The sequence below is a fragment of the Artemia sp. Qi Xiang Cuo genome, chromosome 16, assembly GCF_049724085.1.
Source record: "Artemia sp. Qi Xiang Cuo chromosome 16, ASM4972408v1, whole genome shotgun sequence".
Taxonomy (NCBI): domain Eukaryota; kingdom Metazoa; phylum Arthropoda; class Branchiopoda; order Anostraca; family Artemiidae; genus Artemia; species Artemia sp. Qi Xiang Cuo.
This window is the reverse complement of record NC_142809.1, coordinates 42,374,706-42,518,884: the sequence shown is the minus strand read 5'-3', so window position 1 is coordinate 42,518,884 and position 144,179 is coordinate 42,374,706. Positions and strand designations below refer to the sequence as shown.

General features: G+C 35.1%; 2 protein-coding genes across 2 annotated transcripts in view; one reads left to right on the top strand and one right to left on the bottom strand.

Moving 5' to 3' along the window:
• The window catches only part of LOC148942927 (protein argonaute-2-like), a 205,234-nt gene extending 179,135 nt beyond the window's left edge, over positions 1-26,099 (top strand). Inside the window, exons 7-10 of the mRNA XM_089102272.1 lie at positions 9,310-9,591; positions 12,753-13,004; positions 19,068-19,297; positions 23,561-26,099. Of these exons, the coding sequence (XP_088958398.1) occupies positions 9,310-9,591; positions 12,753-13,004; positions 19,068-19,297; positions 23,561-23,675 (879 nt within the window). The 3' untranslated portion in view covers positions 23,676-26,099. The remainder of the gene's footprint in view (positions 1-9,309; positions 9,592-12,752; positions 13,005-19,067; positions 19,298-23,560) is intronic.
• A 10,644-nt stretch (positions 26,100-36,743) lies between these two features.
• On the bottom strand, positions 36,744-120,601 carry AGO1 (protein argonaute-1). The gene is made up of 14 exons (XM_089102715.1): positions 120,479-120,601; positions 97,955-98,065; positions 93,004-93,154; positions 88,453-88,714; positions 84,988-85,162; positions 82,243-82,613; positions 78,336-78,578; positions 71,004-71,137; positions 66,638-66,822; positions 65,040-65,206; positions 62,176-62,457; positions 57,381-57,617; positions 48,145-48,386; positions 36,744-45,348 (listed from the first exon to the last, which is right to left on the bottom strand). Exons 1-14 carry the CDS (start codon positions 120,495-120,497, stop codon positions 45,240-45,242), a joined length of 2,688 nt encoding a protein of 895 aa, XP_088958841.1. The 5' UTR covers positions 120,498-120,601; the 3' UTR covers positions 36,744-45,239.
• Positions 120,602-144,179: the final 23,578 nt, after the last annotated feature.

The window sequence follows — 144,179 nt, the reverse complement described above, 5'->3', positions numbered from 1 at the left end:
TTGCTGCCATGGTATCGGTGCAGATACAGTTCATACATGGACTTAATGTTTTCAGCATTATTGAACCAAACTCATGGCTGATCATTGACGATCTGGCTGAATCCATTGAACAATGGTCCCAGGAAATGCTGCAATTGTTCACTGTTCGCTCTCATCATGAACAGATTTCCGTTACTCTGGTTCTACACAATCTCTTTCATCAGAGCAAATGTATGCGAACACTTGCTTTGAACTGTACCTACTATATCATCTACAAAGTTGTTCGTGATTCTAGCTCGCTAATAACCCTCAATAAACAAATCTATCCAGGTGCCTCTAAATTTCTGCTCTCAGCATACAATCAGGCAACAAATACACCCCATGGTTATATCTTGTTGGATCTTAATCAAAATACACCCGAGGATCTGCGTGTAGTCACAGATATTTTTGACAATGAAATTACAGTATATCTTCCCGTGAACGCTAAAAAGACCTATTTGTTGCTATCATGACACTGAAGAAACTACATGAAAATAGACATTTGTTTTCAGTTCTAAGCACTTCAAAACCTCAGCTTAGAAAAGCAATACTCAAACATGGTATTGACAATGATTTCACTAATCTAATATCCGAACTTTGTTTATATTTGACCGAGGGTAATGTTCAATTGCCAGAAGTAGTTAAGCAACAGGCAAAGCAACATCGTTCCATTGTACGTATATTGGCCTCTAAAAAGAAAGGAAAGAATTTTAAAAGGAAACGACTTCTTCAGGCAGGCGGTAGCTTTTTCACACTTTTACTGCCAATAATTGCAGGATTTCTAAACAGTTTTCTCTAGTGAGAATAGCAAAACCCTATTAATTGACTCCAATAGAACTCGCTCCTCACTCTTGGAAAACTTTGAGAACAAGCTGAGTAAATTCCTTGACAATAAGACTATCTAGGATGATAAAAAACTGATTTTACTTCAAGATACATTTCGAGAAGTGGGCAAACACAAGTCCTGTCAATCGAAGCCTACGGCTACTGACCCTAGGAGATAATCATCTTCTTAACAGTCTGCTGCTGCTGGAACCCAATTAAAGATGAAGGATTTGTATAAGTTTGTATTGAAATTTGTAAATATAAGGCCCCACTAATAGCTTGAAAAATTAACACGACTCCTAACTTATCTCTTGGAAGTAGTAAAATTCAAGTGGAGAGCAATGGGAAGGAGATTATACTTCAGGGCAAGAGCTATAATCTACTTGATTTATGGTCTGACATGGTTACAAATATTAAAGTACTGTAATCATTTGACACTCATTTATACAACTTTTAAAATACATTAAACTTCCACAAAAGTCTTATTTACACTAGAAAGATTCTAAAAAAATTTAACGAAAGTGTATCATCATCATCAACAACACCATTCAAATATGAACTTGAAGAAGAAGATTTTACATCAATTTTGGAAAATACTAGCTCACCACTGGCAGCTAGAAAAAAGCAAAGAGGTATCAAGTCAACGTCACCACCACCACCACCAACAGCCAGTATACAAAAGGGTAGCGGACATTACACAACGTGTTTGCGTTCAAAATGGTTGCAATTCTGAAAGGTATTTATGAAAAAATAGGTGAGGCGGGGAGTTGAATTTCCCCCGCCACCCTTTTCAAAGTCTCTGGTGTTCAGACTAAAAGTGCACAAGAATATCTACAAAATTAATCAAGTTACACTCTGCATAGAAGTCATATACTTCGCGCCAATCAATATCGAAAAACTAAAGCCTTATACCCTTTATATATAGCGCAAGCAGTTATCTTGACTCTAGATTAGCTTCAAAGACGTCAGAATACGCCGTAAAAGTACATTCTAGTTGCAATCAGTTTTTATAGTCGCTATGCGTATGCAATTCCATTGTGATCAAAGAGAGGTGTGTTGAAGTTGCCCTGGCCATTGAAAGTATTCTCGAACAGGATTCATATAAAAAAATTCAAACGGATCGCGGTAGTGAATTTGTTAATCCTCATGTTGCAAATGTACTAGAGAAATATAGTACACAGCTCTATCATAGTCACAGTCCTATAAAGGCTGCATTGGCCGAACGATTGATAAGAAATGTTCGACTTTTAATTTCAAGATATTGTACATTGAAAAATACATCGACTTCTATTCATGATCTAGATAAAATCATGTTGATTTATAATCAACGACCTCATCGATCATTGTCCAACTCTACGCCAACGGAAGTTCATCATTCTGATCATGATACAATTGACACCTTTCTTAAACAATATTCCAATGAATCAAAAGTCAAGAAGATGAAAAATAAATTCAATGTTGGTGATACTGTTCGAATTAATAGAACAACTAATGTTTTTGAAAAGGGAAATTACTTGTGGTCCACCGAACTTTTTAAAGTGGCAAAAATCCTAGACACTAAGCCCATAACTTATCGCCTGCATGATAATAAAGATGAATAGAATTTCGGCGGCTTTTATGACAATGAAATGCAAAATGTCAAAAATTCTGGTGAAATCTACCAAATTGAAAAGATATTGAAGAGACGTACTCGCAGGGGTAAGAAACAGTTACTTGTTCTGTGGCTAGGATACAACTCAGATTTTGATTCTTGGATCGGTGTTGAAGATATTGACAATACCCAATGATTTCTATGTAACTTTCATGTCCAACGTTTCCGATCCTCTCTACAATGACTTGAATACGACAAGTGATTTTTGGACAAAACTTTCCCCTGCCATCGAATTTGACGGTGCATATGAAGTGGCTCTTGTCGACTATATTCTCAAAAATACCTATGACATCCTGAGAAAGGATCGTGTGTATGATATAAAAGTTATACCATTTAATTGGACTATGAATGGGTTGGGCTATGTCGACTATGAATGGGTTGAAGCCCTTAAATCTAGTGACTATCCACATGTCAAATTGAATTATATTGAATATGATAATATGGGGGATTTGTGTCGTACAATAGATAGAAAAATCTCATATCGTCTGAATGGTACATTCCCTTTCAATTATTCATTGGAAAATAATAGGATTTACATTAGCTGACTTGTTGACACTGACACAATTATTCTCAATGATAATTTGAGAGATGTTCTTGGCTTTAAACAGAATATGATCAATGGCAAAAATGCTCGCACCGTTTACGGGATGGATGAAGTTATTTTTGCTGATTATCCACCTGGTTTTGCCTCGGACTCCTGCATATTTCTCTATGCATCCTTTGTGGAAACGTCGAGATTCGGTAATTCAAATGTCCACCTCTTACGTTTTCTTGAACCAAAAACAACTCCTTAACTTGCTCATCACTATAATATAAAGCATCTTCAGTATGATCCTGTAAACACTTCATATTTCGAACACTTCCAGGTTACACTAAGAAGTAGATTGGGTGATCCTCTTGCAGTAGTCAAAGGCGTATCAGTGATTACATATCATTTTCGACCCTTTGTCGACGACAGCACAATCACCTAAAATGAACAATAGGAGAATTCCATTCGTCTTACCCTATATTAATTTCTATGTTGGTGCTTTGAGTCCACGTCAAAAATACAATGAATTGGACTACTACCAGGGGCGTACTACAATGTCTGGCTCTGTTCTTGGTAACTAGTTTGCTAGGCTATTTCGTTCTGCACTACCCCTTGCCAGAAAATATCTTGTACCTGCTGCATCAAATTTCGCTGCCTCCACACTACAGGACTGGGGGTCTGGCAAGAATTTCAAGGAGTGTTAAGGAAAATATTAGATCTTCAGCAAGAACCGTTGGTGAACAATTGAAATCCTGAAAAAATGGGCAGGGGGGATTGAAAAGAATGCGTTCACGTCATTCACTCATCAGTCTTCTCCCAGGCAGGAAGCAAAGGACATCAACAGACATTTTGAGAAGGAATAAAACACAGAATCGTACTAAGCAGAAAAAGAAAAAGATTGTTAGATCAAAGAAGGATTTCTTCTCTTAAGATGGATCATCTCCCCCACAGGAAATAAGGTCTGTCGGATAGTTCCATATAGAGTATTTGTAAAGTAACTACTATTTATGTAACGGATAAGCAGGGTAACCATGAGTAACTTTACCCCCAACCGCCCCATATAAAGTATATTAACTGTTAAATACTTGCCCCTGGAGACCATTTCATTGATTCGTCATCAACATTTATTGATTTAAATGTTGCGGTGAAGAAAAAGTCAGATAATACAACTCCAAAAGCCGGCGATGGTCTCTCCTATGAAAACTGTTTTTTGCACAACCTATTCAAACAAATTAATGTATTTATTAATGGTACTTTGGTGAGCACTAGCAATGATTAATTAAACTGAGCTAGCTGCATACAATTTAGGATGATGACGCCAAAGGCTTACAAGAAGAGGAGAGGACAATAATTAGACTATGAATATCGAACAGGTGTTGATACTGACGGTGAGTTAACTACTGCAGTGACCCAGGAGTATCATCTAGTTGGTAAATTAAATCATGAGATATTCAATATATCCCAATGGCTACCCCCCAATGTCAAGATTGACATAAAGTTACAGATGGCACCATCGAATTTCATTTTGAGAAAAACACTTCCTGCAGCACCCGATGCAAATGTCATTATCACATCGGCAATTCTCCACGTCCGAAAACAACAGGTTATGAGCTCTGTTGCATTGGCAGTGGAAAAGCTAAGAGCCAATGGCAACAACATTAAACTTCTTGTTCCCCATACAATCACCAATCAACGTCACATTGCCGCCGGTTCTCGTAGCTATAGCGATTCATCATTTATCAATGAAGAAATCCCATCAAAATTGGCTTTGGCCTTTGTGAAGAGTGGCAGTGCCGTTGGATCCTGGACTGAATCCCCCCATGATTTTAATTTTTTCGATCTATCTAGCCTTGTGTGCAAAGTGAATGGTATTCCACTGTACACTATGTCATTTGACAAAAAATCCTATAGAACTCTGCACGAGTTGACCATGCAATCCCTAGATCATGACTCTCAACTATTTGAAAATGGAATAACCGATTCAATGTTTTCAAAAAATCATGGGGTTATTGTTTTGGACTTGTCAGGCACACAGGATTTGAGTATAGTACGAACTGGGAATGTACGTTTAGAGTGTACATTTGCCAATGCTCTGACTGAGAGTATCACGCTCATATCACTGAGTCAATTTGAAACCTATTGGATAATCACACCCGACGGCAGTGTTCTACTAGACCTTGCACCATGAACACAAACCAAATAATCAATGTATTTAGTATGGATCCATACTTGTCCCAGTACAAGTCCTATTGCATACCTTCGGACTTCATTGAAAAAATACCAAGTGTTAACAATACCTTAACAATTGTTAATAGCAGTCCATCGACTTTGAAGACCGGTCATTGGCTTTACATCTTCCAAACGGCGAAGAACATTGAATTTTTTGGTCCTCTTGGTTTATCGTATAAATTCTTCACGCCATACATCAGCAACTTTATTGAAATCAGTGGGAAAACCATTATTCAAAATCAACGAAGAGTACAGGATTTAACGACTAAGACATGTGGCTTTCATGCACTACTCTTTTTCATGTTCAGATGTCGTGGCTACACCTACAAGCAGTTTCTCAACATCTACGTTGACGTACCTCGATTGAACGACTTTCTAGTGGAGAATATACTTACAAGTGTATTTAATATTGATTTTAGTGCCCTAATAATAAAATGTACTAAAGATTTATTTGAAATGTTTCATTAATAAAAAAAAAATTATATACATGATAAAACGACTTTTTCTACTCTTTAGATTTCATCCACTACTAGGTATTTGTCGACGACAACTAGTGCAGGTAGATTATCTGAATTCAAAGTGTACTGATCCTTATGTACTACAATGTCAGGGTCACATTTTCTACAGTAGAGTGTGACTTCACTCTTGTCATATCTCTTTGTGTAGTCAATGATACTATTCTCATTCATTTTATAGAATTCAAATGTTTCAATTTTCGTATTTGAAGCAATTTCATAAACAGTTTTCTCAAATGACGAATCACATTCCGTCACAGCCAAACAAAAATCTGTGGGCTTATAATCAAAACACCCATTGTCTTCACAACAATGACGTAGAAACCATATTCCTTTGTTGTTTCAACACTTGAATCGTTGACCTGGCTCTTCCTCCCAGAACAATCTAAAACCGCGACAGTACAAATCTCGTAGCAATAAACTAAAATCACGCTTAGGATTCTTTCCAATCATACCGGGATATGCATTCTCCTACTGCTTACATTTATCATAATGACAATTGGAGCATAGGTAACCTCTAGGATGAGAGTCACACACCTCTTCAAGACAGGAATTACAACCTTTAATTTGTACAGCGTATCCTCTATGCAATTTACATGGGTTGCATAATCTACAATTTTCATCATACTCATCAATCATTGTGCAATTCTCACATGATGACCAGCTGTCCAGTGAGTACATACATAGTGTACATGTATGGAAAATTTTGTCATGTGTTGACGCTCTCACTGACACGATGAAACTGAGCTAGCAACATCAAAAATTGTCCGAGATAAGAGAGAGAGAGAGAGAGGAGTAAATCATCCTTGAGCACCATCTTTCTCATGAAAAAAAAAAGTCCTAAATTTCTAAACTAATTTTTAAAAGCATATCCACAATATCATTTTGCCGTGTCGTGATCAATATATCAATAAATTGGGAATTTGCATTTGGACCACGACGTAGAAGCTTCATACAATAGTCTAATGATGGAGAATCAGTTTCCATTATATCAACAAGCATTCCCCGAGAAAATATCTTCCTTTGAATAGACAGCTCTAGAAAATCGTCATCTCGAACTAAACGTTTGTCCATAAGAACTAGATTCCTCATGATTCGATCTTTCTCGAATGTATTCATTTTTAGAGTCCTAACTCTCTCACAACCAACTTCAGCCTAACCAGAATTTTTTTTCTAATCTAAAAAATATACCCTAGTATTCTATAGAAAGAAAAAAAAATACCATTGGTTTAGAAACAGTTTTACTTAACTTAATTACAATAGTCACAATCACTGATGCATATTGTTATCATCAATATATTTTGATAGGACATATAATCCCGACCAAAATTTATTTATATGGAGATTATTCACTTTTCTAGCAAAACATAGCTGCTCTTCCTGCTTAAATTTGTTCAATGATATCATGTATCTAGCGTACATAGTGTCCAATTCCAGACATAGTCTACAACCAGCGGTTTTTTCCATAGTCACATTAGGTACTCGTGCATCACTGCTGCTTCTGTCGGCTCCATCATTAATCTCCAATAATGTAAATGCACCACTCATTTTTTTCCTCTACTAATATCCTTGCAAATAAACTATTCTCTTTGAATTCAATTTTCTTACTAATATGAATTGTAAAGAAAACTATTCCTTTTATTCAAACCCCCAATCACCAATGAAGTTATACTCACTCTCTTTGAAAAGGTGTAATGCCCTGTAGAATAACATTGAAATTGCTATACCTCCGAGCAAATCCAGAAGGTCATGTGAGGGAGCCCTTAATCTCTTCAAAAAGGTGTATACAAGGTCCAGAATAACAAAGAAAGGATACCGTATGTGGAGTAACCACATGCAAATACAAGTTTCGAAAAAACTTGAATAGTGACAAAAAAAAAATAATTGATAAATAATCTGGTAAATTGTGTCAGAAAAACTTGTCCTTCATCAAAGTGAAAGACAAGTCCTCAAAAGTATAAAACCATGTCTGGTTGGCCTAGAAACATATCTGGTTGGCCCGGAATGCGGGGGAGCTCTTTGAAAAGGTGTAATGCCCTGTAGAAATGTTTACCTATAGGACCGGTAGAATACTATACCTACCAGAAACCTGTTTGGTACAGGGGCGTAAGCAAATTCCATATGCGGTTACTACTAATAACTGCTATCATTCTGTCATTAATTACATAGTTCCCTTTTGGTAAACTTATACTGCTTCACAAAAATTTTGAAATAAAGTTAATTCTGCAGTACGAATGGTTTTGAAGTATATCTCTTTTCCGTTAAGAAAGTTAACCCCTTTCAGTGAGAATAACTGCTATCATTCTGTTATTAATTACATAGTTCCCTTTTGGTAAACTTATACTGCTTCACAAAAATTTTGAAATAAAGTTAATTCTGCAGTATGAATGGTTTTGAAGTATATCTCTTTTCCGTTAAGAAAAATGAGCCCTTTCAGCGAGAATAACTGCTTTCATTCTGTTATTAATTACATAGTTCCCTTTTGGTAAACTTATACTGCTTCACAAAAATTTTGAAATAAAGTTAATTCTGCAGTATGAATGGTTTTGAAGTACTGGAAGACTGTTTTTAGAAGGCGACCGAAGACAGAGTTTGCTTTTGCCGCTATTGCTGATATTTCGGCATCTATGCTTCCGTTTGAGCAGACAATTGAACCAAGGTAGGTAAACTGCTTGACTACCTCTACAGTCTGGCCACAAATTTCCACAGATGACAGGGGGTTGGACGGCGTTTTCTCAACGGGCATTATCTTGGTCTTCGACCAATTTATTTTCAGACCGAGTTTCTCAGCGGCAGAGGCCAGTGTTTCCAGTGTAGTTTTGAGGTCACTAATGTTTTCGCATATTAGCGCCACGTCGTCGGCAAAGTCGATGTCTGAAAGAACTCTTCCAGCAAAGCCTATGCCAAACGGCTGCACCTGCTGTGTTTTATTCAGGATGTGGTCTATTACACGGTTAAAGAGCTCAGGTGCAGCGGCACCTCGCAATATGCCTGGCCCTGTGGCTTTGGTGTTATAAGTTAAAATTTAGGATAGTCTTGTTATTCAGATTGTTTCACTCTAAGAGTTCTATGGGAACTTCTTGGGACGTTGCAAAAAAGGAGGCTTTGAATAGATTGGAATAGAGGAAAAGCATGCATAGCTATATTGGTTTTATACGACTTGGTGCTGCGTTGAGTTGTTAGTAGTAGTAGTATTTTTCATCATGTAAGTTTGTATTTAAGAAATCAGAATCATGTAAAAAAAATGTATAATACATAAAAAAATAAAATACGAATTGACCTCTTTGACCTGGGTTGCTCCAGTGTCGGCTGTTCTCTAGGCATGGTGCTGGTTTCCATATTATTATTCAATTGTGCATTTGTTCTAGTATCAATGAAGGTAACAATTTTTTCATTCTCGGACTCTCCTACTGTTAAAAAAAAATTATTTGATTCGTGTTACATTTGATTTTCCAGTTGTAATTCTTATTAAGCAACTCGCCAGGAGTTTTTTTTACCTCTTGTGGTAATTTTAATTTTGCACTCCAACTGTTCTTTTGTAGGTTTTCAACGAGCCAGTGATCTTTCTTGGTGCAGATGTAACCCATCCACCAGCCGGTGACAGCAAAAAGCCATCAATAGCTGCCGTTGTCGGTTCAATGGATGCTCGTCTATCTAGATACTCTGCCACTGTCCGCATGCAGCACCACAGAGAAGAAGTTGTTCACGAACTATCTTCTATGGTTAGAGAACTCCTTATTATGTTCTACAAAAGTACTGGAGGTTTTAAGCCACTCAAGATTATTCTTTTTAGAGATCGACTCTCAGAAGAACAGTTCTCACCTGTGAGTATTTATTGTTCTACTTAAAACTGAAAGGGGTATCTCGCTCATTTTTTTAAAGAAAAATTATTTTACGATATTTACCCATCTTTATAATAAACTTGACGGTACTTTACCATATTCTTTAGTCAATTTTCAAGATCGATTAACGAACTCACTTCCGGTACTTTTTTTTACCGTATTTTACGGTTTAATCGTCTAGTTCATTTTATCAATTTGCCACATTTGCAGATGTTTATTGCATCAGCATTGGTTGGATTCGTAAATTGTTGAATTTTGTAAACTGTTTTTATTTGTGAATTTGAATTTTTGACTCATTGATCTTGTGAAATGGTTAGATTTATGAATTTGATAATTGTTGAATTAGGGAACTATTTGGATCTATGGAGTTAGATTTGCAATTTGTTGACTTTGTGAGGTTGGATTTACGATTTGTTAATCTTGTGAAGTCCTTAGATTTATAGATTTGAGAGCCGTTGAATTGGGAAGAAATTAGATTTGTGAAACAATAAGAAATAATCTTAATTATGATCTTAAAATATAAATTATTGCAAACTGTGCTGAGCCCAATATCATATTAAAAAAACAATCATGATATTAAACCTTTTTTTATTTGTAGCTCAAAGACTTGATAGATGTAATTTAATTCATTTTTTACCCATGAAGGAATGTTCCTTCAAAATATCTTTCAGGACATGTTTCTAAAATATTCTTTCATAATATTCAATATTCCAAAAAAGAATATTCAAAATATTTCAGAATATTTAAATTCTAAAAAAATGTAAGAATTCAAAAAAAAATATAAATAAAAAAATTCCTTTAGAACAAAATATGTATAATTGTTGTTTTTTGTCAGCATTTAAAAAGGAATACTGACCACACAAAATATTAAATTCCTTAATATTGCTCTTCTATAAAAGGATTAAAGAATGGTGTTTGGTTTTGGGCAGTTTGTGTATTTTTGGCATAAAACTTGGTTTTGGACCAAACGGATATTTTATAAAGTGAAAAATTTGTGAAGAATTAGGGTTTGTGAAGTTTGATTCTGTGATTTGTTGATTTTATAAATTACTTGGATTTGTTATGTGGTTTCATTGATGGAACTGTGAAGTTGGATATGTGAGTTGCTAAATTTGTGAAGTTCGATTTGTGAATTTTTGAATTTGTGATTATTTGGAAAAGCGAAGTTGATTTTGGGAATCGTCGAATTCGCTGCATTTATGAATTTAGGAAGTTAGATTTACGAATCATTCAATTTATGAATTTGAGAAGTTGTCTGGTTTGTGACTAATTAAATCTGTGAAGCGGTTAGATTTGTGAAGCAACAAGAAAGAAAGTATTATCTACGAACTTTAGGTGATAACCTATGTCTAAATTACAGTTTAACGCAAGATACTCTCATAAAATGACCCGAGGTATGTCGTACTTTAAAGTCAAGGACTTGACAAATTAACTTTTTTTAGATATTGCAGCTCAAAGACATCGTTAATGTAATTTTGATCTATTTAATACTACAACCAAGGAACACTATTTAAATTTATATTTAACATTTTTGCAGACTTACGGAAATTTAAGAAAGAAAACAGAATGGTTCCATAAAATCTTCAATTGACTACTGGTCTTCTATAAAATGATGGTAGTGAAGGGGGTGTACTTTGGGCACGACAACAAATTAATATTTTGCTTCGTTTGGTTATACTAAAAGCGTCCAGTTGTTTTTTGTTTGCAGTCGGAATTGCACCATTGTGATTGAAACAGGGTCTTATCTAGGATTTTTAGGGGGGGGGTACAAAAGAATATTTCGAGGTTGGGGGAGGGGGATTTACGAAAACTTTTAAAACGTATCAAAAAATTGTTTACATTCATTTTTGTTATGTTTTTACGAGTCGGACAAATATTTCACAGGGGGGAACCTACCCCCCACACCCTGGATACGGCTTTGGAATGTAATGTACTGTAATTTTTTATTTTCAATGATAAAATGGCAACAAATGCGGTAGCCATTTTCTAAAGGTTCATACTCAATAATTTTGTGTGATAATATTATAATATGTCATAATGCTATAATATGTGAATATGCTATAATATGTGAATATACTATAATTTGTGATAATACTGCTACTACTAGTAACAACAACTCACCGCGGCACCAAGCCGACTGAGGCCAACACAGCTATGCACGCTCCTCCTCCATCCCAATCTATTCCAAGCCTCCCTCTTTACACCCTACCAGGAAGTTCCCATTTCCTTTAAATCTTTTTGGACATAAAGCAATTTTCTCCCGAAAGCTATTGTTACTTATGGTATCTTGAATATAAATTTGACAATAATGGCATGTCTTCTGACTTATGGTATGGGAGGGGGGACAGCTCCCTTAACAATTTTATTCACCATTATAATATGATTATATACTTCGTACCGAAGGAGTTGTCATAGAAACTTCGAAAAGGGCTTATTCGATTGGAAATTGGAGTAGCTAGTGCCCTTTTTAATAGTCGAAAGTGATTGGAGGGTGGGATTGGGGAGTGATTGGGGATATTTAATATAATGTAATTTAATATAATATTAGTATGATATTTAATATAATATTATATTTAATATAATATAAAACAACTATAACATAACACAAAATACTGCTGCAGTCAGGACCGTATCCAGAGGGGGAGGAGGCGTGTCTGTTATGCATTTCTGCTTCTGAGTGCGTTATTAAATCAAGTATTTTTGAAGAACTTCTTGTTGGTGCTTTGGTTCTCACCTGCTGTATATTGTAAGATGGGATTCTGAGACAACTCCATATTTTTTGTATTGTGTATGTGTGTATATTGTGAAAGAAGTCCAAGAAAGCTTAAGAAGTGTTCAACGCGATTTTTTCGTAGTTGTCAAATATTTAAATAAAATTTTACTATTTAAGTTGCCAACTTTAAACTACCTGTCCTTTCTGGATGAAAGTTTAGCCGGAAAATAACCGGAAGTTTTCTGGATGAAAAGTTTAACCGGGAAATTGTTATATTGACTGAGCATTCCTGTTTTTTTTATATTATTTTTATGCTTTACCCTTTCTGTCAATGCATTAAAATTTGGGATTAACCATGAAGTTACTTTCATTTTCTGTCATAATTCTTTCACGTCTATGTTTGTTTCATATGCTAACAGTCTCATTGTAGGTTTTGCAGCATGAGTTAACTGCTATTCGAGATGCTTGTGCTAAGCTGGAAGCAGATTATCGACCGGGGATAACGTTTATTGTCATTCAAAAAGTTAATCCTAATCGTGTGTCCTCTACTGATAAAAGGGAAATGTTTTGGAAATTTGGCAGCATTCCAACCCGTATTATGACTGATGATCGTATAACACACCGTTCTGCGTCTTATACACAGCTGCTTGATTTCTACATGTGTCCCGATCGGGATATACAGGTAAGTGCCACACCTGTTTCAATGTCTAGAAAAATATGTATTTTGTGTGTACAGTGTACAAAAAGGTGTACGCTACGAAAAAGAAGCATTTATATATACTGTTATGTCTATCACAATGCACAAATGACACAACTCGTGAGTAAAAAAAAAAAAAATAGGAACAAAGTAACACTTAAACAACCTGACTAGCAACAATTTCTGAATTTAGTCGCTGTAGGTACTTTTCATTTCCCCTGTTTCTACTGATACAAGCTACAGGCTGTTCAGTCCAAAACGGTGCTAACAGTTGTAGTCGGTGTCAACACTTCAAAGCTAATACTCTCCCCTGGGGAAAATCCCCCCTCCCTTGAAAAGATCCCCCCAAGAAAATTTCCCAAGATATATAATCGATCAGCCAAAGTAAAAGTATGAGGAATCAAATAATCAAGAAAAGAAGGAGTTTTGGAATATTCTACCTGCATTTCAAAATATAAGCAGAATATATGGTCTACAATATCCTCAGTATTTTTATTTTTACTTTTTTTTCTTGAGGGGGTGGGTTATTAATTTGTTAATAAGAAATTAGTGGTAACTGCAGAAGAGTTGCCATATGACGGAAGTGCACAGTGCACACAGCTGAAAGGCGGAGACTGATAAGCACGAATCTTATATTTCCCATGGAGTCGCTTTGGTACCAATCAGAGGTGTCACTAAAAAAAGGAATTTTAAGGGCAGAGGGGGGGGGGAAGATTTTACTGATAGGCTGGTTGTTTTTACTGACTGATTTGGGCGATATCGCTATTCAAATTAATTCTTTTTTTTGTTCTTTACTGACTAAGCCTGATATTTCAGTGATTTTACGTCATATATTTGCATTAACCCATTTGCCCTAATAAAAAAAAATTTGAACTAGAAAGATAGTGGCGCTTCCTGCCATTATTTTACCAACTCCTATTTTATCTGGCTACCTTTAAACATTGGGGGAGGGGATCTTCACTCCTCCATAAGAGACTTCCCTGGCCATTAATACAGTATATGATACCAGCTCACCCCTTACGATTGAGAACACATCCGCTTGGCGTACATCAGAATGTTTTCCCGTCTGAAGTAATTTTAAGAAACATATTTTCCAAATTTAATTTATCTAACTGTAAAGTCAGGAACTGTTGTCAGATCGTAAGTAAAACCAAGCAAATATAAGATTTAAAGAACTACTTGTGCCAAATAAATAAGTAACAGTTTTGAGCAATAAAATTTTTCAAAACGTCATCGAGCCCTATTCACAAAAAAAAAATGTATTGGATATTATCGATTACACGCATATCAGAAGTATCTCTACTTGTTTTTACTGCTCGAATTCTAGGGTACGAATGCGTAACCCTGTGCCATTACTTCCTCCTCAAGTATAAAGCCCAATATATATATTTTTTATGCTTTTAAATTGATTATCTCAGATTTTTTGATCGATCGCAACCGGGTCCTCTATGGGGCTAAATCGTAGGTGCCACAAAATGGCAGAAAGTGTTACTTGCCCTTGATACAATATTTTTGACTCTTTAAAAAGATTCAAACACGCATCCATGATCTTTTCTCAGTGAAAATAAGAGCAAAATCCACATTTCTATAGATAGGAGCTTGAAAGTTTCATAATGAGGCTTTCTAATATGCTGAATCTAATCGCTGAATATCTTTATGATCCCTTCGGATTGTTTTCCCCACTTTTCGGAAATCAGAGAAATTTTCTGATGATTGTAGCGTTGGACGTGCAGCATTGAACTTAATTAAGTTTAAATATTGATAATCCGCCTAAAAAGCCTTTTTTTTATGCATAAATTGTTAACAAAATTCCCTTTTTTCAGAGTTTTGGTCTCCGTTACCTCGAGTTGCTCCTTATTTACAGTTCGTTACCACGAGCTGTTTGGTCCTACACCATGTATTCTACATGGATATTAGATATAATATTCCAGAATCCTTTCCTTTCTTCATTCTTCTTATTTGTTCTTATTTACCTTTGGCTGCTCAATTTTACATGTAGGGAGAATTTTCCGGGTAAATTGATCTTGTGCTCATTAAATATGAAGAGTATTCCAAGGAGTTAGTAACTCTACATCAGAAATATGGACAAAGTAAAATGTATTCGAGTGTCAAGTAGATCACAATGTTAACCAAAAATTAAACTGATTACAGAGGAAACTTAAGCTTGATGACAAAAAAAAGCTAACAGGTTACTGAGGCGTCTTCAAAAATGAGCACAAAAAAAAATATTTAAGGAAAATGCAAAAAAGGACAAGGAAAAAAGCAAAAAAAAAAATGCGGAGAGTCAATTTGAAAAACAAGCAAAAAAACAGTGAAAAACCAAAATTAAAAGATCAATAAAGTTCAATGAAACTCAAAATTAGAAGAATTAAAACCAAATACCTAACAACCAAAAGCGAGTCATTCTCCAATACCCACGATTTTGCACAAAATCCAAAAACTCTTGAACTGCCATCGAAGGATACTAGAAAACGACTGGCCAATGAAAGAAAAGTCATTCACTCAAACAAACGAATCAGCAACCAAATAACTTGGAGAACTATGTCATTTGGTTTCTGATTTTAATTATTACGTTTTTCGCACGGACCCTTTCAGATCTGATTGGGTGATGACGGATTTCATTATGTGAATGCGAAGGTGATTCAAGGTTTATTTCAGGAATGACAAAAGTATTGGCTTCTTTTTTGAGAAAACCAAAATATGAGTCATTTATTCTTCAGTCATTGGTATCTCTATTCATAGCTGTGCAAAGTTATATATGTAAAGCTATTTGTTGTTGCATTTGCATTCGCATTTGTTCTGGGGTTTTCTTTGTCTTTTTTGGTATTTTCCTTGAATATTTTTTATTCGCTCTGAAGAAGAGAGGCGTTTGTTTTTTCAAAATATTTGCTTTGTTTTTTCAGTATTTTAGTTTGGCCTTAAAAAATCCTATTTTTGTTCGTTTTTTCTTTATATTATAGCTGACCAATGTATTTTAAGACATTGTTACAAGGTTTTTTGAAAGCTATTAAAGCCTTATGTGTAATTGTCTCGATTCCTCATAATCTGCTGCGTGACAAATATAATTCTTGTAGTTTCCTTATAGGCCTAACTGATCATTAATATAGCCAACCACCTCATATAATGGTGGTTCTGGCCTCTCTTGCGCCCGGAGCAAAATCTAGATTAGCGCCCCGCCCGTCTATCTCCCATACAAATTTTAGGCCAAATTTTAACAAAATTTTCATTTAATAACAAAAAATATTTTCAATTTATTATCCCAGTGGAATTAATTATTTTGATTTAACTATTATTATTTGTTTACTTTTTAAGTTATTTTTATTTCGTTTACTTTTTAAGTTATTTTTATTTTATTTATTTATCAATAGTTTATTAATTATTTTCACTTATTAAATGCGTTCGCTACTTTATTAATAAAATTTCAAAAATCACAAAATGATTACTGTTAGGATATTTGATTATTTGGTTGTTATCGCAATGGATTTTGCCAGCTGTATTTTCTATTCACTCTGGAAACTAGAATTCCAAATTGGGTATAACTTCTGCCTGCCTTGAAATTATCTCTTAAATCGTTGTTATCACTCCTTCTCCTCTCGCCTTTTTACCATATTAATTTAAAAACCTTTTTCCACGAAATAAGTTTTTCAAAGAAACGTAAAGAACTCCATTAAACAAAAGATGAGCAAAAATAAAATCAAATAATCTACCAAGCATGAAACTACCACAAATCAGCATCGATAAATAAATAAAACCCAAAACGAACAGAAATTACAATAAATAACCGAGTCAAACTCAAAATGAGCAGAAATTAACATAAGTTGGGCGCAAAACGCCTATGCCTTCCCAAGGCCAGAACAAAATTTGAACTTTACTGAAGAATAAACAAATGAAGAAATACAAATGAATGTGCATTGTCAGTTTAATATACATATACTGATATTTAGTAATCAAAATGTTAAAATTATTTGATTTATTGAAGTTATAAAATTTAAAACATTTATATTTTTTTCAGTAAAGTGCAAATTTTGTTCTGGGCTTGGGAAGGTATAGGGGTTTTGCGCCCAAGTTATGTTAATTTCTGCTCGTTTTGAGTTTGACTCAGTTATTTATTGTAATTTCTGTCGTTTTGGGTTCCATTTATTTATCGATGCTGATTTGTGGTAGTCTCACGATTGGTAGATTATTTGATTTTATTTTTGCTCATTTTTTGTTTAACGGAGTTCTTTACTTTTCTTTGAAAAATGTATTTTATGGAAGACATTTTTTAAATTAATTTCTGTTCGTTTAATATTGACATATTGTTTTGAGGTAAAAAGTAAATAATTCTTTAAATCTCTTCGGTTCTTATTATTTTATGTTTTGGCCTGCTAATATGTATGATGAATAAAAAATTTAAGCAATTTTTAACAACATACACCCTTTTATAAATCTGGACAAAAATAGCATTGTTTAATTTAGTTTTACACCCCCTGGTGTTGATCTGAAATGGAAAACTTGGTACGATTCGAAAAAAATATGTTTACTTTCTTTGATACTTTGGATACACTTACGCTATTTTGATTTGGTTAAAGTTTAAGAGCAGAAACGGGAGGGTTGGCGTGGGAGGGTGGTAGTGGAAGGGGGATTAGTTAACCTCAAATCACTTTCGACTATTAAAAAGGGCATCAGTCCTTTCTATTTTCAATCGAATGAGCCCTTTTCGAAGTTCCCACGACAACTCCTTCAATACGAAGTGCCCTGGTCTAAACAACAACAACAACAAAAAATAATAAATTATACCCACTTCGATCTTTACCATAAAAATGTAAAGCCTTCCAATCACTTTCGACTATTAAAAAGGACACTAGACCTTTCGATTTTCAATCGAATGAGCCCTTTTGGAAACCACAACGCTTTCTATAAGCACCTGATATACACCCAGGGCATAAATTACAACCCTTACACTAAAGTCTGTTAGGGTGATTGTCATCCTCTAAGACCGAATTTCCAGAACTTTCAACTACGTTAAACAACATGGCTATTGCAAAATTTTGATTGGATATGTTTGGGGAAATGGTGGGCGTGAGAGGGGTGTTATTCCCCTTCCAATCACTTTCGACTATTAAAAAGGGCACAAGCCACTCCAATATCCAAATGAATGAGCCCTTTTTGAAGATTTTACGACAACATTTTCAATACAAAGTTCACAATTTTAAAGGAAATAATTAATGAATAGTATACTGTGTCAACATCTTTCTTATTTGCCCCTTGGCTCTAACTTAAAACCCTTGCCCTGAGGGTTGCGGGGGAGTGTCCTCCTCTTTACTTACTCCCCGTTCTTTACTTAGGCAGCGTGATCCTCCTGCAAATGGTTTATAAAAGAACTTTCTGTACAAGCATTATATGCCCCCCTAGCATAACGTGCAAACCTTGCTCTGAGGGTTCTGAGGGGGGTTTCTTTCTACAAGACATAAATTACAGATCGTTCAACTACGTTCAACACGTTGGATATCTCAAAATTTTTATTTTATGTGTTTTGGAAAATGTTGGGCGTGAGAGGGGCGTTTGTCGCTATCCAATCACTTTCAACTATTAAAAAAGGCACTAACCCTTTCAATTTCCAGTTGAATGAGCCCTTTTGAAGTTTCTGCGACAACACTTTCAATAAAAACTATAGATGCCCCAGGGCATAACTTACAACCCTTGCCCTGTGGGCTGTGGGGGAGTGTCCTCCTCGAAAACTTATTTTCTATCTAGAAATTAGCTACGCTGAACAAAATGGCTATCTCACAATTATGATTGAATATGTTTAGGGTAATGATGGGCGTTTGGAGGGGGGGCTAGTTGCCCTCAATTCCTTTTTGACTATTAAAAAGGGTACCAGCCACTCTAATTTCCAATCGAATGAGCCCTTTTCGTAGTTTCTACGCCAACTCCTTCGATACGAAGTGCCCAACTGAAGAAGAAGAAAAAAAAAACACATTGTGCCCACATCGTTCTTTACTTAGGCAGCGCTAGCGCGCAAATTGCCTATGATGGTGGACCGGTTTTTTAATCCATTTTTTCCAGGGAACTTCTCGTCCAAGTCACTACCATGTCCTTTGGGATGACAACCGTTTCGACTCGGAGGAGCTTCAGTGTTTAACTTATCAGCTATGCCACGCTTACGTGCGTAGTATTCGCCCTGTTTCAATCCCAGCCCCTGCTTATCATGCCCATCTCGTGGCTTTTAGGGCTCTTTATCATCTGGTCGAGAGAGTGCACGATTCTGGAGAGGCTCCTTTGCAAGACTTGTCAAGGTTTGCTTGCCATTTATTATTATTTTTTTCCACACTTCATGATGATTTTGGAGTCTTTCAGGGGCGGATCTAGAGCAAAATCTTGGGGGGGGGGGGCTGATGTGAAAGGGTGCCAATAATTGACCAAATTGACAAATTTATTTTTAAAAAGAGTGAAAAACAGTAATAAAGGAATGAGGGTGCCAGAAAAAATCTTGGGGCGGGGTCCCCCATGGATCTGCCAGTGGAGTCTTTACTTCCAAAATAGCTTGTTGTAAATTCGAAAGCAGTTTTTATGCTAATATTCACTACTCTGAGCTGCTAAAAAATCTCAAATTTCTGCCCCTTTTACATGGTATGAACAGCCCTAAGTTTATATATATATATATATATATATATATATATATATATATATATATATATATATATATATATATATATATATATATATATATATATATATATATATATATAACTAAAACCCATCTTTATTAGAAAATCAAATATTGTAAATAAAACCAGATGTATTTTAAACGGGGATATTCGTATTTCTGAAAACTAAAACCCAACTTTATTTTAAAAAATCAAGTATTATTAATAAAATCAGATGTATTTTAAACGTGGACGTTCTTATTTCTAAAACTTTTTTTTATATGAATATGTTTATCCCTCCAATGTGTAAAAATTCCTGATTTAATACATGCAATAAACTAGGTAGTGTCGATAACTTACCATAGAGTACCACTGGGAAAGCCGCGTCGAAGTCCAAAAAAAATTCAGTCCAATAAAAAGTGCTACTACAAACATTATTTTTCTAATAGTAAAAGTCACGAGAGAAATATCTATATCATTCTCATTTTGAATTTGGAAAATATTAAATGTTAATTTTTTATGTTTTAAGTATGTTTTATGTCATTCTAAGACATGCAAAAAAAAGTTAAATAAAAATTATCATGTAAAAAAAATAAAAAAGTTAAAAAAAATAAAAAAAAGGGGGGGGGGGGGTGACCTTAAAAAGTTGGAGGGAGGGGGCCCCTTGGTGGTTGGGGAGAGGGGTCCTTTTGAGGTTTAGGTCCTTGCGCCACGACAAGTAAACCTAATGAACCTAGCTTTTTACATGTCTCTCACTACGCCCTTGTGTTTGAGCCGGTGTGCTGCACGGGGATGTTCATATTTCTGAAAACTAAAACCCAACTTTATTAAAAAATCAAATATTATTAATAAAATCACATTTATTTTAAACGTGGGTGTTCATATTTCTGAAAACTAAAACCCAACTTTATTAAAAAAAATCAAATATTATTAATAAAATCGTATGTATTTTAAACGTGGGTCTTCTTATTTCTGAAAACTAAAGCCCAACTTTATTAAAAAATCTAAGTATTATTAATAAAATAAGATGTATTTTAAACGTGGATGTTCTTATTTTTGAAAACTAAAACCCAACTTTATTAAAAATCAAATATTATTAATAAAATCGGATGTATTTTAAACAGGGATGTTCTTATTTCTGAAAACTAAAACCCTACTTTATTAAAACAAATTAATAAAATCAGATGTATTTTAGACGTGGGTGTTCTTATTTCTGAAAACTAAAAACCCAACTTTATTTTAATAAATCAAGTATTATTTATAATCAGATGTATTTTAGACGTGGATGTTCTTATTTCCGGAAACTAAAACCCAACTTTATTTTAAAAAAAATCAAATATTATTAATGAAATTATATACATTTTAAACGTCTAATTTCGTATTTCTTGAAACTAAAACCCAACTCTATTAAAAAAATCAAATGTTATTAATAAAATTACATGTATTTTAAACGTGGATGTTCATATTTCTGAAAACTAAAGCCCAACTTTATTTAAAAAAAAAATCAAATATTATTAATAAAATCATATGTATTTTAAACTTGGATGTTCGTATTTTTGAAAACTAAAACCCTACTTTATTAAAAATCAAATATTATTAATAAAATCTGATGTATTTTAAACGGGGATGGTCATATTCTGAAAACTAAAACCCAACTTCATTTAAAAAAATATTATTAAAATCAGATGTATTGTAAACGTGGTTGTTCTTATTTCCGAAAACTAAAACCCAAACCTTATTAAAAAAAAAATCAAATATTATTAATAAATCACATGTATTTTAAACGTGGATATTCGTATTTCTTGAAATTTAAGCCCATCTTTATTAAAAAATCAAATGTTATTGATAAAACCAGATGTATTTTAAACGTGGATGTTCATATTTCTGAAAGATAAAACCCACATTTACTAAAAAATCAAATATTATTAATAAAATATGACGTATTTTAAACGGAGATGTTCGTATTTGTGGAAACAAAAAACCAACTTTATTAAAAAATCAAATCTTATTAATGAAATCACATGTATTTTAAACGTGGGTGTTCTTATTTCTGAAAACTAAAACCCAACTTTATTTTAGAAAATCAAGTATTATTAATAAAATCAGATGTATTTCAGACGTGGATGTTCTTATTTCCGAGAACTAAAACCCAATTTTATTAAAAAATCAAATATTATAAATAAAATCAGATGTATTTTAAACGTGGATGTTCGTATTCTTGAAACTAAAACCCAAACTTTATTTTAAAAAACAAATATTATTAATAAAATTAAATGTATTTTAAACGGGGATGTTCATATTTCTGAAAACTAAAACCCAACTTTATTAAAAAAAAAAATATTATGAATAAAATCAGATGTATTTTAAATGAAGCCACTAGTGTAAGTCCTCTGGAAAACGGTATCACGATCTACTCTGGCGTGCCATGGATTCTACGAGTTCCGTCCTTGCTGATCTCTGATAACCACCTGGGATACAGCAAGTGTAGTTTCCGCGGTATGTATATACCACTCGATTTGGCCCAAGGTGTCAATGTAAGGGATCAAGTCATCAAGCCCAAAATTCATCTTCTAAAACTCTTACTTTCTCTCAGGAAAGATATCTCCAATAATACAGAACTCTAACTCTGAACCAACCTATACCCCCTCTCTCTCTAGACTCTACCTAAACTAGTCAAAAAACAAGTCAAAAGTAGAAATAATATGTCGACTTCTTTTCAAATCAAAATCACAAAACGAACTAATCTAATTATCACCTCAAAATTAAACAAAGCACTGCGCGACACGTCTCAACGCATGGAGGATCGCGTAGCTCTGACCAAAGGTAATGAATGGTCACTTCAAATTGAATTACAAAATTTACGCTTGGATTTTGCACGCTAAATTTATACCTGTATGAGTCATCAATCGGCTGCATTTTTTCAGTAGCCAGCTAATTAGCCGGTTCTTTCCATACATGTCGTAAGCAATTAACCAAGAGAGAACACTAACTGGGCGAAAGGATATTTAATATTAGCTAGGCCCAGGGTTGAAATACTGAAATTAAAGAGAAATGAAACTAAATTTACCAAAAAAGGGAATTTACCTGATAGATAGGGTCAAGGGCCCCAACACTGTCTCATAGCAGCATTGACTGAATATGGGGACACTACTGAAGAAACTGGTCATATTAAAGGCTATATGAGCTTTTAAACCCTGTGACTAGTGACTTTGATGCATTAAGCGAACTTACTGACTGATTTGACCAGCCAAGATAGAGTGACTTGGGTGTTACTTTAAGAATTGCTGGGTTAGGGTCAAGGAGAGCCTTTGGAGGTCAAGTTCAATCATTTATTATTCACATATGTATGTATATATTTTACTAGGCCCATGGGGAGACGAGCTCAAAAACTAGGCAAGTGCTCTTAATCTTGCTATTGCCTAGTTGAAAAAGGTTTGAAGAAGAAAAAAAAACATAAAATGCAAAACAGCCAGTACCCTTTGTGCTATGTATACGTCTTCGCCAATGCACAAAAAAAGAAACGGTATAGCGTGGTCTGAGAACTGGCTATGCACACGTCCATCACACAGTGATCAGAAAAATAATCGCTAGAAACTTTATATGACTTTATGAAAGAATGTTGCTGTTGCTGATTGTTAATCTGTCTTATTATTAAGATCCATCTTTTACTTGGCTGGTAATTCTTAGCTTTTTTATAGTGGAAAAGGATCTCACAAGTAAGGTGTTCATACAATCAAGATTAATGTTTTCAGTTTCTAAATTTTCGTTTAATTTATCAGTTTTTCTTGTCTTTTTACACCCTCCCCCGCCCGTGGGATGAAAATCCATGTAAGTGTTTTATATAAAATGTTTTCTTTTTAGGTTAAATCCCTAAATTAACAGCATTTTCTAATTCTTAGCTTTATTTTATAGTGGAGGAGTATTTTACAGTTCAGACAACAGTAAGGATGGGACTCTGACCGCCATGGCCCCTGCAGTATCCTTCTACATAGATACAAGCAAAGTTATGCATTTTGCTTCAAGTTAGAGAATTGCAGTGCAAGTAATATGCACTACGTTGAATTGTAATGTACTCAAAGCTGGTTACTTGGATAATGGTCGTCTAATTTTAGGTTATCAAATGCTATAGCTTTAATGTAGATTATATTTCATATAAACTGTGGGTGTTAAGACGATGGAACCTGTTATTTTGGACTGAAATCTATTCTTGTTTTCTCCAAAAATACGTTTATATTGATTATGACAAAAATATCGACACATTTGACCCCACACATGAGTAGGTCTTTTTTAGTACGATTCTTATTAATATTTATTTGAAATTTGTTATTTTTTATGGATTGCCCACTTTCTTTTTCCTATTATGTATCTGGGTACGCCATGTATGCTCCATAATTCTGCCCTGCTTGGCACGGTCTCCTGATTGCTTGGCACACTTCTGTCACACTTGGCACACTACCACCACACTTCATACGCTCCACCTGGGGCTCGTTATTTTGTGAAAGGGGGCTACCCCTTGTTATTTGTTCAGTTTAAACAGAGGTGTAGCAATCAATTAAATGGAAAAAAACTGTTGTCCTGTTTCGAATTCATTCAGACAAAAATAGCTGGTGCACAAGCAAAATTCAGCTGATGATCATTGGCTGATGTAAGCTGTAAAATTGCAGTAAAGCAGCAGCTGAGTTTTCTGTCTATGTGAACCGCTTGATTGTCCTGACACTCTGTTTTCGTTTTTGTTTTTATAATACAGAAATGCATAAATAAAGCAATATAGCTTTGTCATAATGCTTTTTTCTATTTTTTATAAGCAGCAACAAGTCAGGTCGCTGATGATTATTTTTCAGAGCTCAAAGCTGAAGTTGCTATGGAAGCAAGTGCTTGTATGCTGATTGGTTAGAAAAATATTTATTACAACATACTTTATAATATGCGTCCTGTCGTGAGGTACTAATATTGATCTCTGCTCGACAATATGGGACCAGAAGTTTTATCTATGAAGAAGCAACCTGCTGCAGGGTCCTATATTTGGTGTTGATGATGATATTATGCTGAAGCCTCTTCATGATAAACGATAAAGACGTTTTGAAACATGCAGATTCTAAATCTACCAGCATAGATATTAGATGATTTACCAAGCATTTGATTGAATGATGGATATTTTGGGAAATCAAGTCGCCATCAGCTACTTCACATTGGCTGGCCATCATTTTGACTTTAATTATTAGATAATTTAAGTAGCGTGGTTAGGGGGGAGGGGGAATGCTGTCCTAAAGGTGCTGCCTCTGAGGGGACACCAAGCTGAGGCTCTTTTCTTGTTTTGTTTTATTACTTATATTGTTTGCAGTAGTTATGGTGTGGGTGGGCACAGCTCCACCTGTTTTATTTCTTTCCTCTTCTTTATCTCGTTGTGAAATTTAATTTTTTTTTTTATCACATAACACAGATTCATTCTGACCGCTGAAATCTATTTTGAAAATGACAGGAACTGGTCATCTGGGACGAAAACACGACTAAAGGTTTTCAGGAGACAGTTTTCTGCGAGTTTACGGAGATTTATTAAAAAAGAGGATAATCAAAAAACAACATTGTATCCAGGCCACAGTTTATATAATTATTCAGTATGATCTTTCCCTATCTCACCCATTATAAAAACCCGGACCGAGGTGGGAGTGCTCCAGAGAACGTTTTTGCAGATATAAACATAAGCGGCATTAGATCTTTTCACGGGTAGACAAAGAATAATCACCTACGGAACAAGTACTGACAAAACCACTTGGCCGGCTCAACCAATAAGTGGACAATAAGTGCAGAAATAAGTGGGAGGAGCTTTTTGTTCGCACCGAGAATGAAGAGCCAGAAATCATCTGCGGTAAACTTACTGGTATATTACATAAACTGTGATCCAGGCACAGAAACCAATCTCTTTCCCCTGGTTCCTGTCTTCCCTCTTCGTTGTCTTGTCCTTGAATTTAAATTTTAATTTTTTAGTATAAAATCTGTGGAATTTAACACAGACCAGACTAACTGCTGAAATTAATTAAGAAAAAGATAAAGCATAAAAAAGATGACAATAGCTGTTAATTTGGGACAAAACGTAACTAAAGGCTCTTTGGGGACTGCTTTGGTTTTTTGGTCATTTCAGGGCATTATTCACGAAGGAAATGTGTGCTTATTATATGTCGTTGCTGGTAACCAGGCATTGAAGCAATAAGTGTATTATTTGTAATATTCTTGGCTGGATTATAACCATTAGTTAAAGTTGTTCAGAGGAACACTAATTAGGCTATGAATTTGTCGCTTTTTCCTTTTCCTAATTTGTCTTTTCCTTATCTCCTCCCCAAGAGTTGTGAGAACCCCACCCCTGCTTTTTCTTGTTTCTTTTTCTGTCTTTCTTTCTTGAATTAAGATTTTGATAATCGTGATTACTTTTTTTATTAAAATATTCTTTTGTTTGTTTGATGTGTATTTGTATTATTCGTATCCTAAACAGGATTTGAACCGAAACTTTAACGTACCTTTGAAAGAACAAGTATAATTATAAATTAAATGAAATGCAGCTGCAATGGAGAAAATCTAGGGTAAATCAAAATAAAATTACGGTAGTATCCTGCTTCACAGCTCTTAAACTAGCATTTATTATCAAGAGTCTGATGGATCACAGTGGAGAAACGTGCAAAACTGGTCCAGGTCTGCTCTAAAAAAGTGCAGACCTGAAAATATTCAGTTGGACATTTGAATGTAGAAGGCAAAAGATTTTTTTTTTAGTTTCTATAGACGTGAAGATTAACAATATGTCAGTATTTAGTTGCATCAAGACTGAGAAAACAAGGGGAGGGAAAATGTGAAAGCCCCAGAACAGAAGAGATTCCATAAGTACTTCGTTTGGTTTTTGCTGTGAGTCTAAGAAATTCTTTGATAATTACATGTTATACTAGAGAAAAGAAATAAAAGTAGAAGGATTTAATTTAATTGATTTAAATTTACATATTAATAGTTCTTACGCTCATAATAGTTCTTACGATGAACACTTTTTTAACGATTTACACAATTGTGTAGAGGAATTAAAAATGTCGAAATTAATATCTTGCTATTGTCAAACTTTTGTCTGCTAGTTTTTTGTGTCCAAAAAATTTAGTTTACCATATTTTTTTTTAAGTTTTATTTGTAAATCTATAATGAGTTGGAAAAACTTACTGGGCATGTTGCCTCTTTTCTTTAGATTCTTGATGAGGTTTTGAAAAAAAATCGTCACTCTTGTGAACTTATTATTATTTGTATCTCCAACCTTAATTTGTGTCCTCCTCTTTAGATTTTCTTTCGACTATGCTTGTTTATGGAAAAAACCGTTCTACATGCATTTCAACTCTTGACCATTTTCCTTCTTTTTCTTCCGCTTGTGGGTTTTCTGATTGTTTGCTAAATAAGAGCCAAACAATTGTTTTTTTTCTTTAAATATAAAGATCAGGAGCTGGTCTGCATAGGTCATGGTTGGCAAAGCATTTGTGGAGTATTTTTGAAACTGAACCTCATTTAGATTCTCTATTTAATTTGTTTTGTGATTCGTTGAGAGGAGTTATCTTGGGAGCATGTTTTGTGTCAAATCCAGTGTAACAAAAGATTAGCTGCATTAAATCCTTGGATGGAAGAAAAATATACCTTTAGAAAGCTTGTAGGTCTTAGCTATCTTCTGTAAATCCCGACTTCAAGTCTTGAAGCTTTATAGAGAGTTTGTTATTTAGAAAGCTGTGTCGCAATTTGCTATATATAAAGTCAAAATCTTATTTTTATTTTAGAAAACTCTCTGCGGTAAAGATATTAAGAAAACATGGAAAGCAGTAAGTTCTGTCATTAGACCATCTTCTCTTCCTCCTTCTATCCCTTCACGTGTTTGACTGACAATGAAATCAAATGAGCTTGCAATTGCAATTCTTATGAATTACTTGCAAACAGCTTTCGATTCTGGTCTGATACCTTCTGCTCTATTTCTCGATTTATGAAAATCATTCGACTCGACGAATCAATCAACCTACAATTTCTCTTTGCAAATGGTTCCGCATTGGTATATCAAGAGAAACTTGAAGTAAAGCTAAAAACCGTTATATTTGATTTAGAGGCATCTTGCTTGATGACAAGCTTTAAGTATCATATTGATTCGATCAAGATAAAAGTCTCGAGGAGTGTTGGAGGCCTTACCGCATATTTCGAAGGTTAGTTCTTAGAATCCTTCTCCAGATACTATTTCAGTCTTATACTTCAAATTATTCTAATATTTGGATGCTATCCGTTCCCTCGTCACTGAAGCTGCTTTCGAAACTTTATGGGAAAGCAGAGACTATTGTTGAGAAAACTAACCGTTCTTCATTTAAATTATTGCTCGATTTGAAAATCTAAATTTCTTTGCCGTATTCTTCTTCCACTTCTACAATTGCATGGCCACCTTTCTGCTGCCATGTGTAATAATAAAATTTTTGTTTTTGATCAGTCATCTTCCAACAATTTACATCGAACATCTCCGTACTTCTAACAATTTACAGATTCCTCATACTTAATCATTGGGGTCTGACTTCAATGTTCATTGGGGTCTTACAGCTTGTAATATGATGAACAGGCTCACCGAGTATTCATGATCCCACCACTCGTTTTTAATCTTCAAAAGGAATGCCAAAGATTTTCTTCTTAATAACTTATTATTTTTTAAGTCTCCTCTGGAGTTGATATGTGTGAATTGGTCTTGGATGTTCGTAAGAAGTTTATTTCAGTTTTATCCAGGTTTAGGGCTATTTCAGTTGATCGATTGTTTGGTTTAAAATCATGCGCGACCCCCTTGACCAGCTTGTGATTTTTTTGGTTTTTGAGGTGGGAGCTCGGATTTTTTTTTTTTTTTTTTTTTTTTTTTTTTTTTTTAGCTGAGATTCTTGAAAGTGTTTTACTAAAAATGTTGTATTAGCGTATTTTATTTATTTTTTTCTCTTTTTTTACTGTCCATGGAGCCTTACAGGAGAGATGGTGTTGAAGTGTTTTGTTGTAACTTTATTGTTGAGTAAACGCCAAAAAAATTAAATTAATTAAACTAATCAAAATCAACCTCTTCAATTTGGAATTTTACAACTGCTGGAAAGGGGGAAGTGGTTTATGAGGATTGTAAGGATAAAAATGACTTTCTATGAAACTGTTTGGTGTGTTTCGGCAATGGTTCGATTATTTTGTTTCCTGAAAGCGTTATCTTCGGCTTTTATTTTAGCCATGCTTCCCTAAATGCTGAGAAAACATATTGCAATGGTTTGGAGCGTGAGTTTTGGTAGCATGAGGTACTCATAATTTGGTATATACAAGCGTCTTCTTCGACTTCATACATTCTATAAGTCGGTTCATTAATCTTATATTGTTTGCTATGGTATATGATAATTCAAAATGTAGCATTTTGTAACCATATTTGTCTCATCTAGAACTAATTTTTTTCATCTAGGTGTTTTTGCCAATAACCATGAATTTACAAAATTTATGTTGTTTTTTTTCACGTAGGACGGAAATTTTTTCATTGTAATTTATCAAAATTTTGTGTTAATAAACGAGAGTCGGGATTCATTTTTAACCATCGCTTTATTTATTATATACTTTATTTATTTATATACTTTATTTGTTTATTATATAAAGTCGGTTACGCTTAAAGTTTTATTGCGGTTTAAAAATACTTCTTATTCAAACTCTAAGACCGTTTCATTTGAGCTGTTGTTCCATAAGAATCGGAACAAAAAGTCAAACTTTAGCGTATAGTGTGGGAGGTTGTGGAGAGGGATGTCCCTCAATATACAGAATAATTTTTGTTTGTTCAAAGTTATCTCCTTACTTTAATTTTTGAAAAAAAATGTTGTTTTTATTTTATGTCTGACCGTTTTTAAATCATGTTCCTGCCAATCCAAGATAAGATTGGGTCTACTGTCCCCATAAACGCCCCCCTGCTTGCAGTTAAATTGTATGTATCAATATTGGTAATTTAATTGGTAGTGTAAATATTTTATGAGATTTAACACAATTTCTCTCAAGCTTAATTTCTTTAATGCAATAGCAAGCGACTAAAGGAATAAAATGGATTTGAAAAAGTGAATTGTAGAAGATCAGCTCGGATAAATTTTAAACTGAGTTCAATTCGCGAATGAACGAACATAGGAAGTGTTGAACATAAAGAATATTAAATTTGAAAGCGAAAGTGTGTCACTAATTTTGTGTAAATGGAACAAGTTTTCTCAAGCTCGTAGCTTTCGTTAGGTAACTTTAAACTGAACGAGTTTTATAGCTTCGGAATCATAGGCAGCGCAAAAGCGCTGCCCAAGCAAAGAACGATGTTGGCACAATGTATTATTTATTTATTTTGGTTGTCTCTTTAGACCAGGGCACTTCGTATCGAAAGAGTCGTCGTAGAAACTTCGAAAAGGGCCCATTCGATTGGAAATCGGAAGGGCTAATGCCCTTTTTAATAGTCGAAAGTGATTGGAGGGCAGGCCTCTCACGTCCACCATTTCCCCAAACACATCCAATCAAAATTTTGAGATAGGCATTCTATTCAACGTAGCTGAAACGTCTGCAAATTATGTCTTTGAGGATGATACTCCCCCCAGAGTCCTCAGTGCAAGGATTGTAAGTTATATCCTGGGGGTATACAAGGTTTTTTATAGAAAGCGTTGTCTTAAAAACTTCAAAAGGACTCATTGGATTGGAAATTGAGAGGGCTATTGCCCTTTTTAATAGTCGGAAGTAATCAGACCGAGAATCAGCCCCCCCCCCCCACGCCCATCATTTCCCCAAATACTTTCGATCAACATTTTGATGTGGCCATTTTGTTCAACGTTGTTGAAAGCTCCGGAAATTATGTCTTTGAGGATGACACTCCCCCCACAGCCCTAAGGGCAAGGATTTAAAATTTTGCCCTGGGGGCATATGAGGTGTTTATAGAAAGCGTTGTCGTAGAAACTTCAAAAACGACTCATTCGATTGGAAATTGAAGGGGCTAGTGCCCTTTTTAATAGTCGAAAGTGATTGGAGGGCAAATAACCCCCCTCTCACGCCCACCATTTCCCAAACATATCCAATCAAAATTTTGAGATATCCATTTTGTTCAACATAGTTGAAAGTTTTAGAAATTATGTCTTTCAGGATGACAACCCCCCCCCCCATAACCCTCAGGGCGAGGGTTGTTAGTTATGCGGTGGGGGCATATAAGGTTTTTATAGAAAGCGCTGTCGTAGAAACTTCTAAAAGTGCTCGTTCGATTGGAAATTGAAAGGGCTAGTGCCCTTTTTAATAGTCAAAAGTGATTGGAGGGCAACTAACCCCTCTCTCACGCCCACCATTTCCCCAAACATATCCAATCAAAATTTTTAGATACCCATTTTCTTCAACGTAGTTGAAAGTTCCGCAAAATTATGTCTTTGAGGAAGACACTCCCTCAACAGCCCTTAGGGCAAAGGTTGTAAGTTAGGCCCAGGGGGCAAATGAGGATCTTATGGAAAGTGTAGTCGTAGAAACTTCAAAAAGGACTCATTCGATTGGAAATTGAAAGGGCTAGTGCCCTTTTTAATAGTCGAAAGTGAATGGAGAGCAACTAACCCCTCTCTCGCGCCCACCATTTCCTCAAATACATTCAATCAAAGTGTTGTTATAGCCATTTTGTTCAACGTAGTTGAAAGGTCTGAAAATTACTTCTTTGAGGATGACACTCCCCCCCCCCACAGCCCTCAGGGAAAGGGTTGTAAGTTACGTCCAGGGGGCATCTGAGGTTCTTACAGAAAGTGTTGTCGTAGAAAATGCAAAAAGGTCTCATTCGATTGGAAATTGAAAGGGCTAGTTCCCTTTTTTTAGTCGAAAGAGATTGGAGGGCAGCTAACCCCCCTCTGACGTCCACCCTGTCCCCAAACACATCCAATCAAAATTTTGAGATAGCCATTTTGTTCAACAAATTATGTCTTTGAGGATGACACTCCCCCACCAGCCCTCAGGGCAAAGGTTGTAAGTTATGCCCAGGGGGCCATATGAGGTTTTTATAGAAAGCGTTGTCGTAGAAACTTCAGAAAGGGCTCACTCGATAGGAAATTGTAAGGGCTAATGCCGTTTTTAATAATTGAAAGTGATCGGAGTGAAAGTAACCCCCTCCCACGCCCACCCCTTCTTCAAACACATCAAATCAAAACTTTGAAATAACCATTTTATCCAACGTAGTTGAAAGTTCTAGAAATTATTTGTTTCTGGCTGACAACCCCCCCCCCCATAACCCTCAGGTCGAGGGTTGTAAGTTATGCCGTGGGGGCATATAAGGTTTTTATAGAAAGCGCTGTCGTAGAAACTTCTAAAAGTGCTCGTTCGATTGGAAATTGAAAGGGCTAGTGCCCTTTTTTATAATCAAAAGTGATTGGAGGGCACCTAACCCCTCTCTGACGCCCACCATTTTCCCAAACACATCCAATCAAAATTTTGAGATAGCCATTTTGTTCAACGTAGTTGAAAGGTCCACAAAATAATGTCTTTGGGGAAGACACTCCCCCAACAGCCCTTAGGGCAAAGGTTGTAAGTTAGGCCCAGGGGGCAAATGAGGATCTTATGGAAAGTGTAGTCGTAGAAACTTCAAAAAGGACTCATTCGATTGGAAATTGAAAGGGCTAGTGCCCTTATCAATAGTCGAAAGTGAATGGAGAGCCCTTAACCCCCCTCTCGCGCCCACATTTCCTCAAATACATTCAATCAAAGTGTTGTTATTGCCATTTTGTTCAACGTAGTTGAAAGGTCTGAAAATTACTTCTTTGAGGATGACACTCCCCCCGCCCCCCCCCCCACAGCCCTCAGGGCAAGGGTTGTAAGTTACGTCCAGGGGCATCTGAGGTTCTTACAGAAAGTGTTGTCATAGAAAATGCAAAAAGGGCTCATTCGATTGGAAATTGAAAGGGCTAGTGCCCTTTTTAATAGTCGAAAGAGATTGGAGGGCAGCTAACCCCCTCCCACGTCCACCATTTCCCAGAACATATCCAATCAAAATTTTTGAGATAGCCATTCTGTTCAACACATTATGTCTTTGAGGATGACACTCCCCCAACAGCCCTCAGGGCAAAGGTTGCAAGTTATGCCAAGGGGGCATATGAGGCTCTTTTAGAAAGTGTTGTCGTAGAAACTTCAAAAAGGACTCATTCGATTGGAAATTGAAAGGGCTAGTGCCCTTTTTAATATTCGAAAGTGATTGGAGGGCAACTAGCCCCCCTTCCACGCCCATCATTTCCTTAAATGCATTCAATCTAAGTTTTGCTCTAGCCATTTTGTGCAACGTAGTTGAAAGGTCTGAAAATTATGTTTTTGAGGATGACACTCCCCCCACAGCCCTCAGGGCAAGGGTTGTAAGTTATGCCCAGAGGGCATCTGAAGCTCTTATAGAAAGTGTTGTTGTAGAAACTGCAAAAAAAGGGCTCATTCGATTGGAAATTTAAAGGGCTAGTGTCTTTTGTAATAGTCGAAAGTGATTGGAGGGCAGTTAAGCCCCGTCCCACGCCAAGCATTTTTTGAAACACATCAGAGGGAGAATTACCCCTCCCCCCCCCCCCGCCCTTCATTTCCCCAAATACTTCCGATCAACATTTTAATATGGCCATTTTGCTCAACTTAGTTGAAAGGTCTGAAAATTATGTCTGAGGATGACAAACCCTCCCCCACAGCCCTCAGGATATGGGTTGTAATTCATGCCCTTGGGGCATATAAGGTTTTTATAGAGAGTTGTCATAGAAGCTGCAAAAAGGGCTCATTCGATTGGAAATTGAGAGGACTAGTGCCTTTTTTATTAGTCGAAAGTGCCCTATTTTTTCTAAAAGCCAGAACACAATTTGTACTTTACTGAAAAAGATCTTTTTAACTGTTTTCACTTTTATAACTTTAGGAAATCAAAAATTAATTAAGATTTAAGGAATAAATATCAGCATATGTATATTAAACTGACAATGCACATTTTTTTCAGTAAATTCATTTGGATTTTTTTCACTAATGTACAATTACTTGTACAAGAACATTACCAGAACAGTAATGTTCTGTTCTGGCTTTTAGAAAAAATGGGCGTTGTGAACCATACTCATATTAAGTTCTGCACGTTTTGAGTTTGACTCTTGTATTTATTTGAATTTCTATTTGTTTTGGGTTTCATTTATTTATTGATGCTGATTTGTGGTAGTTGCATTCTTGGTAGATTATTTGATTCTATTTTTGTTCATTTTGGTTTAACGGAGTTCTTTACTTTTTTTGGAAAAACGTATTTTGCGGAAATAGTTTTTTTTTTAATTAATTGCCATAAAAGTAGATTCTTGTAATGCACGTCTCGTTATCAAAACTTTTTTTTAAGTTCTGGCTACTATAATCATGAGTCTAGTCTCTCCTTACTTAAAGTTCGCCTCCCCATATTTTGTGTAGTAATTATATGAGTGCAATCTAATATCTTTAAACATGCAATAACGTTATCTATTCTCTTAAAGAGGGCAATAATTGTATTTTTTGTTCTCGAAAATAGCTCTATACAATTTGCTAATTAGCATTTTCTGACTTGAAAAAATGGTTTTAGTATTAAAAACGTATTTTTGTATCTTAGTCTTTTATACTGGAAAGTGTTGAGTTGTCAGTGAAACTGCTTTTCGTCTCTTTCACATGCTCTTTCCGGCTACCCTTAGCTATTAACATTGCTCCCAAATATTTAAATTCTTGGGAAATAATTTTTGTTAGGATTTCAGAAACACTGCTGAAATCAAGGATTAAACTGAAAGCCTAAAGACCAAGTGGCTGAGGAGGAGGCAGGCTCCGATTGCTATAGTCTAGACATATCTATAGTCTAGGCTATAGTCTAGACATATCTATAGTCTAGGCTATAGTCTTGACATTTCTATAGTCTAAACATATCTATAGTCTAGGGACCCTAGGCTATAGTCTATAGACATATGGAGTAATGTCTTTTCGTTTCAAGTTTTGATTTCATTCCTTACTTTCATTAAAAAAAACATTTCATTTGATAAGAAATACAAAGTTTTCTAGTGGTTTTTCCATGGTTAGTCAGTGGCTAAATTTAAAACATTGAACAAGCCTGTACCCTTTGAAGATCAATTACTAAATCCTTGGGAAGGTCTTATATCATTTTATTTAGAAAATAATTGTGATTTGGAGACAAAAAAAAAATCTACAGAGCAATTAAGAGAGAAATATTTCAAGGTAATCTAAGTACAAGTATGATGTCAAAAACGAAGCATTCCATAAGCGAAGTTCTAAACTTATTTACTTTGAAGCATCCGACTGATGAACCAGAGTCCAGAAGGGAAAAGGCAGTATTAATTAGCTACCTTTTTTACTTTGAGAAAAATGATTTCGACCTAAATAAGTGCTATTTTGAAACTGATTACTACAATGTCAAGTAGCTTTCGAAGAGGGGGAGTTAAATAGAATTTTCAAATTTGACGGTCGAGAAAATCGCCTTTTCTGGCACCAGACACTACTTTTAGTAACGAAAACACGGAATTCATAGAAGTGTAACCGGCATTAGATAATTAAAAAAACAACGACTAAAATTTCATTGCGTCCCGCACATTTGTGAAATATTTGACAATTTGTATATGGGAAAAAAATCAGTCCTAGGCAAAATTTGTTTTTATTGGCAAAAAAATCTAGATGAATAAACAAAAAATCACAAGATTTTTTAGGTCCCAGGTTAGATCTAAATGGTCATAAAATACTACCATTTGGATCATCAAATGCCCCAGTGCACAATATAAGATCACTGAGGCAACTTTTAAAATTTATGGATCCAAGAAAAATGTTTGTCTACATGACAGTATGAGCGCCTCAAAATACGACGACTCACATCGCGAACTATTAAATATGTTTTCTCAGCACAAGGGAACCAGGGCTAAAACAGATACCACAAAAAGGAATATTATTTTAAAAAAATAATTAATTGGCTATAACATAAACAATGATGGCATTTATCCAGATTCGCATTAGATAAACCCAGCAAAATATTTCAACGACATGACAGATTTAACTACCTTAAGAGCAATATGAAGATTATTCTAGTATTCGAAACAAATAAAAAAAAAAAATCGAAAGCATAGCGCCACTTTAACAGCAGTGACAAAAAAAAAGGTTGGAGTTGCTTTAGCAGTCAATTCACGCATCTCTTAAAAAGAAAATGGCAAAAATCAACCCTTGCTATCACAGGATCTCTGTTGCTGATTGAAAAGCACTCCGGGACTCAGTCACTCCAGGAAGCAAACGATTGCCATCATTAAAAATGCTTACGGGACTGTTGGACCAAATAAGAGGCGATACTACAGAAAATAGCTTGCAAATGTCAGAAAGACACCAATAAAATCCACAAGGACTCTTTTACGTACACAAAATTTCAACTGTTTATTCCTTAGCTGCATCGAAATTCCCGCCTCAAAAGGTTTGGGGTTACGAACCCCAAACAAACAGCGGTTTAGAATTTATGAGACCTCAGTGATGAAAGTGACAAGAATAGATGACGTTTTGCTTTAATATAATTTAAGTGTTTCTTTTTCTCTTGTTGGTTAGGGTTTCTTTTTTTTTCACTCTACTATGATCTTTTTTGTCGACGGTGAGGTTCATATTCTATGAACTCTCAACGTTTCATATAAAAATGAACGATTCGACTAAGCGTCTAATGTTCGTCTCCTTGCTGACGAATCGATTGCAACATTTGACCAGTACAGCCCAAAACGACAAAGATTGAAGACAATATTGACTGTTTTTTCTCTTTTATTTGTCTCTTGGTTATTTTATAAAACATATTGATGGCGTATTTTAGTCGTATGCCATATATTTAAGCCTAGAGGTTAATGGCTCACCATTTTTAATATATCTTGTTCGTTGTTGTTTTCTAATCAATTAATTCTCTATCTAAAGCAGACATGTAAAGAAGTCCCTTTTCTAATCTCAAATCATGTAATTCCTTATATTTTCTTTAGAATGTTCAGATTTTAATTTTTTTTTTTTTTTTTCACCGGTAACCTTACTCCTGCCAGTGCTGTAATTTCGGACGGTCACAGCTAAGATTCTAAAAATACGAACATAGTAATCCACAACACACTTTATTTAGACAAAACATCTGCCGCAATACTAATAAAACTAAGTCACAAAAGAAACAAGAATGATTAGAATATAGTGAGCTTTTAATTGAAGAATTAAAACAAGACTAAAAACAAACAAATTGAAGAAAAATTCAAACTGGAAAAATGCTCGAGATCTAAAGAGCTCAAGGAATTGATATGTGTTGCTTGACTATTTGATAAGAGTTGTGATAAAAGTGATATGCTACGGATATACTATTTTTAAGTCTAGATTATGCTAATTTATTTTGCATCTGGCGAGATTACCCCAAATTTTAAGTCAGTTCATTTCTCATTTCTAAAAAATTGTTTATTATACTAAAAAAAAGAGAAAAGAATTAAATCAACATATGAATTGATATTGAAAAATGAATGCATATCTTGAATTATATCCTGACAATTAAGAAAATAACTTCAATATATATTTGACCGCTGAAGTAACGAATAACACAGTAGCGACATTACATTGCGGGAATTCAAACAGAATAATTTGCCAAATTCTTACTCATAGCCTATCATACTAAACGAAATACGCTAGATTTATAATTTCATTCCAATTTCCTATATCACATTAGTTTCTCCAGATAATGTGAAGTTACTATTAAAATTGTTTTAGCACGCGTTGAATATGGATTATTACAGTTGATTTCTGTCACTGACAGCGACCATTGAAATCAATTGCGATAAGCTATTTTGTAAGCGAGGTTATTTTATTTCGACGGTCAAGGAAAATCGTCTTGCAAATTTCTTAGCCCACTGATTTAGCTACCGCTAACGTTAAACTCATTCATCATAAGATTGAGCTTAAAAGTCTGAACTAACTAGAGCCAGCACTAAATAGCGATTTATCTGCTTTTTTTTAGTATAGTTAAGGTTAGCCAACCAACGGGCACCCTTATCAATCCTTAGCAGAAAAAAAAACAACTATGAAATGCAAACTATATGGTGACGGGATCTGGAGTTCAATTTCAGCTGCAGAAATTTCCCAAAGGGCAAATCAGATTCCAGTGTAGCATTAGTTCCTTTTGGGCATTACTGGGTCCAAATTTCGATCTCAGCTGCCAAAGGGCCCAGAATAACAAGGAGATTACGCAATAGCGTATCCAAATAATAAAATATGAAGGAAAAAGCAAGATATTACAAGCATTTTACATCTTGTCAATCCTATCAGAGACGGTACTAATATTAGCTACAATCTCTGCATTTGCTATATCCTTTTATGACTGAGCCTACAGTAAAAACTAACAAACATAAAACAAATTTGCCAGTTTCAGCTTTCATGACAAATTTATGCTGTGTAAAACACCGCCTTTCGAAGCATTAGCCGACCAATTGGCATTGCAAATTACCCCCCTGAGAATTTGACATAAACACCAGCATTATCCATAGATCTGTGAAAACGTTTTTGTACATCAACTACGGCTTTTTTTAGTGTTGTAGATAGTGGCCAACGGAATAACACTGTAAAGTTAGTAACAATATGGCCCTTCAACGCTTCACTTTTGTTGTTTGCATTTGGCCGTGAGCGACCCGAACAGTTACCGCACGATGAAACAATTGCAGAAAAAAGGGAACACAAGTTAGGCTTCGGAGTTCATTTATTATTAATTTTTTGTTTTATAACTACTCACAAATTGGTTAAAAATTGCCAATATTAGGAACCAGAAAACATAGAAAAGTGATAGGGAAAAATATATCATTGTCAATCACTATAAAATAAGTGATTTAAATCAGCTCGCTAGTCTTTAAATTCTCTATCTAAAGTACCAGCTCTTACTGAATCCCTTTCCATTTTCTACATTGTTTCCTACTCTAAACACAAAAGTGATATTAATATCAGCGAAAAAAAAGATCGTTCATAGATCCTCTATTCATTGGCCTTACTGGAACCAAAAGGGCTTTAAAAACGAGTTTCCAAGGTTACCAATAAGAAGCCACCATGTATCCTATCAAGTCAGACTCAACCCCGACTGGAAACCTTGCAGGAGTGACTTGCGAGATGAGGTCGGAGAAGACGTCAACAATAATCTCCCAAAATCTGACGCGTTAAATTAAAGAATCCATTAAGATTACAAACAAACTTTAAGGGTTATCCCAAAGATATCCAGAACAAATGCTTCAAACTCTTGTGTCAGTAGCGAGTTTGTAAAACCATATTTAAATAAATCTGCTGATATCAAGGACTTATGTTAAACTCAAAATGGAATTTATTTGCAATGGGAACGAGGATCTTCCGTGGTCAAATATATGTCAAACTTACTGCTCAGGGCGAAAATTAAAATGTGTTTTGTCTTAATAGATACCTCTGTATATATACGAAGATAAAATGTTTTGTTTTGCTTCTGATTAGTAGAGTAAAAAAAATTAAAAGGCAAATATAAAATAGAACTAAGTGCAACATGATAGTGATATGATTCCTAGCATACACTACATAAAATGTAGAAATGTGGCGACATAATCGCAAGAAATAAATTAGTATCCAGTACTCATCTTAAAATAAACCCGAAATTGCCTGCAATGGCAAGGAGGCCCCTTAGCCCTACAGGGTTAAATACATGCTGAACTTTGTGTTCAAGACGCAGATTAAAATGGGCATTGCATAAATACATACCTCTGCACGCATACATAGCTAAAATCTTTTTTTTTTTTTTTTTTTTTTTTTTTTTTCTTGTTCCAAACTGATCGATACTGAAGACCATACAAAAAATTACAAAGTAAATGAAAATGTGAAATACAACCAAATGAAGCAATGATAGCGGTATGATTTCTAGCATACATTACACATATTTATTATGGCCTAGCAATTAATTTAGCATTATTTATAATGCCCTATATGCAAATTAAACGAGTGACAATTTGAGAAAAAAAAGTGTTCAACTGAGTTAGACAACTATTATAACATCGGGTCATTATAAATGGTATAGTTTCAAAAATTTTTGCCAATAAGACCAAATGCGCAAACAGGACGCTTCTGGGAAATTCCCTGCTAGAAATACTTTGGACTGAAAATGTGTGCTATGAAACATTTAACCCCCTCTCCCTCCATCTCTCGCAACCGATAAAACCTGAAGATCAACTGGCGACCATACTGTGATTAAGTTATATTCTAATGAGATTTGTCACACACAGCTTTTCATATACAAAGGCATTTTTCCCCTTAGAAAAAAACAAAGAGCAAAAATTAAAAACAACACATATGTATACTTTTTCCTTTGCCATGTCAGGAGTTTGTTTAAGATGAATGGTTTGCACATCAAAGAGCATTCAACAAATTTGTTTCTGAAATGACTCACAAGGCAGACGTAAATGCCGTATAATTATTTATATAAAGAAATACCCGCAAAATAAATCTAGTGATCAGTGCAGTGCCACTAGTAAACTGGAAAAAAATCTAGTAAAGAATTTGTCCTTAGTTTATTTTTGCTGATAAAAAAATAATAACCGGAGAAATTAAAATGAAAAATTATACTTCGTTTTTGAATAGACATACATGATTGGTTCGAATAAATATTTAAAAATTTAAAGGGTGATTAGTAGAAAAAGGGGCTACACATTCTCTCACATTATTATCACACTTTAAAATCACATTTTTAAATATTCAACCTAATTACAAATGCCTGAAAGCCCACTGCAATTGGCTAGCCAAATGAGGCCCCACAAACCAATAGCAAAGAGTGCTTCCTTGCGTCAAGCAAGCCCCCCCCCCCCCCACCTCCCATTACCCCAAAAAATAATTAACTTTTTTCAAACCAAAAAATCATTACATTGCCAAAATACTATACAGTTTCACAGTAAGTCTTTTTCATTCATCCAGTCCTTAATAAACCATTTTCCATTGTAAAGTTATTGTAAAAACCGACTTTTAGTTATGCCTTCATGGGCTAAATAAATAAACAACACCCATTCATTACGTTAATAAGTAATGACAATAATCAAAAGAAGTTAAGCAAAAGCAAAAATCTACAGATTAATTTAATACGAAACAAAAATATTAAGCATAAATTTGTAATTAGAAATTGTAAGTAGATGTGCAATTAAATGGGAAATGTGATATTCTGCCTGAGACACTCAGTCAAGTTTGCAACTATTTTCTCAGCCAGACCCTGGTTGAGATCTATGGTATAGGGTATATATATGGCATAAGATCATAGATCTTAATTACTATAATACCATAGATCCTTAATTAAAATTTATTGCATTGCCAATTAGGAACTGGCGGAAATAGGGTAAACTCAATAAATAAATGAACTTCCCGAAAAGGCCTTAATTTCAGAATTTAGCGTGAAAATACTTCATTGACTCTAGAAATTGCAGGTTAATTATAGATTCGTTAAAAATAAGGACTAAAAAATTTCAACGTTGTTTATTAGGAACTCTGTTTTGTTTGTTTTTTATACCATACAAGCCCTAATATCCATGGCAGCATGGAAATTCCCAAAAGCAGATACTGGAAGAACCATGAAGAATTTATGGCAATTGCTTTAGTTTGAGAGATACAGAAGGAGATAAATAGGAATTAATCCTTCTGGCAATTCTTAACAGACAATAGGGTAAATACATATTTATAGCAGAAAATACATAATTCATAGCAGAAAATAGGGTAATACATATATGAACCCTCCAAAAACAAACTGATTGATGTTACGAGTAATTTCAGAATTTAGCGTGAAAACATTTCATTGACTGTAGACATTGGAGCTTAATTATAAATTTTTCAAAAATAAAAATTAATGCCAACGTCTTGGTCATTGAATTTAACACATGACCAATCGCAAAAACACACTGAATATTTTTTTTCTCTCTTACCAGATGATTGTTACAAAAAATTACAACTAGCCGGGTGTCTTTTTTCTATTTTTTCATTATTTGTATAGACATATGGTTTTTCCCAACTTATCATGGATAGCATTAAATATGAAAATACAGATATATTCAGCAATCAATCTTTTTTTTAATATTTTTGGAAAATAATTTTTAAGAACACAAAAAGCAAGGAGAAACAAAAGTTTGACCATTACATGCCCTTTTGAACGAAATAACAGCAACAAATATTAGAATTTCAACCAATATTTTCCTTTGTACAATTAAAAATCTCATGTCTTAAAAATCTTAAAAAGCAAAATTATATCAATTATACTAATTCGTTCTGCTTCTCTTTTTCTTAGAATAATACATATTTATCAAAGAATTTCTTAAGCCAAGAGCGACGGACTAAAGAACGAATTATGAAGCTTCTTTTTCTGTTTTGGAGTATAGGCTTTCCGGTTTACCGTATTTATCCACCTTCTTAATTCCCCGGTCTTGCTGCAGTCAAATACCGAAAAGCTAAATAACTAAGTCAGTTTATTAGCTTAAGTTTTGCCATTTCATTAGAAAGTTTTGGTTCAAACTCTGTTCAGACCACATATCACAGAGAAATTGTTCAAACGAATAAAGAGAATCAAATAATTAATAAAGTAACTACGATTATCAAAAACTTAAATTCAAGAAATAGCGAGAGTAGAAAGGAAGAGGGGGGAAGAGAGTGGAGAGAGAAGGAAAAGATGAATCAAGTAGAGGAGTAAAGGGTAATTTCTAAGCCTGATTAGCGTTACTCTAAACATTTTTTTACGAACATCACTATAGTATTGTCTACAAGAATGATAGGTTGCCACTACTTCTACGCGTAGTTATCAGCGTTGACATATAATATGCACACAGTTCCTTCGTGAATAACACACAGAAGTAACCAAACACCAAACCAGTCTCCTAAAACCTTCCTAATTCCCACCACACAAATCAAACCAATAAAAGTTAAGAATTGAGTTCGACAAATGACACCAAGTTTCATTCGATTACCATCTTCGAAAGCTCTTTTAGTCTATCACTCAAGGACTTAATAAATCACTTCAAGGCAATCCAAAACACTCAAACGTTGAAAGTCTTAAGAGTCCAAACTTCTAACAAGAAAACTTTCCTGTTGCTAACATCTATGGCCAAGTCCTTCTTAATACCTTCATGCAGTGAGCTTTCAAAACATCTCTTTCAAACACAATATTTGTATGATTACATAAATAACTGCTTCCATCAAAGAGAGATTCTAGATAAGTAGCATGAAAATGTTACACAATATATTGATAATGTATGGTGGCTTATTTGATTTCTTACAGCATAAATACAGCTAAATAGGTACATAAATATAGGGAAAACTTGGTAATAGCTTTGATGTAGAAACATCAATGGAATTGGCATCATACATCAGCAGATCTAGGACAAATTTGGAGATATAGTCTTTCTCATCACAATTCTTTTGGCATGAGTAATTTCAAAGTTCATTTACCTAATCAGAATTTTACCAAAAATATTTATTAATTAGGATGGGAAACAACCATAGAGGTCGGTTATACCCACTATCATAGGTGTAAACAGGTCTAACAGCCCAGGGGAGATCGAAAGAGGAGGATAGTTATGTGGGGGAGGGAGGGGTATAAAAACAACAAACAGTTCCAAATATTTTAGTTTTTCCAGAAGGGAGTTCTCTCATAGAAAACCTCTAGTCTCGTAATATACTTCACATCTTCTTGAGCTTTAATGGCACACCAACACCCATTTATACAACCGGCACTTATATCTAAGTTTACGAATTGATGAATTTCCATAATTATCTGTAAAACAGTTTCTGATTCAAGGTTGCGTTAATAAATTCTTTTAGAATAACAAGGAAAAACGGCAATAACAGCGGTTTTGAGCTCAGAAATAATCCATTTCCGAAGATTTGGGAAAAAGAACCATCAATTTAAAAGACGTACCCATGCAAAAGGCAGTTCTGTTTGTTACGAACATTGGCCAAAACAATTACCAAAATTTTCTTTCTTGCGTAGAGTTATAGCAGTCTGACAAAATACAACCTACATATTATATTCAGCCAAAAAAAGCTAATAGTTGCGTTTTTGCCCACGGTGACCAGTTCTTATCATCCGTGATATGACTGACAATTCAGAAACGTTCTCTTTTATACATTTTTTTTTTTTAGTGAGCGTCAGTGGTCCTTATGTGATTAAAGTTATGATTGTCCTTCTGAGACATGTTATGCAAAAAAAAAAAAAAAAAAAAAAAAAAAAAAAAAAAAAAAAATATATATATTGAAACTGCAGGATAAAAAAAAATAAAGAGCAAATATATGAAGTAAGCTTTCGACACGACGGTCAGCTGACATAAAGTGGCTAATGGTTACATAGTTTTCCAATATATAATATTAAAATAAATAGTTGGTAAATCAGTTTAGATTTACAAAGGTGGATCCAGAATCTCTGTATGTATTAAAACTTCGTCTTCTTACTGTTGAGATTATTATGAAGACACTTTAGCATAATCTCATCGCCAGGCTCAAAATCAGAGCCGTGGCGGTTTTCTGCGGCAGAGGCTAAAATTCAGGGCCCGTATTATAAAGCAGAGATTAATCCCACTGTGCCACCACAAGACAAGGATTTAAAATCTTTTTACTACTTTTTTCTTATTAACGACCAGCGCTCAAGACCAGCGCTTCCAAAGCAACTTCAGTTGTGGACTCAGAAGGATAATCACCAGCAATCTGTTTTGTTGTTTTTTGTGAAAAACTGAACTAAGCACAATCAAACATGCTATTTTCTTTTTTATTCATCTGTATAAAAAATAAATAAAAGTAAACAGGGGAGTGTAAGGACAATAAGTCAGGTCACCGAGGACAAATTCATCTGTATAAAAAATAAATAAAAGTAAACAGGGGAGTGTCAGGACAATAAGTCAGGTCACCGAGGACAAAAAACGCAATTACCTCTTTATCGTCATTTTGCGACTTTTATTAGCCCATGAATTTATTTTTTCAATCAATTTACTTTTTCAGTCAATGATATTACTTCTTTATCCATCCACTACGTGAAAAAATTTGAAGCGGTGCAACATTTTTTTCTCATTCAAATGACTGCTATACCTCCGTTTACAGTGAACAAATAACAAGGCGCCACCCACTTACATAAATCACGTACTTCAGAGACGTGTGTCAAGCATGGTGAAAGTGTACTATTTGTGACTGGACTGTACAACGCATGGCGGAACTTTGCAGCACATGTGGCTTTCCAAAATATATAACATGCGGCGGAAAGTGGGAAACCCTTCGACAAACAACCAAAGTTCAAATAAATATTAATAAAACTCGTACTAAAAAAGACCAACTCTTTGCAGGTTCAGGTGTGTCGTCATTTTAGTGATAATAAATATACGCTTTTGAATAAAGTTGACATGTATTTTTGGAGTTGAAAAGACTAGATTTCAATCCAAAAATTAGGTTACATAGTCGTAACACCCGAAATTTATCAAAATATGGACCTACACTTGAGGTATAGCATTTGATAATATACAATTAAACGACCATTATCAAGAGAATCAGTTCTAAGCACAATACAATTCAATGTAGCACATATAACTAGCACTGCAGTTCTCCAACTTCAAGCAAAATACATAACTTTCTTTGTATCTGAGTGGACGGTTATTGCACGGGCCATAGCTGTCGGAGTGCGATCCTCACTGTTGCCTGATGTGTGAGATCCCTCTCCACTATAAAAAATTATAAGAATTATAAAATGCAATTGACGACGTAGATAATTTCGGAGACCATACTGCATTTCCATGACGATAAATAAAAGTTCAAATAGGGATAAAATCCTATAATCGACAGTGTTTCACAAACAGTGATAGAAATTCACTAAAGTACCAGATATTTTCGTCACTGCATATGTGACCGAAATATCTGGTATTTTTGTGAACTTCTGTCACTGTTTGTGAAACACTGTCGATTAAAGGATTTTATCCCTATTTGAGCTTTTATTTATCGTATTGCAATTGATTTGCACTTAATATAAAAAGATGTACAAGATGAATCTGAAAGGTACACTGCAAAAAAAAAGAAAAAAAAAGACCCAAGATAATTTTAACTAATAAATCAACCTGAATGGGATCATAAGAATTCATAAGAATTATAATGCAACATTCATACTATTTCTTAAGACTAGAAGAAGGAAAATATCTTAGGCTATAACAATTTAAGCAATTTTAACGACTTTATTGGTTGTACCATCCAATATAGCTGCAAAAGCACCAAACAATGTACCTTTGCTAAACTTCATGAATAACATATATAAAAAGGGAGAGGAAATAATACGAAAAAAGTAGGCAGAAAATTGGTCGACTTACGGAAGTGAAAATTTATGTGAACTAGCAACTGTGTAATAATAAAAACAATACATAGAAAAAAAACTGGAAGTGGCGGTTGGCCTATTTTTAGAAGCATTATCTCTTAAGACACCAATATTTTATGACACACTGGTTGGTAGCATCTCTGCCACACTTGACATAAACGAAGTATCTCCATTCCTAACAAATGAATCGTAAGTGTTGGCACGTGGGCACTCACTATGTGGTTGATACCATGAAGTATTGAGCAAAAACGAAAAAAGAAGTGACCAACATGAAACAGGACGCATTTAGAGTGGGTGCAGAAGGGGTTTACATTAAAAGGCTCTTATTGGCATGTCCACATCACATATCAATAATAATCAAATTACAATAGACAGATTTTACAAATCCATACAAGGTGTATTCCCCTTTAGAAAACAGACGCGTTAAAAAGAGCCTTACTTTGTTTCCACAGTATTTTGTAGTCTATGTATATAGTTTAGGCTAGCTTAAAACGGTTTACGGTTTGGTTTTGACCTATGATGGAACTGGACACAAACTAATTCTCAAAACTGATTTAACAGGTAAATTTTAAAGGGAGCTCTCAAAAAATCCAGCTATGATTTTCTTTACCAGTGAAGTTCTACTCAATATTTATATCAACAACAGTAAAACATCAACAAACTTAACAGATAAATACTTAAGTCATGTGATATTTCTGTTAGATATCTCGGTTGCAGCGGTAGCTATCAACCTAGTAAGAGACGATCACGTCCAATACTAAGAAATACAATAGCCAATAACTCCAAAAAATAGAATCAGATCAATTCACCTTGTCCGAAAACCGTATGCTCTTATAAAATTGTTGATTCTTGAAGATATTTTTGGGGATGGAACAGCTGCGGAGATATCAGCTGACTTAGCTCCTTGATGGAAAAGAACATTTTATAGAATAATCTAAAATCACTCTCGATCTAACACCTAAAATCATGCATTCTTAGTGAAAAGTCACAACTAGCATGGAATGATTTTAAGTCACTCCTGATTTAAAACACCAAACTCATAATATCACAAAAACATATATCCCACATGGAAAAGCCACACCTATCTTAAAATTATTTACAATCATCCACGATCTAAAATTCTTCACAAATTAAAGTCATATTGTCTTAGCAGAAAGTCCCATTTAACTTTTAATTATATAAAATTATTCACAATTTAAAATGATCTAAAGTTATGATGTGATAAAATCATACCTCCTTGATGCAAAGGCACGAACATCTTAGCGAGGTCTACAGTCATTCATGATCTAAATACACACATAATTGACGGTAAACGTCTTCTAACTTCAAATAAATGAAAATTATTCAGGATCTAAAATGATCTAGGATAATAAAATTTACAACAACACCAAGACTTACGCAGATATGGTCTTGAGTGCTATTATGGCCAAGATATAGCCAAGGTCAATGCCCAACCTAGGCAAATTTATATTATTCAGTTCGTGTGATTAATTCACATGACAAAACATAGAAGTGTGACAAACACTGCACTTGTTTAAAAACTTTTTTTTTTAATCTGCTGATACGAAATTCCCCAACATTTTACGATGTACATGCAGTTTTTCTTTTTCAAAATAAATAGTTTTCTAAGCAATTTTCACGAAAAAGAATCAACATTTTACAAATGAAGTGGAAATTTTTCTGATTCATGGATATGAAATCCTAATAAGTCAATGTGGCATCAGTGAATTACCAAAAAAAAGAATTTTAACAAGAAGTGTTGCATATTTAATTAAGTGTTATAAATTGTGTGCACACGTGGTTTTTCTTTTTAAATAAATTAACTTATCCTGAGCAATTTCCTGAGCAAACTTCAGGAAAAAGAATCGCAATAAACAATTGCAATTTTTTGAATGGAGAGGATATTCTAACGGATTGCTAAGCGATATCCGTGAAATAGTAAAAAAAAATCTAATAAGAGAGCTAGGGGCCTTTTCGCATAAGATGTAAAAGGGTTAAAATGTACAGATTCTTGAGAAGCTTGAAGTATGAATAATGACATAAAAAAAACTTCTTCGAATTTATATCAAGAAAATTGTGGAATTGTGGAAAATTGTGTTCTAGGATAATCATGGTGATGATAAATAAAAAACAAATAAATAAATGGCTAGCAAACCTTGTATAGCTCTTGATACAGTCTTGCAGAGAACCCTCTCCGGAATCGTGTTCTTTCTCGACTAGATGATAACGAGCTCTAAAAGCTACGAGATGGGCGTAATAAGCAGGAGCTGGGATGGAAACAGAACGAGTACAACGTACGTAAGTGTGGCACAGCTGATAAGTTAAACACTGAAGCTCATCCGAGTCGAAACGGTTGTCATCCCAAAGGACATGGTAGTGACTTGGACGAGAAGTTCCCTGAAAATAAAAACCACTTAAAAAATTTCTAACATTTGAAAAAGTAGGAGAGAGAGGGGGGGGGGGATGGGTAACAACGATTAATAGATAATTAATGTAGACAGAAGTAAAAACCTATCTAATTTCAATGTCGAATATACAAAACTGCATGCAAAATTCATCCTAGTAAGAGTTACATAAAAATTTTCCAGTCAGCGAGACTGGATAACATTATCAAAGCGTGACGTAAGGGTGTTCTTTTGGCTATATAAGTTGTCAATTAGGACTAGAGAAAATAAAAGAGAGTGAACTCAATGTGTCGTACATCAGTTTCTTCAAAATCATGACCCAATGCTACAAGCTTAAAGCTGAAAAAAGTAATTGGATATTATTCTCAGAAAACACATCCACAAAAAGTCAGGAAACAACATATAGAATATGAAATAGGTTTGGAATAAAACAATTAGTTACGTACATCTCACACAATATAAGACAATACAATTACCATTTCAATTTTATAACTTGCAACAGATTTGCAAAGACCCTCCACCCTCCCCTCTCTCTTTCTCCCCTCCACCTATCATTCGTTCCATTCCTTGCACTGACTTTTTGTTATGACACTCGTACCAATTTTTAGCTACCCATATAATAAGACATAGTTCAAAAGGCTTTAAACTATATTTCTTTAGGAACTTCAAGAATATTTAGGGAGTTTTCACACGTTAATTCTACTGTAAGAAAAAGTTCCTACACCTAAGGTACAAAATATAGAATGGTATTGAAAATTTCGGCTTCTGTCCAAAACAAGAACGTATAAAAATAGGCATTGAAAAGCAGCGGGTAGTCCCCTCATATGGATTGTGAGAATAAAAAAAAAAATCATTAGAAATTCAAAAGAGTAGAATTTTAGTTTGAAGAAAATCATCGCATCTCTCAATTTAAACTTTAAGACAAATATACGAAATGATACACGAAATCTCCAGGTTTCGCGGACGTTAGGCCTGAAAGACTCCTTCAGTCCCCAAAAATTTATTTGGTTGCGCTTAAAGTACAAATTTGAAAAGGGAGCATATTGTTATTTCTTTGACATGGTAGACACTCCCTACCCTGATGATATTTCCCTAGGAGGGGGGGGGAGTATTTATTGCCTATTTTATTGAATGATACTTAGTTGACAAGTCAATAGCAACATTCCCTGATTTAAGATTCACGAACTCGTGTAAAAACGAATTTTTGCGAAAACAGGGGAATCAAGCACATCGCTCTTAAGTTGAAAATTGACTGTTTCTCAGTGAGTCTTTCCTTTTAGTAGCCTTCATAGTACAGTCAATCTAAATTAACTTTAGGGGTAACCTCAAACAAATTGCAATAGTTTTGATTTTGGTATCATTCGAACCGAAAACAAATTCCCTACAACATATAAGAAATCGCCCAAAATCGGTCGGGGCAAAATTGATATTTTTCGTCTTTTCTTCTCAAATGAACGACTTTAAAAAAATAACTTACACTTTTAAAAAGTCGGTGATAGAAAAATCCAGTACATAAATCACGAATATGGACTCAGTACTGTGTTATAACCAGCCCTGAGTCATTTACCCCCCATACACATACGCGCGCGAAATAAAGCGTGCATTAATATACGTTGGATATTACACGAAGCGGGATCCATGCAGAGAAAAATTTACACTTCCTATGCCAAAATTCAAAGAAAAAGCCGTGTCCTAGTACCTTACATATTTTGCCTTCCCCCCCCCCCCCCACGCACACCTAATCAAATAAATGGTTTTGCCCACATCTCAAAATTGTCCCGCATTTGCAATGTTCTTCAACGCTCTCGGTGAGAAATTATTGAGTATATAAGCAAGAACAAGCTGACGTATTTTGCCGACATTCGAGTTTGAAAGAACGTGTAAGCAGTACGCTTACTGGACAATTTTGGCTTCTAGTTAACTTTTTACTTACATTCAAGATCCTAGGTAAGTTTTGCCAAGCTGAAATCGGAGCATAGCTGAATAATGAAAGGACGTGATGGGTATGTTTTAATGTGAGCCATCAAAAGTAACCATACATTTTATGGTCAATATATACTGCTTCTCTACTAGAATGATTGAGATGTACGGGGGATAACTGCAACTTTATCTCATACGTACGGTATGACAAGATTGTCTTGTGCCACTGTCAAAAGCATCTGAAGAGATTGGTGTTATTCATACCCTAAAGCGATCAGCTTCTAATGCACGTGAAAACCAGTTTTACATAGGGGAGGTCGGGGTTGAACCGGATATTCAATTACTCAGACACCATTAGGGGAAAAATTCTACAAAAATTAGAAAGAGTGCCATCTAGTCCTCATGTCTCAAAGAAGAATTCTTAGTTTGATTGATTGATTCTTTCAAAAGTTAAACTGCAATAACTGTTTTAGGTAGGTCAATTTTTTTCTGGCCCCTTGAACATTGTTGTTTGGAAACTTCATTTGCAAACAATTTCCGACATGCTCCCTTTCCTCGCAGCAGCTGGTCACAATAACTACACTAATTCAGCGAGGCTGTACCAACAGCAGATTAAGAGACTTCAACATACAAACCCAACACTTTTCCAGTCTTTCGGAAAAGGCTTACACGTTGTGAGAAGATCGGGCAGGTATTGGGCCAGTTTATCAACAGACTAGGTCATAGAACAAGAACTAATGAGAAGTCTGAAAATGGCAACCGGATTGACTAGAGGCACAGGAATGACAACAATACAGAGACTTCAGTGGGTAATTGGATGTCTAGCCTGTGCTCACGTTAATCTTCTGATGCAAGAACTGTTGGATGTTTCGTATCACACAAGCGACCAACACAAAGAGTCTAGTATTTTGAGGAAGCAGAGCGACTGCACAGACACACAAATAGTTATTGACTTTGTCAAGCATTCGTCTTCTTTCGAGTGATCCGCTATGCTTCGAAGCCTTGTTACTGCAATGACTGCTCCAGAATGCGTGAACGACGACAAAGCAGTGGAAGTTTGGTAGAAGTTTCTTGACGGAATGGTAGGGAAATCTATGAAGGTATATTCGTTCAAACGAAAGTATCAGACAGTCCTCAAGACGGCGAAGCAAAAGAAAATGGGAGAGAAATTCACCGTTTAGACCCTTCATTGCTGTTTCAGTGTCTTCTAATTATATCCAAAAGACTGAACAAAAGACGAAGAGTTTTTATTTAAATATGAACTTTGCTCATACCCTACTTCCCTTCTTGATGCTTCTGGCACTTGCTGTATGCCAAGTAAAGTAGAGCTAGCAAAAGCTATCAAACGACTTTCAGAAATTGATACTATTGGGGAAAAACAATCTGAATTACACCTACATCTTAGACGGGGGCGCTTTGCTTCAAAGAATTCCCTGGGCAAAAAAAAACATATTTGGATATCTTAGACCGATATTGGAACTACGTTTTGACAAAATATCCAGACGCCATTATTGTCTTTGATGGCTACGACATCGCTGCTTCTACAAAAGATATAACTCATCTTAAGTGAAACCGTGTCACTGGACGGGAAGTACTGTATAGCCCAGAAATGAGACTGGCCACCAAAAAAGAGGAATTTCTTTCGTGCAAAAAGAATAAAGCCCGTTTCGTCAATGTACTTTCTACTTATTTAAGAGGCAAAGGTCCGAGAACCATCCAAGCCAAAGCTGAAGCTGACTTGCTTATTGTGCTTACAGCGGTTGAGTGTTCGAAGACTTGAAATACTGTAGTTATCGGTGATGATACCGACTTGTCGGTACTGTTAGTTTTTCATAGTATTTGTGAGTACCACAAGGTCTACCTGCACAGTGAGCCTACGCCAACCACTTCAGGTGCAACTTGGGAAATCGAAGTCATTGTTAAGAAGATTGGGACTGAAACCTGCAAGCTGCTTCCTTTTGCTCACGCAATTCTCGGCTGCGACACACCTTCCCGTCTACAAGGACCTGGCAAAGGGATTGCGCCTAAAATGCTAAGAGACAACGAAAAGTTTAGGGAAAATGCTTCAAGGTTTTCTAGTATTGATGCTTCTAAAGAAGAGATTAAAGCAGCAGGAGAGACTGCACTTTCTATATTGTACGGTAGAAAATCTACTGACAATCATGACAGTTTCGTCCATTCCCAAAATCTACCTCCTACTTCAGCAACAGCAAGAAAAAATATCATTGCTTCCGAATTATCTTCAAATACAAGATTATATAAATTGATAATATAAATTATATAAATTGACACGGACACGACTTCTTTTATGCATTAGCAGTTCAATTTTGACCTCTATGAATTGAACTTCGCGCAATGTTGCTATCAGACCTATATCGATGCTTGATTTATGGGTGGGAGGGGGAGGGGACTGAACATGAGCGTTCAAAACAAAAACAAAGTGCATATTCGTGACTACATACAAGATTTACCTATTACCAATTTTCTATACGAACAAATTAAGTTGTTTTTAAAAAGTCGTCATTTTAGAAGAAAAGACGGAAAACTGTGAATTTCGACTCGTCCGATTTTGGCCGATTATTTTTATATGTTGCAGAGAATTTTTTCCAGTTTGAATGGTACCAAAATCAAAACTATTGCAACTTGTTTGAGGTCAAAGCTTAGATTGACTGTACTGTCAAGAAATATGATAATTTTCAATTTCAGACAAAGGGTATGAGATACAGATGAGAGAACAGTCGAGCCCTTTAACATGGCTTTGATGGAATTTAAAAACAATTTGACATCGCACTGTTATTCGGGCAACAACCTAATATTTAATTCTTCCGAATTCAGATCTGTAGTAAAGGCTTAAGATTCTTTGGATCTTACGTGATGTTTTCCAGGAGCATACAGATGACTCTATTTTTAAACTTCTTCGAGGTTTAAAGAATAGTTAGAACCATGCTAGAATGCACATCATAGCTTTTAAATTAAACACTGTAGTCAAAAATGCCAATTAATAGTCTAATCAAAATAAAAGATTAAATTTACACGAATCTACCCATTTAGAAAGTCTTCTTTTATATTCTGATCCTAGTGGCTCTATTCTTTTATCCTAATGTACAGGTGAAAATTTTTATTTCCCCCTCCCCTCTCATGTGGGCAATAATAAAAAACAAAACTTTACTTCATAACTTGCACAAGTTTCAGAAATTCAGGAGAATATAGACCTACCTTGGGGGGGGGGGCAAGGCCCAAAAATCGTCATTTCCCCCTGTTAAATTGTGATTGGAAAAATACTAACACTTTAGATTGAGTTTTTGTGTCTTAGGAGACACTTCAGCTACATATTGAATTTTTTCTGACAAATTTGAGTTTCCTCTTGAGCTGAACAGCCTGTACCTCGTTGCGACTACACGTATGTAAGTGTCCGCAGGAGAAATGAAACATGCCAAAAGCGGCTAAATTTTGATATTACTTTTCTAAATGGCCTTAATTTAGTCATGTTGTTTAAATGTTGATTTGTATTTTTATTTTATTTTTTTCTACTCCAATAGTTATGTGGCTTTAGTGCATGGGTTGGCCACCTTTTGCTGTAAAAGGGCCAAAAGTTTACGTTGGGATGTTACGCGGGACGCACAACGCTTAATTTATATTTTTACTACATTTATTGTAGTTAATACAATCAATGAGATTTTCGTTGTTGCGTTTGACATGCATTTTTTTTTTTTTTTTTTTTTTTTTTTTTTTTTTTTTTTTTTTTACATTAGCTTTAATTTTTGTGGTAGAGACGTATAATATTGCGTCTAAAAGTATGTCCGATAACCGAGAACAGTGGTTGTTTTTTCGATAATTCAGAATTGAAAAAGTTTGCTCACAAATATATGTACTACCAAACACAGTAATTAATTGCTCAAAAAACCTTTTTAATTCCTTATAGTTTTCAGAAGGCAAACTTCCAGAGGAATCCACCGTTTGTTTTTTCCTTAAAAGCTATTTTAAGTGTGGTATCACATTGCAAATCTATCACCTTGATTTGCATATCCCTTGCTACATAACTGATAATCACTGCGAAGGGGTTTTCGAAAATATCCATCTTACGTGAGATCTTTATCAAATCAGAAACCCAGTTTTCAAACTCAGTTTCAGCTTGAATTAATGCGCTTCTAATTTTAGTATTTTTCCAAACATAATTTAGGGGAGATTCTTCTACTGCTTTCTTGCAATTTATAAAATAATCGATGTGAAAACATCATTGAGGTGATGAAAATGCGTCAAAAATAGATCTTGACTAATCCAACTGAACGATCACACTCCATCTGGTAAACTTTCTGGAGTATCAGTTGGCCTTTGGGGCTGAAAATTTTTCCTTGTAAATATAAATTGAGGCGGTAAATACTGATTACTTGCATAAACAGTCCCGACCATGGTCACAAGGACAGCTCTCTCTGATGATTTTGCCTTACACAATATCATCTGATCCCTCTCCCGAAACACTGTAGGAGGAACATGAACTGTGGTCACAGAATTTTCGTCACAGTTGTATATGTCACGTGCATTAAAAGGAAGTTTTTCTATAACTGAGCTTGGGCTTAATAAGAACTCTTCAATGTTGACTCTGGTAAAGCGCTTTGCATGACCCAAGCTGGTGGGTTCAGGCTTGCGTAGTAACAGTTGAGGATTTTAAGCTCGAAGACCTACCAGTCAGTCTATCCCTGTCTTTTTGGTATTGCTCCAGTTTTGAGGAATTGTCTTGTTACTTGTTATAACAAAGTAGTTGATGCAGTCAAAGTCATCTGCACTGATAATTGTAGTTACAACTAGTTGGGGTCGCAGAGTCGCAATCGCTCACATTCACAAGTATTTGCAGTTGCAAGTAGTCACAAATTTAAACAGTTAAAAGCAGTCACAGTTTGAAAAAGTCACAATAGCAGAAGTACTAATTGCATAAGTAGTAGTTGTAGCAGCCCTCAAAAGGTTCACTTTATTGCTTTCAGCTGTTTTTCAGACATGGTTCATACGCCCTTTTGACAACCTGCATAGAGTACATATTGATTTTGTTCAATATACTTGAAAATATCCCTTGATAGTTTCACCTTAATGTCCTTATCCATCCCATATATATTACAGATAGACCATTTCAACATCCATATTTAGTTATAAATCCCCCTCAAGAGGTCCCTAAGTTTCAACTTAATGCTTAAATCCGTTTCTAAGATGCCGTAATATGCCCTTATGACAAACTTGGACGAACACAGAGTTATTTGATTTAGTTCAACATCCCCAATAATATACTCTGAAAGTTCCAAAGTACCCCCCTTTTTCCCTGGAATATTGCACATACACCCTTTTGATAATCTGGATATATATTGTACCTTTTCCCCCTCTAGTTTCCCTGAAAGTGGAGACTTAATTCCTATTCTGTTCCTGAGATATTGTATTTATGCTTCTTTGACAACCTGGATGTACTTAAACCCTTTTAAAAAAAAAAGTTACCCTCGATTTTTTATATGGGTTTCATCTGGTACATACTTGGAAATGTCCCAGTGATTACCATATTTTCCCGTCCCACTATATAGCTATATACCAGATGACACCCATCTGCAAAATCAAGCGTTGTTTTTTCTTCTGAATGTTTCGCCACAAGATGGCCACCTAACATGACCAGATAATTCGGCTTTCATGACTTTCATGCCCCAAGTGCTATAATTTTACGGAACTAAAAAAGAATACTACTACTACTACTACTAACAACTCACCGCAGCACCAAGCCGCCTGAGGCCAACACAGCTACGCAAACTCCTCCTCCACCCCAATCTATCCAAAGCCTCCCTTTTTACAACCGCCCACAAAGTTCCCGTGTGTTTCAGATATTCATTTATGACGTCCTCCCACCCCAGACGGGAACGCCCTGCTTTCCGTTTGGTCCTAGATAGCTGGCCGAAAAGAACAATCTTCGGCAATCTGTCATCCTTCATTCGCACAACGTGCCCTAACCACCTCAACCTTTCTTTCATGATAGCCCTAGAAAGCGGTATTGAACCACATTTTTCGTATAGCGTATTGTTTGAAAGACGGTCAGTCAGCCGGGTACCCAGAAGAATCCTTCAGCAATTTCTCTGGAAAACATCTAGCAAATCTTCATCCACTTTTTGGAACGTCCATGCTTTAGAGCCATATTTGACCACTGTCATCACTGTAGGTTCTAATATTCTAATCTTGGTTTGCAGACTTATCTTCCTATTCTTCCACTTTCTTCAACTGTGAAAAGACACCCTGAGCCTTGGCTATTCTGTTTTTAACATCTTCACTTCTCCCACTTTCTTTACTAATAATACTACCAAGGTAAGTGAAACTGCCCACCTGATCAATCTTTTCATTGCCCAACGTGACCTTTTCATCTTCACTTATTCCTAGCCTTAGTGACTTAGTCTTCCTAACATTAATTTTTAAAACCAATTCTAGCACCCTGAACTCGCAAAACCTCTAAAACTTCATTCATTTTGCTCACACTTTCATCTAGGATGCTTAAATCATCACCATAATCCAAATCCAGGAGACCTTTTCCACCCCATTTGATTCCGTGGTCTCCCATTGCCTTTCCTGTGCTCCTTAAAACAAAGTCCATCAAAATAATCCATATAAAGGGGGATAGAACACAACCCTGCTTAACTCCTGATTTAATACAAAACCAGCTGCTAACCTCCAAAGACAAAGTATTTTTTTGAGGTGTATTTCCCAAATTTTGAGAAAAGTTTGCTCAAAAACAAACATTGTAACATATCAAAACAATTGGTCTGGATTGGATAGTTGAAAATCAAACTAACTGCGCTAGACGAAGCTTACGGATTCTTCGAGAATGCTATATGGCAGAATGCTATATTGCACCCCCTTTCACTTCGTTGTATATTGTTATGGTGAGTAATATGGACCATGTTGCGGTGAGGGTCTTGCGGGGCCGCATGCGGCCCGCGGGTTGCCGACCCATGCTTTAGTGCCTTATGAAGGGAATAAAACTGTCTGCAAATACATATTTTTTTATAATGTATGCAGTCCAGACACCGAAAATATATTTTTCACTCACCTGAATACCCTGGTGGGAGCACAAGTAAAAATCAAATTCAGTTGGGTGTGTTATACCAGCATCAACTGTAGTACCAGCTGGAATATTACCAGATTTTCCAGACTGTTCTTTTTTATCAGCACAAAACAGACGAGTATGATGACGTTTTTGAACAACGATAAACGTAATCCCCGGTCGATAATCTGCTTCCAGCTTGATACAAGCCTCTCGAATAGCAGTCAACTCGTGTTGCAAAACCTGCAATAGCACTACTATTATGAACGAACGTGCAATTAATTCGGAGTTAATATACAATATGTTCTTCACAGGAAAGACAATTATGTGCATTGTTAGAAAAAAAAAAAATGGATAGAAATTCACAAAAAGGGGAATGGCCAATCTCAATAACAAAATGCGGGATAAATTCCCCTTGCCATACACGAAAGATCGAGAAAGGACAGGTAGCTCAAAGTTGACAGCCTAAATAATACAAATTTAATTATTTATTTGACGACAAAAAAAAAATACTACCAGTGTTCTTGGGATTGTCTAATATCCCTATTCCTCATTTCAGGCGAAGAATATTCCGCTTAAATACTTTATTTTAACAACAAACTCGGAAGCTAAAATTCATAATAAACAGTGATGATATACAAACATATTAAAGAAGTCCAAATAAATTTGTGAAGGGAGGGGAAGTTGATAGCTATGCCGCTATTGCCAAAATGATATTCAAAATATCATATGTAACAATTACTTTACACGGGAAATTGTTATATGCCCAGTGTTTCAACTTCTAAGGCTTCCATTTCATTTTAAATTCTTTCAGCTCAGATCAGTGGAGATGAAAAAATTCGTCAACGGTTCAAAATTATGCGATTTCTTATACCATAATACAACATTATTGTTTATGAACCAATTAAAAATAGCAATACTATTTGAATTCCGTTTATTTTTTTTTTTTTTATTTTTTTTTAAGAAAGTAATGTTTCGTCTAAAACAGCGGTCGCCAACCTGTGGTCCATGGACCACTGGTGGTGAATGCAAATATTTAGGTGGTCCATGAAGAAACGGGACCATTATCAAACAATGTCTCTTTTTTATATTCCATTAACATAAAAAAAAGAAAAAAATAAGGAAACTTATCATAGATTCCAAATTTGAAAGTTAGGTTTATTATTATATAGCTTTATTGCAACTGAAAAAGGCTAAAAAAAAAGATTTTTTTTTTTTTGGGGTGGGGGGGGGCTTTTTTGACACATTAAACGATTTCTGCCACTGTACATTCTTGAATATACATACATCTATGAAAGGACGCATTTCTGTTTGGACTTCTATTTCTGCAAACAAATTTCTGCGAAAAAGTTTCATTCTATTTCAATTTTCTATCCAGTCTCCAGTATTAATTTAAATTAGTTCCTACGGGAACTATACGTCCCTGATTTTTTGCGGCTCAGCATAAGCTCCTTGAAAGTAAACTAATACTTATGTGAGCAAGTGTTCTCAAAGTTGAAAAATATGAAGTGCTCAGCTATCAATTTGAAATTTATTTAATTAGTGGACTTTCCTGAAATTATTGAGTGAGAAAAGGCAAGAAACCATAATGAGTTTTAAAAGCCAAGTGAATATTTTGCACTTCTTTGGAAAAGGTGAAGATAAAATAAGTGATGAAAATAGTAACAATAGTGAGTTGACCAGTGAATTTGACTTACCAGAGTCACATCCACAGTCCTCTGGTAGACTTACCAGAGCATCCACAGTCCTCGTCAGACAACATTACAAAGAACACTCAAAAAGGAGGTGAAAAGAAAACGTAAAATATCAAGAAAACAGGATTCAGGATTCGTAAAATATCGTATCAGGATTCGTAAAACAAAAATAGGATTCGTAAAATATCAAGAAAATAGGACTACCTGAAATATGGATTTATTCAAGAACCAGGTAATGAACTGGACCCAAGACCTCTTTGTGTTATTTATCATGTAAGTTTATCTAACACCGCCCTGAAAACGCCAAAACTCAAAATTCACTTGCAATCAAAACACCCAGATTTAGTTGACAAGCCATTTGAATATTTTCAAAGAGCCCATGAAAGTGTGAAAAAGCATATAGGGGCTGTATTAAATATGGCTGCTGAAGAAAAGTCCTTGTTAAGGGCTTCCTACTTGATAGCACTCGAAATTGTACAAAATAAAAAACCCTATACGATATCAGAAAACTTAGTCAAAACTTGCATGTTACAAGCCTGAGAAGCTGTTATGGGAAAACAGGCATCAAAAGACTGAAGGTAATTTCTATTTCTGTTAACACTTTTAGGAACAGAATGGAAGAAATGGCTGAAGGTATTAAACATCAAGTTATGAAAATGGTAAGAAATGCACCCTTTTATTCAATTCAACCTGATGAATCTATAGACATCATTCACAAAGCACCTGTCCTTTGTGTTGTAAGGGTTGATTTTCAAAGAGAATTACAAGAAGAACTTCTTTGCTCGCTAAAATTGGAGATCAGAACAACTAGCTTCGATATTTTTAAAGCACTTGATAGTTATGTCCCAAAGCACGAAATTGAGTGGAAAAAAGATATTGGCATTTGCACAGACGGTGCTGCAAAAATGGCTGAACATTGCTCAGGAGTTGTTAGTCACCCCGACATTTTGTCTACCCATTGGCATTATACATCATGAGCAGCTTGTGGTAAAAAGAAATGCCCCCAAAAATAAACGAAGCATTATCCAGTACAATATAAATTGCGGATGAAATTAGACATAAAGTTCATTTTTAATTAGACTGAACTCTGAGATGTTTCAAATGCTCAGAAAAGAAATAGGTTCCCAGTATACTCACCTTTTTCATCATACTGAGGTAAGGTGGCCATTGAGGGGCAAAATACTGATCCGACTATTTGTCTTTGCTTAGATTTTTTTTTAGTAGCAAAATAATCAGAAATTTCAAGGACTCTTGTCCGATGATGAGTGGGTAGCCAGGCTGGAATACCTGGCAGATATTTTTTCTCTGTTAAATGAACAACTTAACATATCTTTGCAAGGACAACTTAAGGACCTGTTTACATTATGAGGAAAGATAGATGCTTTTCGATCGAAAATATCACTGTGATCAACACGGTTGGCAGATGGAAATCTACAAATGTTGATGAATATATGGGAGAGAAGGGTCTCAACAATCAAGGGTATCCATGAGCATTTGACAACAGTTTCAGTTACTTATATAATATTTTCATTTGTATTACCCAAGGGAAGAAATTCCCAGACATGTAAATATGTAGATAATAGATCGATTTGTATATAACATTGAAGAGGACAAATTATGCATAAAGGAACCAGAAAGCCTCACTTGTCTTTCTTTCGATGATAGCCTAAAATCCAAGTCCTCTTTATCAAGAGCTTATTTTTGGGTCTCTCTAAAAAATGACTACCCATTACTGAGTGAGAAAGCTGTGAAAACTTTGATATAAATTTCAATTACATATTTGAGTGACGAAAAATTTTCATTTGTGAAAAATTTTCATCGGTACCGCTCTCGGCTTGAAATAGATGCAACTCTTCGTCTTGCAGCAACATCATTAGAACCGAACCTCCACATCATGATGTCAAATATTATCTTTTCTGTATTTCCTATTAATTATATTAAAACTTTTCCGATTATCATGTATGGATATATTTACAGCACCTTTCTTTTCAACAATCCGCATAAGTGTTACACGAAATAAAAATGATACTTTTAGCGGTCCATGAACTTCTAAAGGTTGGCGACCGCTGGTCTAAAACACAGCATTGAACTATCATAAATGTAAAAATCAGGAATTGAGAAACAAAGAATTTATAATGCATTTAAATCACAATGATAAGATTCGAGTTACAAACAAAAGACAATCCGGCACCGTTGATAAAACTAAATGAAGCAAAATGTTATTTTAATGAATTGTCGTGCACAAAGTCAAACCCCTTCATTTTCATCTTTTATAAATCCTTTAGGATTTTGAAAGATAAGTCTCTTTGTCTTTTTTTTTAATTTTCGCATGTCTGCAAAAATGTTAGGTAAGTATCTGAATACTGTTCCTTCATTTTGGTATAAAATATATTAAATTACATTTATGAAATCTTTAAGCTGCAACACCTAAAAAAAAATATATATATTTTTCGTTTCGTCCCTAACATTAAAACAGGGGAGGTATCAGAATATTTTATGAAAATTTCTTGCGTTAAACCATAATTTAGACTTTTCACCTAAAATTAAAGGTCATACTTTCTTTTTTATTGCATCACAAGTCTAGCTGCTTCATAAATTCAATGATTGACAATTCTAGCACCCTTACAAATTCGGTTATTCGCAAATCTAACTTCACAAATTCATAAATCGAGCGAATGCTCAAATTCAACTTCGCAAACTCAAATAATTCATAAATTCAACAATCCACAGATCAAACTTCACAAATTCATCAATTCAGCGAGTCAAAATCAAACTTCAGATTCATAAAACAAACCACTTCACATACTCAACGATTTGCAAACTAACTTCACAAACCCAAATAATTCAAAAATTCGACAATTCACAGATTAAACTTCACAAATCTAAAAGCTTCAAAAATCCCGCCGCTTCACAAATTTAACGATTCACAAAATCAATTGATGCTGATATAGATAAACATCTGCAAATGTGACCAGTGAATAAAACCCACATAGTCGGGCTACTAGTACCCACCACCCAACTGTCGCAGGAATACTGTACAATAGTTCCCCTTTGGAAAAATGTGTAAGAAATGCACTTTAGTTTTAGCTAGAACAATGTATACTCACATGTAAGAACTGGCCTTCTGAGATTCCATCCCTAAACAGAATAATCCTGTGGGGTTTATAACCTCCGGTGCTTTTATAGAACATAATAAGGAGCTCCCTAACCATAGAAGATAACTCATGAATGACCTCTTGTCTGTGTTGTTGTACCCGCACAGTGGCAGAGTATCTAGATGGATGGGCGTCCATTGATCCAACAACGGCAGCTATTGATGGCTTCTTGTTGTCACCGGCTGGTGGATGGGTTACATCTGCACCAAGGAAGATCACTGGCTCGTTGAAAACCTACAAAAGAAATGTTGGAGTACTAAATCGAATATACCTCAGGAAGTGAAAAACTGTCGCACAGTTACTTACAAAGAAAATACAATTACAATTGAATAATAAAATATATCTTGGGTAAGATATATTATTTATATATATATATATATATATATATATATATATATATATATATATATATATATATATATATATATATATATATATATATATATATATATATATATATATATATATACTCTACAAGTTCAGAGTAGCCGAGAGTATATATATATATATATATATATATATATATATATATATATATATATATATCTTGGGTAAGAGGTAAAATATATCATGCTTGTTTAATAGTAGAAGAGGTCGAAAATGAAAGAGTCGCAATTAAATGAAGAGTCAATATGTATATTGACACTTCAAAAACATGCAATTGAATGAAAATATGGAAAAATAGCTGAAAACCAGTACCATGCGCCCACAGAGTAGCCGAGAGTCCTCTTTTTAATATTATACATCTTTTACTTGATTCTGATTTTCTAAATAAAACTCAAGAGATGAAAGAATTAGAACGCTACTTTTATTAAAGCGACGAAAAAGGCATATTTGTTTTCCATAACAATTTTGGAGGGAAACAATATGAATAATAATATTATTCTAAAATTTAACACTTATATATTATAACACTAATTTCTGTTATAATGTATTCGTTATTTAAGATATTAATTCAACTAATTCAAGAAATAACTAATTCAAGATAAGCTTGTAGCTAGATGTAGCTAGATTGTTGTAGCTAGATAAGCTTGATTTTCCTTTAATGGAGATTCATCCGAGTACTAAGAATTTACTTGTCTATTAAGGAAAAACTTGAATTTAGCTCGCCAGAGAGCGAAGGCATTTCTTCTCTTTTGTTTAGGGCCATCGTCAAACATTTCGTTTTCCTTGCATCAATAAGGATTTCCAGGGGGATTCTCTGCCGAGGAGTTTTCCGTAGGATGGAATTTTCCGCAGGAGGAAATTTTCAAGGGGAAGAATTTTCTGCGAGGGAAAGCGTTATTAATGCACACAAGAGGGGAGGGGTTCTTGAATTTCCTTTCTTTTGAGATCGCAACAACGCACGACGGGTAGCCTAGTCCTAATTAAAACAAGAGCTGAAAATCAGGGTCAGAGCTGGAAAAAAAATAAGCAATTGCTAAAGACACGTCTAGTCGAAGCAAGAATCGTTAAACTACTAAGAAACTAAGAATCTCGAAATATAATACACACCAAAAAATGGGACAAAGTATGTATATACAAGTTCTACAAGTTCTAATAAGTAATAAGTATTATGTAATAAGTAATAAGTAATAAGTATTGTATTTATTACATAAATACAATACTTATTAGAAGAGGGTTAAAGAAGAACGATAAAGCTTCAAGACTAGTTGATCATGTATATTCTGCCAAAATGAAATATAAGACATCATGGCTCCTGTAAATAATTTCACACACACTTGAAGTCCAATTATACGAAATTAATAATAGAAACAGACGAACAGCAAGTGAATCTAGTAATACTTGTTAACTTTTATAATATGTTACCAAAGTCTGAAACTACAAGCACTCTCCTATACTCTTATTGATTCTTTTTCATTTATAATTGGCATTTGCTCGCCCCCCCCCCCCTTTAATCTTGATGCTTGAGATCTTTCCATAACTTTTCAGATCAGTTTTGGAATTTTCGATTTCTTCAAATTTGTTCAATCCGTGCTTCTAAAAATCAAACAACCCTATTTAGCATCAAACAAAAGAAGACGTGGAATTTAAAATCACAACAAGGAACCATTGGAACCCTATCAGCTTCGTTCTGGATTTTAGATAACATTTACCTAGAATACGAGTAGATTGAGAGTAGGGTTCTTTATATTTTTACGTTTCCTAATAGATGGAACAAAATAAGAACATATAATCCAAAACATATTTTTAATTGTGATAAATATCCTCCGATGTCGTTATTAGGGCAGAAACTATTTTATGTCAATATTTATGTAAAACAGTGGACGTTCACCAAAATTTCGCTTAATCTTTTGTCAAGCTATCATTAGACTATTTTTTTATTTTTTATTTTTAATCCATGGCCACGACGCATCAAAAACCTTTACTGAAAGCTTGTATTACACTTATTAGGCAACTTTTGAAACAGAAACTATCATTACAGCGGAATTTTCTCCAAAGCTTTAAAACTTATCCAAAAGAGAGCTTAATCTTCTTTCAAGCTAATATTACATTATTTATTTCTTTATTAATTTTCCTGTCTTAATCCACGGCGAAGATGGATTCAAAGAATTTACTGAAAACTTAAGACTAGAGTTCAAACATATCTTTTAAAACAGAAACTAAAATAAATTGAAAAGCGGTACAAGCTCACAAACAGAAAGCTTAATCTCCTTTAAGGTAATACTAGACAAATTATATCTTTATCAATTTTTCTGCTTTAGATGGATCCAAAAAACTGAAACTCAAAACAACAACATTAAAACAGCCTTTGAAACAAAAAATAAATGCTGAATACAAAAGTGAAGATTAAGAAAAAAGAAAAAACAGGTTACCTTTGGTCTGACGCCAGGAACCAAAATACTATTAACGCCACCCAGTTTAACATTAATCTTGAGACAGAGATTGGACAATGTTTGAGGTGAAGTTTTATTCACATTTTTTGCTTGAACACACTGAGTTGCCATACCCAGCACTGTGTCACCAACTCTCTTCACCTCGGCTAAAAAGAAAAAAGGTATAGAAATAAAAAACAGGAGTATAACTAATAACTATGCTAGAATTTCTTGGTAACCAGCCAAAACATAAAATCATAGTCCCGTTTTTGGCTAATAAGTGTGCAAAAATTTCAAATATTTTGACAGAAACCAAATTTTAAAAGAAAAACCGGAGAATTGCGATCTCCCTTCAAAGGCAATTTTTTTCAGAAGATCAAAGCTCATTTTGCTCTGATCAGGGGTCTAAAGCCTTAACAAACATATAACCGAAGTCATCTGTTTATTATCCTTTTGGGCAGAATAAATTAGATGGAACAACTATTGAATGATAACACTGAGCTGTAAGATCGTAGCCCATTTATTCAACGAAAGACGGATGAATTGAACCAAACCTCGTAAGATCATATAAGATCTTAATAATAAAAAATCAGGTCTTCTAGTGTACGATAACATAGAGAAGAAATTATGGCCCAAGATTGATACCATTTTATTGAAATATGCTTCACTGAAATGACTGAAATTGAATATTATTTCGCTAAAACATAGGCCTATCAGGAAGTTACTTTGAATAATTCACTGAAGAAACATAAATTTGTTTCCTTAATTTGCAAAACCATTTACACGAAATTGCAAATCCATGGGAATGAGTAGGGAGAAGCTTTGAATAGATTGGGGAGGAGCGTGTGCCGCATTTTTGGCCCCAGACAGCTAAGTCAGTGCTTCAGTGAGTTAGAGCTTCTTATTGAGCCACCAGTACTTCAGTGACTTTTTTGTAGTGTAAAGATAAGTCAAGTTTAATCAAGCAGGCATAGAAGTCAGCAAATTCAAATAATATGGATTCTCCATTTTACAGACTTTACAGGAAAACAAAGAAATAAGACTGGAAAGGACAAACGGGTCTATGGCCAGTATGAAGGAAAAGAAAAGAACAACGAATATTTCGCCGATATACTACAAGGCGTCTTCAGCTTAGAATAAAACAAACAAACAAAAAACGAGAAAAAAAAACCAACTAGAATCTAAGACTAAAATAATGTAAATATATATAAAACTAAAACAACTCAACTATTACATACATATACAATTAGTACTCACATTTACAATTATCAGCTACGTCTATATTTTTATTCCCTAAGATATATATATATATATATATATATATATATATATATATATATATATATATATATATATATATATATATATATATATATATATATATATATATATATATATATATATGTATATATATATATATATATATATATATATATATATATATATATATATATATATATAATTAAAAACTTCCTCCTTGATTCATTTTCTAAATACCACTCTCACTAATTCGATCGTGTTCCCTTATCGCCAACGATTTTTTTTTTCTATTTTTCTTCATACAAATGTTATATTAGCGTTTTCAATGTAGTACTTACCATAGACAGGAGTTTTTCCCGGTAGGACGACAACAACAAGCTGTAGGCCAGCAAATGTAGATTTTAAGTATCTAAACATAGGCTCAACTTGATCGGGCCCAGTGGCATATTTACAAAAGCAGGGCTGACCAATGATCGGCATCCCAGCGTCATTACTTATTTTCTGAAGCTGCTGTGTGAAATTCCTGTAAATAAAATCAATTAATAAGTCAATACCTGAAGATAAAAAACGGTACCAAATAACATTTATGTGTCTACTAAATTCGAAATATAACAAATCAATGGTTTGTACAAGACCCCGGCGCCGCACCGGTACATGCATCGAACGCCGCCAACGAGAGGCCCGGTCGACCACCGCCTAAGTGTCGTAGCGCCACCGGAACGCCGTCACCAGCCGAGGTGGTGGCGTTCCGCTGACTGAATTAATTTGCGCCAATTCTTTATTGCGTCAACCGCAATGCTGGAGCTTTTCTTTTCTTGTTTGGTTAAGGATTTCAATTTTCCTGCTTAGAAATCAAGTGCGGTTTTCAAAATTAAACAAACCATTGCGCACTCATATAGTTTACAAGAATTCCTTGCGCTGCTAGGGCAGGGTTGCCACCCCTAGTGATTTATCACTATTTTTGTGATTTTTATATTGCCTAACAAAAAAATCACTAAATTTGCACATCAATCTCTGAATTGTTGAAAAATCACTAAATCAACGAGAAAATCAATAAAATCTAGTGATTTATTTCACCGAGTGACAACCCTGTTCAGCACTAGTTTTTATTCAGCACTAGTCCTTGCAGCGCATCCACTGAATAGACAATTGTCTTGCGAAGATACACCAAATTTAATTCCAAGTAGGAACTTGAGATTTAAGAACCTCTCTATTTCAAGACACCTTGGCACAGAAAAGAATCAATATTTCTTGAGTCCTTGCCACAGGCAGGTGTTTACAAATACTGAGGTTTGGATTCCTTAACATAGCAGAGTTACTTGAAACGGGAGGTTCTGAAAATTCACATGTTCCTAACTGTTAAATGCTGAATTTAATATTGAGGACAATTATTGTTTCCTTATTTGTCATAGCCACTGGAGGTGTAATAACTAGGAGCAGACTAGAAGGTCTTTAATTATAATACAGGGACCTATTTCAAATATCAACAGAAATGAATGGGAGGGAAACTACAAATGCTGGTTTCCCTAATCACAACCGCAATAGTTATATCTATTATACCATATGGAAAATTATTTTTCTCTGCTTAATGTGTCTAAATTTTTTGTAATAAGTATTTAATTAGTTTGAATATTTCATCCATATACAATGGTAAGTATTTTAAATGCACAGACAGTTAATAGTAGCGGCCTAATTGTAAATGCAAATTTTTAGATTGAGTCTAATATTGGAAAATTGGCTGCTGCCCAATCTTCTTAAAATTGGGACAAAGGATCTTAAAATTGAAGTATCCCAATCATGGACAGATTCAATCACTGACACGTGTTGTGAAAAAGAGTAATCATGCATAAATAGGCTTGACTATAAGATTTTAGTCAGACAATCCCAAGTATCTGCATAAGGTCCAAGATTAAGATCCTGCTGTCCTTATTTAGGGAAGATACATTTTCGTCAAAACATTTGTCCAAGATCCCACACTGTCCATGTACTAGGGGTTTTTACCCTAAATCCTCTTTCATGTAGTAGACATGATCTGGCTGTTCCTGCCACTTTCACACATTACCTGTCCCACCATGGCCCTCATAGATGACCTTTACAAAGTTGCCACCTGCAACTCAAATCAAAACTAAGTTCACATTCCTTTTCAAACTTTACCCAATAGAACTGTCTGAGCTGTCATCAACAATCACAGTCTTAACCTTTTCAGTTTCATTTTCACCCTCAGTGCTGTCTTCTTACAAAATCTCTTCACAGCCTGCTTCTTTGTTTTGCTTGCTTTTGTCGCTTCATTTTTTCTTTTCCACCTCTTCTTTGCCTTCCTTGTAACTAAGGCAGCTTCAATCTTGGCCTTCGCAGATGTATCAGTGTATCAGTATGTATGCAGATGTATCAGTGAGCAATTTCTTTCTGTCCTCCTTTCTTCATTGAAGCATTTTATTTTCTTGGTGGTGGTGGGATGTGGTTGTACTTGTTCAGGTGTGACTATCCTATTCCAAAATGTAAATAGCGATCAAGACCACACTGCCTTTCCATCGTAAACAACAAGTAGAACAATAGAGAAATTTTTTATATAAGACAGTGGAACGCAACTTTAAATGAATACTTCGACCCTATATCCAAGGGATAGACTTAGAGAATTGTAAACACTTTGAAATTTCTTGGGAACTATTTCCCAAAGACTCTCCCATATAAGGCTGGTGTTAATTACATAATGATAAAAGAAGAATATACATAAAATTAGATTTTAAGGAATTAGAAATTAGATAGAGATACTGGAGATATTTCATTAAGCCCAATTTACGACAGTTTAATCTTGAAGGACTCAATCAATATTTTCACCCGAAAAAACTTAAAAGAACCTATTTGCATATCTAATGAAAACCGAAATTGTAGACCAGCCAAAATTAATGCAAGACGAAAGATCCTTACACAATCATCTTGGTAAATTTCATTTTCATTGATTCCTGCCTGGTTTTTTATTCAGGGTCTATTCTGTCTTTGTACAGGAAACTTTGAATGGTTTGATTCTCGTTTTTTTTTTCTTATCTTTTTTGTTTTTTTTTAGCACTGAGGAAGACTTGGCGGAGGTCCTTGTCGAAATATTTGCTTATATTTTGTCTTCTTCATGGTTCGCTGGCTGACAAAATCCTCGTTTTTTCACCCTTTTTGATTTTATTTTTCATTTTGTTACTTTCTCTCTTCTCTGAGTTTCGTTTATTATGGATAAGAGCCAGTGACTCGCAAAGTTTCTAACTCATGTGCCCAAACCTGCTGTAAAATAAAGTTGGGATTTGAGAAAGACTCGATCAAAACATAAATATTTGCAGTCAACAATGATCGCGCCGATGGCGCACTGCCGACATCCCACGGGGGGAGGGGGAGAATTTATGATGGCGCGCTACCACTGCTTTTTTGGCCACCGTCGCCGCCGGCCTTCCCTTATCAGCGCGGCATCGGGGTCTAGTTGATACCACACTTTTCAGGTGTCTCGAAAACTTTTACTAAAAATTTCCATAAGTCTTCTAGTTGATTTTCTCCGCTAAGGTTTTCAAAACGGAACCATGATTTTTTGTTTCTTTCTTTCTTTTTAATTTCCAAGTTTCATCTCTTTACATTTATTTGTACTCTCTGAAAGCTGAAATAATCTCCAAAACCTTACTTTTTTATATCAGACTAAATATGTCTAAAGCTAGTGCTAGAGGTACATAAATAATGCCATTTGCATGAGGAGAATGTGTAATTGATAGTCCACTAAGTGTTGATTGAATTACTGTACTTAGCGCAAAAGATGTATCTCACCTAAATAATTCCCCGACTATCGCGTTTTAGAAAGAGCTCTTGGATATTAATGACATAGACACCGGCATATACAAAGGGAAGGATCTTCAGACACAGGCTTCTCCTTAAAAGCTGAGCCTTTTGATTTTTTTTTTTCAATATTCAGTCAAATTTTCATAAAAAATCTCTTTTTTTTTGCCGGTCAACGAAATCCCCAACCCCCAGACTACATTTCTGTTTACATTCCAATAAAACTTCATTCTGTTTCCGTAAAAGTCACCAACCCTCCAAAATGTATTGCACCTAACTGCTTCAGAATCATTTATGGAAATCCCAGGGAGGGGAGAGGCTCTGGATTTCCTGTGGATTATCAGGATCTTACAGCTAGATTCCACTTCTACATGTGATGTATGACTGAATATACAAATCAAACAAATATTTTTGCCTTAAATAAGATCAATTGACAAGTTCTTTTTACTAACTCTTACAGTAAGGATGCTCCGATTCCAGTTTCAATTCCTGATATCTTCTTCAAAGAAGTAAGAACTCCCACTCCAACATTCCTGCTAATTTACTGCAGAAATTAATGAGACAAATTAATATTAATTAGAGAAATGCAGAAAAGTAACAATGTAGGCTAATTAGTCAATAATTAGCCTATAATATTAATTTTGCTTGTTATTACAAGTTTTTTGTATCATTTAAGGGTATTTGGCTTGATCCCAACCTCTATGAGTTTCCAGAACTCCGACTCCAAAGGGTCTTATATTATTTCTATTACTCCGGCTCAGACTCCATTCAGCAAAAATTTACTAAAATTCCAACTCCGACTCTACAGCCTTGCTTCTTATACCACAAAGCGATAATTTGACCCGTATAAAGCTAAATAAGAAATCTATAATAATGAAGCATAAATAGCTAAAATACCTCAAAGCGTCTTCTCTGACAGTCCTTTGCGGAGCGAAGCAAGCAATGGCCCATACGCGAATTTCGACACCCGTAAAGAACTGTTTGCCTCTCATATCCCAGACACCTTGGTTGGGCAGAGCTTGCTGCTTGGTCTAAAAGGAGAAAAAAATATAAAGAAAAATGAATATAAATACTACAAGGAAATAGAGTTGGTTGATTTAAAAAGAGCAAATTGTCATTTGGCAATATCAAAACGGGTCTTCAACAGCAAATCTTAATAATAGCAGATTCCTTAATTCTACTACACATAATTGAACTATTAGATTTGTTCAGTTTTTTTCTGGGCGTTCTTGGAGCAGTTTAAAATACATTTTTTGACTTGCATGTATTTAATTTCACCTTAAATTTAATTAATCCTGAAACCAGCACTGTCATACTAAGTATCTCCCGCCAAAAATTTACGGAGAAGGTGGTGACTCCCTTGGAAATTAATTTAGATAAAAAATTACCCATTTTCAATTTTTTTAAGAACAAGAAAAGAGGGGACGCTACGGATATTAGAAAAAAAAAAAAACAACAAGAAAAACTTCCAAGAATTTTGAAAGTCTAATCTAGGGAAGGAGTATACGTCAGACCAAAATATAGAACGTTCTAAGTATCAGAGAAGAAACCTTATGCTTGACAAAGAATGACACATAAAATCTTTATTACCATAGCCGAATTATCACTGTCTCCAAAATTTTTAGACAAAGTTTTTCTATTAGTCCCACTTCAAAACTTAGCCCAGAGAGTTGCTTAAGACAGTTAATCATTCTGAGACAAAACGTCTGTCCTGGTAATAGAACTCAGATTTATAAATTTAATATATAAGGAAATAACAAGATATAGAATTGATATATTACAAATTTAATAGATAAAGAATACAAAAAAAATGAATAGACCCACTTTAATTTTCTTTTTTAAAAACAATTCTTTTCTTTTTTCTTTTCCTTTCTAAGAATTTATTTTTCTAAAAAAATTTCCTTATTTGTTATTCCTTTCTTTTGCTTTTTTTGCCATTATATCTTATTTCTAAATATTAGTACTGAATCATTTTAGGGACAAAACATATGTCCTGATCAAGATTATAGAACCCAGGATTTATAAGTTTGATATACAAATAAACAAGAAGATACAGAATTTATAAGTTAAAATACAAATTTAGTATATAAAGAAATATGAATAGACCAACTTCTATTTCTTTTTCTACCCTTAAGGGATTTAAAACCTGACCTACATTTAAGTATGATCACCAGTGACCCTGATCCAAATAAACCTTTCTCTCCAGAATGGTTCAAGGCTGACAGGAAAATTAAACGAAACAATACCAAAAAAAAAACTAAAACAGACTGGTCCAAGCCAAGTGAGAGATTTTTAATTAGTGATTTTATTCCTAACAATAATAAATATGTTATTGTTGCAGCAGGAATATCTAACATTAAAGCATACATATACTTCAGAGTATATACCTACAAATAGGATAAATGTTTAAAATCTCAAAATATGTTAGAATTAAATTTAATAATTAACAAACATTGTCATTACAATTATCTAACACAGCATTTCTCAAACTGTGAATCGGAACTCCAGTTGCGAACGCAGGTCATTGAAAAAAGCTGCCATGTCACAAAAAAGAATTATGTAAAATAAAAATAAATGATTATATAGTTTTGTACATTAATAAGATATTAGGAACAGTGGCAAACTATTCGCACTCTTTCACACCGCTCTATCCCCTCCACGAAAACGCGTTGTGCTACGAAACAGCGAAGTATTGGGATTCTCCCAGGGCGATTCCCACCCATTTCCAGGCTCAAATATTCTGATTTCTATGCCCTTTACAAAACGGCTATATCAACTAATTTTTCTTAAAGGGAAAAACACAATAGACAAAAGTCTTCATTAACTAACGTTTTAGGTAATATTGTTATAATAATTAACATTTTATAATTAATATTTTATAATATTACAATTTATAATAATTAATATTTATTATTATAATAAATAATATTATTAATATTTTTGTTTTTAATTGGTTTGTATTCTTTCTATGAAACTTATGTGCATAAAATAAGCAAATAAATAGCGGGAATTTTTTTTTTTTTTTAATAATTGTTATTTTTTTGTAATGTAGGTTGCAAAAAACTTAAATCCCGGTACCAGATCGCAGCCGAAAAAAAAACTCAGGAAACTTTGGTCCACGATAAAACGTAAAAAGTCAAATGGTGAGAAGGTTCCTTGGTTTCTTGTCCCAAAAAATACGAAAATGTAGTATCCCAAAAAATATGGCCTGAATAATTACATATTTATACATTTTTTAATCGTTTTCCAGTCATGTGGTAGCCTAAATATTTTGAAAACCGTATCCCCATTAAGCATGGGCACTGTTTCTGTTCTGTTTTTAAAGTACCTGTTTCTATTCTGTTCATGCAAAAAACAGAAACAGAACAGAAACAGAAGACCTGTTTTTTATTTACCTGTTCTGTTCTGTTTCTGTTTTTATAATAGCTATTTCGTCCTGTTTTTGTTTTTTTTCTACCTGTTTTTCTTCTGTTTCTGATTTCATTTTAGTGATACGAGAATGAGATATTTGAGAGTTTTGAACTTATAAAATGATTTAAAAATCATAATTTGAAATTGTGTAAAAGCGTGGTTACGCCTCAGGCGATTTCTAGAATTGGAACGTAAGTAAAATGATGGAACTAGGTCTGTCAAGCGTATCAAATAGTGCTGCTTGATTGTTTCAGCTAGGCAGAATTAGGGACTTGGAGTCAGATAATAGTAGGTATTTGCGTAAGTGTTAGCAGTGGTGAATCCAGGGAGGACCAGGCTCCCCCCTCCAAGATTTTTTCTGGCACCCTCATTCTTTACTTTTTTTTCTTTTTTTTTTCACTCCTTTGTTTAGAATAAATTTGTCAATTTCGTCAATCATTGGTACCTTTGTCACATTGGATCCCCCAAGATTTTGCTCATTGGTGGCCTTGTCGCATTAGGCCTTGCCAGAGATTTTACTGTAGAACCGCCCCTGAATGTTAGGACGGTAAAGGTGCAGTTTAATTGCACTAAAACGACGTATTGCTTACAGTATATTATTCCATCAATTGAGCAAGAAAGTTGCACAGTTACTGTCCAGGAGAAGCAGGATACAAACAGATCATTTATTACTGTTTATCCTGGTTCTAGTGGTAAAGGTAGGGCCTCTGTCTTCTACATTACATGGGAAATAATTTGCACCTTTAGCCGTAAGAACTTTAATCTAACTGTTTTTATGGAATTTGTGGTGCTAAATAACATTGACTTGCTACGATTACCGTGCTGACCTATACATTATAAATACTGATTATTAATTTGTAAAATTCTCTTAAATGCTTAGTCAGAGAGCAATGTAAATGTATTGAAGTCTTATCCAGTAGAAATAAATGTTTTTGCTTATAAATCTTTATTGCATCAACATAACAAGATAGCCAAATATACTTTTTCTCATGTTACTAAAATCATCTCTAAAATCAATAGAAATCCTTTCAAGGAAAAGTCTAGAGTTGAAACTAGCTGATTTTCTGGAAGGGACAAATTCTTATAAAATGCTGATATATTTTTCTCGTTCAGTAGGATGCCAATCTTCCGGTGAACACAGTATTTTTTACCATAGAACAAAAGAAATTCAAAAAATTAACACTAAGCGGTGAATTATTTCATGTATCTTTCTCATAAATGCCAATTATAGACAAGCTAATTCCCGTAAAAATTAATATTGTGCTTCAAATGGTCTAAGTTATTATGAAACCGTACTTAGGATATGTCATTTTGCTTTTATAAGCAGACAGGTTCTTTGGCTTATTGTGCGAACAAAACTGCTCAGGAGGCAATTGGTTCCTTTCCCCCTAGTTATGCCAGTGAGGTGAAAGAGGTCAGATATTTGGGTGGAGGTGCAATTTTTAAAATGGTAGGCTACTGGAAGGTGCTTCTAATTTTGTAAAGAATCCTAAAATTAACCTTTGTTCTAAGAAAAGCATGATGTCATCTTCTGATGACGACTTGGATGTTCCAACTAAAACTTCTAAGCTATCTCTCTGGGTATCCCATTTGAAAAAGGAATCACAGAAAGTATCAGGTGCAATTTTTGCAAAGTGTCTCTAAAGGCTAAGGGAGTTTCTACCACGACATTTATATACCATCTTAAAAGGAAGGATATACTTGTTGTGCACAAAAATAAAGTATATGCGGCTGGTGCAGTAAATAACAAACCCAAACCAACTCAAAAAAATATATATATCAAGTCAGGCTGCTGCCCTAAAGAAAGCTCCCAAAAGCAAAGCAAGTGACACAGAGGATAATGAATTGGTGAAATATAGAATAAGAAGAATAGACATACGACCATTCCTTATTTCTAATCAATCAAGCTACAAAACACTGAAGCTCTGCTACAAAACCCTGTTTAAAGTCAAATTGGCACTTTCTGTGTTTATTAGGCCAGATATGAAACAGCTTATTTCAAATACAACAGGGGGCTTGAAAGCACCATCCTGGGGAACTATGCATCATCACATAAATGTTGCTACCAGAAAAAAAAAGTTAAACAGAAGGCTGGTGAAAATGATTCAGACGGCCTTTCTGTTCCTTTTTCTGAAAACTCCAGAAGTGAAGATACTTTTGCGGAAGAATCTGATTAGATTAATGCAGTGTCTACGGAAGAGGGTGACGAAAGTAATGGAGAAGAATAGAGGGGAGCTGGGAGTCTGTCAGAAAACGAGGTCGCAGAATAGGCTATCCTATGACATGTTACACAGCTTATCTGGATCCTTCAACATTTGGAAGGTTTTCACTTGGGGGCCGTTCGCTGGTCTTTCAATCTTTGGCACCATCACTGTAGAATATATTAAGTAATGGTGCAGAGACTGCAAGAGAGCCCACTCCAACTCGCCTTTGTACTGCTGAAGTCCTTGAGGCTATGGTAGAGTCCGATGAAGAAAGCTGATTCCAGTCGTTTTTTAATACAACAGGTTTCAAAATCGTAAGACGCTCCTGCAGTAGTAGCAGCTCTGCCGTAAATGTCTTAAAATCTTTTGAGGAGAAACTGCTAGTCTATCTTTTAGAGTGTTGTAGAGCTTTCCGGTAAGGTTTTTCTTCTTCATTAATACAGTAGAGCAAATTTATTTAAATCGTAGGGACGGGTGCAAAAGTGCAATTTTCCTATTTCACACCTTTGAATTATTGGCAGATCCAGGTTTTCGTAGGGGGCGGAGGCTCGGCTAAGAAATAAAATTAGTATTCTTGGATTGTATGCTTAAAGTTAGTTATAGTCGAGGATGTCACTACCCTTCCTCCTTTGGGAATGGATTATGAAAACGAACCTACATAATCAAAAGCATGTCCACTCGTATTCTTAAAACAAAATTTAAAACAGTAACAATTTCTATGATAGAGCAAGTGCATGCGTTGGAGAAAGTACTTTCTGCCGCAAAGCAATGGGAAGTTTTAAAATAAATTGTCAAAAAGTACAATTGTCCTTATATTTGCATCCCTTTGAAAACCTATTCAAGAGAAGAGAATTATTAAAGAAAGTAATATGTAGCAAAGAGTCTAAGTTCCTTTGAAATTCAGAATTTCACATTACTTATTTACTTAAGAATGAATTTGGTGGAGGGCATAGGACAATATTTTCTTGCGCAAAGCACCGTAAAAATTTCCGAAGTATCCTTAAAACATTAATTTATCTTTTTAAAAATTTTCACACAAATTGGCTTGGAAATAATTAATCTTAAAAGGCTGCTTTAAGCTGCAACGTAACAAACGACTTTTTAATTGGCAGAAAGAAGTGTCATTTTCCCGTGCATTTTTCTTCTTTCTTACTTTGTTTAAGATGACTTACACACATCAGAATAGAGGGGGGGGGGAGGGGAAAGCATGGTCTGGAGGGGAAAATTGTCCCCTCCCAAATCAACTATATGCTCTGCTCAAATACTAATGACTTTGAGCTGACTGCGTTAGCTCATGCTGAATTTTTTTTTTCAAAATGTCTCGAATAACTAGTTTGTAAAAACATAAAAGTGTATTTTCGGAACGGGAAAATGGAAGAAAATTAACCATAAAGAAAAAAATAATAGCGATATTTATGTGCACAGACAATTTTTGGCCACTATATTATAATAACTACTCTTTTTTGCGGAAAAAATGCTGCAAGAGTACTAGGTTTTCCAAAAGTGTTACCGACACAGAAAAGCCCTACCCATGGCAAGTGTAGTTTTTGATCAAAAAACAGATCAGAAACAGAAACAGGTATCTATTTTTTGTTGACCTTTTCTGTTTCTGTTCTATTTCATTCAAGCCCTGTTTATTTTTTTTCTGTTTCTTCAGAAAAACAGAACAGTGCCCATGCTTAATCCCCATATTATTTCAGCTATTTGCCAGCAAAATTCTAAACTATATTACCTTTAGCGAAAATATACAATTAAATTTTGAGATCCAAACAATCATGACAATGCTGTTGTCAAATGTTAGCTTTAAAGACCAAACAACAAACTTCAGGAATGTTAACAAAAAGTAAAAAGTTCAACGTTTAAATTTTTGATACAAATTAATTTTGAAAATATATTTTTCAAAAAAGAGGGGAAAACGCACACCCCCCACCCCCCCAAAAAAAAAAAAAAAAAAACAAGTTCTTATGGAAAAAACAATAAACAAAATAAAATCGATGCTGACGAAATCCCTGAAACGTGTTAAGGCTACAGTTGATAATTTCGGAGACCACACTGCCTTTCCATGACGATAAATAAAAGTTCAAATAGGGATACAATCCTTTTAATAGACAGTGATGATGTTAACAGTGATTGAAATTCACAAAAATACCAGATATTTCATTTTTACTGCTGATGACGGTCACTGCATATGTGACCCAAATATATAGTATTTTTGTGAATATCTATCATTGTTATCATCATCACTGTCTATTAAAATGATTTTATCTCTATTTGAAGGTTTATTTAAGGCTAAAGTTTTTATTAAAATATAATTTGGAAAGCAGAGTATACAATAACACTGGAAAATTTGAAGTAGACTGAAGGACCAGGAAAAGTCCAAGTGCCTAGTTGACTAATGAATGGGCACTAGTTATACGTTATTGTCTTGTTGCGCTAATTACAGAAAAATTGTTGTAATTGGCTAAAACAATTTTTGTGGGCAAGATTGGCTGAAAACCGTCAATGGCTTGCTACTAGTCCTGTTTTTCCTTCTTTTACACAAAGACTTAGAGACCAGCGTATCTTATTACATCTAGTGTTTGTTCGTCTATGTTACCAAATACACATAACTTACCCTGCCACCATACTGGAGCTTTGGAGGAGGTAGTACTCGACCCCTCACCTCCATCATGCCATTGCTAATATTCAGTCCAAACTCTTGAACGTAAGGATCATTATTGAAATCAGCTTTTCGAATCAAATTGTTGATCTCTCGCTCGCGATCTGGAGCCGACCGAGCTGTAGCTTTGATCATAGTTGAAGTCTGCATATCTGTCAGCTTTTTGATACACCGTTGACCAGCAACTATGTGGCATACCTGGAAAACAATTGATATGTTTTGAAGGCAAGAAATGAAAAAAAAAGACGAAAATTAAAATAAGACAATTATCAAACCTATGGCAGTGCAAGGATTTGTACCGCAAATAATCTCACTCCCCACTTAACTACAATACAAGCAAACGATCTATATATTAGACATTCTGAAATATGGGAATTAGCAATATTGTTTCGGCTACAAAATGCAGTCATAGGCAGCGCAATAGCGCTGCCTAAGTAAAGAACGATTTTGGCACAATGTATTATTTTTTTTTTTCATACATGGGCACTTTGTATCGAAGAAGTTGTCGTAGAAACTTCGAAAGTGCTCATTCAATTGGAAATTGGAACGGCTAGTGCCCTTCTTAATAGTCGAAAGTGATTGGAAGGCAACTAACACCCCTTCCACGCCCACTATTTCCCGAAACACATCCAATCAAAATTTTGAGATAGGCATTTGTTCAGCGTAGTTGATTTCCAGATAGAAATTATGTTTTTGAGGACACTCCCTCACATCCCTCAGGGCATGGGTTTTAAGTTATGCCCTGGGGGCATATAAGGTTTATATAGAAAGCGTTGTCGTAGAAACTTCAAATAGGCTCATTAGATTGAAAATTCAAAGGGCTAGTGCCCTTTTTAATAGTCGAAAGTGATTGGAAGACAACTAACACCCCTTCCACGCCCACCATTTCCCCAAACACACCCAATCAAAATTTTGAGATAGCATTTTGTTCAACGTAATTGAAAGTTCTGGAAATTATACCTTTGAGCAGGACACTCCCCACGGTCTTCAGAGCAAGGGTTATAAGTTATACCCTGGGGGCATATAAGGTTTTCGTTGAAGTCTTTGTCGCAGAAACTTGAAAAAGAGCTCATTCCATTGGAAATTCAAAGGGCTAGTGCCCTTTTTAATAGTCGAAAGTGATTGGAGGGCAACTAACCCCCCTCTCACGCCCACTATTTACCCACACATCCAATCAAAATTTTGAGATAGCCATTTTGTTCAACGTAGTTGAAAGTTCTGGAAATTAGGTCTTGAGGATGACAACCCCTTAAGAGCCCTATGCCTTCCCAAGGCCAGAATATAATTTGCACTTTACTGAAAAAAATACATATGAGTGTGCATTGTCAGTTTAATATACATATACTGATATTTAGTAATCAAAATGTTAAAATTATTTGACTTATTAGTTATAAAAGTACAACATTTATATTTTTTAAGTAAAGTGCAAATTATGTTCTGGCCTTGGGAAGGCATAGGGGTTTTGAGCCCTACCCATGTTAATTTCTGCTCGTTTTGAGTTTGACTCGCTTATTTATTGTAATTTTCTGTTCGTCTTGGGTTTCACTTATTTATCGATGCTGATTTGTAGTAGTTTCAGGCTTGGCAGATTATTTTATTTTATTTTTGCTCATTTCGGTTTAGTGGAGTTTTTTACTTTTCTTTGAAAAACTTATTTTGTGGAAAAAGTTTTTTTAATTAATATGAAAAAGACGTAAACCAAAAAGCAATAAAATGCGAGAAAACGGACTAAAGCTTGCTACAACTTTACAAGGTATTTTCCATTCCGGGAATCAAGAAACGAATCTGAATACAAATATAATTTCTCCTGAGAACCGAAACTTTCCTAATTTGCATTATATCTCCCTTTCACGCTTGCAAAAATTATTAGAAAAGGCACTCAATACCAACGGCTGACTTTCACAAAAAAGAAATCCAGCTTTTCTTCTCTCCAATAAAATCATTCGTTTTTTGTTAGGGATCGTGGGACACGAGCCCATTTAGGACTTTTCTGCTTCCAGGGCGTCAAAAGATGTAATTTGCCAAAGTATCATCATGATTTCCACTGAGGATACGGTTCTTCTGTTAATAATCTTCGTCATTGGTCTTAGTTAGAGATTTAGGAGAAACACTAACTATGGAGTCAATCATTATTATTATTGCGTTTGGTTAGAGGGGATTAAGGAGTAGCACCAATTTTGGAGTCTATCTTTTTAATTATTGCATTCAGCTAACCGGTTTTGGAGTCTATCGTTTTTATTATTGCATTTGGCTAGAAGAAATTCAGCATTAACACCTGTTTTTGAAATTAATCGTTTTTATTACAGCGTTCGGTTACAGAAGATTAAGGAATAACACCATTTTTGGAGTCTATCGTTTTGTTACTCTTTTCGTCTAAAGGAGATTAAAAAGCAACATCAGTTCTGGAGTTAGCCATTATCATTATTATGCTCAGCTAGAGGAGATTAAGGGGACACAGTTTTGGAGTCTATCATTCTAAAGAACTTTGACCAATAAGAGTTACTGTCACTTATAGTGTCTCTAATAAACAAAGAGCAGAAAGAATAGGAGTCCAATACAACTTTTCCAGGGTTTTAATCAATTACTGATGCAATGCAAACATAATCAATTAAATACTAAACTAAATAAATAAATTATTAAATAAAAGTATAACTTATTAATAAACTATCAACCAGAACTACTACTAACGACAAGTAAGCAAACATTGTCAATTAAAAAACCAACAGAAATGAATTATAACTTATTTTACAGAAAAAAGTTGATATCTTGAAATGGGTAGAAGGTAACTAATATTGAGAATACAATAGAAACAAAACAAATAACCACTATGAATAACCAAAACAACACTCCGTTCTTTATTGGGTGGGATAGGGGGATATCAACTTTTATGAGTCAATTTAGGTTCATTTTTAACTTTGACTTCATTGTTAGGACTAATTTCTCCTCGCATTGAGTTTCATTTCTGTATCCATGATAATTTTTATTTACTTTAATTAGCTCTTACTTTATAACTGAGTCAGTTTTGAAGTTTTGATTTTCTCTTAAATTTTTTCTTAAACTTGAGAAATTATATAACTTGAGAAATTTTAGAATCTAATAGGTGAATAGAGGAAATATAGTGAACTCCACCCACAGTATATAAATATTAGACAGCATGATCGTCCCCTATCTCACCCATTATAAAAACCCGGACCGAGGTGCGAGTGCTCCAGAGAACGTAGAAACATAAGCGACATTAGATCTTTTCACGGGTAGACAAGTCAAATTCCTCTTGAATGCGAAACTTGGCTTCAACGTTGGAACACTAAATTTTAAAGAAACTAATTTTAAATTAATTTATTCCAATATGAAAATCGGTAATTAGTAGTGCAATGTTATTATTAGATGTTTTTAGGAATAACAAGTAGGTTTCGAGGTCTCGAGTTGGTTTCAAAGGCATTTTGAGAAAGTTTCTGCAAAAATACGTGTTCCAGGGTAATTGGACCACTGATTGCAGATCAAATGAGAGGAGCTGTTTGTACGCGCTAATGAAAGCGTATGTGGGTGGAGCTGTTGTTCGCACCGAGAATGAAGAGCCTGAAATCATCTGCGGTAAACTTACTGATAATTATCTTTATACAGTGACTCCACCATTCGATTCAGCAAGAAAATCTGACAAAAAAAAAGCTCAACTGGATTTACCATTTGGGTCACTTGTCCCCTTATCCTAGGGATAGGATGTCATCCAATGTTAATCAAATTGCTCTAACAGATATTGTTCTATTTTCTACTATGTTTCTATTTTCTAATTTTCTTCATCTCTTCCAGCACTTCTAACCTACACCTGATAATTTTACTAAGCAAAAGGGAAAAAAGACATTACCTCGAGGGGCAAGTAAGTATGTTTATGCTCCTGTCCAACTTGCAAACAAGGAAGGTGAGGATATCTCAGTTTCATTTTGTACTTGTCTAAAAAGTATTTGGCAACGGTGCATTCAACTGTTTGCCCATTCTCAAGTTGCAAGGGGAAAGACTGCATTTGAGCTGGCCTCCGAGTAACATTGCAAACGCGATATTTCCGCCTCATTTGTCCACAGTGGGTTATTTCAATTTTTAATCCTTTGATTTCCTTTGTAAATTTGACACGTTGAGAATCAGTGAGCGGTTTACGTTGCTCGTTAACATCACGAATGTCCAAAACTTCGCACATAAATTCAATGACGGGTTGAGATTTGTAAAAAGCAGTGGCAGATACTGAAAGATAGGAACATGTTTAAATAAAAACGAGAGCGGATATCCATTAAAATAATAAGAATAATGTTAAATGTTTAGCATTCATCTTATTATTTTCTGAATTTTCAAATATTTTATAAATAGTTTCAACCATGTGTATTGAGTCCTTTCAAATTAATCGTGTTTCAGACTTCAAAGATACTATAGCAATTGCGATCTACAATAATTTAAAAAGATTAAAAAAAACATTCTGACTAACTTATTGCTTCTTTACAAAGAAATATACTGATAAATTACAGGTGGGAAACTCCAAGGGTGCTAATTCATGAGATAGCAGTGCGGGTGGGGGGGGGGGGGGGGCTGGAAAATCTAGCGCAATTGGTACCCCTGAAAAGACCTTGTCATACATCCGAGTCCAAGATCAAAAAACATTCCCTGCCAAAAACGAGTATGGACACGGCTGCCCCCCCCTCCCTCTCGCTTGACGCTCCTGAAAAAATCTAGTCATAGATCATCTTTTCAGAATCAAAAGCCTGCATTGATGACAGTTATAGTTGCATACATTTTTTACTGGCCTGTATTCTACAAACGAAACTAACCCCAATTATTTACGATCAACAAAAATAGCTCATTGAAAAAATTGCCTTATGCATCTCTAAAAATAAGAATTCGCTAATTAAAAAATGAAATCGTTTTTGAAATTTCTAGTTCTGATGAGCGACACTGCACTGTCAGTAGTAGGAACGGTTTTCAATTATTACAGTCATTACCTCTGTAATGAGTTTCTGTAATTCATGTATCCCCCTATATCATTTTCTATAATCAGCAAGATTCAAACACGGCTTCGTTTTTACTTATCCTTGGTAGAACCAAGATACTCAACTTCATTTCCATGTACCCGCAACTTCATAGCTTTTTTTTCAAAATATTTTCGGGATGACCCTTGGTTTGGTGGCAATTTAATACTAGGTAGTCATTCTTTACATTTATATAATTCTGTTAAGCGAAAAAAAAACCATTGTGTTAAAAATTGAAACTTCACAGGAAGAGGTAAAAAGTGAAGCTTTGAATAGGTTTGGTTGGAGGAATAGTATAAGCAGCTGTGCTAGCCAAAGGTGGCTTGGTCCTGCTGAGCTGTTTCTGTTTGCGATTTGTGTTCAAGTAACTGTTTAAACACTCTGTTAAATTTTATCAAAAATTTCATGACACAAATTTTCCCATTTTGGAAGAAGTATTACCAAATATTAGTACATAAAATTCTAGGCCTCTTGCGGTTTAGAACCTTGCAAAATTAAGGTGTCGTCAAACCCTTTTCCGACAAACACGCAAGGCCTACTGCTCTGGTAGTTCACCAGCTCCTCAGCTTTATATTATTTTTGGATCAAGATATTCGTTATCAAGTAGGAACACACAAAAAAAAAACCAACACCTTTAAAGATCTTAGTTATTTTCACAAAGCAAATCAACTTAGTCTATTCTTTGTCTAACTTAAGAGGACATTGCAATTTGGCTATATTCACGTACATAATTGTTCACTTCTTAAGTTTGAGAAGAAATGACTTGGGAGATAGTTTAATGCAGTTCTCTTCCATTTTTTTTGTTACCAAAGAATACGGCCATAGTAGCTGGATAACCAAGAAGCAACCATGATCATATAAGAGACTTTTAATTGTACTTACCATTTACTCAGTTTCATATCTAGAAACGCTAAATAACTAAGATTAAAAAGAATTGACTGGCGTGTATATAATACCACTGTTCAAGTAGTACCATGGAAATAAAAAAAAAGTTTTCCCTTTTAAACATCAGCTTCCTATTCAGAAATGTTTGTTTTCATGTCAAAGTACAAAGGAATTAAATAAAAAAAGAAAACGGGAAATCAAATAAATAAAAAAAAACTAAACACAGGGATTTTCTAAGATTTTTTCTTTTGGTTCTTTCAAATTTATTACTTCTTTAAGTCAGCACCGCATTTTCGTCAGTGTTACAACTTTGAACCGTAAAAAAAAATTAGCAAAAGTCACAAGTTAAATTTGCGACGTTTTTGTTGTTCATAATAGTTTAACGTTAACATTCTTTTGATTCCCAAGGCAAGTATACCTCCAAAGGAAAGTTACACCTTATTAAGCAGTTTGATACCAAATGCATTTAACTAATTTTTCTCCGTGGTTCTTTTTTTTAATTTGGCACCCGCTAAACCAAAACAGCATAACTGCACAGAGGTTTTTTTTCAAAAATAATGAAACTCCCAATTTTTCAAATTGGAAATTTTTGCACAAGTTTTCACTTATTTCACAGCCAGATATAATTTTCACTGTCCTTGGCACTTTAAAGAACGACGTTATAAAAGATAAATTAACAATCTTAAGTGCGTAAATCAAACAAATGACCATACCATCAATATTAAGCATCATTTTCCACTGAGAAGGTCTAACTGATTGGTGAAAACCAAACCATACTTCGCGACCACCACCGAGAGGATGATAATAACCATCCGGTGATGAAAAGAAACTTCTTCCGACAGGAGTGTACGTCATAGATGGAAGGTGACGCATCACAACGTCAAGAGCCTAGAAAACAAACATTAACAGACTACAGCTATAGTAGAGACTAATCGGGTGATTAGCTAATATATTAGCTTAATATGTCAAACTTAACTTTAAAAATACTTTATGAAGAGGGCGAGATACATTACTTAGATTAAGGCTAATTTTAACTCAAAATCTTGGTGGACCTGCAGGGCAGTATCCAGGGAGAAGAGTTGCCCGTTATGAACCCCCTCCTCCTCTTCGAAATTTGTGTCCGACTCCTAAAAAAGTAACAAAAATGTATACTTTTGCTGTGTTATTTTGTATCAAGAAGGACGGAATCTCCGTTTACGTTATTGTAGCACAATTGATGTTGCTCTGCTTGTCAATACGGGGCCCAGGGTTCAATCCCCGCCACAACAAGGTTGGGCAACTAGCTTGCTACTTGTCCCTATAAAAAAGATCTAGCAACTGAAACGTCGATTCGACGCCCTGTGCGCTAGCAATTGCTCTGTAGGACCTTTATCCTTTTTATCCTTTTTTATCTTATGGGAATTGAACCACTTAAAGCTGGATCGACTCTAGCTGAGCTTACAGTCGCGCAACTGAGCCCGTTCCAAACCAAATAAACAGCGACACCAGGACCCAATCGCCTGTCCTCATGGACAAAGAATTTCAAGTCTAGCGTGCTAACCACTCGGCTAGGACCACTAACACTTGCTTCAGTTGAATTGTGGTTAGTAAGAATAGAATAACAAGCTTTCCACCGAAAATCCTTCGTGGCGAAGAAGAAGAAAGTGGAGTATTTACCAAAAATTTGCTTGAAGCAAAAAAAAATGATGTAGTCTTCAAGTGCCAGGTTTTAAAAGAAAAAGTATGAAGAAGAATAAGATTGAACTTAGCTTTATGTTGGTTTGTATTTTGGTCCCTTTTAGCGTATAAAAAAAACACACGCTGGGTTTTACTTTTGTGACAGTCAATACGTTTAATAGTTTCTATTATTCACATATCTTTGTTTAATATTTATTTTAATTAGCTTTAATAAAAAAAATTGACAAAGAACTTTAATTGCTCTTAGTTTTGTACGTTTTAGGAAAACTCTGTTATGATGATATAATTTAATGTTCGAAAATGACAAAAGATTTTCGACATTGATTTGGTTCTTTTTTCTAAGCCAATGTGTCAAAATTTGAAAATATCTGAGTCAAATTTTGCATGGTCAAAAACTACCCTTTCCCCATGAAACAAAACAAGTACATGCTACAGATCAGTTGATAAGTATAGTATTACTCTTATTAAAATTAGTGGTGTATACAGGATACAGGTATGGAAAAAGTTTCAAAGCTGCCATTAGCAGAATTCGACAGAATTTCAAAAGCTGAAAACACTGTAGCACAACTCGTGTTTTGACAGCTTTTCTTTGAGCAAAAAGTATTTTTATACGTAAAAATGTTACCCAGACAAAATCTGCCATCAAATTTCACTAGGCCATGAAAACTACTAAGTAGCATTGTACTAAGCACTAAGTAGCATGATAAATGAGAATAACCAAAATCCAGAAAGAACTTTCCTATTTAAGCCAATAACAAACACAAAATACATGCAGAATATTCCAATCCGTATTTTGAATGTTCTCGACAAAAAAAGTAAAAAAATACTTTTGAATAATAATATTTTCCAGAAACAATGAAAACGTTTGACGCTGGAAAGAAAAATAAACTAACACATTTAAACAAACTATTTTTGAAATAAAAAGTAAAGCAAGCAAGAAAGCAAGCAAGAACAATAGACATAAAGGTTTTAAATAAGAGCTTTCTAACTGTATAGCTTACATTAATAATTACAACAATTTATACAAATATTTCATATTTATTTTGTCATTTCTTCAAAATCTGAAATATCCATTTTTCTTAGAAACTTCTGGCAAATGGGGCCTAATAAAAAAAATAAAATAAACCTCCTCATTCTAAAAGCCTAAAAATGGCAAAGTAAATGGATCTTAACAGAGTGAAAAAAAAGTTTTCGAGCTTTTCAACTCTTGTCAAATCAATGTTGTGTATCATAACGTGTTTGGTGCAACCGACAAAACCTACATTGAAGTCACCAAGTTTATCCCGAAAGACATTCACAAGTAGAACGTTCTATTCCTGCTTACCGGAAAAACTAAAACTTTTTTAAGACAATAAAATGAAAGCGTGTATAACATGTCTTACAAGGACGTATTAAAGAACAACTTTCTATGTCAAGAAGATCTTTTTATGTAAAATAAGCCTAAAATATTCAGTCACGTGGATTATGTTAATTCACATAAAACGTTTGTGAAGTCACCAAACGTAGGTTTTATCATGGTGACATGCACCAATTTTAATCCATTAAAAAAAGAAAATGATTAAAAATCCATTACAAAGTTAATCTATTAACTTACAATATTAATCTACAAACTTACAACACTTACAACATTCTTACAACACACTTACAACACATTACAATCTACAAACTTACAACATTACAATATTAATCTATTCAAAAAAACTGTTTTGAATACTTTGTACATAAAGTCAACAAGCATTGATAGGACAGTAAATCGGAATAAAGAATTACGATAATTAAATCGGGATTCAGATTTTTTTTTTATTCCCGGTTCTTAAAACGATGTCACTGTGTGATTAAGCTTTTGGCATCTTCCCATAACTAACGATCAATAAAAATGATAAATGGTAGAAAAGGGTCCTGGCGAAATTTTATAGCGAGAAAATAAACGGCATTTTGAAGCTCAATAGATACTTTTTAGCCAAAGATACCTCAACTGAATTTGCACGGTTGTGCTAGATAATATAAAATTATTTGCTTAACTTTTAATACTGCTTGCATGATAACTTTAACTTATTTGGCATTGAAACTTTCATCAAAGTTAATACACTGAAATTCTTGTCTGAACAGTCACAAGTCCTGCAACACGCACTTTACTGACTCTTTTAGCACAATGTGTGACACACATTACCTTCTTCTTCTTCTATTTAACAGCAGGCGGGCTTTTCATTAAAACTATTTAGCCCTTTTCCTTTTGCTTCACTCTGTGGGCTACAGAGCTACTGGCTTGATTGCCTCATATTTATTAGATATATTCAGATATCTTTCAGCAGATCTTTTGACTCTAAGAGTTCAAATATAAGATGATAGATGTCGATTTCTATGCTCTATGTGCAGGTACAGTTGGCTAGGCTCTTGGCTGATAGTGGGATTTTGTGCTGTTTGAAGTATTTTAACAGTTTACAAAGCAAGGTATGTTGTGCAGACGTCAGCATATTACATTCAAATTACATTCAAATTACCTGAATAGCATCAATCGGGATTGTTCTACTTCTTCCTTCAAGTGCTTCTTCCAAAGCATAAAGAGATACTTTAGAAAGCCATTTGATAGCAACATGAAATACTCGATCTTTCCCTTCTCCAGGAAGGGTTACTTCCAGCTCTACTCTGTCATTCCCAATGGGCAGTGGATCACGGGTATATAAATTGCTGCGCCCGTCAAATACTGGTTTCAATGTACTAAATATTTTGCTGTATGCATGGACCATGGTTTCAATAATTTCCCTAAATAAAAAATATATAAGCAACACAAAACGATATGAGAGCATTTTGAACAAAGGTAGATTGACTTTTATTGCACCTTATAAGAAGACTAAAATAACACTAGTTCCATGACCGTTTCCACAATAAGCAATGGTCATTAGGACCCGCCTAAATTAGTGTCGTCACTAATTTAGGTTAGGTTAGGTTAGGTTAGGCAAATAATAGGCAATAATATAGGCAAATAATAAATAGGCAAATAATATTAATAACAGTAAAGTAGAGCATTACTCAATTTTTATTTTAACACCTTGTTACGGATTTGGAATAGCACTTGTTGAAAAAAGAAGACGTTGTCTTCTAATTATCTGATATTTACCACTAAGGTTCCCTACTATTCCTCTTTTACGTGAATTACGACAAGGTGAAATCAGCTCTCTTCAATTTATGGATAAGGTTTCTAAGGTCTGAAATCCCGCTGACTCTCACTAAACCAATTAAGGTATATGTTCCCTCTGAAAAGAGGGATTTTGGGAAAAGCCTGCAACTGTAACTTGCACCAAACAAGAAACAAAAAGAACAAGAAACTTGGAACATTGGATTCTTTCATCTCAAATCTATCCATTCACTAAGCCACAATTATGATATTACTTCAACTTTTTCTCAGAAAAGCATCGAAACTTACTTAAAAAATGGAAAAATTGTTCTTTTTTCAAGAATTTTCAACCAATATGTTAGGAAGTATGAGTCTCCCATCAGGCTAAGAAATCCCACAGGAGAAGAATTGTCAGCTGCGAGTGCAGAATTGTATTTCATTCAGTGCGGAATTGTATTTCAATCGAGTGAGTTGTTTGGTGACTAGGATAAGATCAGGGCGGTAAGCTGTATCGTTCCAATTCGTTTAAACTTATCTCATTACCTTCATCAGGTTATATTTAGCTTATTATTATCTATTTAATTATTTTATTATTCTAATAATAAATTAGAGGCTTGTTATTACCTTTGTTGATTAAATGATGAACATAGAGGGCTATATAGCCGTTTGGCCGTCCCTGGTCTGTTTGGGGCATGAGCCACTTTAATATGGTCGCCTTCAGAAGTAGGGTAATGGTGCAAGGAGTACGGGGATGCGATGCAGCAATATCGAATCGCATGCTGTTTATCACAGCCTTGGGATTTAAGATAAAAATACATGAATTTAGACCTAAAGATCGTTACAAATACTCAAAGAGCTCGATCTAAAAAACCATGTGCATCGAATTTCAAAAATATTATTCAGTGGATGGATAGAGCTGAATCTCAGCTATGGAATAATAGCAGATATACTATCTTTGGCTGACACATTAAAACCACAAGCGAGCAGAAAAATAACATATTGAGCAATTGCACAGGTCCCAAAAATCTTAAGACGCGACTGTATTTTAACAAGGAATAACCACAATGTGGCAAAATCTTCTCCAACTTTTCTGTTAGTTAGTATATTTAATTCTCATACCGACAAAATAGAATGCGTAGCTACAATTATATAGCCAAAAATCCGGTATGGAGAGAGCGTTTTCATTTGTTTATTTTAAAACAGGCGATATTTTGAAAATTAAAATACAAACATGGCTGTTAATTTTTAGCATTTTAGTTCGCGTTATTTAATGCTGGTTATATACTCAAAGTTTTACACAGTTTTTCTTTTGTCTTTTCAAGGTTCTTCTTGCACTGAACACCATGGGGCTGATGTCTCTGCAGAACATTTATTTTTAACCTGCAATATTTGTCCACAGGCTAGAAACATCTCCTCAGTCTTGCTTCAGTGTTCATCATAAGAAGACATTCTTTGAAACTTCGAGTAGAGCCCTAATAAAGGTTAAACTATATCTAAACACCGCCTAGCAGCATTCATACTAAGGCTACAGTGTCACACGCTACTTAATTTTTGTCAACTGTTTACGGGTGTTTTGGAATATTTTCATTCCAATAAATAATGTCGAATTAGGGATTTCATTTGGGGTAGGGATAGGAGCGCACCAAAACAAGAGTTCCAAACTGGTGAAGAGGAGACATAGAAAATCAAAGAGACTTTATAAAAAAAAAGGCTTCCTTGAGCTTTTGTGTCTCTCTCTAAAAGATAATTTCATGACACCCATTGCCCCTAGAGATAAAATTTAAATAACGGGTTTGTACCCAGTATCCTTTTCTCGTCAGAGGTAAGCTTAGTGGAATTGAACTTTAATTAGAATCCTAATTACTCTGTGGTCTTCTCTGGGCATATTGGCAATTGATTCCATACACGCATGCTCATTCATCTTAAACCTTAGTATTTTTAAACGTCATGCGATTCGTCTAGTGTTCCCGCGTTCTGGCATTCAATTGAGCCTCATGGCATTGTGCTAATAACTCTGTCGGAATAACAATTAACAGACGAAATCCTTGCTACCTATCGTAGCTACATGATCCCTGTGTTTTTTTTCTCCTAAGCTAGTGTCTTCTAGTAAAAACAATTAAGTCATGATAGCTGTTTTTGCTCTTTTAAATCTGTCCACTTACTATTTATGAGTACTGTCACTTGGCATTATCATATTTTAATTATAACAGCAAATTAATAAAACAGTACAATAAAAAAAACAAAAAACATTACTATTACGAGACCAAACTTCAACCGCAATTTCGTCAAAACCCCTTTTCCTTTCATTTTTTACCCCAGATTTGGCTTTGGAATTCCAGCTTTTCATTCGAAGTTATTGTTTCAAAAAAGAAGATAATATTATTAAAACAAATGTAGCTGAAATTAGTTCGAAATTTATTGCACTTTAAATGCTTAAGCACTCAGTTATTTTACTAAGTATTGAGTACAACTTAAGTGCTTTGATTTATACTTATGAATTAGCTCAAGCGCAAGTAGGCTACGTAACTTACTTGAACACTGGACAAGCACTAGTCCAAGATCTTTAAAAGGAATGCCCCACTTACACTTAGAAAAGCAATTAAACATTTATGATTCAAAAAATAAAATATGTGATTCTAATACAACTTTTTATGTTGGATTAGAGAATGCAATTAGAATGTTTCAATTGCTCATTTTTTGCTTAACAACTCTTTCTGGCCAAACTTGAGCTATCTCGACATCCTTCTTTGAATGAATTTGAACGCCTGCAAGTTTTACACTAGTTTTTTTTTTTATGCTGAATTCGAAATTTATTCAGCTAACTCAAAAATTTAAATATGCAATTCTAATACAATTTTTATGTTGGATATGAAAATACAATTAGAATTTTTCCACTCATATTTTTGCTTAACAGCACTTTCTCGCCGAACTTGAGCTATCTCGACAACTTTTTTTTTTAAATGAATTTCGACGCCTGCAAGTTTTCCACTCCAGTTTTTATGCTGAATTCGAAATTTAATCAGTTTATTTTGCCTCCATAGTTTTTATGCAGCTATTCTAAAATTACTTATCTTGAGGACCAAAACTTGAGCCCCCCTCCCCGCAAAACAAAAACAACAGCACAGAAAGGACAGTCGACAGATAAACCCTTAGTATGTTATTTGGAATTCAGCAAAGAGATTTGCATTAGAAGAAACCTCCTAAATACTTTAACTTTATATCAATATACTTTCTAATATAAAACACATTTAGCCTGAAATTCATACACTGCAAAACAAAATGAAAAATATTTGCTAAAGCATTAAAGTATATTAAGCATGTAATTACACTAGAACTTTGTATCTTAAACTTGAAAATTTGATCAGAACTTATGCAAAAAAATGTAAACTTTTCAGGAAGAAAAGGAATAAATAGCTGGCAAGGAGTAAAAAGATGCCTAGCCAGATACATCGGTTCAAATCATACGTGATTATTTTATCTTGCGACGGCCACCTACCTTGAAAACATATCCCTTTTTCATTAATATGCATGAATAAATTTTTGGGACAGTTAAAAGCATGAAATAAAAGAGGCACCAATGCCCCCATCAATAAGTTCTGTTACCAAATTCCAAATAGTAACTCCTATCTTAAGTTACCTATCTTGGTTCTAAATAAAAATGGAGTACATTTCTTTGAAAATATTCATCAAAAACAGTTGCAGTCAAAATTAAAAAACAACTGAAATGTCTGATAAAGAAATCAAAATCTAAGGGATAACATTCATCTTTCAAACATTTGTAATATATGGCTGGAGCATATTTCAACAAACGTTTTAAGACAGAACACCTTTTTTTCATGTAGAACAAAAACATTCTATATTATATAGGGGGTACAGTGAACCCTAGGATGCTTTGTTTGGTCAACAGTTTATATTAACAGTTTTATTATGTACCTACCTGTTAACTTTTCGTGGGCATTTATCAGGTTGAATGGACACATCATAATGATGAATATAACCTCTGGGCATAGTAATTTGAAAATGATTAGCACGTAACAAGATTGGTCGACCTTCTCTCCCAAGATTTGGCCTCCTTGGACAGACAAAAACTGGAACAAAATACAAAAATTAGATAAACATTTAGACAAAATATAATGTGTTGATATTACTACAACTGTCTTACTAGGAAGTAAGACCACAAGCAATTTTTATTCCATGGGATGGTGACTCATAAAACTATAAATGTTTAAAGAGCCATAATTCAGTGTAGATATATTTTTGTTGTTCAAACACCTCCAAACACCTTAACCTGTCCCCGTAGTATTAAGGACTCAACAGACATCTTCTGAGAAAACAATGAAAACAATTTGGTAAACTATACAGAAACAAATACCAATCTTTGATGTGTAGCTTCACATCAAATATTCTAAGGAACAGATATTGATAAAATATTTTGGCCTTACCATTTAAGGCACCGCTAATTGCTCATTTTGCCTACTAACACATGTACTAGCATGAGAAATTGCTAACTTACAATTTTGTATCAACAAAAACACTAGTATCATTACACGGGCCTCAGAAGATATTCTTAGGGGGTAAAGACGGGTGTTTAAAAATAGTTGCTAACAGGAGTATATATAACCATAAAGCACTAGTGAAACTGTACTCGACCTACTGCACCACTACTACACTGCAACCACTACTGCACTGCAACCTACTGCAACCACTTCGTCTTATCTTTACCTAGTTTGTTTCGAATTTTCCTCAAGAAAGATACCTGAGCTCTCAACTCAGCGTATTTTCGGTATTTCAGATTTTCACTTTATTTGCCACTAATTGTATAAGCAAAAAATAATTGTTCAGAATTTTAATGCTCCAGGTATGACGGAAAAACTGGCCCTGTTACTTGAAGAGTTTTTCGAGTCCATTATTTCGAAGTTTCAGCCATTTCATGGTCTTATACCATGTCTTTCTTCTAGTTGATTATATTTTGTTTTATTTTGGTCTCTTTTTTTTCTTTTGCGAATAATTACTCCACTTTTGTCTTGCTGTTTATAGTGGGTTCAGAATAAATTGCTATTATTAAAGGAACTTTTTAGAACTTTTACACGAAAAGAGCCATCTTTCCTTTGAACATCACAAAATTTACATCCATTTTCAGTTTTCGAGCAGAAATAGGGAGGGGGGATAATATGGAACCTTGCCCATGTTTTTTTGCATATTCTTTAGTAGACTTAGAATATGATAATATTTTGTATAAATTATAAAGATTCCTCCAATATAACTAAGAAATGCAACCAAAACAGTTTAGTCACTTTCTGTTTAAAAATATGTATATGATTCATTTTGAAATCTTAACATGCATGAAAGATAATGTTATATTTCTGTTGATTGCCCATAATATTTTGGCACCCAAATCCTCCCAGGCGATTGAGGACTGACTTACTACATCAAAAGCCCCTGAAAGAGATTTAGAGTCCATGGGCAATGGGCAAGAAAGGGGCCATGGGCAAAAAAGAGCACATACGCAATGTCGTAGTTGGACTGTATATAAAAGATTCACCATGAATCACTACAGGAAAAGCTCAAAATCGAAACTTTTAAACCCCATCCCTCCCCCTTGGGTAATGCTGCGTACTAGAGTAGGGAAACACACTAAGTATAACTCTAAAATTCGTGTAAGTCCTGTATAATAAGAATGAATAGTTAACTACAAAAAAAGTCCCACTCCTTTACTTCTATGGAGACACATTTTAGGCCTAATGCCAAGTAGGACTGGGGTGTATTTGCGATTTATTTTTCTGAACACAAGGAATAAAAGATAAAACTTGTGCTTGGCAACAATTCCATCCTACAAACGACACAAAACTGAGTTTTTTCTCCCATGTCAGTAAGCAGTGATACAAAAATTATATATGTGAAGCCTTTACGTTCAGTTGGATTTTTTTTCAGTGGATTTTTTCAGTTTTTCCCATTTTACCGAGATTAAAAAAAAACTTTTTTTGCTCATGGCAAAATAAAACTGTTCAGGAGTAAAGAAGCCTATAATGTATTGCAAAAAATTATTTTCTTTTTTTCCAAAAAATAACTATTTAACGCAGTATAGATTGTAGTTAGCGATATCAAGGCAAATTGGAGATTCCATCTTTGTCTTATCTAAAAAAAAAAACCAACAAACTCTATTCAAGATTGACATTTAGGAAAGCATCTAATTGTAACTCATTGTTTTGGCATTGTTTATGCTACATTAGAAGAACCAATTGCATTAAACATTTATTAGAAAGACCCTATAATAAAGATATTATTATAAAGCTTGACCAATATAATTTATTGAAATCAGTTATTAATGAAGAAGTGTTTTAATTAATGTAAAATTAATTAATGTAATGAAGAAGAGTTTCACTGAATAAGATCAACCAGGATTACCTCTCCGCCAACAAAAAGTCACTAAACCAAATGCCAAAAATAATGAGAAGAACGACTTTTTTTTAGAAAAACCTATCAGATCCACTCCCTACTTTTACTTTTTTCCGAAAGGGCAAATGAAACACATTTTCTATTTCCGAACGCTTGAACGAAACAAGTACATAGAGTAATCCCACAACCCACTGAAAACAAAAGTCCAAAGAATGCTAGAAATTAATGAAGATTTTATCATGAATTTACTTAGACGAGAAAAGGAGTCATAATCAATCACTAGATATGGCGAATTTGAGTCAGCTCCCCCCCCCCCCCCCCTCTTTTGTTAGCTCTGTTTTTTTTTTCTTCACAAATAAATTCAGAAACAATGTTCTTTCTGAATAATAAATTCAGAAACAAAACAAATACAAAAAAAAATCAGGGCAAAAACAAATATTATGTTTCTGTTTTGTTTCTGAAGAAACCCAAGGAAATAGATAAGATAAAAACAGAAAGCCTCTTCCTATTTTCTGGTGTCTTTTGGAAAAAATCAGAAAACAACTGCTTTCTCTTACTTTTTACAAAACTTAAAATAAGAAAATGGAACACATTCTGCATAAACATTCCAGCCAATGTACTTTTTCTTTGTTATAACCATATTGATAGGCTATTAACTACTTATCAGGGTCTCAAATATTTTTTTTTTTTACGTAAAGCTAAAACAAAACAAACTATTGTAGACCACAAACATAATTAAGATATTAGGGCATGCAAAAAAGCTTAATCAACTAAAGGTAAAAGGAAAGATAAAAATAAAGTAAAGTTAGAAATTGCGTATTCTCAAAAGCCCAATAGACACAGATTAGCATCATCAACTTTCTTAAATAACGTCGATGTCACGACTAAAGGTAGGTTTATCTAACATTTTCACGCATCTGAGATAAGTACCACAAACTATTTGCTATGTAGCTATTACCAAAAGTGCCCGCTTTCTAGGGCTATAATGAGAGAAAGGCTGAGATGGCTAGGGGCACATTCAGCGGATGAAGTATGACAGATTGCCAAAGATTGCCCTTTTCGGCCAACCGTCTAGGGCTAAACAGAAAGCAGGCCGTCCGCGGTTGGGGTGGGAGGATGTCATGAAGAAAGATTCAAGGAAAATGGGAACTGATTGGGAGGGTGTAAGGAGGGAGGCTTTGAATATATTGGGATGGAGGAGGAGCGTGTGTAGCTGTATTGGCCTCAGGCAGCTTGGTGCTGTGGTAAGTTGTTAATAGCAGTTGCTTTGTTGTTTGGAAGGAGGGTCAGGAGGATCAAAGTGTGATTGAACATATTTTCTCCTCCTGATGATCCCTTTGAGAATAGCTTAGCAAACAGTTTTTGGCAAATATCACAAAAATGTTGGCATGAAAATGCTTTTAGGTGTGACAGTGACAATAGCCTTATAGTGCTTCTGTTGAAAATATAAACCCCCTCTACTCAAGTACTACATAATAGCTTTACTTCATGGAAAACATACACACAAATAATTTTCCATTCTATACAGAGAGGCACATAACCCTCAACAAAGAAACAATGATTAGCAATTTAATAGCTAATAGTGCTAACACAACCTCCATCTTTTTTATGTTTTTTTTTTTTATGCAAGGCTTCAAACTGAACCAAACAGTAGTAAATTGATGATTTTCAACCTCAATGAGCATCATTTTGAGCCTTAAGCAAGTAGACTAGTATATACTAATAGTAAATACTCCACATAATAGAAACTTGGCATCGTAAGTCCATTCGTGAACTTACCTTGACCTGCAGTTTTCATAATTGACTAAAAAAATAATATATAATTTTAGACGGGTGTCCTATACACGACTTCATTCTCCTGCTTTTCGTAATAGAATAAACGAATTTTCTATAGTTTTGTGTTTAATAAATGTTTTCGAAGCTGATGAAACAGTGAATAAACAACTGTCATGTAAGAATGTTTCTCTTGATTTTTATTATAAATTTAATTTGTCTCCCAAGTAAAAGTACCTACTACCTTCCCAGTATCTGTTTAGCTTCCAAGTTGTATGTACTGCGTTGTATTCTTTTTCTCCTTTTTTTATTTACTCATACAAGGCATCTTGGATGCTTAATTTTCGTATTTGTTGAAGAAGAGAAAATCAATTTTTAGGCTTTATTTTTTTTGGTTTTGCCTGACATTATATGTGCTTTCAACTCTTTACTTTTAATTATTTTCTTGAAAAATAAGCTTAACAAACCCAACAAATTATTTTTTATGCAGAACTTAAAACTAAACCAAATAAAAGTAAAGTTATACTTTCCGACGTCTATCAGTATGACAGACCATTCTATGTTTATCAGGAAACGAAATCAATAAGAATTCCAAATAGGGATAGGTCCTTCTATTAGACAGTGAAACAAAAATATAAGACGAAGACTCTAAATATTTCGATGACACAGTAACTCTACTGATGATGATGACAGACTGTGTAACAGATTTTTGAACTTACTTGGTGCCTCTTGAGGAGAAGATGCTTGAGCAGGTACTTGTTGTGTAGGAGCCATGATATTTGGTACTGTAGGGATTGCTGTGGATGATGTGCTAGGGCCCAAGGGACCAGCTAAAACCAAAAAAAAAATTCTTTAGAAAACTAGTTATATAAACGTAATCTACCATTTTAATTTTTTTTGCTTTAGTAAACTCTTCAGAGTAAATTCATAGTGTCTGCTCACTCAAACCATAATATTCCTACAGCAGCAATGTTAGAGTTAAAATTCATTTATCCTAGATGGCAGCACCATAACGCACAATTTATTGGTGTTCTTTTGGAAGTTATTTGGAACTACCTCAAAACGAAATCAGCCAGAAAACTTAAGAATACAACTAGATTTAAAAGGGGGAAATGACCATATATTCAATTGTTTGGCATTACAGTCTGAACCACTGTGCAAGATTGGCAGGAAGTCTAATTTACCATTATTTTTCATTTCCCTCCAGTCTTTTATAGGTAATTGTCTGATGTAGACAGTAAACATTAGTGGAAGCAGTGCAACGAATTTGAGTATGTCTCACTCTTTTTGCTTAAGCAATGTTTGACAAGAGAAACTTCACATTTTTTTAATAAACCCATAAATTATGGCGTAGAGAACAAACTATTCTAGCCTCCCGTGATCTGAAGGTTTTTGAGCAGATAAAAGATAACTTCAAATCCACAGCATAATATAAAAAATCAGCTCTATGTTCATGCACAGACCCAAAACTTTAAAAGGGTGCCGAAATTCTCTTCACAAGGGTGGGAGATTTGGGACCCCCTAAAACTGTGTTCTTAAGCCTATATTTTCCTTATTTCTTAAAATGGTCCTTTGAACCAGATTCAGAGATACTTGAGTTTTTGGGCTCAATTTTCAAAAGCCATATTGCACTCAGGGGCAAAAGGGTGGGGCATGAGAATACCTCATTAAGATTAGTCCAAAGGACCCATTGGATAAATTGAACACATAGACTGGAAGGTGCAATTTTTCAATTTTGATCCCTCTTCTTCCTCTTTGAAAAGTGTTATAAGAACAGAAATGCATTCACCTATATCAGAGGACTTCTATATGGGTAATTTTCGTAGCCACCTAGTTCATGTATTAATAGAAATTCAAGATTTAAAAAAAAAATTAAGTTGAGCAGCTGAGCTATTAAACTGGCATCATACAGAATTTGGAAGAGAAAAAGAAAAGATAGTAGGAAAGAAAATAAGTGCAAAGTAGTAGGAGAAACTGGTAAGAGATAAAACAGAAATTCCTCTCTCAGGAAAAAAACAAAACAACCCCATCTAAAATAACCCAGCATCTTTTCACTACGGGCGCAAGCGTCGTTGGTTCATTTAAGATCATTAATAACAATGCTGATATTAGTTTCCACTCATTCTTCAGATTTGCAAACTATGCCACCGCACATCCACAACCTTATAAGCTGTGCTCACCCAAACATAAAAAACTTATTGGTTCAGTTGTATTTGCAGCTAGCGGGTGAAATAATTTATGGATTAAGTAGTTTCTTCAGGCGGGGTTGGAGCTTTTAAAACATCCCTTTTTTCGCACCATGATGCTTATTCAAACCATCCGCAGCATGTTTCTTGGAAGCTTGTATTTCGTTTTATTTTATTGCAATTTTATTGCAATTTCCATTTTATTTGTTCCACTTAATGCAGCTTCTTTGGCTATTAGTTACAAGAATTTATTAACAGTGTTGCGAAATTATGCCATAAAGCGATTCTATAAAACGAAGGATAGGGCTTGGCGTATTTTAATCTAATAACCACTTTTACGAAAAGAAAACAGAGTGTACATTTGTCTATTTTTTTTTCATAAGTCTGTGTTCCATGTTTTGTAGTTTAAGAACAATTATCTGAAACAAGGAACTTGCCTTCTTTTAGAAAATATCAGGTTCAGCCAGAATAAATTTTAACTTTTTAAAACTAATTCAAAATATTAATCAATCAAAATTAACCTTGTTCTAGTTCTGTAGAACAAAGCTGTACTGTCAGATATTCTAGTAGTTTGTGCTAGAAATTTTTCTTTAGATACCCTCTTTTACTGTTACAAAGCTACCATGACCATGATGGGAATAAATAAATAAACTATGAAGCATATTTAGCAAAAAGATGGGCATGTTGCACCTTGTTTGAAGTAGAATCACGAAAACAAATTAAATCTGTATGACTAGATTACCAAAGTGGGCCTATCAAACAGTTCGTGGTAACAAACTGTAAGTAAGGAGCGATGCAGCTCATTAGTAACTGAAACTCTAAAAACGGAATTTTGATATTAATTGATATATCAAAAGAATTGTCTTTTTATGCAGATTCCAAATACATAAAGTTCACTAATTTTAGTATTACCTTAGTAGGCCTTGAAAACCGTTCTCCCTTTGACTTGCAGGTTTTTTGTGAACAAGTAGGCATGTTCAACCCTGTTTGAAGCAGAATCATAGGCTACAAGAATTTCTGTTATGTCTCACTGGGGACACACATTGAGCCCTTGAACCCTCCAAGACGATCTCCACTTACACTTTTCAGCAAAAACGTAGGTAGGCATTTTTCAGTGATTGGTTTAAAAATTTATGATGCATCACCCTGGGCCACTGAGACATGAGAAAAATGAATTTCAGAAGCATATTCCCCTTCTCCAACCACCAGTTCATTTGGAACCTGCCAGGCAAGTAATTTTGTACCAAGGCAAGTCTGCATTCACCTGAAATCTAGTAGGAGAGCACCTACTACCAATTTTTTACTGTTTAACTTAACAGCCCATTTACTAGCAGGCTTCCATGTTTCATTGTCTGGGGATTTCTCATCAGTCATAAGATGTGGAAGCAAGACTCGCAAAAATATTCATCTTCAGTGACAAGGGGTTATATACTTATGTTGATTAGTCTACCCTCTATACATTCCATACACTTTAGTTAAAGAAATTTGCCTTCATGCAAGAGTTTATGCAATAACTACATTATGACGCAATGCAATGTAGTTTTATAATTATTAGTAGTGTTTATGTGGCAATCACTTGGGGATGGACATAGATCCAAATTGTTTTCAACAACAATTATAATATACTGACAAAAATCATCTTTTGATACAATGTAAAATATCATTAGCTTGTAGATGGAGCAATTTTATATATAACAAAACAAATGTTAGGTTTTATATTTTGAGGCAAAGTAATAAATCACCAATGCAGAATGCTGGATTCAAAAACTAAAATCCTTGAACAGGAAATGAGAAATGAGAATAAAAAATATATTCTAATATTTTTGAGGGGTTCACAATTAGAATATTTAAATATGTAATGACAAAGAGACGGGGTCAAAATGTTACTCCTGCTAAACTTGTATCTATAGAGCTAACCAAAGGTTGCTACAACATCTCACCTAGCCCTAGAATTCTAGCCTGCCTTGTGATTATACATAAATCTGGAACCAAAAAGAGGTAAAAATATAGTAAAATAGGAATATTTTTAACATTAAAATTAACGATGAAACAAAACATAATAATCCACAGAGATAAAACAGCACAAAAAGCAGCAAAGGCACATCAATCAAAATGAGAGGTAAAATACCCTTGTTAAGTAAAATTGATAAGAAAAATTACATCTTAGCTTATTGACTTACTGAAAAAATAAATCTATCAATAAATTATCATAGTGCTTCATTGACAAATTAGAAGTTTATAGTACAGAATAGCTGTATTTTCTCTCAAATTTCAGGATACTATGCTGTCAACTTTTTTGGTTTTAAATAGACAATAGATCACTAGATTAAGTGATTACAAATTACTTTATTCAGGATTTAAGAGTAACTATGATGCATATTTTGTACTTTTCCCTGTCTTGCAAATTAACAGTCTAGATTAATGCAATGATTTATCCTGGTGGAAGGTTAAAAACAATAATCACAGAATGCTCTACCCCTGACTGACTTACAGGCTTATTTACATATTTTTCTTTATGGCACAACTTAGTAATGTTCATATTGGTCGACTTAAAGTTTAAGCTTTAAGAGGCCATAAATTGGCATCACTTTAAAATACAGCTTTTGTTCCACAGGATTTCACTTAATTAAAGACAATTCTGAATGAACAATTCAGCAAAATTTCAGAATAGGTTATTGGTTAAAATGAGCATGAAAAATCAGACTATAAAAAAAGACAAGTTGATTAAAATGAACATATGTGGATATAAACAAATTATCAATTTTCATTAGCAAGACAAAGCAAAACAACCATACAAAATGCATCTATTCAATTAACAATCTAACAAATGTCAGTCTAACATGACAATAATCTGGTGTTTGACACAAGATACCTAACAAATGTGACTAACATTACTTGTACACCAAGGGGTGTGGGAGGTGTAGATATTCTCCAAGTATAAAAGTGCACACAGGGGACCCTTAACCCTCTAATTCAGTTAATTGTCAATTGCTAACATTATTTTTTATGACTTTAGTAACTCATTACCTGACATACAGGGGATAGGGGGACTCTCCCTTAAGGTTCATCAAAAGAACATCCACTCAAAACAAAGTGAAATTCCGGTGCATAACAAATTTTCTGACACATAGGTAAAATACATTTGTAGCCACATCTAGATATTGGTCTGTATGCAGCTAAATAAGGGACTTCATTCAACACTGTCATTATTTATTTAGTTGCATAGAAAATCAACAGAAGGATAGGACAGGTCTGGATTGAGGAGAAAAAGAAGTGTGTAGCCAGCCTGGTTAGTGTGTTTTGGCAATAATTCAAATCATCTAGTATCCAATACAGTCCAACTTCAACGTAAATTTCTCAAGCCTACATGTGAAGACATGGTATAACAACAGGAAAAAGACAACGGCCTTCCTGTTAAAATTACTTCCAGTGTTGTCATGTCAATCAAACTTTCACTAAGTGGCCTGCAGCCAAAATTCAGCATGGGAACATTTCTTGGCTTTATTTTTTCCACTATGCACAAATCACCCTTCCTTCTATATAAATAAAACGTATTTGTAATGGTACTACACAAACATTAAGAGGAAGGAATTCCTTTATAGGATTATTCCAAATTGTCCTCTCATTCCTAAAAAATGTATCATGTCCTCAAAACAAGTTTGTTTTATTTTTCTTTTGCCACATTATTTTCCTTCCTAGTCAATCAAACAGTCAATCAATTTCAGGTAAGTGTAAAAAAAAAGTGGACAGCTGCAGTAAATAATGGTTTCTATTTTTGTAGTCATGATGAACTGCTGAAGTAAATAAGCAAATCAAGGCAACAGTTTCCCTGTAACCTATATACTTTATCCACTTAACTTTGACAAGTAAATGTCACTGGAAGCATAACCTCATTACTTGTCACTAGCATAAAAAACCAAACTACCCCTCCCCTCCCCCCCCCCCCCCCAAAAAAATTACTAGGAATGCTTAGATTCTTATGGAAACCTATGGCTTTGGGTAAGGATTTCAACTCAAGTTATAAAATTTCTTAAACAAGCATTAGGATAGAAAAATAAATTAAACATGAAAATAACTTTCTGGCAGATTACTTTTATTAAAGGTAAAGAGAGACATCAAAAAGCTAGCTCACGAAGTCTGGTTTGCTTTCCACTAGTATTTATAATCGGTAAAAAATTGTCAAACCAAAATTTTTGTTATTTTTTGCAAGAATTTGCTTTTATGTACTTGGTAAGTGAAACTGGATCATTGGACAAATGGAAAATTTTGTTGTCTTATAGCCTTGTCTTGCATTTTTATACTTCTTGAAATTTTGTTTTAAATCTGTTAATATCTGAAGGTCCTATTTTTTTCAATTTCCCCACCAATTCACTCTTCAGCACCACATATGGAGAGCAACATATAGATCAAGTTGCCTATTTCAAATACCTTGGAAACATAAATGACAAAACTGGATGGACCACAAAATAATTATTTACAAGAATCATTCAAACTAATGGAGCCTTCAATAGACTAGGAAAATCTGACGCTCCCAGAACTTCTCTCTTCTGCTAAATCTGCAGCTTTTCAACAGTAATGTTATACCAGTTTCACCTTATGTGGCCAAAACCTGGCACCTGAGCCAGTAACAAGAGAGAATAATAATTGTTTTCTAAAACTTACATCTAAAAAGAATCCTTAAAATCCACTTGGAACAGAGGATGACTAATCAATCCATCTGCAACAAGACCAGCCAGCCTCTTGTGACAGATGTCATAAGAGATGAGAATAACATGGCCACATACTACTTATGGACAATTTCTAGCTACCCAATGCAGTGTTCACTGGTTCTGCAGTGTTCTACATGTCAATCCAACATTGGTGAGAGGACAAAGTGGCTCAGCAAGCCAACTGGAAGATGTTGACTCCTTCTTGATATCCTGAGTGTGGCACAGGCAGATCAAAGGATTTCCTCTCAAACTGCATTCAGCAAGTTCTACTCTGTCTGTAATGGTGAGAAGGTCTTTTCAAGTCCATATGAGGTGATCAGTGGTGATCCACAGGGCGTAGTATTGGGTCCTACTCTGTTTTCCATTTACATAAATGACCAGATAGAAAAAAACAGAAAACAATATTGACTCCTTTTACTGATAACTCAAAACATTTAAAGACCTGCCAACAGATTTAGCATATAATCAGACTTATCCAAAGTTCAAGCATGGCATGCAGACTGGCTGCTGGAATTTTACATATATATGTAGTGTGGTCATCTATTCTAGCAACAGCAATCCCTAGAACTTGTACATTATTTTTTACTCAAAGTAAAAAATAAAAAGCAGTAAACAAGTGGTAAAAACCATGTAGTGATCTCAATGGGCCCAGAATTGTGCAAAACAATCAAGTTGAGGCCCCAGGAACTTTTTGTTGTCCAATTGTAAACTGGTATAAGCACTTTGAGTAGACTTAAGAATTAGTTATTAGTCTCTGACTTGAACTGGTGGGACCCATTTCTTTTCATGAAGCCATAACAATTTCAACTATTTAATTATTGTGAAAACTGCAACATCACAAGATTAAAAATAACTATCATATTGACAATTTGAATGCAGACATTTTGAAATGAACATGTTTAAAATTTAAAGCAGGCTTGTTAGAACTCATGTCCCAGGATAAGGAAATGTGAAATTAGGTGAAATAGGACATATTTCAGGCAGGAAGGATGGGACTTAATAGACAGGGAGTAGGAATCAAAATGACTAAGGAAACTTTCAAGCCTACCTAGGTCTTGGAAGGTGTGAGCAATGGAATTCTAGTTACACATTTGATGAGCAGAAAGCACAAGGTATCAGCCATAGTAATACATATTACCTGTAGAACTTGCCAACATAAGGCAATAACAATCCCATTCAAATTTTCAGAGTTACATGAACAAATATACAAGGCCATAGGTAGCAATACAGTATTTTTACTATGGAACTCTAATGCCCATGCTAGTGCAAATTGGGATACAGAGGCACCAATTCATATGAATAAAGAAGGGAGGGGGGCAAGGATTTTTTTGAAGCTCAAACACTTTCTGTAGGCTGTGTGCATTGCAGATCTATTTCTGAAAGTTTTAGTTTCATATCACAAAGTTTGTCTAAGTTCACTAAAGGTCCCCTTAGGAGAAGGAAGGGATCAAAATGGAAATTAGTAGAGTAGTAATAAGTATACTTGGGAGTGCAAAAAAAATGCATTAAGTAGCATGTTCATTCATCTCTTAGCTAGCAAGTTAATCCCAACATTGGTATCATTGCAGTCTCTGGACTCTTCTGAAGAAAACACTATAATAACAAAAGAATAGTATGATTAAATTCCCTAAACAGCACTGCCAAAACATAGTGGCTGCTGGGGTGACAATTGCACCCCATCCCTCCTTTTGGTGCCAGATATAGGCGTAGCCCCAAATAATATTTCATCTACGTTTTTCATTGCTTAAATAATTATATCTTCTTGTTAATAGGAATCAAACAGATTGTGGTAACGAACTGTAAGTAAGGAATGACCAGGCTCAATAGTAACCAAAACTCTAAAAAACAGAATTTTGATACCAATTGATGCATCGAAAGAATCAGATTTTCATGCTAATTTCAAATATATAAATTTCATCAAGTTTAGTCTTACCCATCAAAAGTTAGGAGTCTGAGAAAATTCGCTTCATTTTTAAAAAAGGGGGAAACACCCTTTCCCCCTTTTGGGGAATTTTGTATTTTTGCCAGAAGAAAGCTCACGGATGCATGTTTATTTGTTTTGTTTTTTTCATGGGTGACCATATTGACCCATTGGTCCTAGAATATTGCAAGAGGGATCATTTGAACAGAACTTAAAGGTTCTAGAGCATCATTTTTCAAATTTGATAGCTGTTTTTGTACAAATTTGATTGCTGTTTTTGTACAATGAAATTATATAATAAAAAAAATGATGTAGAAACATGGATGAAAATAAAATATTTCAGGTAAAAATTAACCACTTTCAATCTAAGTTTGTATAAGGCCTAGGGCTATTTTTGGGACCATTATGGGGGGAGGGATTGTCACAAACATTACCATAAATTTCAGAAAGAGCATTACAAATCATAGGGTACCTTAACCTTAAATCATATCTTCTAGTGACTCGTAGTAGTGCTATGTGAAAAAAAACTTTCAGGAATGAACAAAGGGCTTAAAATATACCCTGGGAAAATGTAGTCAAACTACTATCTCTGTCTTTTTTTAATTCTAGGGCTCCAAAGATAGCAAACATCAAAGGTCTATTCCTACTTTAATTTTGCAAAAAAAAAAATCATTTTAGCCTACCGTAATATTGGGTTTTCTATCTTTTTTTATTGGCTCTAGTTTCAAAAAAGCAATTTGTACTTTTTCAGTAGAATTTTAAGCCTTATCTAGTTGCTTTTTTTATACATTGATAAAATAGATTTACAAAACCTTATAAATCTGGACTGATCAAAGATTGAGACTAAAAACAGTTTTCTTTTGCCTCACCTCACTTGACTATTAAAAAGGGCACTAGGCCTTTTGATTTCCAATCGAATGAGCCCTTTTGGAAACGACAACGCTTTCTATAAACACCTTATATGCCCCCAGGGCATAAATTACAACCCTTCCCCTAAGGTCTGTTAGGGTGGTTGTTATCCTCTAAGACTTAATTTCCAGAATTTTGAACTACATTAAACAACATTACTATCTCAAAATTATTATTGGATGCGTTTTGTCAAGTGGAGGGCTTGAGAGGTGCTGTAGTCACTCTCCAATCCTTTTCAACTATTAAAAATGGCCCAAGCTCTTTCAATTTCGAATCAAATGAGCTCATTCGATGTATCTACGACAAACTTTTCAATAAAAGTCATATAAGCAACCTGGGCACAACTTGCACCCCTGGCCCTGAGTGCTGGGGGGGGGGGTTGTTATCCTCAAAGACCTAATTTACAGAACTTTCTACTACACTGAACAAAATGGCTATCTGAAAATTTTGATTGGACGTGTTCGGAGGAATGGTGGGCGTGAGAGGGGGGTTAGTTACCCTCCCATCGCTTCCGACTATTACAAAGGGCACTAGCCCTCTCATTTTCCAATAGAATGAGACCCTTTTGAAGTTTTTACGACAACTCTATCTATAAGAACCTTATATGCCCCCAGGGCAGAACTTACAACCTTTGCCCATGGGGCTCTGGGGGGTTTGTCATCCTTAAATACATAATTTCAAAACCTTTCAACTACGTTGAACAAAATGGCTATCTCTAAACTTTGATTGAATGTTTTTGGGGAAATGGTGGGCGTAAAAGGGGGTTAATTACTCTCCACTCACTTTCGACTATTAAAAAGGGCAATTTCAATTTCAAATCAAGCACTTTTTGAAATTTCTATACCAACTTTCTATATAAACTTTATATGCCCCCAGTTCATAACTTATAACCCTTGCACTGAGGGCTCTGAGGATTTATCATCCTAAAAGGCCTAATTTCAAGAACTTTCAACTACGTTGAATAAAATAGCTATTTAAAATATTAATTGGATGTGTTATGAGAAAATATCGGCGTGAGAGGGGGGTTAGTTTCCCTCAAATCACTTTCGACTATTAAGAAGTGCACTAGCCCTTTGAATTTCCAATCGAATGAGCCCTTTTTCTGGTTTCTACGACAAAGCTTTCAATAAAAACCTTATATTTTAGCAGGGCACAACTTTCAATGCCTATCATGACGACTGTGGGGGAACTGTTCTGCTCGAAGGTAAAATTTGCAGACCTTTACCATTCGTGGAACAAAACAACTGTCTCGAGATCCTTCTTGGGTATTTTTGGGGAAATGGTGGGCGTGGACGGGGTGTTAGTTGCTTCCCAATCACTTTCGACTATTAAAAAGGGTACTAGCCATTTCGATTTCCAATCGAATGAGCCCTTTTTGAAGTATCTACGACAACGCGTTACATAAAAACCTTATATGCCCCCTGGGCATAACTTACAACCCTTGCCCTGAGGGCTGTGGGGGGGGGGCTTGTCATCCTCAAAGACCTAATTTCCAAACCTATGCTGAATAAAATGGCTAACTCAAACTTTTGTTTGGGGAAAAGGTGGGCGCGAGAGGCGGATTAGTTGCCCTCTAATCACTTTCGACTATTAAAAAGGGCACTAGCCCTTTGAATTTCCAATCGAATGAGCCTTTTTTGAAGCTTCTACAACAACACCTTCTATATAAAAAAAAACCGTATATGCCCCCAGGGCATAAATTACAACCCTTGCCCTAAGGGCTGTGGGGAACTGTCCTCGAAAACATAATTTCCATCTGGAAATCAACTACGCTGAACAAAATGGCTATCTCAAAATTTTGATTGGATGTGTTTCGGGAAATGGTGGGCATGGAAGGGGTGTTAGTCGCCTTCCAATCACTTTCGACTATTAAAAAGGGCACAAGCCACTCCAATTTCCAATTGAATGAGCCCTTTTCGAAGTTTCTACAACAACTTCTTCGATACGAAGTGCCCTGCTCTAAAGGAAAAAATTAATAAATAATACATTGTTCCAACATCTTTCTTATATGCCCCCAGGGCGTAACTTAAAACCCTTAGCCTGAGGGTTGTGGGAGAGTGTCCTCCTCTTTATTTAGTCCCCGTTTCTTGTCTCGTTCTCGAATGTCCCCGTTCTTTACTTAGGTAGCGGAATCGCACTGCCTATGATTTATACAACAACTTTCTAAATAAACCTTATATGCCCCCGGGGCATAACTTACAACCCTTGCACTGAGGGCTCTGAGGGGGTTATCATCCTAAAAGACCTAATGCCTTCATGCCTAATGCCTAAGCTCAAAAAGCCTATGCCTTCCCAAGGCTAGAACATAAGTTGCACTTTACTGAAAAAAATACAAATGAATGTGCATTGTCAGTTTAATATACATTTACTGATATTTAGTAATCAGCCCTTTTGAAGTTTCTATGACAACACTTTCAATAAAAACCTTATATGCCCCCAGGGGATAAATTACAACCCACGCCCTGAGGGCTGGATGGGGGGGTTGTCATCCTCACAGACCTAATTTCCAGAATTTTCTACTACGTTGAAAAAGATGACTATCTGAAAATTTTGATTGGATGTGTTTGAGGTAATGGTGGGCGTGAGGGAGGGGTTAGTTCCCATCCAATCACTTTCAACTATTAAAAAGGGCACTATCCCTCTCAATTTCCAATTCAATGAGCCCCTTTTGAAGTTTTTACGACAATTCTATCACTAAAAACCTTATATGCCCCCAGGGGATAGCTTACAACCTTTGCCCTGTGGACTCTGGGGGGTTTGCCATCCTTAAATACATAATTTTAAGAACTTTCAACTACGTTGAACAAAATAGCTATCTCTAAACTTTGATTGAATGTGTTTGGGGATATGGAGGGCGAGAGAGGGGGGTTAATTATTCTCCGCTCACATTCCATTATTAAAAAGGGCAATTTTAATTCCAAATCAAATGAGCCCCTTTTGAAATTTCTACAACTTTCTATATAAACTTTAAATGCCCCCAGGGTATAAACTACATCCCTTGCACTGAAAGCTCTGATGGGGTTTTTATCCTAAAAGGCCTAATTTCCAGAACTTTTGACTACGTTGAACAAAATGGATATCTCAAAATTTTGATTGGATGTGTTTGGGGAAATGGTGGGTGTGAGAGTCAATGGTGGGTTAGTTGCCCATTTCAATAAAAACCTTATATATGCCCCCAGGGATAACTTATAACCCTCGCCCTGAAGACTATGGGGAGAGTGTCCTGCTCAAAGGTATAATTTCCTGAACTTTAAACTTTGTGGAACAAAATGGCTATCAAGAAATTTTGATCAGATATGTTTGGGGAAATGGTGGGCGTGGAAGGGGTGTTTGCTGCCTTCCAATCACTTTCGACTATTAAAAAGGGCACTAGCCATTTCAATTTCCAACAAAATGAGTCATTTTTGAAGTTTCTACGACGACGCGTTCAGTAAAAGCCTTATATGCCCCCACGGCATAACTTACAACCCTTGCCTTGAGGGGCAGTGTCCTCCTCAAAAACATAATTTCTATCTGGAAATCCAAAACACTGAATAAAATGGCTATCTGAAAATTGTTATTGTGTTTGGAAAAAGGTGGGCGAGAGAGGGAGGCTAGTTGCCTTCAAATCACTTTCGACTATTAAAAAGGGCACTAGACCTTTGAATTTCCAATTGAATGAGCCCTTTTTCAAGTTTCTACATCTAAGATTTCAATAAAAACTTATATGCCCCCAGGGCATGACTTATAACCCTTGCTCTGAAGACTGTGGGGGAGTGTCCTGCTCAAAGGTATAAGTTCCTGAACTTTAACTGCATGGAACAAAATGGCTATCCCAAAATTTTGATTGGATGTGTTTGGGGAAATGGTGGGCATGGAAGGGGTGTTAGTTGCCTTCCAATTACTTTTGACTATTAAAAAGGGCACAAGTCATTTCAGTTTCTAATCAAATGAGCCCCTTTTGAACTTTCTATGACAACGTGTTCTATAAAAACTTTATATGCCCCCAGGGTATAACCTACAACCCTTGTCCTGAGGGCTGTGAGGAGGTGGTCATCCTCAAAGACCTAATTTCCAGAACTTAAAACTATGTTGAACAAAATGGCTATCTCAAAATTTTGATTGGATGTGTTTGGGAGAATGATGGGCGTGGGGGGGGGGGGGGCTAGTGGCCCACCAATCCCTTTCGACTATTAAAAAGGGTACTAGCCCTTTGATTTCCAATCGAATGAACCTGTTTTGAAGTTTCTATGACAAGGCCTTCTATAAAAACCTTATATGTCCACAGGCCATAACTTAAAACCCTTGCCCTGAGGGTTGTGAGGGAGTGTCCTCCTCAAAAACATATTTTCTATCTGGAAATCAACTACGGTGAACAAAATGGCTATCTCAAAATTTTGATTGAATGTATTTGGGGGAATGAGGGGTGTGGGGGGGGCTAGTTGCCCTCCAATCACTTTTGACTATTAAAAAAGGGTACTAGCTCTTTAAATTTCCAATCAAATGAGCTTGTTTTGAAGTTTCTACAACAACGCCTTCTATAAAAACCTTATTGCCCCCAGGGCATAACTTAAAACCCTTGTCCTGAGGGTTGTGGGGGAGTGTCCTCCTCAAAACATATTTTCTATCTGGAAATCAACAATGCTGAACAAAATGGCTATCTCAAAATTTTGATTGGATGTGTTTGGGGGAATGATGGGCGTGGGGGGGGGGGGGGAATGGGCTAGTTGCCCTCCAATCCCTTTTGACTAATAAAAAGGGCACTAGCCACTCCAATTTCCAATCAAATGAGCCCTTTTCGAAGTTTCTACAACAACTCCTTCAATATGAAGAGCCCAGGTGGAGAAAAAACTCATTGTGCCCACATTGTTCCCCAGGGCATAACTTACAACCCTTGTCCTGAGGGCTGTGAGGAGGTTGTCATCCTCAAAGACCTAATTTCCAGAAGTTAAAACTACGTTGAACAAAATGGCTATCTCAAAATTTTTATTGGATGTGTTTGGGGGAATGATGGGCGTGGGGGGGAGCTAGTTGCCCTCCAATCACTTTCGACTATTAAAAAGGGTACTAGCCCTTCGAATTTCCAATTGAATGAGCCTGTTTTGAAGTTTATACGACAACGCCTTCTATAAAAACCTTATATGCCCCCAGGGCATAACTTAAAACCCTTGCCCTGAGGGTTGTGGGGGGAGTGTCCTCCTCAAAAACACATTTTCTATCTGGAAATCAACTACTCTGAACAAAAAGGCTATCTCAAAATTTTGATTGGATGTGTTTGGGCGAATGATGGGCATGGGGGGGCTAGTTGCCCTCCAATCACTTTTGACTATAAAAAAGGGTACTAGCTCTTTGAATGTCTAATCAAATGAGCCTGTTTTGAAGTTTCTACAACAACACCGTCTATAAAAACCTTTATGCCCCCAGGGCATAACTTAAAACCCTTGCCCTGAAGGTTGTGGGGGAGTTTCCTCCTAAAAAAACATATTTTCTATCTGGAAATCAACTACGCTGAACAAAATGGCTATCTCCAAATTTTGATTGGATGTGTTTGTGGGAATGATGGGTGTGGGGGGGGGAGGGGTTAGTTGCCCTCTAATAACTTGTGACTATTAAAAAGGGCACTAGTCACTCCAATTTCCAATCGAATGAGCCCTTTTCGAAGTTTCTACAACAACTCCTTCAATACAAAGTGCCCGGGTGGAGAAAAAACACATTGTGCCCACATCATTCTTTACTTAGGCAGCGCTAGCGCACTGCCTATGATATCGGTTTAAGTTATAGATAGATAATTTATTGAGCTGCTAGGCCATACACAAACATTACAATGATTATATAAGACAACAGCCAGCATACACTTAAATAAATGGTATAACTACTAGCAACAAACAATAACCTTAAGCCCATTATTTTTATCTTTTTGAACCCTCTTTTATAAATCCAGTCACTGCTATAATCATCACCCAAGAAAAAACACTTCCCCATCTCCTAAATACTTCAATCTCAAATCTGAAAGCCCCTGGCACACCATCAAAAAATAGAGCAAATTTTCTTCCTCCATACCATATAAAGAGCAAGTATAACATAATCTCAGGCCCTGAACATTTCTTTCAAATACTGTTAATCTACTTTTTAAGGGCAAACCTGGAACCACAGACACAAGCTTTCTGGTGGCAAATTCAGCTTAAAATAATATTCTAGTCCAAAAGACTCTTTTATCTTAGAATACTGGTGCAAGATTTCAGATTTTCGAATCTGTTCATGCCAGAGTTGGATCTCTTGATCCTCCTTAACATGTTTTAGCTCTTAATAAATTTCCTCTGGATTGCCTGTTGGACCAAGACCTTTATTCCAAGTGTATGAAAGTCTGGCTTTATCAATGAGGGCTTTAACATGGAACAGCCATGATCTTTTTCTACCTTGCTGCAATAATTCAAAATATGCAGCTTTCATGAGCCTCTCATCTGGTAGTTGGATAATTTTCAGCCAAAATTTTACTACTTGTAGTATCCTTTCCTTGTGCAGCGAAAACAAACCTAGATCTCCCTTAAGAGCCTGTGTATGAGTTGTAGCATGTACCCTAACCAATCTATTATAATATTGTAGTTGAACCATTTCTAATTGCAGGATCACCTCATATCCCCAAAGCTCCACACCATAATGAATAGTAGGACGAATTTACGATTGAAACAAAAACTTATACATTTTAATATTTTTAATTTCATTTAAAGCTGAATTCCTTAAAACTGCTGAAGAAACCGCTTTACCTCTACCCACCATCTCTTTCACATGATTCTTCCAATTTCCTTTATTATTTAATACAAACCCTAAATACTTAAAAGTTGTACTTTTTTTCAACTCAATACCCTTAAATAAAAATTTATCATTATTTTTATTTGTCCCAAAAACTACAATTTCAGTCTTTTGGATATTTAATATCATTTTCTTTTTTTCCGAATAAACATCTAATATGTTCAATAATATTTGCAAATCTTTGGTGCTTCTAGCTATCAGCACTGCATCATCCGCAAATAACAACAGAGACAAAGCTAAATTTCCTAAACTCACTGTTGGTGCCCATTTTTCCTCAAAAAACTCAACAATATCATTAATATATAAACAAAATAGCCTCGGTGACAAGGTGCTACCCTGTTTAACTCCTACCTCATAACTAAATAAATCCAAAAATCCTTTCTTTGCTACCTTAACCATTCCTCTTGTTAGCCTATACATATCAGTCCTATCCTCAACAATTCTAAAAACAAAATCCTATCAACACTATCAAATGCTCTCTCAAAATCTATGAAAGCTACCAATAAATTACTCTTATCTCTACTATACTTTTCTATCAACGCCTTAAGTACAAATACCTTGTCAACTCTGCTATATCCTTCCCTGAATCCACCTGGTTCCTGACAAATTATTCGATTCTTCTTTAACCAATTAGCTAGTCTATTATCAATCAATTTTTCTAGAATCTTACTTAAACATGGTACCAGAGCTATAGGCCTATAATTGCAATGTAACATTAGATTCCCTTTTTTAAACAATGGTAATATTAAAGACATCTTCCATCCTGAAAACCAAATTCCTGATGAAAGCACACTATTAAATAGCAGTATAAAAATTGGCATAAATAAACTTGAAAACTTTTTATATAAACAAGTTGGAATTCCATCCATTCCAGGAGCTGTTCCTCCATCCAATTTCCTTAACATATGTGCAACCTCCTCAAAAGGTAATTATATTCCTCTCAAATATTCCCAAATTTTTCATGACACACTTACTAAGATCTCCTTCCTATTAACTAGTGAAATGTTCTGGCCAGCTATTTAGATCTGGTATTCACTCTGGCGCTTTTCCTTGTCTTTGGTTTACCCTTCTCCAAAATTCCTTCATATTACTCTCCAAATAAAAACAGCTCATTTACTTGATTTGATGTGTATTAAAATCTCTTTTCTTTACTTTTATTAATCTCTTATGGCATCTGCTAACCTCACAAAACCTAACCAATAGTGTTGCTTTCTCAATCTCATTTCTAGCTTGCTTTACCCAATTTAGGGCCTCTGCTAACAAGTTTTTACTACTTAAGCAATCAAGGTCACAAAAACTTTCACTAACTGGTTTTATTGAACTCAATACTGGCGCTGATAGCTCCAGTAATAACGTATTAAAATTAGCTTCTAATTCATCACTAGAATCACTACTTAACCTTAGCTGCTCTAGTCTCCGACAAACCTGCCCTTTACTAAATATAGCACTTAATGCATTCTGTTTGCTCTCACTCCACTCTCTCTTTAGCTGTCTACTTGGTGAAGTATACCTAAACTGCAAAGAACTATATTCATTAACTCAACACTCAAGGCCTAAGCTTAACTTAATTGGTAGGTGGTCAGACAACTGAATATTCAAAGCTTCAACATTCAGTGATTCCACATCCAAACAAAGGTCAACCAAAACATAATCAACAATACTAGGCCTTAGACCCAAAATGCAAGTATAATCACCCCTTGACTTATCCACCCTAAACCTCCCATTTCCAATCCCAACTCCAACCTCCGAACAAAGTGCCAGGAGTTTTCTACCCCAAACATTAACTTTTCTTTTATCATCCATGCTCTTTCTTGGGATCCTATACATATGAGGAACAACATCATAAATGGACAATTTATGTCCCATAATTTTATGGGACATAAATTTACTACAAAAACTGTAGATTCTTTTCCTAATATAGACCATGTATCCTCCGCAGTATATGAGCTAGATTGCAGTGGGACATAAGCTGCAAAAACCAACAATTTCAGACCTGAGTGACATACCAATCTAATGCAAACAAGGTTTTCTGATTCACTTTTCAGCTTATTAAAAGTCAAAAAAAAAAAATTTCTTTAAAAGCACTGGTAAGATACCACCATAATGCTGGGAGTTCCTTGACACAGAATGGGCAACATGCTTGGTTATGAAACCACATCTGGCACTTCATCACCACTGTGCCATAACTCTACTAACACAACAAAATCAAATTTTGCTATTTCAAGTTCCACTTCACTTTTTTTATTCCTTAGTCCTTGAACAGTCCAAGACACAAACTTGACCACATTTTCTCATGTATGGCCTGCATACCGTTAATTTGTGTTTAAACTTTGATCAGCTGCAAGATTGAATGGTGTCCATCCTGTAGTAATATTTACATGTGTTATATGTTGAGCTTCCTATATTACCACAATACAGACTACCACCACTAGTATCACCTCTTCCCCAGCCACCACAAACATTTTTTGGAGGATTCCTCAGTAGATCATCAGGACTGATTATTTCTGCACTCTTGGTTGCTGGGGCATAGCTTGCACATCCACAACTGTACTGGTATCACTGTCTTCACTACTGGAATTTTCTCCCCCCAAACTTTCAAAGTAGGGCTGATTTACTGCAACAGAAGGTGAGGGTGGTGATGCTCTACTAGGAGCTTGGCCAACACTAGCATTTTTAGCCTGAGAAGCCTGGCTTACAATGCTTTCTAAAACTTTCCCAACTGCCCAATTGTACATAAATGTTCACCCTTCAATGAACAGCTTGGTGCCTCTGAGCAATGGCCTTAAATGCCTATGGGCTTTCCTTTGTGTGTAGGTATAATTGGGAGCAACTTTAACTCCAAACATCCTCAAAGGTCCATTATTATTAAGATATAATTGTGCACCACTCTACCACTTTAAACTTGATTACCACCAGTCCAGTAGCACCCAATTGATAAACAGCCTCAATTGCATAACTTGCTATATCAAGAGATTGAAATACCTGTTTAAATAGTTCCATGACTTCCTCCTTTAATATTTTACCAGGCTGCTGTGATGGTATAAAATCATACAAAATAAGATTTCCCCTCCTCAATTCTGCTTCCAACAAATCCACTCTGTGATTTGTTGCCAACAAATGTTCAGTCATAGCACTCATCTCTCTTGTCATTTTCTCAGGCTTGAGATAATTGTACTCATACCCAGCTAACTTCCTGCAGTTTCTAAAACATCCAAAGACAATTTCGGTAGAAGATTCAACTTAAAACTTATCTCCTGGAGATGTTGGCTCATTGCTGCTGCTTCTATTGCATTTGCTTCATCAAATGCACTAATATTCAAAAATCCTTGTGTACTTGTTCACTGTGTGTTTTGCATTTTTTGTGGAAAAAATCACTTGCAAATTGCAATACAACACACCAATCCAAAGAATAGTCCAATATCAAAGTCAAAGGATAATCAAGTTTTTTCACTGGTTGCAATATATCACTGCAAATTGCAATACAAAATGCCAATCCAAAGAATAGTCAAATATCAAAGTCCAAGGATAATCAAGTTTGTTCACAAGTTGTAATATTAATTACAATTATGTTTACTGAAGAAAAGTCAATTGCACAACAAATCTCACCTGTAATGTAATCTGTTTAGTTGAAGAAACCAGTTCTTTATTGTTCAGAGACTATAAAATATCCATTTTCAAGCTAGGTGTTCACTGAATGAATGCTAATGAAACACTGATGCTAGTGATTATTGCATATGCTGATGATGTCCTTTTAGTTGAATTTCTGTAAGCTGTCTCCTCTACTTTGTGATATTGGCCTATCTGTTAATATAGGAAAGTGTGAGTTTATGTGCTTTAATAGTAGAACTTCTGTATCTCCACTAAACATTGGTTCAATTTCATTACCTTGTTTGGATATTATTAAGTGGTTTGGTATATCATTTTGCCAATCTATTTCTGAAACTTGCTCTGGGTTGGTTGCTAATGCATTAAAAAATATTTGTGTGTTGTATGGTAAGATATCTCCAAATCAAGGGCATTATAACCATAAGGGTCTAGCTTGGCCTTATAATAATTTTTGCTCTCCAGGAGTAAATTTCCTATCTGGATTCCACCATCTGCTGAGAAAAATAGATCTATGGAGACTTAGAAGGGGTTACTTTAGATACTGTAAATATCTGATGTATTTACCTGGCCATTTCAGAAATAGAAATATTGTATCCCATTGTGGTGGCATTGATGGTTGCATGTGACTGGTCAGTGTGGCTTCTAATATGATTACAAATACTTGTAATGTTATTTCTCTCATCAACCCCCTAGTTTGCTTTTTTCATCATGGTATCAGTTAAATTATATTTTTGTTGCTTTTTATTTGTTTTCATATTGATGTTGTTATTTTTTTTTCTTTTGTATTTACTCTGTAGTGCCATTTCTAATTTTCATTTGGGTTATAAATAAATTAAATTGTTTACAAACAGATTTGGGCAATATATTTGCAAATTAAGGGGGGGGGGGGGGGGTAAAGCATTGCAAATATTAAATATGTTTAATACATATATTAAACCAGACAGATACCCATTTATAGGCTAATGGTTTATTAACATAATTACAAGAATTACATGTTACAATTAACTCTTTTTGTCTTTGGCAAATCCCATGATTGTAATTTTAACACTCATATTAGATCACCTGTTACACTCAATTCCACTGAAACAACTGTTTTAGTACCAGTTCAATATATGTCTCACCTGTTTCACTGTTAGCATTAACCAAACTTGGAGTTTTTAGAGGTGTCCACATAATAGGGGTGTTTTTTCACTCATCAATGTGCTAAGATCTTACACCTTTTGTCAGAAAACGCTTAAAAGGGAAATCTTTGAACAAAGATCTTACATCTTTGGTTGTTTTGTGCAAATGTCTTTCATCATTCTGCTCTGATCAGCAGTCTGAGAACAATGACAAGTAGATCATCAAAGTTCTCTCATCATTGTTCTATATGGCAGAACAGTGGCAGTCTTGTCACTTTTGGCTAGCATCAGTGAGCTGTGAGATCTTAGAACAAAGATGAGTTAAAAAACGATAATCTTTACAGAAAGATGTAAGATCTTATATGTAATATCTTAGTGCTAAAAAACAGGCCTAATGGGAAAGTACCAGATTTTGCAATGTTTTACTTTTATAGCCCACAGATTTTTAAAGGTTGGGACCCTCTAGAGGGAGAAGGAGTGGAGGTAGGAGCTTCAAAATTGCCTACCTTCCTAGGACATACTTTAGCCTGTAGGGTAAAGTTCTACCAAATCATATTATTGAGTTAGAAATAAAGTGAATACACCATTTGATGCCTTTTTTTATGCTGATTATGAATATAATAATCATTTCTATTGGAAATGAATTTCAGCCCCCCCCCTATATATACCTAACCTAACCCTGAATTGGCATATATAGGGGGGGGGGGCTGAAATTCATTTCCAATAGAAATGATTATTATATTTGTAATCAGCATAAAAAAGGCATCAAATGGTGTATTCACTTTAGTCCTAACTCAATAGCCTAATATGATTTGGTAGAACTTTACAGCCTGTAGAACCATCCCTGAAATTTTCATTTTCCTAACCTAGCCCCTTTCAAAAATAGCCAAAAGTTGCTAAAGTAGAATTTTACCCACAACTTTGCTCACTCCCAATTTATAAGGTTTTAAAGATATGCAAATACATTTCCTAAATTTTGAAAAAAAAACATTGATATGGCTTAAAATTCTTCTCAAATAACAGGAATTGCATTTTGAGAACTAAAGCCAGAAAAAAAGAAACTGATGATTGAAAATTAAGGTAAAATGTTGTTTTGCAAAATTTCAATAGGTATAGACCTGTCATGTGGGCATATTTCAGAACCCTCTAGAGGGAGAAGGAGCAGAGGTAGCCTAGGTACTTCAGTAAATTTTTACCAAATCATATTATTGAGTTTCAAATAAAGTGAATATACCATTTGATGCCTTTTTTTATTCTGATTACAAATATAACAATCATTTCTATCAGAAATAAATTTTAGCCCCCCCCCCCCGATGTATGCCAATTCTGGGCATATATTTCTACATTAGAGGGGGGGGTGGGGGTAAAGTTTAAGCTTACCTCCAATTTACAACAGAAACAAAATTTGCCCCCCCCCCCCCTAATGTCCAAATATATACTCTGATTGGGCATATATAGGGGGGGGGGGCTAAAATTCATTTCAAATAGAAATGATTAGGCCTATTATATTCATAATCAGCATAAAAAAAGGCATTGAATGGTGTATTCACTTTATTCCTAACTCAATAGGCCTAATATGATTTGGTATTTATTTAGGCTACCTTGTTTCCTTCTCAATGGGCTAGCCCCTAATCTAGACCTAGGATATCATGGAATCATGTTTCCTTTAAGAAAGCCTGCATATTAGGCCAGTGCTACATTAGGCTATGCTATTAGCTTATCTGAACATCAATAAATTTACTATCATTTTCTAAGGCCTACCCTAACCCAACTGATTGAAAGAAAGGCTGAAAGTGAGCTTATAAAATCAGAGTAGGATAAAACATACTTTAAATAAATAAAATCAGAGGCTTCGACTGTAATCAGGTAGCCTTACTGAGTTTTTAGGCTAGTCAAGGAAAGAATAGGCCTAAGCCTAAAGTAGCCCAGCATAGACAAACAGGCCTACATAAAAATGACAATGTTTCTAAGTTATAAAAACCAATATCCTGAATTTACTAACCTGAGGGGACAGAAAACATAACTTAGAAACAAACAAATAAACACTAAACTCTCGGCCCACACCCACTCAATCATACAGCAAAAGCAAGACAATACTTTCAATATGGCGAATGTTTGGTGTTTGGGTTTATGTTATGAAAGTGATGGAAACGATTTCGTCTACGATAGATTGCCGTTACTTCACAAATCCCACACCTGATATTGTAGTTACAATTATTGATTATGATCAATAAAATTACCAAGGTGACAGATATAACAACAGTCTTTATCAGACTTTTCAATATTCGTATAAGTTTGTGAAATTGCAGATTCAAGACAAAATACTTAAGACCAATGGTGGTTTTAGCCGTGGGCAGCTGACCCCAGTTTCTCTGACATTAAACCCCATTTATTTTATATTTTTATACTCCAGGTGTATACATTGCCCCCCCCCTCCAGATTATTAGGCCTAAAATTGCTAGAGCTTAAGACTGCCGGAAACTTGATTTGTAATAACCTAGTGTGGACCTTGGGATTAATTAAATAAAAAAAACAAGTTTTTTAAACTGAAAATAAGGAGCGACATTAAAACTTAAAAGGAACAGAAATTATTCCGTATATGAAAGGGGTTGTGCCCTCCTCAACGCCTCGCTCTTCACGCTAAAGTTTGACTTTCTCACAACTCTTTTTTTTAAACAATAAAAACTTTAGCGTAAAGAGCGAGGCGTTGAGGAGGGCACAGCCCCTTTCATATACGGAATAATTTCTGTTCGTTTTAAGTTTTAATGTCGCTCCTTACTTTCAGTTTAAAAAACTTGTTTTTTTTTAATTTCTGATCGTTTTTTAGTTAATGCAGCTTTTATTTTGGCTCGCCGGCATTGAATAAGCAAGCAAAATTTTCATAAAAAATTTAATTTGCTTTTGCTAAATGGCTGTCTCTAAATTTGGTTCTGACATAATTTACAAATTAACTTACGTAACGAACTTCTATATTCGTATATTTTTCTTCTGGCAAAAAATACAAAGTTGCATATTTTTGCAGACATGAGCTTGAAACCTATGTAATAGGGTTTTCTGATACGCTGAATCTGACGGTTTGATTTTCACTAGAATGTTTTCATTTCTAGGGGATGTTTGCCCCCTCTTTAAAAAATCCGGCAGATTTTCTCAGGCTTGTAGCCTTTAATGAATAATGCTAAACTTAATAAAATTCATATATTTCGAATAAGCATTATAAGCCCATTCTTTTGATACATTTATTGACATCAAAGTTCCGTTTTTAAAAGTTTCGATTACTATTGAGCCGTATCGCTTGTTTTTTTTATTGTTTTTTTTTTATTACGTATATGTTATCACGTATATGAGGGGGTTCTCCTCTTAGTCAATACCACGCTCTTTACGTTAAAAGTTAAAAAAAAATTTAATTCAAAAACCCCTGAATCACAAAGGCCGTTTAATTAGAATAGATAGCTCTTTTGAAACCACTAAAAAAAACTGTTGCGTAAAGAGTGAGGTTTTGACTTGGGGGAGTCCCCCCTCATATACGTAATAATTTATGTTCATTTTAAGTTCTAATCTGGCTTTTTACTTTCAGTTGAAAAAATTGTTTTTTTTTAATTCAATTTCTGATCGTTTTTTAATAATGCTTGGAAATCTGGCGCCCCCTTCATAGGAAGGTCCCTTGCCCCAAATAAACATCCTCCATGGAAAGATTCTCCCGAGTAACCCTTTCCACCCGTCCCCCCCCCCCACCAGAAAAAAAGTCTTCCTGAAAATGTCTGTATACTTCCCAATAACCAATACGATGTGTAAGCAATTGGCAAATTTCATAACTTTCAGCCCATCCCCTGGGACCTGTGGTGTATTAAGTCATCGTAAAAGACATATTTATTAGATTTTCGAATAGGCTAGACAAAATGGCTATCTCAAAATTTTAATTGGGTGACTTTGAGAAAAAAATGAGCGTGGGAGGGGGCCTAGTTGCCCTCCATTTTTTTGTCACTTAAAAAGGGCACTAGAACTTTTAATATCCGTTCCAATGAGCCCTCCTACGATATTCTAGGACCACTGGGTCAATACGATTACCCCTGGGGAAAAGAAAAACAAACAAACAAATAAACACGCACCCATGATCTTTCTTCTGGCCAAAAATGCAAAATTCCACATTTTTGTAGATAGGAGCTTGAAACCTCTACAGTAGGGTTCTCTGATACGCTGAATATGATGGTGTGAATTTTATTAAGGTCCTATAACTTTTAGGGGGTCTTTCTCCCTTTTTTCGAAAATCAGCCAAATTTTCTCAGGCGCGTAACTTTTGATGGGTAAGATTAAACTTGATGAAACTTATATATTTGAAATCAAAATTAAAATTTGATTCTTTTGATGTATCTATTGGTACCAAAATTCCGTTTTTTAGAGTTTCGGTTACCATTGAGCCGGGTCGCTCCTTACTTACAGTTCGTTACCACGAACTGTTTGAAAAGACCCTGTGCTCAAAACTCGAATATATAAACAGTACGTGATAACGAAGAGTAAGTAAGGAGCGACCCGGGTCAGTTGTAAGCGAAGCTCAAAAACATAGTTTTGATAACAATAATCATTATCAAAGTTCCGTTTTTGAGTTTCGGTATATATGAATGATGAAGTCTCCAACTTTCAAAACCTAATTTAAACAATTCAAAGACTCCTCAACGGAAAAAGAAGCAAAAACTTGTTCCAATAAGAGCCATACAATGCCAGTCAATTAAAAAGATTGATTAGAATTAAAAAGGATCTGCTTAAACAAGGTAAAATTTCGGACGCTAGCTTGCTTCGTAAACATAAGAAAAGAAATACATAGACCTGCTTCTTCCAATTACAAATATAAAGTCAAGGATTTTATAATCTACTAAGCCAAAACAACCGAATAATAAAATAACAAATGCTTGTGGGAAACCCCAAAACAATTGCGTTCGAGCATTCATTATCCGCTAAATATAAACCACTGTATATATAATTAGGCAGTAAGTTTACCACAGATGATTTCTGGCTCTTCATTCTCGGTGCGAACAAAAAGCTCTTCCCACTTATTCAAGCATTAGCGGGTTAGTGTGTATGCGTCAATCAATGAGAAATGGTTCGAAATTGTATTATTCGTAATTGCGAAAGCAGAAAAAAACTTGGTGAGCCGGCCAAGTGGTTTGCAACTGTCCCATCTTACAGGTATGACTTAAATTATATACAAATTATGACTTAATCTATTATTTAAATAAAGTGGACTTAACTGATTGGCCTATTTAGGATTTCTAAAAACGGGGGCGGGGGGTTGATGAGATTTGTGAAAATAAGGGGATTTTTTTCTTCTAATAACTGGTGAAATAGGTGTGATGGTTTCAGGGGCGGATCCAGCATTTTTCAGGGGGGGGGTGCAAAATAGGTCGATCCGATAAACTTACGTTAGAAGCAACTTTAATCGATGCAGGGATGCGTTAAATAAGTAGATTAAAAGAATTTAATCGACTTTAGGGGGAGATGCCCCCTCTGGATCCGCCACTGGATGGTTTATAATTTTTTTTTCACGTCGTGATATTTATTTTCTCAGATTGTAGTTCCTGTGAAACTTGAAAAAGGCCAATTACCTGTTTTGGCGGAGAGCCGAGATAAGACGAGTTTCGTTTTCAATCAATATTTTCGTATGAAATGGGCAGACCTTTCCTGAACTTTAAACAATAAACTCCTCTGTTTGAAAATCTTTGCACTGTGAATTTAGACAGCGATAAGGGTTCCTGATTGAGACCAATCTTAGAACTTGGGTTCTAATTATCGAAAAGTGGAAGTGACTATATTTAATTTAGCTGCAAGTCAACATTCATGCCCACCACGTAATTTCCTTTTGAAAAAAAATTGATAAAACTTTTAAAACTGAAATATCAATGTGAAGCGCCAAATATCATAATCAAATGTCATCGCTTTATGACATTGTTCAAACAAAACTTATTTTTAGCTTGATTATCGTTGTAAATTCATTCTTTGTCTTTCTTTCTAATCTTAAACCAATGTTATATTTACCTTTTGCATTATTACAGCCCACTATATAAACATTTATATAAATTAATATCCAGTGTCACAGCCATACCAATTATTCTCCTTCCCTTTTTTATTCTTTAATAATAATTTCTGGTCGTTTTGAGTTTGAGTTATTGTAGGCTTCTATTTCTACTGATCTTAAGTTAAATATGGCCTTTACATTTCTTTAAAAAAAACTCTTTTTCGTAAAGTTTCCGTAGTATATATATGTATATATATATATATATATATATATATATATATATATATATATATTATATATATATATATATATATATATATATATATATATATATATATATATGTAGGCTCGAATGAGCCCTTTTTCAAGTTTCTACGACAAAGATTTCAATAAAAACTTATATGCCCCCAGGGCATAACTTATAACCCTTGCCCTGTAGACTGTGGGGTGAGTATCCTAATCAAAGGTATAATTTCCTGAACTTTTAACTGCGGGGAACAAAATGGCTATTTCAAAATTTTGATTGGATGTTTTTGGGGAAATGGTGGGCGTGGAAGGGGTGTTAGTTGCCTTCCAATCACTTTCGACTATTAAAAAGGTCACTAGCCATTTGAATTTTTTAATCGAATGAGCCTTTTTTGCACACACACACACGTGTGTGTGTGTGTGTGTGTGTGTGTGTGTGTGTGTGTGTGTGTGTGTGTGTGTGTGTGTGTGTGTGTGTGTGTGTGTGTGTGTGTGTGTGTGTGTGTGTGTGTGTGTGTGTGTGTGTGTGTGTGTGTGTGTGTGTGTGTGTGTGTGTGTGTGTGTGTGTGTGTGTGTGTGTGTGTGTGTGTGTGTGTGTGTGTGTGTGTGTGTGTGTGTGTGTGTGTGTGTGTGTGTGTGTGTGTGTGTGTGTGTGTGTGTGTGTGTGTGTGTGTGTGTGTGTGTGTGTGTGTGTGTGTGTGTGTGTGTGTGTGTGTGTGTGTGTGTGTGTGTGTGTGTGTGTGTGTGTGTGTGTGTGTGTGTGTGTGTGTGTGTGTGTGTGTGTGTGTGTGTGTGTGTGTGTGTGTGTGTGTGTGTGTGTGTGTGTGTGTGTGTGTGTGTGTGTGTGTGTGTGTGTGTGTGTGTGTGTGTGTGTGTGTGTGTGTGTGTGTGTGTGTGTGTGTGTGTGTGTGTGTGTGTGTGTGTGTGTGTGTGTGTGTGTGTGTGTGTGTGTGTGTGTGTGTGTGTGTGTGTGTGTGTGTGTGTGTGTGTGTGTGTGTGTGTGTGTGTGTGTGTGTGTGTGTGTGTGTGTGTGTGTGTGTGTGTGTGTGTGTGTGTGTGTGTGTGTGTGTGTGTGTGTGTGTGTGTGTGTGTGTGTGTGTGTGTGTGTGTGTGTGTGTGTGTGTGTGTGTGTGTGTGTGTGTGTGTGTGTGTGTGTGTGTGTGTGTGTGTGTGTGACATGCCTTTCCAAAAGGCTTGAATGCTAAGCAATAGACATAGGCTAGATTGGGAACCCATGTGAAAATGAAAAAATACTGTTGGTATGTGTGTAGCACATGGTTACCGCTAACAATTTATAGTTTGGCCTGCTATTTGTATGCTGGAGAAAAATTTTCAGCAACTTTTAACAACATACACCCTTTTAAAAATCTGATACCATTTTCAAAAAAATCTGTTTACTTTCTTTGATAGCTTGCATACACTTACGGTATTTTGATTTGGTTAAATTTTAAGAGCAGAAGTAGCCCCGAAAGTTTGAACATAATACCCTCAGTCGTTCTTGAGCTACTGCTGAGATGCCTTATTGGGAATTAGCATTAACATAGTGCATTTTGATTTAATCTTAAGGAAACATTTAGTTTTTAAAAATAAAGGCAAATGGGAGGGGGGGGGTGGGAGGGGATTAGTTTCCCTCCAATCACTTTCGACTATTAAAAAGAGAATAAACCCTTTCTATTTTCAATCGAATGAGCCCTTTTCGAAGTTCCTACGACAACTCCTTCGATACGAAGTGCCATGGTCTAAACAACAACAACAACAACAACAACAAAAATAATACATTATACCCACATAGATCTTTACTATAAAATGTCAAGCTTTCCAATCACTTTCGACTACTAAAAAGGGCACTAGGCCTTTCGATCTCGAATCAAATGAGTCCTTTTTGAGTTTCTACGACAACAATTTCTATAAACACATTATATGCCCACAGGGCATAAATTATAACCTTTATCCTAAGGACTGTGAGGGTGATCGTCATCTTCTAAGACCTAATTTCCAGAACTTTCAATTTCCCTTTCAATTTCCAATCAAATGAGCCCTTTTGAAGTTTCTACGACAACGCTTTCAATAAAACCTTATAGGCTCCCAGGGCATAACTTACAACCCTTGCCTTGAGGGCTGGGGGGTTGTCATCCTCAAAGACCTAATTTCCAGAGCTTTCTGCAACGTTGAACAAAATGGCTATCTAAAAATTTTGATGGGATGTGTTTGGGGGAATGGTGGGTGTGACAGGGTGTTAGTTACCCTCCAGTCACTTGCAACTATTAAAAAGCCCTCTCAATTTCCAATTGAATGAGCCCCTTTTGAAGTTTTTACGACAAATCTATCTATAAAAACCTTATATGCCCCCAGGGCATAACTTACAACCTTTGCCCTGGGGGCTCTGGGGGTTTGTCATCCTTAAATACATAATTTCCACAACTTTCAACTACGTTGAACAAAATGGCTATCTTTAAACTTTAATTGAATGTGTTTGGGGAAATGGTGGGCGTGAAAGGGGGGTTAATTACTCTCCACTCAATTTTGACAATTAAAAAGGGCGATTTCTATTTTCAATCCAATGAACCCCTTTTGAAATTTCTACAACAACTTTCTATATAAACCTTATATGCCCCAAGGGCATAACTTACAACCCTTGCACTGAGAGCTCTGTTGGGTTTATCATCCTAAAAGACATGATTTCCAGAACTTTCGACTACGTTGAACAAAAGAGATATCTTAAAAGTTGGATTGGATGTGTTTGGGGAAATGGTGGGCGTGAGAGGGGGGTTAGTTGCCCTTCAATCACTTTTGACTATTAAAAGGTCACTAGCCGTTTTAATTTCCAATTGATTGAGTCCTTTTTGAAGTTTCTACAACATCGCTTTCTATAAAAACCTTATCTGCCTCCAGGGCATAACTTATGACCCTTGCCCTGAGGGTTGTGAGGGTGGAGAGGCTGTCATCCTTAAAGACATAATTTCCAAAACTTTCAACTACTTTGAATATAATGGGTATCTAAAAATTTTGATTGGATGTGCTTGGGGAAAAGGTGGGCGTGAGAGGGGGGTTAGTTGCCCTCAAATCACTTTCCAGACTATTAAAAAGGGCACTAAAAGACCCAGGGAGTAACTTATAACCCTTGCCCTGAAGACTATGGGGGGATTGTTCTAACCAAAAATATAATTTCCTGAACTTTAAACGGCGTGGAAAAAAATGGCTCTCTCAAAATATGGATTGGATGTTTTTGGGGAAATGGTGGGCGTGGAAGAGGTTTTAGTTGCCTTCCAATCACTTTTGACTTTTAAAAAGGGCACTAGCCATTTCAATTTCCAATCGAACGAGGCCTTTTTGAAGTTTGTACAAAAACACATTCTATAAAAACATTATATGCCCCGAGGGCATAACTTACAACCTTGCCCTGAGGGCTGTGGGGGGGGTTGTCATCCTCAAAGACCAAATTTCCAGAACTTTTAACTACGTTGAACAAAATGGATATCTTATTCAAGTTTCTACGGCAAAGATTTCAATATATATATATATATATATATATATATATATATATATATATATATATATATATATATATATATATATATATATATATATATATATATATATATATATATATATATATATAAATATATGCTTGATCAAGTTGCCGAGAAATTGCGACAAATTTTCGCGATTTCTCGAAATAATAGTCGAAATAACGAAATAACGAAATAATAGTCGCCATTCCTGAATCTGTGTCAGATGGCAATTTTTTTTTCAATAGGTAGCGTTGTTCTAAACGCAATTTTTAACTTTTGGTTACTATGGGCTTTGGGACGCTCTTTACCAAGGTATTCCAACCCAATTTAAAACGGAGGTAACTAATGTAAAGAACATTTTAGAATGATAATTACCGATTGGTAAAGTTGCAAAGAGCAACACCATTCTGAAAATCAGAACATCTTCAAATTATACACAGAAATAAAAGCCGTAAAATCGAATAACTTTAGAAGAATTTGGCACTCGTAAATGAGCTTCATTGTGAAACCAAATTATGTCAAGTGACTTTGTTTACGTCATACAACAGAATACATAATAGCTGATGGGAATTCTGCGAATAAATTCACTACAAACACGAGGGGAAACAACTCTTTTTTTTTAACCTGCATGAGTGACGCATTCGCAATTAGTAGGGCAAGGTGTTATGACCTAGGTTGCTCAGAAAACCAGTTTTTGGCTGTTTTAGTTTAAAATTAGATTAAAAAGTTTTTGTTGAGTGGGAATTGAGTATAATTTATTGTTAGTTTTTGCTATCTTATATTTTTTGGGTTTGTTTTGTGGGTATTTATTTTTTATTCCGGAAGGTTGAATGGTAAGAAAAGAGTAAGAAGAGGGAATGAGTTTGGTTTATAATGAAAGATTGTGTGACGCTGCTCAAGCCACAATAGTGGCTTAATAAAGCGTCACACGTTCTTACCATTTTCTACGTTTGGTTGATAATGCTATTTAACCCTTTCAGACCTGAACCAAGAAAGAGTTGCGTAAAAATTCTGAAAACAGCAGAGAGTGATCCTGGAGGTTCAACTAGAACATATTTATTTAAAAAAAAAATTATTTCATTCCAAATCCAACTGTGAATGGTTACCATATGGTCACGTCAGGTATATACAGATACTATTTTAGGTGAAAATTTGTGAAACAGTTGCGATCTGAGTTCAAACACAGTCGAACTTTGCCCTTCGAACACATGATTCGACTGGTTCCACCCCTAACGCACCTCTCATAGCGACACCTTCCCTTTTCAGTCGTATCCGGAAAATGGAAGGTCTGGTCAAACCTCATTGATTCCGAAAGCATCCCGTCTCGCGAGGTAGACGTATTGCGCTTCGTCACTAATAAGGATGGTCTTCCAACTCGAGGACTTTCAGATACGCAAGTAAGAACCAACCCACGAGCAATGTCCATTTGAAATTACAGTAGAAACATGTATTGAACATTGGCCTGCTTTAGCTATCAGCGGTGTTTGAGCCAGGTATCGTTCACAGCCATGTTAGAGAAGTAGTACACGCTCTTCATATACCACTTCTTAAAGTGACTGTTAGACCTGTAATGCTTCTGAAACAGTTCAGCAAGATCTACGCCCCCCATTGATTTGTTGTAGTCACGGACGATTCGGGGGCGATCAACTTCGACGTATTTCCGTGTTGTGCCATCCCATCTCTGACACTTATCAATTGGGGTGACTGCACAGTATGACGAAGCCAAATGGACTGGTTTGTTGTCATACCATTTTACTACCGATACTTCTGAATGTCTTTCAAAACGGAAGTCCACTGACTCTCGTCGATTCTTCTTCATGTTGGCGTCGGTATCTAGAACAGCGCCCCTCATTCTGTTGATGCGTATAGTACCACATGACTCGATGCCATATTCAACCCAAAGCTTGTGAATGAGATCGATTCCAGTATAGAAGTTATCAAAGAACAGCTTGAAGTTCATGAACCTTGGCAGATTTTCTACAAGCCGAAGGACAACGTCAGTACCTTGGCCAAGTTAAGAAATTTTAACAGATACTTTTTCTGTATATATCTCTATGTCATACACTATTCCACTAATGCCAGCTCTCGTGAGAACCTTTACACCCCACGAATGGGGCTTGTCCTTCAAGTACTGTCGAAATCCAATTCTTCCTTTGAACAGTATCATCTGCTCGTCAATACTTTGGATCTCTTCACGGTCTATTCTTTTCAGATTCTCCCTGAACGCGTCGTATAGTCTTCTGATCTTGAACAGTTTATCATGACCAGCCTCCCCTTTCGGTATCATTAAGGTGTCATCGCAAATGTGTAAGAAAGATCTCAAGCTAATGAACCTATCTCTGCTCATGGTATCAGCCACCGGGGAATATCGTATTCCATTCTCCCAGTACATTCTCATAGCCGGAAGTTTGAGAATGCTCATAAGCATTTGAACTCCAAGAAATCTGTGCAGCTCTTCAAGAGAAAGTTTCAGAACAAGATTCTTCTTTCTCATGGCATTCAGGTTCGTTTAGTCCACAATGTTTGAAAGAATATCTTCTGTGATAAACATTCGGAAGAGATCAAGGGGCGTTTGTACCTCGTCATAGTGTGGCATAGAACCCTTCCAGGTAATATCTCGAGGTTCGGGCTCCGTTTTTATCCACTTGTATTGCTTTGCCTCCTTTGCTACCTTCTTTTTTACCTACTGGTTTTGCCGTTACCTGAGGAGCATCAGTTGGAGTTACTAGACCGGCCACTGCTTGGGAAGCAGCATTTTTCTTAGCTATTGTAAGGACAAAGGGTTCAGCAGGTGCAATAACTGTTGCTGACTGCATTGCAGAAGAAGTTACCACTGGTGCTGATGATGTGCTTGAAGAACTATTTAACGCTGCTGTGTCATTCAAGCCCGGGAGAGGCAAATCGAATTGATCCGTGTCATCGCCATTGTCTAACTCGAACCTGCCAAGCATTGATAAAGGGATGTCATCTGTGTGGTCAATATCCTCTTCATCACTTCTTTCTGCATTACCCAAACTACTAAGAGAACTTAGAGGCTGAAATTATTATTCTAGATTTTCTGGTGCCCAGTATGGGTAATCTACATCAGACGAGATATCAAGATTCAAATCACAATGAGGTATCCAAAAAAGCCTTACTGCTTCTTCTGCGGTCATTTTCTAGGTAGCTCTTTTACTTCTTTCCTTGATCAGTCTCTCTTCCAAGGGGTTAGGACCATGACCTCTCATGGAGTCAGAGCTCGTGCTTGGGTCAGCTGAAATGAAATTCAAGGTAACTCCATCACTTAATAATAATAATATAATGCAAAAAAATAGGCCATTGGCCTCTACACTTGCTTGAGGCATCACACAAAATAGCACTTTTACCCTTGTTACCAGTAAAAAGGAGGAACAGAAAGAAAATGTGCCTATTCCCGATCATAAAAAGGACTTGCTGCCTTGTTTGCTGTACAAATCTGCCTAGGTGGGGTTTGGCAATGAATGCCTGACGTGACCATTTGGTAACCGATCGTTAGCAACCTTGTTTGGGGCTAAACTACAGCTCAGAATTAGACTAGTGATATTTCATTCGAAAGATCGCATTCTTAGCTACAAAATAATATCATAATCAGGCTCTGAACTTACCAGAAACGTCCAGGTCATCGAGGTCAAAATCTGCACCTTTCCACTTTTTCGACATTTTATGTTTTGTCTAAACTTTGTCTAAACTCGGGTAAAGCCTTGAGGGATAATAAATTCAAACGCGATAGAGCCAAGCAAGCGCTATCTAGTGGAAAAGAAATCACGGTTGTAACTTTGTCGAGTCGAGAGAAAAAAAAACAGGGGGCGAGGGGTATCCGTATGGTGACCACAGGCATGAAAGGGTTAAAAAATGTGGTAAGTGCCAGTTAAGTATGATGTAATTCTTAGTTGAAAATAAAGCCCATCTCATTTCATTTCATCTCATCTCTTATACACAGAAAGGGACATATACAGAAGTGCTAATTCACGAAAAATTAGAGGGGGTGAAGGATTTTTTCGCTTTTTTGATGAAGATACAAAAGATGAAATTTTCAAAATTTAGTGGAGATAATTTGAATTTTCACTATTTTTCATTGAAAAAAACAAAAAACAGGGGAGTCGGCCCATACTCCCACCACCGCTGTATACAAGCTGAACTAGAGGGCAGAGCTTAGGCATATATCCACGGCGTTATGCAGAAAAAATCTCTGAAAAATCTTTTCTAAAAAGTACTCTGCCTATGCTCAATCACAAGGTTATCCACATTTCTAGTACTAGACTCATGTAAGCGACTATTGCTATTATAAAAATGAGGAAAAACAACTGGACATATATCATTCTGACATTGATATATAGAAATTGCAGCCTGATAATCTTTGCACTTTCCAACATTTATCACTCTTAACTTTCTATAGCACGTCTCTGTATTATTAGAAACTTTCACATATTCTCCAATTATTGTCACCACTTTATTTTGTAAAATTTGGATACGTTTATAATTAGAGTAGAAATCGCTAGCCCATAAAACACTGCCTTATAAAATATTAGGACTAGCTATTGCATGATATAAAAGAAGTAAAATTTTATTTGGAAGAAAATTTTCAAACGACGACTAACTCCAACTCCTCTAGCCACTTTAGCAGCAATTAGATCGATGTGCTGTTTCTAATATAAATTACAATCAACATAAAAACTGAGGTACTGCACACAATTTACCTGATTCAATGGCTCTCCACTCAACAAAATTTTTCCACCAAGATCAATCGGTGTTCCAACTCTTCTATTATCCATAAAATTAGTTTTACTCACATTTAATGATAAAAGGCTAAGACTCATGAATGTATAAAGTTGAGCTACTACACTATTAACCTCTTCTATTAAAGATTCAACACAACGACTAAGAAAAGTAAGAGCAGTCTCATCTACAAACGAATTAAGGTAAGCACCCGGCAGGTAGAATCTCATCGTATTCACATAAATAAGATAAAGCAGTGGACCTAGAATAGAACCTTGCGGAACACCACTTTTGATAAAATACTGACCAGAAATAATATCATTTAATATAACTAACAGATCTCCCAGTTAAAAAACTTTCAAACCACTTCAGATGTAAATCTCTGACGCCCAAACATTCTAATCTACGTTATAAAATATTAAAATCTACTGTATCAAATACATTTTCAGAATCCACAAAAACTTTAAGAGCAAGTTCGCCTTCTTCAAGATGAGTATTCACTAAATCCGACAGGTACTGCACAGCAGTAGTGTGCTATCAATCAGGGGCAGATCCGGTTTTTTTAGGGGGCGGGGAGGGTCGCAAAATAGGTTGATCCGATAAAAAAATGTTAGGTGGGGGGGGGGGCGCAAAATAGGTTGATCCGATAAGCTTGCGTCAGGATCAAGTTTAATTAACGCAAACTTGGGTTAATGAAGTAAATTACACTATCTTAGACTACGCTAGGGGGGCGCGCCCTCCTCGTCCCCCCTTGATCCGCTACTGCTATCAATAGATTTGGAACTAGATATGGAACGAGATCGTAAAAACCTACCAAACACGTTACAGTTGGAACTAGACATAGAACTAGATCGTAAAAACCTATCAAACACGTTACATTTGGGCTAGAATGATATACAATATGGAACTTGCAGCCTAAAGGTCTAAACTATGTTAATAGATACTGATGACACATGGTTTATTCTAAATTTTAAACCTGTATTAATAACCAGTTCTGAAGTAGAAAAATTGGTTTTTGAGTTACAAGTATTTTGGACCACTCAATAATGGTCTTAACTAGGCACATAATTATTCGGATAAAACCAGATGACGATAATAAGAATAATTTTATATGGATTGAATGAAAGAGGTAAAGGGTTAAAATAGCTTACCAACTAAAGGTAAGTGTGAGGGATTTGTAACTCCCACGCCACATGATATAAATGTCATAGTATGATTCGAACATATTCAACCTTTCACAAGTCGATTGATTCGATTGACCTAGCTTCACTTCTTGGCTGTGGTCACTATAATACACAAGTACCAAATAAGCAGTGTGGGCAATAAAGGGCCTCAGCCCACGTTTCGTAATTATACAGGGGAGCAACATGAAAATAAAAACGCATAATGAAAAAATCTTTCTCACAAATCAGAACTTAAGAAACTTGAAACTCTAAAGACTGATTCCTAGTTAACTTTTCGATCGGAATTTGCTGGAAATTGTTTGGTTCTTTGAAGTTAAGGGACTTCCGCTTTTTTTTACACCCTTTTGGAACAAAGATAAGCCCATTTTGAATAGACTAATCCATAGATCTCCTCGAGCTCTTTCCAACCATATTCTTAAATCATTTTCGGAAAGAAAAACGGACTTAGGACAGTGCTTCCACTTAGCTCCTACCAGATTTCCGATCGGTCTGTTTAAAAAGTCTGAAAATTCCGACAATCGAACACGGAAAATCTGACAATTTTCCCGACACCACATTGGTCTAAAATCCAACAAATTTCCGACCGCAACCGAAAAATCTGACAATATTCTGTCGTATTGGGATCTTTTTCTTTTCACAAGATAAACTTTTACACTGTCTGTCCTACAGCTCCTTCTCCCTCAATGGTAAAAAATATATCTTTACCGTTCGAAAAAAGTATCTTTACCGTTCATACTCACTTTTATTCCTTTTCACCTCATATGTTTTAAAAAAATTCACATAAAATCCTTTTTTTCATAAAATACAAAACAAACTTTCATAATTTTTTTTCTTTTTTTATCAGCCCTTTTTTAACCACACTGAAGACACTCCTCAGCCGTTGCGTTGACTTTTAAAGTTTTAAGTAGTTTTAAGAGGGAGGCATTGACCTCTAAATCATGGGAGACATGTCTTTTTCTTTTCATGCCAAACTTGGCCTGGATAATTGAGGTAAGGGTCACACTTTTGAGTGAGTTTCTATGATCTGTCTTAACATCTTTCATGGTTGACAAGAACTGCTCTACAACAAAGTTGAAAATGGCAAGGTCAGGAGGTATTGGACAATGATGATTATGTTAGAGAACCTCTGAGTATCATTTGGTGTTCTTATAGAAGCCACGTGATGCCAAAAATCACAGACATCTGTCACATTTAGAAGATCAAAAAGGATTAAACTCCACCATTCCTCTACTATCTTTCTTCCATCCCACAACGGTACACTATATCTCTGTAGAATCTTTTGCAGAAGACCAATTTCGCATATTTCGAAAGCTTTCGTAGGGTCAAGGATCTCATACAACATAAACAGTTCGTCCTCAAACGAGAATCGCTGCTTGATTTTCTTCACCACCTCCACATATAACTTACGAGCACATTCATAGATGACTTTCACTTTGCGTTCATCTGCTTTTGCAATCGGATTGGACTGCAAGGTTTGAAGAAACTCGTGAGCTGCCATCCCCAAGTACACATCTTAAGCTGGAAGGTCACTTGCTTTGTCAATGGCGAGGTCGATCTTATGTAGCTAGTTTTCATGAAATTCATAGTAAGATTACTTTGAAGTATCTCCACCTCTTATTTCATTTTGTGAAACAAAGGTTTTTCGTATTGGAAAAAGAAGATTTAAATTTGTAAACAGCTCCAGCACAAAGAGCTGGAACTCAACTTGAATCTGAAGCAGTGGATTTGTTAGGGCTTGCAATACACTGTCATTCGCGTGAGTCAGATCCTAAGCTGCTACTCCCTGAAAGTAGCAAAGTAGCTACTAAGCGCATCTCAATTATGCAATAGTCGCTCAATGCACATCCGAAGAGACAGTCAACGTGTCACAGAATCCCATCCAGTTCTCTGTAGGTATATTTTTATCTTGAAGAACACTACAAATAAGGTTGAAAACGGTTTCCGCTTTCCCATCACAATACTCAATCATATCAAGGAGGTCTATTTGTATTTCAAACTCCTTATTGAAGAACAAAACTGCAACAAATTTTCAAAAATTGCACCTTTCTGTAACTAGTGATAGGTTTTTTTTTTACTAAGAGAACGGTCCACCCATTTTGCTAGTTTGAAATTCCTTTTCCAGTAAAAAAAAGAAAATCTAGAACAATTAAAAATCCGATCAATATCTGCTTTTTACTAAAAATATGACAAAATTCTGACGTCTGACACAATTTTTTTTTTGTCTGACAAGAGAGCCAAAAAATCCGACAATATCGGAAAAATCCGACTTAGTGGAAGCACTGACTTAGGACCATTTTGCAAGACGCCCCGGATTTATGCCGTCCAAAAAAATATTTACAAGTTTACCTATATATATGTTTCCTCGACCTAACAGATTCGTTAGCTAGTAAAAAAAAATGACGAATAAAACCGTTATTAGAGAAAATTGGTAGTGGATATTGAGAGCAGTTATTGAGAGCAAAATGTCAAATATGTAACTGACCAAAAAACTGTTATTAACGATCAAGGTCCAGGATTTTTTTTTCGGGGGTGAGGGGTGTAATTTTTTTGGGGGGGATACACAATTTAAAAAAACAAAAACATCAAAAAATCGTTTATATACATTTTTGTAACGTTTTTACGAGTCGGGCAATAATTTTGAAAGGACCTATACCCTCCTGGATACAGCTCTGTTAAAGACTTGTTAGTTCCATTTGGGGTGGCGAAAAAAGTAGAAACAATCCTGAAACATTAGCAAGGGACATTGGCTATTTCGAGCTATAAATAAACTAAAAAATGAAGTCCAAAACTTACTAAAATTTGAAAATCCAAAATTATTACTTAGAATGACGTCATAATGTTGATCAATTCACTGTTTCTACCAGGAGTAGATTTAAGAAAAATTAAACTTAGGGTTGGTGTCATTCAACGATTTTCAGTCTGTATGACCAAAGGGTTTGAAGTTGGGCCCTTTTGCCTCCGAAACATCATTCCACGAATGCTGTTACTGTAGCTCTTTTGACCAGCACTATTTCTACAACAATTACTCCTCTGAAAGCTACTCCTATCGCAAATCCTCCCCCACAACCTCTAGTACCATGTTTCTACTGCTCATTCATACACTTTATCATAGGCAGTGCAATAGCGCAGCCTAAGTAAAGAACGGAGTGGCTTCAATGGTATATTTTTTTTATTTTTTTTTACCAGGTCATTTCGTATGAAAGATTGGCTGTTGAAACTTTGGAGGTAGCTCAAAAAAATTGAAAATTAGAACTCGAGCTGTCCTTTTCAAGAGTCAAAAATGATTTGAGTGCAATCAGTCCCCCTCCCGTGTGTTTTGGTATCTTCCTTCAGCCCCAAAAATATCTAATCAAAACTTTAGACCTCCACGTTGTTGAAAATAGTGAAAATGTCCAACAAACATGCCACCAGGCATGACATGGCTCCCACAGCCCCTGGAGAGAGGGCCAGGGTTTACACATAACGGAAAAGGAGAGTATATTTAATCTTGGGTGTCTGAAATTCTAGCTCGAAACTTTCAGATATCGTTACAAGAAAATCATGTATTTTGTTGGGAGTGGGGGAGGGTATTAGAGACTCCGGATATGGGCCAAATACTCTTTGTCCCTTATTAGTTGCATTTCAAGCGACCTCTTACGGATTTTTCCCTATGCCATGATGCTTAGAGTTTCCAAAGAGTGCGCTCTCGAAACAAAACGCGTACCTGAGAAAATCAAAAGACTATTTGCACATGATTTTTCTTATTATTTACAACACCAGAGGAATAGCTTAAAAGATCTAGTTAAAACTTTGAGGAAGTTAAAAAGAGGGACGATCAAGTCAACTTTGAATAAGGATTTGGGGAGGGGGCAGAGGTAAATCAAAAGATACTATGTGTATCCTTTTCATTGGGATACCATGGCTGCAATGTTTCGGAAACGATTTGGAGGATGGAGTTGGAACTTTCAGGCAGTGTTGTAAAAAATATAAACCAATTACTCAATTATTATCAGTATCTGTGTGTATCAATTATTTTATCATAAATGGGACTTGGATGATTTTTTCCAGTATCAGAGGCAAAGCTATTTAGCGTTGTCTATAATAAAGAGCCATAAGGCAAAAATGCTTTATTATTTATTATTTTTTCCAAAGGCACTTCATATAGAAGGAGTGGTCGTATAGATTTCGGAGGAGGCTCATTCGATTGGACATCGGAAGCCCTAGCTCTATTTTTAAGAGTCAAAATTGATCTGGGGCAACCAGCCCTCTGTACCCTTTTTTCTCTAAATGCTTTCGATCAAAATTTTTAGATAACCATTTTGTTCAATATAGTGTAAAGTTCAATTGACTATGCTTCCGGGATTGACCCCCCCCCAGCCCCAGGAGAAAGGGCTCTAATATATGCAAGCCGCTCATTGTTATCACATAAGATTCATATGGAAGGCATGGTTAAAAATTTGACAAGTAGCCGTTCAAGAAGAAACAAAGCTCTGAGGACGACCGACTATAGCAACCTATATAAATGAATGCATCTGAATATTTCAATATATACGCATATACATACACATACACATATAATAACAACAAGTAAAATAAGCATCAAAAATCAATCTCTCTCGTCAATATATATATATATATATATATATATATATATATATATATATATATATATATATATATATATATATATATATATATATATATATATATATATATATATATATATATATATATATATATATATATATATATATATATATATATATATATATATATATATATATATATATATATATATATATATATATATATATATATATATATATATATATACAAATAAACAAAGACTACACAAACTATGGTTCTTCATCCTCCCCTCCCAATAAATACTTCTTTAATATTTTCTTAAATTGCTGTATATGATCAGCCACCTTAATGCTCGCCGGCAGCACATTGCAAACACTCGGTCCCAAATAGCGAATCGTAAATCCTTCCCGGCTACTCTGCCCATGCTCAATCACAAGGTTGTCCACATTTCTATTACTATACTCATGTAAGCGACTATTGCTATTATAAAAATGAGGAAAAACAACTGGACATATATCATTCTGACATTGATATACAAAAATTACAGCCTGATTATCCCTGCACTGTCCAACATTCATCACTCTTAAAAACTTTCTATAGCACGTCTCTGTATAATTAAAAATTTTCACATATTTTCCAGTTATTCTAACAACTTTATTTTGAAAAATTTGGATACGTTTATAATTAGAGTTGAAATTACTAGCCCATAAAACACTGCCTTATAAAATATTAGGACTAGCTATTGCATGATATAAAAGAAGTAAAATTTTATTTGGAAGAAAATTTTCAAACGACGACTAACTTCGACTCCTCTAGCCACTTTAGCAGCAATTAGATCGATGTGCTGTTTCTAATATAAATTACAATCAACATAAAAACTGAGGTATGGCACACAATTTACCTGATTCAATGGCTCTCACTCAACAAAATTTTTCCACCAAGATCATTCAGTGTTCCCACTCTACTATACACCCTAAAATTAGTTTTACTCACATTTACTGATAAAAGGCTAAGACTAGTGAATATATAGAATTGAGCCATTGCACTATTAACCTTGTCTATTAAAGATTCAACACAACGACTAAGAAAAGTAAGAGCAGTCTCATCTACAAACGAATTAAGGTAAGCACCCGGCAGGTAGAATCTCATCGTATTCACATAAATAAGATAAAGCAGTGGACCTAGAATAGAACCCTGCGGAACACCACTTTTGATAAAATACTGACCAGAAATAACATCATTTATTATAACTCTAACAGATCTCCCAGTTAAAAAACTTTCAAACCACTTCAGATGTAAATCTCTGACGCCCAAACATTCTAATCTACGTAATAAAATATTAAAATCTACTATATCAAATGACTTTAAAATTCACAAATACTGTAAGAGCAAGTTCACCTTCTTCAAGATGAGTATTCACTAAATCCGACAGGTACTGCACAGCAGTAGTGTGCTATCAATCAGGGGCATATCCGGTTTTTTAGGGGGGGGGGCCACAAAATAGGTTGATCCGATAAAAAAAATTTAGGGGGCGGCGTAAAATAGGTTGATCCGATAAGCTTGCGTTAGGATCAAGTTTAATTAACGCAAACTTGGGTTAATAAAGTAAATTACACTATCTTAGACTACGCTAGGGGGGAAAGCCCCCCTCGTCCCCCCTTTATCTGCTACTGCCATCAATAGATTTGGAACTAGATATGGAACGAGATCGTAAAAACCTACCAAACACGTTACAGTTGGAACTAGACATAGAACTAGATCGTAAAAACCTATCTAACACGTTACATTCGGGCTATATTGATATACAATATGGAACTTGCAGCCTAAAGGTCTAAACTATGTTAATAGATACTGATGGCACATAGTTTATTCTAAATTTTAAACCTGTATTAATAACCAGTTCTGAAAGTAGAAAAATTAGTTTTTGAGTAACAAGTATTTTGGACCACTCAATAATGGTCTTAACTAGGCACATAATTATTCGGATAAAACCAGATGCCGATAATAAGAATAATTTTATATGGATTGAATGAAACCGGTAAAGGGTTAAATTGCTTACCAACTAAAGGTAAGTCTGAGGGATTTGTTACTCCCACGCCACATGATATAAATGTTAGAATATGATTAGAATATATTCATCCTTTCACAAGTCGATTGCTTCGATTGACCTAGCTTCACTTCTTGGCTGTGATCTCTATAATACACAAGTATCAAATAAGCAGTGTGGGCAATATAATATATTGTTTGGTATTGGAGTAGTGGACATTCACCACATGGCTAATATGGGAGTAAAGTTCATTTGTGATGCAAATGAATGTTATATTTAGATTCAGGATGCAATTTTGGTTATATATTTGCACATTAGGGTGGTGGTGGTATGTACTCCGTTAATATATAGGTTCTAAGAAATTCATGAATTTTTTAGAAAAACTGGAAAAACAAGGAACGAAGCGAAGATAAAGGTTCTCACCCTGCAAAGTGTGTTAACTAGGATTATTGTGCATATTATGGAGTAAGAATTGTTTTCTTAGTATGTTTCCTTAGGTCCAGCTTTGATCCTAGGCTTAAAATACTGGTTGGTCAGCTAGCTAATTTAAAGATTTGTATATATATACACTGTTAAATTAGCCATCTGGTGGTATCCTGCATAAAGTTTAAACTAATAAAGTCGTAGGTGCCAAGAAAAGAATTTTAATACAGAAATTGAGATCAATCCTTAGAAATCCAGTACAATCCTTAAGAATCAAGTAGTGAGGTGGTTATGGATTTGAACCCCCAAGAACCCCACCCCTCAAGGACCCTAACCGTCAAGGACCCCAACTATCAAGGACCCTAACCATCAAAGACCCAAACCATCAAGTACCCCGACCACCAAGGACCCAAACCAACAAGGACCCTAACCTTCAAGGGTCCCAATACCCTCTTCCCCAGCTTTTTGACCCCTCCCCCATTTTTATACTTTTTTAAGTTTAATTTTTTTTTAGCTTTTTTTTTTTTTTTTTTTACATAGAAATGTTTTCAAGATTTTTTTTTTTGTGTCTTAAAATTAAATTAAACATACTTTAAAAAAAATCACATTTAATATTTTAAAAATACAAAACGATTGCAAAATTCAATAAGCTCATTTTGCGCAACTGGGAACCGATAATCCCATTTCCCACGTTTTTTTCCAATATGTTTTTTCAGCTCGTCATCACCACATCGCGTTCTCATTCTCAAAAGAGCACGGATATTTCCATCGTTTAAAGCTGGTTCTTTTTCTTTGGGACGCAGAGGACCGCGATGTTTCGTACCACAAAGGGCTAGCTGCTGTCGACCACAAAAAACAATAGTTTCTACAACCGGTTTGAGTCTCGTACGATTTTCTTTTGCTTGAGATTTTGCTTGAGTAGCTTGGCAACTAGTTGAAGTTAAGCCGGTAATTATAGTGACCCTGTGATTTGATAATCTTAAAATATGCGAGTTTCATGAAGAGGTCAAAGTGTTGAAAAAAACAATTTTCTCGGAAATTTCGGGGGGGGGGGAGAGTTCAAACCCACTAGCCCCCCCCCCTGGATACGGCCTTGAGGTATCATAACTCTTGAAACAATGTCTTTTTTTAATTAAAAAAGGGCACTAGAACTCAAAATTTAAGTTCAAATTAGCACTCTCCCGTTATTCTAATGCCAATCGTTGGATAATATCATCCCCGGGGAAGAAAAGAAAAAATACCAATTGATGACCGTCCTTCTCAAGAACAATATGAAGTTCTGTATTTTTATTCACTTGGCACTTTAGTATTTGTGTGGCTCTCAGGCAAGTACAATTTGACCATTTAATTTTTATCAAGAAAGATCTTGGTATTGGTATCCCCAAAAAGGACTGGCCAAAAAGGACTGATACCCCGAAAAAGGGAAGCGCCCTAGTTCAAAACTCTGTGAAATACTACTCCCTGATCAAAAATAAAGAAAAGTATATTTTAGCATGATAGCTCAGATTCATATTCTTTTTTTTCTCTCTCTATTTATTTTTTGTTTTTTATCCCCTAGCGCTAGCAGGTTACTAGAGATTCGTTAGGCATTAAAATAGGGGTTCATATACATATATATATATATATATATATATATATATATATATATATATATATATATATATATATATATATATATATATATATATATATATATATATATATATATATATATATATATTAATTAAAAAACTTTTTCCACAAAATAAGTTTTTCAAAAAAAGTAGAACTCCATTAAACCGAAAATGAACAAAAATAGAATCAAATAATCTACCTAGCATAGAACTACCACAAATCGGTATGAAAAAATAAATGAAACCCAAAGCAAACAGAAATTAAAATAAATAACAGAGTCAAACTCAAAACCAGCAGAAATTGATATGAGTAGGGTTCTAAAACCCTTTGCTTTCTAAAAGCCAGAATATAATTCGTACTTTACTGAAATTAAATTAAAAAAAAACAAGTTTTTTAAACTGAAAGTAAGGAGAGACATTAAAACTTAGAACGAACAGAAAATATTCCGTATATGAAAGGGGCTGTCCCCTCCTCAACACCTCGCTCTTTACGCTAAAGTTTTTTTTATTGTTTTAAAAAGTATAGTTGTGAGACAGAGTGAAACCTTACCGAAGAGCGAGGCGTTGAGGAGGGGGACCGCCGCTTTCATATACGGAATAATTTCTGGTCATTTTAAGTTTTAGTGTCGCTCCTTACTTTGAGTTTAAAAAACTTGTTTTTTTTTATTTAATTTCTGATCGTTTTTTAGTTAACGCAGCTTTTATTTTGGCTCACCGTCATTGAATAAGTAAGCAAAATTTGCATAAAAATTTTACTCTTCTTTTACTAAATGGCTGTCTCTAAATTTGGTTCTGACATAATTTACAAATTAACTTACGTAACGAACTTCTATATTCGTATATTTTTCATCTGGCAAAAAATACAAAGTTGCAGATTTTTGCAGATATGAGCTTGAAACCTATGTAATAGGGTTTTCTGATACGCTGAATCTGACGGTATGATTTTCATTAAAATTCTTTCAATTGTAGGGGATGTTTACCCTCTCTTTAAAAAATCAGGTAAATTTTCTCAGGCTCGTAGCCTTTGATGAGTAATACTAAACTTAATAGAATTTATATATTTAGAAGTAGCATTTTAAGCCCATTCTTTTTATACATTTATTGACATCAAAACTCCGTTTTTAAAAGTTTCGATTACTGTTGAGCCGTATCGCTTGTTTTTTTTTATTGTTTTTTTTTATTACGCATATGTTATTACGTATATAAGGGCGATCTCCCCTTAGTCGATACCACGCTCTTTACGTTAAAAGTTAAAAAAAATTTAATTCACAAACCCCTGAATCACAAAGACCGTTTAATTTGAATAGATAGCTCTTTTGAAAGCACTAAAAAAAAAACTGTAGCGTAAAGAGTGAGGTATTGACTTGGGGG

Excerpts from the sequence above, each read along its gene's own strand:
- AGO1 (XM_089102715.1), bottom strand. Across the intron at positions 88,715-93,003 it reads TGCCCACGAAAAGTTAACAG|GGAAATTATTGAAACCATGG; the intron begins GTAGGTACATAA and ends TTTTTTATTTAG. Across the intron at positions 78,579-82,242 it reads ATACTTACTTGCCCCTCGAG|GTATGCCACATAGTTGCTGG; the intron begins GTAATGTCTTTT and ends ATTGTTTTCCAG.